This window comes from Convolutriloba macropyga, chromosome 8 (assembly GCF_964194025.1).
Source record: "Convolutriloba macropyga chromosome 8, txConMacr16.3, whole genome shotgun sequence".
Taxonomy (NCBI): Eukaryota; Metazoa; Xenacoelomorpha; order Acoela; family Convolutidae; genus Convolutriloba; species Convolutriloba macropyga.
Genome location: NC_134475.1, coordinates 61,559,188 through 61,703,366, shown reverse-complemented (window position 1 = coordinate 61,703,366; position 144,179 = coordinate 61,559,188). Strand labels below are relative to the sequence as shown.

General features: G+C 35.8%; 2 protein-coding genes across 4 annotated transcripts; both read right to left on the bottom strand.

The window, feature by feature from the left end:
- Positions 1 to 27,886: 27,886 nt before the first annotated feature.
- On the bottom strand, positions 27,887 to 85,865 carry LOC142344901 (tyrosine-protein kinase CSK-like). 2 transcript variants are annotated; one of them, XM_075396953.1, is made up of 11 exons: positions 85,720 to 85,865; positions 85,360 to 85,432; positions 73,532 to 73,632; positions 70,110 to 70,522; positions 69,417 to 69,607; positions 56,303 to 56,376; positions 55,404 to 55,599; positions 42,687 to 42,773; positions 39,945 to 40,091; positions 36,830 to 36,942; positions 27,887 to 28,901 (listed from the first exon to the last, which is right to left on the bottom strand). In XM_075396953.1, exons 1-11 carry the CDS (start codon positions 85,809 to 85,811, stop codon positions 28,874 to 28,876), a joined length of 1,515 nt encoding a protein of 504 aa, XP_075253068.1. In that variant the 5' UTR covers positions 85,812 to 85,865; the 3' UTR covers positions 27,887 to 28,873. The 2 variants fall into 2 exon arrangements, with proteins under 2 accessions (XP_075253068.1, XP_075253069.1); XM_075396954.1 differs by having other exon boundaries at positions 36,826 to 36,942; positions 85,720 to 85,864.
- A 13,921-nt stretch (positions 85,866 to 99,786) lies between these two features.
- Positions 99,787 to 138,774, bottom strand: LOC142344900 (uncharacterized). Of its 2 annotated transcripts, XM_075396951.1 has the most exons (4): positions 138,327 to 138,774; positions 133,578 to 134,142; positions 130,955 to 130,981; positions 99,787 to 100,637 (listed from the first exon to the last, which is right to left on the bottom strand). In XM_075396951.1, the coding sequence occupies exons 1-4, from the start codon at positions 138,738 to 138,740 to the stop codon at positions 100,522 to 100,524; spliced, it is 1,122 nt and encodes a 373-aa protein (XP_075253066.1). In that variant the 5' UTR covers positions 138,741 to 138,774; the 3' UTR covers positions 99,787 to 100,521. The 2 variants fall into 2 exon arrangements, with proteins under 2 accessions (XP_075253066.1, XP_075253067.1); XM_075396952.1 differs by lacking the exon at positions 130,955 to 130,981 and having other exon boundaries at positions 99,803 to 100,637.
- Positions 138,775 to 144,179: the final 5,405 nt, after the last annotated feature.

The following is a 144,179-nucleotide window of genomic DNA, read 5'->3' as shown; positions in this document are numbered from 1 at the left end:
CATCGTGGACACAGACGCCAGCAATGTGAGTCTGGGGGCGGTGATATTCAATGTGGTCGACGGCGTGGAACAACCTATTGTCTACGCCAGTCGAACTTTGAGTCGAACGGAGGCCAACTACTCGACGACAAAGAGGGTAGCTTGGGCCGTTGTCCAAGCACTGAAGTGGTTCCGACCCTACATCTGGGGGTGGAAATTCATCGTGCGCACGGATCACGCTAGCCTTCACTGGTTGTTCCGGCAAAACTTAGATGGATAGAAATTCCGAATGTTGCAGCACTTGCAAGAATACGACTTCCAGGTAGTTCATCGGGCAGGGAACAAACACGCGAACGCTGACGGACTCTCTAGGATGCTGGAAGACAAACTCACTGACTGGCAACCAGGTGAAAGAGAGGAGGCACTAGGGTTTTGCCAAGAAGCCAAGACCTTAGAAGAGGCGCTCAAAGACTTGGGTCACACCGCTAGCACGGACCAGGCTGCCCGGTCATCGAACCTGGTAGGGACAGAGGAAGACAGTGTTACCTAGAGTCGAACAGACAGTGACGCCCGAGAACTCCAAGAGAAGGACGAGGCCATATCACAGATCCTCTATTGGGCCCTCGACGCAAGCAAAGGAGATTGCTCAAGCCTGGGGACGAACTTAGTGACGAAAGCAGGAGCCACCAAGTGTGGAGAGGAGATACTGGCATACTGGTCCCACTGGGACGAACTGCTCATTAGGAACGGACTCTTATACCGAAGAAAGGAGAACGCGGACGGAGATCACCTGCAGCTGTAATACCATCTTTTTGCAGGAAGGAGATCTTGGATCAACTACACGCATCACCGGTTAGTGGTGGACACTTTCACTTCGAGAAGACTTTAGGACGGGTCAAGAAACGCTTTTGGAGGCCCAAAGTGCAATTCCAAGTGGAGCACAAGCTACAAGTCTGCCTGCCTTGCGCTGCCCAAAACGAAGACGGAAAACGTCGGAAGGCTGATCTGCAAACATTTGAGGTGGGAATTCGCTTCCATATAGTAGCAGCCGACATCATGGGACCGGTGATTCGAGCAAAGGCAACTGGCGCAAAGTATGTTCTTGCCCTAACTGACTACTTCACCAAGTATGTGGTCACAGTACCTTAGTACTGATGGAAGCTAAGGACGTCGCAAAAGCTATTATGGAGAAGTGGATCTTACAGTTCGGAATACCCGACGTATGGCACACGGATCAGTGTAAGAACTTTGGAAGTGAACTAGTTGCTGAGATGTGCCAGTTGTTGAAAATTGACAAGTCGCGGACTTCCCCGTACCACCCCGAAGGGAACGGCCAAGTAGAGAGATTCAACCGTTGCATGGCCGACATGCTTTCGAAATACTCCGCTGAGTGTCTTGGCGATTGGGATGAGCTCCTACCATACATCACGTTTGCCTACAACACGTCAGTTCACAAGACAACGAATGCGACACCCTTCAGCCTTGTCTATGGCCAAGAGTGTCAGTTGTCAGTATTCTATCGACCTCTTCTACCCGAAGTCGGATAATTCGAACCCAACCATTCCTTTTGTCGAGTGGCTAGATGGACAGTTTCGTGAAGCTCACATGCAAGCCCGAAATTTCTTAGGACACAATCAGAAGAGGCAGAAAGACAGGTTCCACAAGAAGGTGTTCGGCAAACCGTATAAAACGGAAGAAGAAGTGTGGATGTTCGCTAAGCACAGACAGAAATCTAAGAAGTTCTACAACAACTGGGTGGGCCCTTATTATGTAGTTTTGAAGCGAGCCTGAGAAGTGAACTATAAATTCGCAAAAACGACAGGGAAGACAAAGTGGAAAATTGTCTACTTTAATAATCTGAAACCTTACGTGGACGAGGACAACATCCCAAGGAGGCAACTGAGACCACGCAGTCAACCACCTTCAGGCCACCTTGAGGAAGACGAGGACTCGTTGGAAGACGACGGGAAAGATGAAGAAGAGGACCGCGGGCCGACTACTAGAGGAGCGCCCTCGGAGATCTCCCCAGGATTTGCAAACGCCAAACTGCAGGCAAGAACGAAACAACGACAGCAAGCCTTACCAGACTACGGGCCGGAATTACAAGATTTGTTCGGTGAGGAAACATCATAACCCGCGGCAGAGCCGAGCCCAAATCTGATACCCCTGGACACTCCGCTGCCGACGAGAACTGACCCCGGACCTAAGCTACCCCTGACCCAGTCCCAGACGTCAAGCTGACAGAATCCGCACCAGGAAGGGGAGCGACAGCTCAGCCAACACCCCCAAAGGCTGACCAGATTGAAACATATGACGAGGAAAGACGGCAAGATCTGTTAGCTAGCCAAGACAAGGATAGAGGATCACCCCACACCCCAGCTAAACAGTTGGTCCCCACTGACTCAACACCCGACCGGAATGCTATGCCAACTCAACCCACGACAACCGATTCTGCCCCTATACCCCCGGAGACCGGAAATCCAAGTCGGAAGTTAAGAAAACCACGGCGAGGCACACGTGAACGAGATCCTGTCCGGCGGCTAGGAATAGACTACCGATGAAGGTCAGACTTAAACCAGACTTGAATGCGTAGTAATCAACTGACTCTGAATGGCACCAAGCAGGAGCGAGCAACGTTGCGTTGGGGCTGCAACGGCAACGGCACCGGAAGAGACTTCGAAATGAGCTAAGTTTGACCTAAACTATTCATTTTATTGTGACCTCGAGTAATCTGTGCAACCCACAGATGTCGGTGCTATTCTTTATTGCGTTATATTAGTGTTATTTTGAGTGCTCACTAGTGACCGGTAATCTAAGACTAAGGATTTGGACATGTTTGAACTTGCGTAAACCGTTACGTACAACCGGATAGAGCGACCTTAGTAAGACGCATTCCGTTAAGTTTGGTTAGTAAACAGACGTAACATAGTTGTTCGATGAACAAACACGAAACTCGCCAAACAAAACCATAGCGTTAAACGACGAATCACACTGCGTTTTAACCCGACCAGTATCACTTGTGCGAGAACCAGAAAGGAAATGTCCCAATTCAATCTGAGAGAAATTCTTGAAGTCTGCATCAATCCTATAGAGTTGGACGAAAACTGGCAGTACGTGCGGAACGAATTAGCTAGAGAAGTAGTACTGGACGCCAATCCAGAGGTGGTGTGCAACGAAAGGAAGTGCTGCTTCGGCAATACTTCTTATAGGACCGCAGCTATCTTGGATGGGAGGCACTGTTGTTCATGAACAGGAGCTACGAGGGGGCACCTTTGTTGACCGGTGACGAGATTGACGCTCTGGAGGCAATGAGCTCGGCTCAGTCCTGGCAACAACAGATGAACCTGATCGGGCGGTTTTCATGGGAGACGTTGGAGCTGCGGTCATTCTTCCAGCTGACTGACTCGGAGACTGACATGAGATTCCTCGTCGACCTGTCAACCGCGTGGTGGATCCCGAAGCGTGGAAACCTTTGCCGAACTCTACGTGAACTAGGGTTACCCAGTCTGGATATGAAAGCAATAACCCTCCGGAACTTCATCTTGCGGCGAGTTATCGAGGCAGCCGCGAAAGACCTACGGGAGCATTATTTGCCCTCTATCGACGCCGGATTTGGACGCGGCGAAAACTAGCTAGAAATTTTGATTGTATGCAGCAATCGAAGGCTTTGTGAGAACTGTAACTTAAATTTATATGGTTAACGGATTAGGGACTTTGGACCAAAACCACAATAAACAAACATATTATTATGTAGGTTAAGTATAGGATGTTCATCATTTATTCTAATCATTATCGTAGAACCGACTACTTGCTCATACTGACTTACATTCACAACATGGTTGCACTTTTGTGGGTTTCTAAACATCTAGGAGAGGGTTGCTTTATAATTTTTTCTATCCGGTATGAGTAACTTGGAGACATTATATTAACCTTGGAAAATGGAGATCAATTAAGACTCTTGTGCTGGTCCCCAGCCAGGAGCGAATTCCTACAATTTTTGCGTAAACATCACTTTGACATTGGGTAAAAGAGACTATTCCCGGTGGCTATGCATCTTGCTGAGAGGCACGGGAATGATAATGCAAAAAGACAAACAACTATTAGGATGTATGCAAAATTAAACTGTAACTGAAAAACTCCACTCACTAAGACTAGGATAACCCTAGACAGAGACTGTTATCATGTAAACTGTTATCATCTGACAGTTATCATAAAGGCTGGTACGATTTAGGACGTCATGGTAAGAAACCCCCCGTTCAATTTTTCTTCTCTGATTCCAACTCGTATTATTATCCAGGAGGATAAAAGATCTAGAAAGGAGGCCTGTAAAATTGAACTAACCGTATTAGGATGACCGTAGACATAAAGGTTGACGAAGTTGTTGATAAACTAACAATAATGGCTAATTTGCTGAGTTTATTTACCAAACACCAAATTCCACCATAATCTGATTTGTAAAATTGTCATCGAGTTGAATATGAATATGGTTAATAAGGGTGTTAGACATGGGACGAAAATTATGAGTGTGGTGGCAACTAGTAGAGACAAGAAGTTTGCGGATAAAGAATTGAAGCGGCGGAATAAAGAATTGGATCGGGAGCGGTTGATACTAGTAAGCATGGAGCAAATAGCCCGCGGGCAATGGCTATTTGCTGCCAGGAGTAAAGAAATGGAAAACTGGGGACGTAGTCGGAGTAGGAGATTATAAGGGAAATGATGGAGAGGGAACAGGACAGGAGAAACTAAAACTAAACTTTATATCCAGCTTCATCATCATCGTCATCATCATTGTATCTATTTTCATCATCGTTGTCGTTGTTTTATATGTGTATATAGTCCGATTTAATAATTTAATTTATTGTGGTTTTGGTTCTTTTCCTAACGAGATTAATGTGACCGAATCCTTCGTCATTTAACGAGAACGCAAAATAAATAGCGGGAGCCGCGTGTGTGCCCGCATAACTTTCCCAGTGACCTTCCGGCTGTGCTGGTGAACTAACATAGATGTATATATATATATATATATATATATATATATATATATATATGTATATATATATATATATATATATATATATATATATTAGTTCCGAGTGCTGGGGCAATCATTCGTAGGTCGGTCAAACTGAGCTCGGTAACATCTTCGGTCTAGTTATCAGAAGGTACTCCATCGGGAAGCTCAAATAGATGACGATTCGGTCCTGTTTGTCGCAAACGTTTCACCCAATCTTCAATAACCCTAACGGAATCCCCACCCCCAGTGAGTACGACAGACAGTGTTGAACATACGCAGTTGTAAGTGCAATGACTCGTACGTAAGGTTCTTACCAGAAACTGAGTGACATCGAGAGAATCCGAACTGAAAGAAATGTAGCTAAGTTATAACACATGTATTGTTAATAGGATATTTTAAATGATCGTGTTACTTACTTTTGCAACATTCGGGAAGGTGTTGGGGTTCCATCTAATGGGATTCCCAATTGCTTACATATTCGCGCTACTCGGAGCCTATTAATGTGAACCATAGGTCCGGTCTTACGAACCTCGATACCAAGTTGGCACTTTTTGCACTGTGTCACAATTCGCTGGCGAATCGAACGTAATCTTTCGGCGTGGTACTTGCCACGAGTCAAAAGCTCACGTTGCACGCGGTTAAGGTGATCTTTGTCTTGATGCACCTTAAGTAGCGTAGGGTATGCGTCTTCACTGTGAAGGACTTGTTTCCCATTTTTGTAAAGTTTTCCGTCCCGGATAGTGAATAGTCGACGCTTCGTCCGGAAATGCCGATATTTGCGAGTACGAAGCTTTCAGAATGTCGTAGAGGGCTTTTTGTAGTGTAATATCTTGTTATACTCACTGACGTCCATTATAACTGAAAGAAACTAGAGTTTTACAAAATTCGTAATTTTGGCCAAGTCTGAAAATTTTTACAAGTAGGGACCGAAACTCTGTATACCCCCCGGTTTTTTGAAGCCGATGTGGCTAAACCAAGCTGGGTTCACCATCACCCTAGGGCTCCCCTAAGCTATTTACAAACCAAGATTGGTAGTGGCAGCTTTACCCCGTACGGAGCTATTAAAAATTATAGGGGAAAAGTGGTAATTTTAGGGTAAAATCCGAAATTCGCAATTTTTGAGTTTCATGAACGCTATTCATATTAAGGTGCAATAAGACCCTGAGCATACGCCTGATTAGTTGGAATACGAACCATACCCCGCAAACCGCCTTATGTAAACAAAAGACCCGGAAACACATATTTAGTAGGTAACTAAGTATAAGTTGAGTTGTCGGCCGTTTTGATTTTTGTTGTAATTATGTGTGCACCTCGTGACTAGGCCGTAAGCCTCCAACCGCTTAATCGATACTCAGTCTCCACCCCAGGAATTCCCCTATGTAAACAAACAGCCCGTAATCCCGGAAAATCTGGGAACTTGTATAGGTGTCGTGACTTTTATGTTTTTGGCGGCCATCTTGACTGACCTTAATAAGTGCGTTTGGTATTTAACACGTCACCATATTGCGGCATTGGTATTAAGGAATGTAAACAAAGTGGCCAATAGCATTGTTGAGAGTTGAATATTTGTGTCATAATGACGATTGTTTGTTTAAGCAAACAAATTGTTTGCTAAGCTTAGTGTAAAAGCGGCTTACACTATAAGCGCAGCGCAGAAGTTGCAAATCGCGAATGAGTTAATTATCGATTGTTTGGCATAGTATTGTCCAGCGAGAGGCTCCTGTTAATCGAGATTAGGCATCGTTGCGTTTAACTTTGCCGGAGCGGTTGAGCGAGAAGCTCTGAATAGTCTCTGTTATAGAGTGATATTTATTTGGCAGAGCTTTGCCTGTTAGTTCGAGCGGTTAGCTTGGTTAGCGTTTTAGCGTGGTTCAAATTGCTAGGTGACTAGTTAGCAGTGGAGCGATTGCTGTGACGGTTATTGACTTACGGCGTCTATCGCGGTTATCTAATCGAGCCGTAGTTTATCGTTTCGCGGGATTTTTGGGTTGATTTGTGCTTAAGGATTACTAGTCAGTACTCTGAGAAGTTCTTAAGTGTATGTTAGTTAGTGCTGTAGAATTATTGTTACAGTTGTATAGCAGTTGTTGGATTGTTGCTTGTTCAGATTTATAACTGTTATAGAAATTAAACAAAAAAATGAATGCGTTGAATGTGAAAGAGATGTAAATTAATGAGCCGTTACCAATAATGGAAGCTAAACTGAAGAACTCTTTGTCTGACAACGGATAGATAATGTCGTCAAACAACTGCGCAGTATCAGTTATGCGCTTAAAAACGATGGAAATACTACTTATGTGCCAATATGGAATGTTAATAAAATTCAAGTTCATAGATTTCCCATGAAACAAAACATTTCAGAGAGAAGTGTTAAGCAAAGTACCATCAACAAAAGACAGCTGAACAAATATCGGACGACTGAAGAATCAACCCACTGCATGCCAGTCCGCCGCTTGAAAGGATAATACAATTTCTCAACAAAAACGTAACAAAAATTTTGAAGGAAATAAACGATGGCTTCCAACATAACTGAAGCGTCAAAGAAACTCCCAATACTGAGGAGAACAAATTCAACAATTTTTTCCTATGTCTCTGTCGAATATTGAGCAAACAAAAAGACCTAGATTTGGAAAAATGTATTTATGTTCAAAAAATTTTTTCAACGTTCGAATTGCGTTTTCCCAAAATCTGACATTGATAATATTTGCAAAAAAACTACGAAGATTTCTTTATAAGTCTAGGAGTAATACAACACAGCGGGATACCGAGGTCTAACGAGCTTCAGAGACCTTGCGATTATCAACAGAATTTCACCAAGCATTTTCGATTTTATTAATTTTTCACTCTCTCTCTCTTCAATGTGGACGCCAGATGCAGGCAATAAAGTGTTTCAAGACTTTCTGTGATTCATTTTATTAATGCCGGAATAGTACATTTAAACAAAATTTTGGTTTTTTTGTTGATTTGAGCTGAAACTGCAAAAGAATAAAAGAAAAAAACGTGATAGGTACATCAAAATTAATGATTGTAACATCAAAGACTTGCGATATTCTGCATTTCCTCTGAAGTCATTTCTATTTGTCTCTTTCATTTAACCGAATAAAAAGTAAGAGTGACCATATGTCTTCCAATTTACAGTGAATTGTTGGCGCTCAGCCAATGAAAAAAGAATTCTTCAAAAAAAGAACCAAAGTTTGACGTCATTTTTTAAAATTTCAAAGATTGGTTTAAAAAAGCACTACAAACGTTGTGGGTCGGAAATTGATGGACGAACCTAAAATAACTACTTTCAAAATTTACAAATTAAATCTGTCAACTGGATAAAAAAAATTGTAGCGGGTCAGAGAGCGTTCCTATATCAATTTCAGCTAATATTGCAGAACATTCTACCAATAAAACAAAACTTTGACTTGTCCCCAGCAACTTCGGAAACAGTAAAAAAGCTAAATATTGTTTGCTTTAGAAAGATTTTGCTGAATTAAAAAAATGAAGCTAGCATATACAAATTTGTAGCTTTCAATTTATTTTGTTTTACTAACAGATCAAGGAGAAGTGGAGTTGGTGCAACTTTCAAAGTACTAAGCTTAATCATGAATTGTTTTCTGAGAAACAAGAGGACAGTCTAGAAATTTGAACCACGAAAATGACTTTAGAATATGAGACAATTTTGTGTCACATTTCTTTGCAGGACACAAAAAATGTTTGTTTGCTGGTTTTGGGCCTTTTGGAGTAGTAATTGGCACAGCTTAACGTAAAGCACTCATGCGAACATTACTGCTCCATCAAACAAAGAAAACCGTTTGATGACTATCAGGATTGGGATCGCTGTTTGGACGAAAAATAGGTTTCCCAAAGCGAATTTGAATTGAATTCAATGAAGAAAAATACAACAAGCAAACAACGGTTGCAAACACTGTGCATGGAGGCAAAATATCAATACCATTATCGAAAGTTAAACTTCTCAAGAAAAAAACTTGAAAAAACTTTTCACTGTGGTCAGTTAAACTGCAGAGATGTAGAGAAAAAATTTTCGAATTGTCCCAGAGTAGACAAATCTATTAAAAACTTCAACACGATTGGGAAACTTTGCTTGATAAAATCAAAAACGTTAATCTCAATGAAACTCGCACACTGACTTAGAGGATTGCTTATCTAGAGGATTGCAAAACAGTAGCGGTTTTCTTTTTTCTTGCCAGCCTGAAACGGAACGATAATGCAGAAATTTTTGAACTGTTCAATTTTTTCCGAAGACACTAATTGTTGCCATTTGTGAATGGATATCAATCTTGATAAAGCAATGTCTTCTTTCTGGAATTTTTCCTGAAACTCTAAAACAAGCAAAGAAAATCTCATAAACAAAACGAAAAATCACGCCATGTGAATAACTATCGCCCAATCACTATCCTACCAGCTCCTGCAAATATTTTCAAAGAGATCTTTTTTGCCCAAATAAACCAATATCTGACTAAAAACACTTTTTAAGAACCTAGTCAATTCGACTTCAGGAACAGCAGAAGTAAAATTAATGCTATTTCAACTTTGACTGAGAGAAAAAGATTGCTTTCAGTGTTCTGTTTTCCAAATGCGAAAACTACGGCTTAAAGGGCGTAGTCAGAAACTTGGTAAGCTTTTATTTACAAAAAAATAAAACAAATTATTGACCTATACAAACAAAAATCTGCGATGGAATCAGTAAGCAAGTATGTTCCCTGTGGTATTGTACTCGGTCCTCTCTTTTTTCTCATCTATGTAAACTATCTACAAGTAGATGAGACTAACTCAAATTTGATCAATTGGATTTCATTAAATTAACACTTTGAAGTGTTCTCATTAAGTTTTGAAACAGTTAAACAGCTCAACATTGTTTGCTTTAAGGAGACTTGGCTGAATCAAAATAATGAAGCTGGCTTACACAAATTTGTAGTTTTCAATTTGTTTCGCTATTCTAACAGAGTAAGGAGAGGTGGAGTTTGTACAATTTTTACTGTAATAAGCTTCATGGTGAATTGTTTTCTATGGAACAGGGGGATACTCTACAAATTTAAACTACAAACATAACTTTAAATTATAAGAGAATTTTTTGTCACAGTTCTGTACAGGACATCAAAAAGCTCTGTTTGCCCCTTTTTGGGCTTTTTGGAGCAGTACTTGGCACAGTTTAACATAAAGCACCCATACAAACATTACTTCTGCTCTATCAAAAAACAAAACCATTCGATAGCTAGAAGGATTGCGAACGCAGTTTGGAAGAAAATTAAGTTTCTCCAAGAATACAAGAGAATTCTAAACTAAATCAATGAAAGGAAATACAACAAGCAAACTACGGTGAAAACATTGTGCAGGGAGGCAAAAAATCAATCCCATATTCAATAGCTGAACTTCTCAAGGGAAAAAAATTGAAAAAACTCTTTGTAATCAGTTAAATTGCAGAGATGCATAGGAAAAAAATTTTCGGACCATCCCAGAGAAGACAATTCTACGCTAAAACAATTTTTCCTGAATTTTTCCTGAAACTCTAAAACAAGCAAAGAAAATCTCATAAACAAAACGAAAAATCACGCGATGTGAATAACTATCGCCCAATCACTATCCTACCAGCTCCTGCAAATATTTCCAAAGAGATCTTTTTTGCCCAAATAAACCAATATCTGACTAAAAACAGTTTTTAAGAACCTAGTCAATTCGACTTCAGGAACAGCAGAAGTAAAATTAATGCTATTTCAACTTTGACTGAGAGAAAAAGATTGCTTTCAGTGTTCTGTTTTCCAAATGCGAAAACTACGGCTTAAAGGGCGTAGTCAGAAACTTGGTAAGCTTTTATTTACAAAAAAATAAAACAAATTATTGACCTATACAAACAAAAATCTGCGATGGAATCAGTAAGCAAGTATGTTCCCTGTGGTATTGTACTCGGTCCTCTCTTTTTTCTCATCTATGTAAACTATCTACAAGTAGATGAGACTAACTCAAATTTGATCAATTGGATTTCATTAAATTAACACTTTGAAGTGTTCTCATTAAGTTTTGAAACAGTTAAACAGCTCAACATTGTTTGCTTTAAGGAGACTTGGCTGAATCAAAATAATGAAGCTGGCTTACACAAATTTGTAGTTTTCAATTTGTTTCGCTATTCTAACAGAGTAAGGAGAGGTGGAGTTTGTACAATTTTTACTGTAATAAGCTTCATCGTGAATTGTTTTCTATGGAACAGGGGGATACTCTACAAATTTAAACTACAAACATAACTTTAAATTATAAGAGAATTTTTTGTCACAGTTCTGTACAGGACATCAAAAAGCTCTGTTTGCCCCTTTTTGGGCATTTTGGAGCAGTACTTGGCACAGTTTAACATAAAGCACCCATACAAACATTACTTCTGCTCTATCAAAAAACAAAACCATTCGATAGCTAGAAGGATTGCGAACGCACTTTGGAAGAAAATTAAGTTTCTCCAAGAATACAAGAGAATTCTAAACTAAATCAATGAAAGGAAATACAACAAGCAAACTACGGTGCAAACATTGTGCAGGGAGGCAAAAAATCAATCCCATATTCAATAGCTGAACTTCTCAAGGGAAAAAAATTGAAAAAACTCTTTGTAATCAGTTAAATTGCAGAGATGCATAGGAAAAAAATTTTCGGACCATCCCAGAGTAGACAATTCTACGCAATAATTTACCACGATTAGAAAGTCTGTCAAAAAATCGAAAACAGTTATTACAGTGAAACTCCTTGCACTGACCTAGAAGATTGCATTTCTAGAGGATTACAATACAGTAGAGGTTTTCAATTTTCTTGCCAGCCTGAAACAGAAGGATAAGGCAGAAATTTTCGAACAATTCAACTTCCTTCCGAAGAAACTAAATCCTGCAATTTGCGAATGAATTGCAATGTTGATAAAGCTTTGTCTTCTTTTTGGACTTTTTCCTGAAAATCTAAACAAGCAAAAAAGTCCCATGAACAAAACGGAAAAATCAAGTTATGTGAAAAACTATTGCCCAATTACTATCATATCAGCTCCGTCAAACTTTTTCTAACAGATTTTTTTCTCTCGAATAAACCAAGTTCTGACTAAATACAGATTTTAAGAGCCTAGTGAATTAACAGAATTACAATTAATGTTATTTCAACATTAACAGAGAGAACAAGAGCGATTTCAGTTTTTTTGCTTCGGAAATGTGATAATTACGGCTTAAATGGCGTAGTCAGAAAATTGGTAAGCTCTTTTTTACAATACAGAAAACAAATTGTTGACATAAACAGGCAAAAATCTGCGATAGATTAGGTAACCAATGGGGTTCCCCATGTTAGTGTAACCGGTCCTCTCTTTTTCTTATCTGTGTAAACGATCTGCGAGTAGATGAGACTAACTCAAAGTTGATTCTTTGTTGATGACTGTAATTTTGTTTACGATGAAAATTTAAACGCAATTAAGAAAGAGTCGTGGTTCAAAAACAACAGACTAGCACTGAACAGTGACAAAACTGCTATAATTAATTGGTCAAATCAAACCATTGAAAATGGGAAAAAAAACTCGTTGACTGATAAGGTTGCGAAAAATGGCAGGTAAGTTGGAATGGAAATTGATATTGAATTGAAATATAATGTACGCTAAAAATAGATAAAACGTGCTTCAGATTCTAAACTAAATTTCTAAATTAAACAATCAACCAATTTATCAATATGCAGTATTAATTTACGTCACTGCAAACAAGTAACATCTAATCAAATGTGAAAAGCAACAACAAATGATAATTCGAAATGTTTTTCAGATGTTAAACTTGCTAAGCCTTGCTAAGACTCAATACAAATTTCAAATCTGCTCCATTACAGAACTATATTTTTTATGATTTGTTGACAAAAAATCTGAGACAAGAAGGAGAATACATCGTTGTTAATAACTTCATAACAGAAGAAGAAGTCTCAAAGTTGCTAAAACACATTATTAGAATAAAAATCTTGAGAAAAAGAGAAAAATTAAAATGAAATAACAAAAAATTTAGAGTTTTGGGTACAATTACTGTTCAATGATTGTGTTCGGTTGGACAAAACATTTTATATTGGTAATAAGGTCCAAAAAGGAGGGGTTGGATAAATTATTGCACGATCTTTGGAATTTGTATTGATTTGATATTGATCATCTCCATAGTTTTTTTCTGGTTGCAGTTTTTTTTCTATCTAACTGCACGAAACTGCACAATTTCGATTTTGTGTAATGATCATTGGAAAGAGACTCATCAATTGCTTGCTTAGGAGACTTCACTCCAAGGCTAAATGTCCGCATGCCGCTCTCTCGAAAATTTTTAAATTTCGATAAATATGTACTTTTACTGCTTTTTCAGCCTTTTGAAAAATTTTTATTATTATTGTTATAAATCACTTAACTTTTTTCAAAACTTCTTTTTTAAATTAGGTAACTTGGTTTCAGGTGCAACAAGAAATTTTTTGTTTTACAAAAGTTTGCGTAGTTGGTGGTGGGTAGGGGGAAGGGGGTTTATGGGTTGGGGGGAGGGTGCTTGGTAGGTAAGTTTGATGAAAGGGCGGTTTGGGCTCAGACTTAAATTGAAATTACATTTAAACAAACAAAACCATATTACTTTCAATACTTCTTATTTCATGTTCTTTAACTTAGCTAGTAAGTGTATACAGTTGTTTTTCTGATTGAGTCAAGTCAGGGAAAAGAGAGAAAACCACGATCAAACGAAAAATGAATATTTTTCAATCGAAAAGTTCGAAATACCTACAAAACTAGAAAAACAAAAAAATTTATATGGCAGTAACGCGGAGGGCACCACAATTTATATTAACAAAATTATACCTTAAAAGTAGCAAGCGAAAATGATTGTTTCTTTACAGGTTTGATCTTTTAACTTTCAATTAGACAACCTTACTGTCCTAAACCAAGTATTATTTAGTTTTAGTAGAGAAATCATTTATTTAGGTGAACTAAGTCACATTTTTGTTCACGTTTAGGAAAATTTTCGTTCAAATTAGGATTTTTTGATTAAAATATTAATTCAAAATTACATCTTATGCTTCAAAATCAAACAATTTTGTGTTCCTAATAGACGAAAGGCAATAAAACGGCTAGTTATCGTCTCATAGGGAACTTAACTAATTTAAAAATTAGAATTCTAATCGAGAGTTGTTTATTAAAAACTTTTCATGATTTTTATTTTCATTTCAAGTCACTTAGAGTATAGTTTCTTTTCAAAATTCCATTAAGGACAAACATCATTTTCATTCAAATGATGTCCAATGACCAAATAAATCGTTTTGGAGGAATCACTCAAATTTTTTACGGCTTCGACTCTGAGGTTTCGTAATTTTGATTTTCTTTTTGAGATTTTAAAAATTTTAAAGTGCTATGGCAGTCTCGTTGACCAAAACGGAAATTGGTTCTTTTATTAGCATCAACTAAGCCTATCTAGTGCCTTGAGTGGACAGCTAAAGGCTGTTAGGACTCCAACAACCAATTTTCTGAAAAAATTTTCAACAGTAATCGATCTTAAATTTATTTCTGTGTACTTGAAAGTCAGTCTGAATAATGACAGGATAATTTTGTCTTTCACTGCAAGCAAAACAAAATGGGTTAGCGGTTTTATCTTCTAACTATTGGTTTTTTTTTACTTCGAAGCCATGAGTTTTCATATTTTTTTATTTGGATAATTTTCTCATTTCTTTCCTCTTGAAATCTTATTATATTATCCTAATATTGACAGTTCCCATTGGCTATGAGAAGGAGCTCACTTGATCATATATTTATTAAATTAGAGAAAAACTGATAGTTTTAATGCCTTCGACAATTTTTTCACAAAAATTTTAGTTTTTGCCTTTACTTTTTGTCGTTTTCATAATCATAAGACTTATTGTGATGACTTATTGATGACTTAGGAATGACAGATATCATTACCTTCCCATCGTGGCAGAAGTGAGCGTTTTCATACTGTTCCGTTCAAAGCTATTGATTTTAATGGCTTTGAAACGGCGCAATTTTACAAACATTTTTTGTTTTTTAATAAATTTGGTCATATTTGTTGTATTTATGTCACTTTTTTTATGTCTCTTTGTTACAAAAAAATTTCCCTGGCTGTTAACAAACTAATTGAAATTAAACAACTTTCTATTGAACTGTTCATTTTTTAATGGCTTTGGACACTTTTCTATATCATTTCTTTTCGAATTTGCAGTTTTTGCCTGTTTTTTAATCTTTCATTTAGTTGTAAAAATTTAACTAACAGCTGAGAGTTCTCATAAGAGTTGTTTCTAAATTTCAAAGAAGAATTTTCAGTTTTTTTATTTTTCTTTTCGTTTTGTCAACTTGTAACTTCTTCCCATCGGTGAGAGGTCCCATCCGCTTCCTTGTAATTCAATCTTTAATAACGTGCTCATTGAAATTATGTCTTAACTGTTGCTTTATTGGCTGGGCAATATGCATTTTCATAAATATTTTGTGAGTAAAAAATATTTGTTTTTTTGTCAGAGCAAATTTTAGCAAATTCGCGTTATTACATATGCAAGTGATTTTTATATGAGGCCCAGTTGAACGTATTTAACTTTTCGGTATAATTTTACCTGATTAGAAATAACAGTTGCAAGATGAAATACATAATATTCCCATAATAGCTAACAATTTTAATCACCGAAATAATTTATGTTTCCGCAGACTGTTTGTTTTTTGTTAGTTATTCTGCGCCATTAGTCCGTTTCTATGGCTTAGGCTATCCGAAAACAGCTCCTATTGGTTTCCTTATGGCATTTCAATAAAAATTATCAACAATTTTTTCATTAAATGCTACTGGTGTTTGAGACGTTTGTAGTTATTTGGTTCAGATAATGTTGATTCCATTTTGAGTTTTTCTTCATTTTCTTCCTTTTTTCGACTTGTTACCTAATCTCATTAAAGAAAAATTCCATCTGCTTTGTAGTAAGGAAGAAAGAAATTTTGTGTAGGGTTTTGTCTGAATGTAATTTGACATTGTTACTAGGTGGTTTTTAAATTTAGATATTGAGTTTTTGCCGTAAAAATGTGTTGTATTTTTGCTTGTTTTGTTTTTTGTTTTTTTCCTTGTAGTCTTATTAATGGCAGATCTCAAGAGTGTTCTAATGAGGCATAGCAATAAGTAATTCAATGAGTTATTTGGGTAGGTAACGATTTCTTTAAAATCGAATATCTATTTTTGATTATCTCTTCATTTTGTTGACAATAAAGTCAAAAACGTAGTTGAGCTCGGGTCGGAACATCATGTGCAAACGCACATTACCGAGCCTCCTTGTTGATCGAAAAATCTCATGTTTCAGCCACCGAGAATAAGAAACGAGAGGTTACCACAATGACCTAGAGTAAAAATAGCAAAAATCTGCAAAATTTCAGCCCAGACTACTCTCAATGGAAGTGAAAGTAGGACTAGCTTCTTTTGTAGTTTACAATGATTTTGTTAGCTGTGTTTGAGTGTGTAATTCCGGCAAATTTAATCAAAGTGGACTAAATAAGCAGATTTTGTGCAATTTTTTTGAAAAGGGCTGAATTTTGAAATATTTAGTCAAAATTTCATTCAAAAACTTAAATCAAATTTGACAACAATACCTTTTCGTCTTTAAAAATAAAATCAACAGCACTAAAATTTACGACAAAAATTTTAAGAAAATTTGAACAAAACTAACGCAAATTGGACTAATATTCCTAAAACTTAAAACCACGATAACTCGCTCTAGAAAGGGAAATGTAAAAAATTCTTATTATTTCCATATTCCATGCTGGACGGGCTTTTTATTGATACCACTCACAACTCTGTACGATTAATATATCGATCAGTTGAAAGTGACTGGAGAAAAAACCATTTGAGTATACAGTTCCTGCCCCCGACCTTAAGAGGGGTCGGAAAAATAAGTATTTTAGATCGTTATTATCAACGTTTGAAAAAAAGAAGTCAACGTTCAAGTCAAGAACAACAGATACATGTTTCAGCTTAAAAGATCGATTCTTTGTTCTTTACGTCTGCGTTCCCCTGTTACAGAGCAGGGCACGTTCCATTACATGGTAAATTGTTTTTGTAGAACTATGGCACGTGCGTCGGGGGGGGGGGGTGCAAAGAATAGGCAGCCACTAAGCTGGGGTTGGGTGCACAACCGAAAAAGATCCAAAAAAACTGTAAAAAATACTGCTTTTCGAGTCGTAAAAACCGAAAATAAAAACGAATAAAATTTTAACTAGAGTACTTACAAAATTACCACAAGAACTTTGAGTAGGTCAACATATACATTAAGTAATGAATTTATAATGTTCATTTTCACTCTAAATTTGCAGTCTCGGTTTTTGAAACTCTCGTAAACTGTTCACTCCTGGTTTAGCCCGATTTTTTTTGCTTCTGAATAGTTGCTAGGGTGAACGCATACATATCAAAGGCCGCTCTGCGCAGACTACGTTTTGTTTGAACCATTGAAATGTCAGATATAATTTCACTGTGTCTTTGTGAAAAACGTGCCACCTCTGATCACCGTATACAAACATTCCAAACGGTTTGCCCTGCAGTTTACCACCAGAAAACGACAATTTACCCCGACCAAAACCCAATTTGGTGATGACGTTGACACACAGCTCAGGTACGTACATATAATGTATGTGAACCACTTGCTTATCTTTGTCGTCAAAATCGGTCAATTTTTTCAAATAATTTAATGGTGAAATTCCCTTCTTGTGACCAAATTTGATGTAGACTAAAGTTTGATGAGCACAACAGCTTCCATAGTTTCTGTCACTGTTGCGGAAGGAAAACATGTTGTAGTCCAGGTAATTGAGCCGGATCAATTTTCTGAATTCCTCATAAGCGGAATGCATTGGAATTCTGTGAAAGAACTCTTTTTCTTTTCCTTTTCCATATTTATGGGCATGCTGTCAGTTTTCGAGACTTAAGAAAAAATAACTTAATGGGCCTTGAAAACATTGTAGCTTGACTTTATTGGTCACATTAACTGAAGCTCGGCCCAAATTGTTGCAGCTGTACATTAGTTGAGCCCAGCTGCTAGACCTTAATTCGACCCAATTGTGATTCTTGACTTAATATGGACCCAAAACTGATGTTCTAATTTAGCTTTACGAAAATTTGATGGTAGAAAGACTTTTAAGTAATGGTTAAGTGACTCTGCTTGAAGTCACTGAGAACTTCTGGCGTTTATCGAGAACCGCGAAGTGGTTCGAGGTATTAAGTCAGAATTTCGAAGTGACTTCTGCAGAGTCACTTAATCATGCTTCAAACACGAAACGTGCACGTTTTAAAATGACGAAAGTCAACGAAATTCAACTTCTGGCTAAGTAGTGACTTCTGGCATTTTGACTTCTGGCACTGCAGACTTTCGGCATTTTAAAATGTGCACGTGAGTGTTTTAAACTGAAATGAAAACAAACAGCGATTTCAATCGGGTCAAGGATTTGCTCAGAAAAAACTAAACTTGATATGGAAGTTCTCGTATAAAAGTCCAGATAAAAATAAACAAGAATTTTTGATCTAGCTTATGTATAAAAAATTAAGACTTCAAACGACAGTTGGTTATAAGTGGAAAAACATTAAAAAGTGTTCTTGTTTACATCGGTGCAATAAATTGATGTAGAAATTAATTCGCATATGTGAGTAAGATAAGAAGCAAAACAAATTAGACTAAAGAACAAAGAGGTAAATACTCTTTTAGAAAAAGTTTTTTTTCAATCTGTCGTTTTTCAATGGACTCAAAGACTTGTTCTAAGCAAAAAAAACGGATACCGAAATTTCTCATGAGACCATTTAAGTGGCTTTCAGCTGACCAAAAATTTTTAGTCTAGCTAGTTTAGAAAAAAGGATTGGTCGCTCTTTTTGCTCATTTTGTTGTTCAAAACAGCCAGGGAGTTGTCGAAATGAAAAAAAATTCGATGTAAACCACCTTATGCAAGTGGAGTCTGAAACAACAAATTTTTTAGACTTGTTTGCACACAAATTACTCTGTTTTTGATTTCAATAGAATTTAAATTTCTATTATGTCACAAAAAATATATGAATGGATTTCAACTTTTAGTGAAGTGTTTTAGAAGACCGTGAGAAAAATTCCTTCAGTAATTTTTTTTTAATTTCTAGATGTTGAAAACTTTCACTTGCCATACATGGAAAGTTCTCTTTAGTTGTGTTTTATTTCTTCGCGCAGTTATGCGAAAAACATTTTTGCTCATCAGTGTAAACAAAACAGTTCGATTTCCATTTTTTTGTTGATATTAGTGCCCTAGTTGAGAAGACCGATCAAAAACGATGAAAATTTTTTTGTAAGACACCTTTGGTATGTTCGATTTAAAACGTAAGAAAGCTTCGGTGCGTTCGGTTTGTTCGGTTTTGTCGATTTCGAACGTAGGGAAGATTCGGTGCCGCCGTTTTTTGACGCCAGAGAGATTCGGTATGGTTTGTTGTAGAAGATTCGGTATGTTCGATATTCAAACGTCAGAGATCACCGGTATGCTCGGTTTTTGACTTGAGAATTTGTCGTTTTTTTATAAGAGAATTTGGCTTTTCCTGTCTAATGTAGTCAGACGTTATGAAAACGTTTTTTTGCATTACACGTGAAATCTCTCTTACGTTTTAAAAACGACAATTCCAAATCTCTCTTATGTTAAAGGCCGAATAAAAACGACGATACGGAAGAAAACATCCTAAGAACTTTCGTTGTTTTTGGTTATAATTAGACGACGACCCCGATGATTTCTTATGTTCAAAAACCGGAAATTTTTCAACTAGGCTGATATAAAGAGAAGACTATATACGGCGGATTTTTTCTGATTTGTCTTTTGAAAAAACTAGAAATTTGGAGTAAACTTAAAGAACACGGAAAAAGAAAGAGATTTCAGTCCTCTCTGCGCTGATGTTGTTGTTGCTGATGTTGAATTGAGATTCTCTGGTGTAAAATCGCTGAAGACAGAAATAATCACTGAATTTTTTACAATGTGATGATAAAAACCAGAGGTTGTTCGGAATAATAAAATCCAAAGACTCGCGAAATGCGTCACCCTCTTGTTGATGGAATTGAACTGGTTCTTCGGGAGAAGTGATTCCTAGTGCGATTCCCAAATTTACAAAAAATACTACTATGAACTGCATATTTCAACTACGTTTGTTCTATTGAATTGGTAAATTAGAAGTTTACCGAGCCTTAACTTGTAGCAACTGGAAATAAATAATGAAACTAAACTATCACTGAGTTGTAAATTTTCGGTAAGTTAGTAAACAATTGACCGTTATTGACAATGCCGGTCAAGGACGGTCAAAATTTTGATGAAAATTATCAATTTTTACTGTTTCATTGTTATTTTCTAGTAAATCACCGTTGTTGACCACTTTTCAAACTTGACACTTATTGAAGATTTTTATAAATGTTCACTTCATGAAAAATGATCAAAAATGCAGGCAGTTTTGAGAGTAGCTATAGGAAGAGACAACTTGAGAAGACTTTTGTCAACAAGAAATTTTCAAAAAATTTTATCCAGCCCTGACTGGAATAAATGAAGAAAAGAAATGGATGAACTTTTGTTTGAACTTTGGCACTTTTCAATCAAGGCCAATTTTTTTATGTATTGCTCTTTAGTGTTCATTTGTTTTGTATGGGCTAAACTAAAAACAGCAACCTTCTATTGGTATATCAGAATTCCGTCATGAACTTCAGTAGAACCATTTTTTGATTAAAGCACGTCGACGCTAGTTAATAGTTAATTTCATTAATTGTTAAGGAATTTTTGAGTTTTGATATTATTTACCCTTCATTTCATTTTAGTATTTTGTCGGAGTACTATTGTTAAAACTACTTGTATGATTCCACATGGTTTAGCAGGCAAATGCATCTCTGGTCAGGGCTTCGGTTTATGTTTGTTTCCTTCTCTATCTCAGAAACTGTTCGCTTTATTAGAACTTTGGCGTGTTTTTGAATTTTATTAAAGTTTGTTGTTTTTGTTGTCATACATTAGGTCGCTAATCCTACAAATTCAGCGGTGTCTGCGTTTGCAAAAACAGAGTCTGAGCTGAGGCAGGGAATGAGACCCAATTACCCAAGGCCATGAGCATTGTGAGAAAAATAAATTGCCGCAGCGAGGAGTCCGAAAAAAAATCAAGAAGAAGTGAAAATTTAGTGAAACTTAAAACTTCTGATCTTAATTTTTTTCCTACTTGCTCTATATTATTCATGCTACTCTTCACTGTTCATGTGATTGAATAATTTTCTTCCGCTTTATTGGTTTCTTTTCTATTGAACACATCAATTTTAATCCATTATTAATTAATTTGATAAAAATCCTTCACATGTAGATAGCACGAACAACATGACTAACGTGCTTTTTATAAAGTCTCATTTTTCAGATTGGTTTTTCTCAGATTCAGCTAACCAAAAATTTAAAAACGTAGATAAATTTAATTCAATTCTTTCATTTAAACGAAACTTTTTACTGAGGGACTTCCATTCGAAAAATCTGTCATATTTCAGCAGTAATTGCTCATCATTCGTTGGCACTAGTTTTTTAGTGCTCTGTCATCATATTTTGCCTTTAGAATCTATCCCGACTCTTTAGGGAAGATAGTTTCCCTTCTTTCTAACCGTAACAAAATTTGAAGTAATTTAAAGCAATTAAAGCTAATGACACTAATTTGGATCGATAAGCCACCCATAAAAATGAAATTAAAACTGCGAGTAAAAACGCGGATATTAGTGACAAAAACAACAGAAATTGCGGAATTTATTGACGTTCAAATGGTGGAAAGTAGTCACCTTAGCGCTGATGTTAGTGACAAAAATATCAATAGTAATGACAAAAACCTGTCAGCCTATCTCGCTTGTCATCAAATTGCACAATCGTGGATGTCAGTGACAAATATTTTAATTTTTTAGCAAATATAAACTAGTTGTGCGCAAAAGCTATAAAGCCTAAGCTTAAAACATGGGGGAGCGGACAGCTTCGACATTTGGGAGGAAACTTGCTTGCTCAAAAAGTAGGATTGGCGACGTTATGTATAGTTTACTACTTCTCGCAATTCGTTCAAATTAGCTGCATTTTATTTTTACTTTTTTACGCAAATTTTGAATCATTTCTTTTAATTTAAAATTAGGGGCTCACAGTTTAAATATTTTGGCATTACTTTTTTTCAAATTGAAATTAAGGATTATTTTATTACTAATTTTTTACTCTTCCTTTATGAAGCTTCGATTTGTCTCAGCAATGGCAGGTCTCATTAACCATTTGAGAGATCTAATGATAGACAAGTTGATGTTGTTAGGGGAATCTTTTTTCGATACCAGTTTTATCGTCTCTGACGTCACTAATTTTAAAAGGCGAAAGTGAAATTTTATTTTCAACTGTTTCACATACGTTGCGTTCATTTTTGACACTCGATTTCCTGGAAACCCGATGTCTTTCTTCTAAACTCTTTATTTCAACAACATGTAAGAAACCCTTCTTTACTTTGATGAGCTGGAAAGAACTACGTTTTTTTTTCAATAAAAGGATTCTACACTTTTACTGTTTTTCTTTTTTGTTCATATTCTATAGTGTGTACTGATCTCTACCTCATTTATCCCGGTACCATTCATTGATGTGGATAATAGTCTGGTTTGGATTGTATTCAGTTTTCAGGTTGCAGTTTATGATTTGCCTTGCTTTTGCGTGATTACTGATTAAAAATTCTTCCTTTTCACTCTAAAGTTACACAGTACATCGTTGAAAATTGGCAGCTGTGCAGTAAAGTTTCCTGAAAAACCATCCTTCCTGAAAAAATGAAATCCATCCTTCCAATAACAACGCGTTATTAGATATTTGTTTGAAGAATTTTGTTTCAGTTCGTCTTAATTACCAATTCTAGTAGTATTTATAATTCGCATTACTATCGTACTCTGTGACATACGTGAAGACATTTTTAGTTATATATGCGGTTCATGAAATTATTGTGGCTCATATTTGCGTAATTTCAAACTTAGCTCAAAATTTGGTCATCTAGACAGTTGATTTTTCTGTTTGGAAATCTAGATATCATTTTTGCGGTAAATTTGTTTTCACCTCGCAATTGTGCTCATCAATCTTCGTTGAACTTGGTTTAATTCACAATTCAAATCTGTGCCTAGCTTCATTCTTTTTAAAAATTTTATATCTAAATCAGTTTACTGAATTCTATTCCGTCAATAATCTAAACTAAGATGACTGTCACTCCGCAAAACTTAACTTCAAAACTTGATTAATTGAAGTTGCACACGTAAAGCTATAGACAATCGCGATGCGATTTCCACTACAACTTTTGAAAGTGACTTTCGTAACACGAAGCAAACCAAGCAATTTTGCATAAGCAAAACAAGCTGCAGTCAGCAAAAAATCGCGTGAGACCACTTGCACATTGACAATTTTTGGGAAAATGCAATTGCAAACACTCCTTTATATTAGGAAGAGAGGATAATCAATGGATGAACCCTCCTCGCGGAAGAGAACGTACATTTAGGCGAAATGATCAGAAACCGACCAGAAAGATTAACATACAAAGAAGATCTAATACACGAAGATCATGGGCTAAATCCTGCAATCAGAGCGCGACAGGAAGACTCGCAATGCACAACTCAAAGTAGCACGGCAAAATAGATTCAAGAAAGTAGTCAAAACTGGAAGGTTATGTGGGGACAAACCGTGCAGCAGTTGCGATAAAAAACCGCCTTTCTTCTCTACTTCTGCATCTGTACAGAAGGGCGTACCATATACAGTAGTACACATCTGCACCTGGCAATCGAGAAAATAATCAACGCACGTTCTTTCCAAACTGAAACAGCAAAAAAGTGATGATGTTGAAGTGTTCTATTGGAGGCTCAAAGAACAAGCTGGACAATAGTTGTTTGAGTGATGAAGAAGATACCATTACACGCAATATATTTATCCCTATAATGCTTGAGTTGCATAAGCAAAAACAATTGCTCCTCAAAATTATGTCCCCAAGTGAAGAACCTGAAAAAACGATGCATAGGGAGATGGGGATTTATAATTAACAAAGGATAAGACAAAATTGGTGCAACAACCAAAATGTTAACTTAGAGAAACGTTTTCAAGAAAGAAATTGTAATACTAATTACGGTCAGCTAAGATCGTCCTTCAATCTCAACACCAATGCCTGCTCTCAAAACCAAAACTCAAGTATATGCCGCAATTGTGATCAAAATTGGCATAATAATAAAAAAAATAAGCTGCTCAGCACAAGGAAAATCATTCAAAAATTGTGGAATCGCCATTTATCTCGTAACAATATGCAAAAAAAAAACAAGAAACGAGCTCAAACTCCGAGACGATATACCTATTTTAATCAAATTGAGAAACCTGTCGAAGAAGATGATGACGAAATTGAATCAGTTAACTACTTCTCAAGTTTAAATCTGTTATACAACCAGATCTTCGATTCCTCATATGAAAACTCCGACAGCCATTATGTTGCAATGATAAAAAGTGAAACAGCAAAGAAAAACAAAGCCACTGTAGGTTCAGTTGACCCACTGAAATGTTAAAGTTTTTGCTATGAAAAACACCGGGATTTTCTGAGACAGAATAAAGGAAAGCCTAACAACTATGAGGATGAAGGAGACCCCGACATCTTCTTGGATCACAGGAACGGATAAAAAGGAATTGAAAACATACCCAAACGAACCCATCAAAGTTACTAAACAATTACGAATATCAGTTTTATGCACTAATTGGAGCAATCAAAAAACCTTAATGACACACACCTTAGTGGATTGAAACAAAAAAATTAAGAGATAGAAATTGACAGAACTTGTTCTGACTGTCAAAGTGTTCTTATTTGTGCAACTCCTGCATATGCCGTTTGATTCTACAATTACACTTAATTCAGTTTCTAAAGTGAACGCTATTAAGCATAATAAAAAGGCCAGCAATCGCTTTAGAGCTGTAATAACTTAATGCACTATGACTTAATGACCCGGCTTTACATGTTTATCCTGTTTCTGTTGATCTTTTGATTTGGCTTTTTTTGGCTTTGACCGTAATCACTACATTAAGTGAAAGGATTTTAGATCCATTCAGTTGAAACAGTGAGTGAAGTAAGTCAGAAGTCAAGCGTGAAAATAGCGACTTACTTAAAACGAAAAAAGTGATCAAAAGGCAAAGCGAATTGAAAAACATAGCAGTCCTGCCCTAAAATTCAAAAAATTTTCAATGAGTAAACAAAAAATTAAATGTAGAATGTACTATTACTTGATTGGAAAACCGGTTCGAAAAAAAAACAGCAAAAGTAGAAAAAAAGTAAAATTTAAAGCGAAAATGCTGCATGTGAACAAAAACCCACAACTCCAATTTGATTTCAAAACTCGTAAAAATGTGTGAAACATCTAGCCAGAAGGATCCGGACTCAACTCGAAGTGAAAAAATAGTTTGCACTAGCCAACTGCTACACCACTCAAATTTATACTATTCAATTTGAAACAACAACATGAAAAAACAAATCATCAAATAATCATGGATTTTTCTTGGAAAAATTTCATAAGTTGGAACTGCAGAAGAAGCACTGTGTAAATTAGATTGTCTGGAATAAGTGAATTTAGTTCAACAATTAACTATCAAAGGACAGGAGAAATATAGTCAACGAAATATCTCGAAAAAGGAGCAACAGGAAACAAAGAACAAAACCTATTTTTTTTGAAAACTGAAACGTATCAAAAAAAAACTGTTACCAAAACAACCCACTAAGAAGAAGCTGTTCCTGCTATTGTATTGAGCAAAAATGCGGCACCGAAACGCATTGTAAAACACAAAACGATCAAGAACGAAAAATTACATAAATTGCAGAAGTAATTTATTTCATAAAAAATTGTGCCATCAAGCCTTTAATTGTTTACACTTAGGAACAATAACCCTGCCAATGACTCTATTTTAAGCTAAACATTATGTTGGACACTAAGTAAAAAATTGGTCTGAAGGTCAGAATAAACGCAAGAATTCGGCTAAAAAAATAAAAAACAGAAAAACTAAGCGACAAAATCTTTAGCCTATATAAAATTGTTAAAATTAACCTAAACTAAAATTGCCAAAGTAAGAAGGCCACAAAACAAATATAGCTCATATCAACCAATTATATAAAACCAGTTACGAATAATATGAGAAATAGTTCAAAAACCGTAAAAAAAAGCGTCTTAAAATGGCGAAATCACAAAAATAGCTTAAAATTGCATATAAAACACCCATATATGTTTGAAATGGCCAAAAAGGCTCCCAATCTTACAGTAATTTGTTATAATAAGATTGAGGAGAACCACTTGACCCAACAGAAATTGAAAATTAAAAAACAACTTCGAAAAATCCGCACGTGATCAAAATATTTCGCTAGCTCAGCGAAAATTTTTGCACACCTATTTTTCTCGCTCTCTAAAAAACGCGATATGGAATAAATCTCTCTACTCTCTCTCTCTTTCTCTGCCCTTTAAGTCGTTCAGCCGTTTGACCTAAACGCTTAGGTTTGACGTGCGGCATTGACTTCTTTATCCCGTTTTAAATACACTCCCAAAAAAGGCGCTCCACCAATACTCCTCTTCGAATCATAAAAAGACAGCGCCCCGGAATACAATTGAAATTATTTGAATTGTAAAAAAGGAGAGCGCCTAAATAATAGCCGTTGAGAGGCTGACGGCTGCTATCAATAAAACTATTCATATTATACAGTTCCGACTTCTATCATTTTTACTTTGTCAAGATGAAATCTTTCGACCAATAGGCGGGTCTTCTAAAAAATGAGTCGGCTAATACTCCCCTCAGCGGCTCATGAGACTGGATATGGAACTATCACATCCGAACATCAGATCAATTTATCCAAGCAATTACTCTCCGTATTAACAAACTAACAAATTAATTGCAAACATTTCGGCTCTCTTTGAATCAGGTCAGGTTTCGGCGCTTTTTAACGTCGGCTCATTTTGATTGGACCACCATTATTCAATTCACATTATGTGAGTGAACTAACCGCGCAAATTAGAGACTTTAGCATTTTGCGTATTCTAAGTATATGTTAGAGTATAGTTCTGGGAAGCCAAAGGCAATTAGAGCTCAAAGCCGAGGACGCTTGCGCCCAAGTCAGAGCTCGAATTGCCGAAGGCTTCCCAGAACTATAATCTAACTTATTTAGACCTCAATTTCTCTGTTCAATACTCAAAGAGAGAATTCAATTAAAATTTATAGTAACATTTCAATTCGCGTGCAGCGAATCAATCCAACAATTGAATAATCGTTCAACTCAAATATTTTTTTTCTGAATTCCTTGATATTATTGTAGGAACGAATGGATCGCAGAGGTCATCAGCCAGCTCTGTTGTGCCACTCTCATTGTCACTCTTTATAGTTTTTAGAAAAATGAGCAATTTATCAAAATGTTTCTTAATATTGACTCAATTACAGACCTTAAAAAAGTCCTCTTTACCGAACTTGTTATATTTTGAGACGGTTTCCTGTTTTCAATTATCCCCTTCAATTATCTTTGAAAAGTGTATGCTTTATCTCATGAGAAAAAATTGGGCTTCCAATAAAATTTTCCAAGAAACATGCCTTAAGGCTTCCAAATTTTTCCAAGAAGTTTGCTCAGTTGATTGCTCACTTTATACCATTCTGCAAGGTTGAACTCTTCGTGAAAAGCGTGAAAAGTGAGCGAAAAACTGATTACGTTCAAAGTTTAGTGTAAGATGAAACGTGAAATCTTGAAAAAAACGGGACGCTTGAAAAAGTATGAAATAATTTCTTACTTGATCAACTTTCAAAATTAGTGATCGCGCCTAACTTTATTGCTTATTTAACAGCGAAATTGAGGTCTAATTGGTTGAACAAATCCTTGTATCACTTTCAGGCACCAGTTAGAGGAAGTTTTTAAAAACTTACTGTTCAGAACAAGTTAATTAATAATTGAAACGAAATTTTGTATCCAAAATAGCAGCGATTTCCAATAATACAGAAAGAAACTCAAAATCACACAACCACATTTATTTTGACTCTTCGGAATTTTCCCACCGATCAGGGAGGGGACAATAAAAAGAGGGAAATAAGTTTGAGGAAGCTGTGATTTGTAAGCACAATGCATGAGAGAAAACGCACTTTATATTATTTTACAAATGGAGAAAAGAGAAATCGTGAGTAAACAACAAAGTAAATAATAAAATTGCATCGGCAGAGATTGAAAGATTTGAAGCAAAAAGTGTGCTAGAACCCGGGGAAAAAATTAATTACAGCCAAAGTGGCCAGGAATTGAAGATTGAAGTTGCGCTTGAAGTTTTGTATTGTAAGAGAGGGGCAGACCGATGGGAGAGGGAGGGGGTTGGGCTGGAGTCAGTTGTATTCATTCGCTTCTCGTCGGTAACGAAACAGACCATTTTCGTTCAGCAACAAAAATCAACTCCTCGGGAGAGGAAAGTTGTGTGTGTGGGGTATGGGTTTGAGTGGGGGGGGGGGGGGAGGAGGGGGGTTCGAAAAATTGAATTATTGAGACAGCACTTAGCTAAATATGTACAATGGCAAATGTCAATTCTAAGCACATTCCAAAGTTTTTGTAAATTAATTTCTTCGTGTAATTTGCTATATTTCATGGAAATTGTTACGAAATCGGGAACCATTAAGTTACCATTAATTAAATTACTCAAGACATACAAAATCTAAAACGGCACAGATTATTATCTAAATTTGGCTGAGCTCGCGTGATAAAAAGAAAAAAAACAGTATTTACTTGCAATTATATCAAATAGCACAAATTGACAATGAAGTTTATAGTCGCACTGTGGACTTATCGGGTATTGACATCTATCTGTTAGGATGCGAGAGTAGAGAATGACGATTATAGTAGAGGATATTTTGATCGACATAGTGAGCTTTCAACTGATTTGAATACTAGTCCGACATCTAAAACAGAAACATAAGGGCATTTATGTTCGGCATTTCAAACTATCCCGACATTTGGAAACTATCCCGAGAAACAAAAATAAATTATGCAGTTAATTCCACATTCTTCCAGCTGTTCTTATACAAATCCATTACAAATTTACAAATACCACATTTTTGGGTCTGTCTCTTTATTCTTTGGGTCAAGATATGTTCACAAAAGAAAACATAGCCGGCAGATTGCCAGAAAAAAGCCGCAATAGCTTCGTAGATTTGCCGTCTAAAAGACAGTAAAGACACCACAAAAAATTACTCTTTTCATTAAAGGATTAGATGTTATATTTTAATTACGAATTTGCATAAGTTATTGCTGCCTCTATTAGCTGCTCTCAAAAAAGCTTCATTTACAAGGTTACACATTCACTTGACCTTCTCTCTATGAAAATAAAGTAAAGAAAAGTCAATTTCTCAAAGTGAGGAAGTCACTTTTGAGAGTGAGGTAAGTCACATGTGACCAAAAACTTAATCAAACAAATGAACAAAAAAATCTCTTCACTTAGAGTGAAAAATGACTTCAAGCACGCACTCCAGTTGCAACTGCATGAACGAAGGAACAAAAAGCACATTCGATGTGGTTGTGACATCATTTGGTCGTAACAAAAATCTTGACGACGAAATAAAAACACGGCCGGAAGAATTCCGCAAACTGCTTGAAGTCGTATCCGCCGAAAGAACTGGCTTTTCAAATAGCTGATATCTCCTTGCAAAACGAATCAATGCAGAAAAAACAACAGTCTTAAGTCAAAGGACAAAAGAAAATTTGCCAGAAAAAATTGCCATAGAAAAATCAACATGAAAAATTAAAAATTCAATTAGTTTTTCATGTAGTACATGTGCAGATAAAAACAAAAACTATTGTTCCATGCTACGAAAATTAGTTATACAACGACCAAATATCAGCCAAGCCTCAATGAGCTCACAAACATCTCTGGAAAAGAAAAATGAAAAAGAGGAATTGACAAATTACACATAAGCAGACATTTTTGCAGCAAAAGCAACTTCAAAACTTCGTAGCAAACAGAGCCTGCTAACGATACAATGTGCCGAAAATCCCGCCAAAAAGACAGCAAAACAATACAATGCGCCGAAAATCGCGCCAAAAATAATTGAAAAACCTTGAAAAGTCAATCAACAAGAAGACAAAACAAAGTTTCATTCGAAGACAAAACCAACTCGTTGAAAATCAAAATTAAGAACCCAACAAAATTCGCAATGAGTAATTAACAATCAAAATGTTAAAACGGCATTTCAAGCAAATTCTCATTACCGCAATAGGTCAAATGAAATCAATTGCACACAAAATAAAAATATAAGAAAAGGCTAAACTCCTTAATTTTTAACAACTGACAAAACCAGAGCTAATTCAAACTACATGTCTCAGGAAAATGATAGAATGATAAATGTTAGAATGCTGAAAATAAGGATAGAAGCAAAAACAAAAAGACCAAACAGAAAGTTGAAATTCAAATTGAAAAACAATTGAAGCAGGAAAACAATTATATTTCCTTATTCAGCATAAAATTATACACTTATCCTCCTGCATAGATTGAAAAGTAAAATAAAAAATCAAAGATTTAAAACAATAAAATATTTTGCAATAAAATTGTCAAAAAATTTTCCAAAAATTCACTCATAATTTTTTTTGCAGAACTTCAAATACTGAACGCCACAAAATCATTCAGTAATTATTTTAAAAAAATGATCCATGAGAGTGCACAAAAAGATTTTCTAATAACTCTAATGCAAAAAAATACTGAGAAAAATTGGACAAAAGCTGCTAAAATCTGAAAAGCATGTGTACAGTTCTGAAAAACCAAAAAACACATCACGTTATAAAGAGGCGTTCAATGCATGGAATCTGAAATGTAAATTGCCCTATGCACGGATTTTGAAAACAAAATCCTATTTAAGAGCCAAAAATGAAGAAACTATATTAAAAAAGCCAAACATGAATTTTTAAAAAAATGGGAAATGTGCTCATTTAGAAATTAAAACGCATTCTCAAAAACAATGTGGTACCAATTGCAGTGGTTCCCATATTATTACAACTTCAAAGAAAATTATTTCTACGAAATAGTAAAATAAAAGCAAAAAACTGGGCCACAGTTAGACGAATCCACAGCTAAAAATGGTTATCTAAATGCGGCAGTAAAAAACACAATTCAAAGTCGAAAATTCACTCACTGATCGAACCACATGATCAAAAACTTCTCTCGTTCAGATAAGATTAAAATCACGGCAATTTTACTTTTTTGCATTGGGTCAAAACGCCGTCTGAACGAATAGTACATCCGGTAAAAATAAAAAAGGCCGGACCCTAAATGACACAAGAGACTTTCTACTCAAATATACTAATCATTTTGAGACAACCGCAGGGAAAGATAACAATGAAAAAGTTATCTGACAAATAAAATTTTCTTTACAAGAAAAATTTCAGAAATACACTAAAGAGAAATTTTCTACATGTTGAACACAAATACAGTTATCGGCGAAAAATCTGATCTGGTGACCTTATGATGCAGTTAATCTTTGTTCATCAAACGACCATGAGGCATTCAATACATGAAATAACAAACGTAAATTGTTATATGCACTGATTAATGAAAAAAAAACCTCTTTAAGATACAAAGAGAAATTAATTCAGAAAAGCCAAAAATGAATTAAACAAATGGGGAAAATGTCCTCGGTGAGAACTTAAAACGCGTTATAAGACTCTCAAAAACACTGTGATAATAAATTCGGGGGTTCACATATTAATACAGTTTCTTCAAAAATGATTTCTACAAATAAAAAATAAATGGTATAAAAAAACTGCTCTGATTGGACAAAAAACGGCTAAAAATGGTTATCTATATGCGACATCCTTTCAAGAGACATCTTTCAAAGTCAAAAAGTTATTCACTGATAAAAGCGCATGATCAAAACACTTCTCTCGCTCAGAAAAAAATAGTTCACAAGGCAATATTACTCTTTCGCTTTTAGGTCAAAACGCCGTCTGAACGAATAGTATTTCCGATTAAAAAACCTGAAGAAAATCAATGCTCTTCTCGAGTCGTAAAAACCAAGAGAAGATCAATAATAGCCCCAGCTATGGCTGTGCGACTAATAAATATACAACATACCTTTATCAAATAATCAGATCTTTTCCGTTTGTACCCCCCCCCCCAAGTACAGTATGCAACCCCCCGTTACAAAGAACGCACTATTACAAACACATAGCCGGCATATTGCCGGAAAATAGCCGCGGCTGACGCGCTTGATGCAAAACCGGGATTGAAACAGAAAAAGAAAAAAGAGGAGATTAATTGGCCGAATTTTTTCTTTCAGTGTCAAAAAGTTTTCTAATTCCGGGTGCAGTTTCGGTTGAATTCCAAAACTACACTTAATTCAGCTTCTACAATGAAAACTAATTAAATAACTAACTTAATACCAATGTTTGCTAGCAAACACTAATGAACTTCGATAACCTAATTTTCAATGACTTATTGATCGGGCTTTATCGGTTTATCCCGTTTATTTTGATTTTGCTAATTTGACCTTGACTGAATTCACTATCTTGCCTAATTCATTGAGTGAATGGATTTAAAAGCCATTCAGTTGAAACAGTGAGTGAGGTAAGTCAGAAGTCAAAGTTGAAAATCGTGACTTATGCAAAACGAAAAACCTGATCAAAAGCAGCCGTTTGAGAGGCTGACGGCGGCTATTAAAAATATCAAATCTGTAGTTAGCTTTCACGATCTTTCAAATTCTTTGGAAAACAGAGTACAGAAAAAATTGAGCTAACTCAGCGGCAAAAAATACAAATTAAGAACAGCCACACAACTTATGAACGACTTTGTTTAGTTTTCCAAAGGTCTGTTTTCTGTTTCTAGAATACATTGATTAGCACGACATTGATTAGCACGATCTACAAACGATTTAAAAAAACCAGAAATTTATCATTAACCTTTCGTTTTTCGTAACTTTTGAAACAACAATATGCTCTTAATGCTCGTTATATCAGATTGCACATGTCTAATTACCAAAAAAAGAAAATTTATAAATTTCTTAAAATGAAACTAATGCGAGTTTAAGATTATTATATATTGTATGAGCAACTGCGTGACAGGTCCGATCTAAACCAAAAATTTTAAAATGTTCAACACATTTCATTAATTGCATTGAGAACTTTTGGTTTTTATTGAAATTTTCGAGTCAAGTGCGGAAGTTTCGAAAATCATGTTTTACTTCTTTGAACTAAAGCAGCCTAATTTTTTTCTTTATCGACATCTTGTCAAACATCATAATTCCGTGTTACTCTTATTGGGTTATTTAAACACAACCTCAGACTGCCGGAAAATAGCCGCCGTTGATTCCCATAACCAAGATTGGGATTGAAAGAGAAAAAACTAGTGAAAAAATGATTTCATTACAAACAATTTCAAAAGCGCGAACCATATTGATGTCATTTTGGAGCTGAAAGTACTCCTGCTTCATAGTGAGACTACATAGGGGTAGTATCAATAACAATCAGCATTAGAGATGGTAACCAAGAACAAAGTTCGAGTAACGGGCATCAAAAATTGGGCTTCATCCCATTTCTATTTCTGATTCTATTTTTTGACACTGACTCTGTTCATTTTGAATTACCTTGCTGAGCAACTGCTGTCTAAAAACTTTTAACAGGAAGAGAGGAGAGTGACATTAGCATAGGGAAGTCAAAAAAATTCACCCAAAATGTTGAACAAGCTGTCACCTAAGGTAAAGCAAAAAATTTTTATTCGACGAAAAGAAAAACAGCAGGACAAGCCCTGAAATACAAACCAAAGAATTGAATGAAAAACTTAGAAGTAATTTACCTGATCAGCAGATCAATTGAACAATGCCAGCCAAAACACCAACACAATCATCAAAAAGTTGAGAAACTAAAACAATCAAACAAACTAAACAAAAATATACTCATTGCAAATCTCTTGAAGCTTTTACCCGAAGTCAAAATTCAATCCCAAAATTCAAACCTATTTCAAAAATATGTTCATAACCAACTTTTAGCTCTGAAATCGGTCCAAGATTACATTGAATTATTAGAACATAGCCAGCAGATTGCCGCAAAATAGCCGCCGTTGACGTGCTTGACGCATATTGGGATTGAAATAGGAAAAAGCATAGCCGGCAGATTGCCCGAAAATAGCCGCGATAGACGCTTGTGTCCTTTCATGGAACTGAAACAACTAAAGGAATAAGATAGACAGATCGACCACCAGTCCTTTAATAGACCACTGGAAATTTAGGGTTAGAATCGGACTGTCAATTTGATCACACATACGGTCTATAAGGGAAAAACCCTAACGGAGTTTTTTTTTCAAAATTGATATTTGAAATCAAAAACTCAATACTAATACTCAAGCATTTGGGCATTTAAGTTTGGCACTATTTAGATGCATACTATTGATTTTTAACTAGTAAATGTTCATAAAATTTAGAGTTCCAAAAGTGAGTTCTGAAGTTTTTTTTTGAGTGAGGTAAGTCACGCAATTGACCTAAAGGCTGAAATGAAGTCACGCACACAAATTTTAACTGCAAAGCTGTAGAAGTCACCGAAGTCATTAAAAAAGTCAATTCCAAGAAGTCAGGTCGTAAGAATCATCGATGGGGACGACGAATTAAAAAAAACAACGATGTCCCCAATAATAGCCGCTATCGCTTCGCGGCTATTAAAAAAAGAAAAATTGACCCAATTTTTTACTATTTTTTAGGGTCAAAAAGTGTTCTGATTCGACGTGCGGTTTCAGTTGGATTCTAAAACTATACTTAATTGAGCTTCTAAACTGAAAGCTAATAAGCTTAATACCAATATCAGCTAGCAAACACAAATGAACTTTGATAACCTAATTCTCTATGACTTAATGACCGGGCTTAATCGTTTTATCCCTTTATCCCGTCTCTTTTGATTTTGCTCTTTTTACCTTGACTGCATTCACTATCTTGCGTAATTCATTGAGTGAATGGATTTAAAAACCATTCAGTTGAAACAGTGAGTGAGGTAAGTCAAGTCCAACGCGAAAGTTGTGACTTATGTAAAACAAAAAACATGATCAAAAGGTGAAGCAAATTTAACAAAAACATAGCAGGACAAGTCCTGGCGTACAATTCAGAGAATCACCATTGACTAAACAAAAAAACGACCTAGAACGGACTATTATTGAATTGGGAGCACCATTTAGAAAAAATTAGATAAAAAAATTGAAAAAACAGTACAAATCAAAATTAAATTCCCATATGTGAACAAAAAACCACTAACGAGAGATGGAAACTTGATTCAAATAAAAACCTAGGCCTAGAACGAACTATGAATGGATTGGGGAAAACCATTAAAAAAAATCCGATCCAGCAAATCGAAAAAAACTATGAACATTAAAGTGAAATTGCCGCATGTGAACAAAAAAATAGCAAGAAAGCGAATTTTGTTAAAACACCGTTTTCTCACTCTACTTCAAAATTAGAGCAACACCGCTCGCTTTTTCGCTCCACTTCCTGTTTTGGCGTGACCAAAATCAATACTCCAATTTGACTTCAAACATCATGAAAATGTGTGAACAGATCTTAAAAAAAGACAGCGCCCCATAACAATTCAAACTCTTTGAATTGTAATTAGGAGCGCTACACTAGCCGACTGAGAAGCTGAGGCGGTTATTAAACATACATATGACCTTCTGTACATGTTCAAATTCTTAGTCGCTCGAGGGACTTAGTGCCCTGACACGAAGAAGCTTGCGCCCCCAGTCCTGGGCACAAGGCCCGAGGGGACCAAGATTTTGTTCTAACGTATTTAGAGAACCAAAGGGTACAAAAGTATTAAATTTCATTTGACCTTGAAATACAAATGAATACAAATTGAAATACCTTGAAATACCTTGAAAGTTTTCCTTAAAATATACAGCAGTTGAAATAAACCAAAACTCTCCCTCTCTCATAGCGAAGCAGCCAATTATTTATAGCGGCTTGATTCAAGAATTGAAATTCTTAATTTTTGTTCCAAAACTTAATGTCCTATAGGACACTAAGTTTAGGACAAAAAATTAGACTTTCATTTCTTTAACTTTCAACCTCTCAAATCGTACCCTTGGTTCTCTAAGAAACTATTTGTAAAATCAGTTAAAAAGCAAAAACAGAAGTAAAATTGCACCGCATGTGAGATTTCGAAAACCGATAAACACGTTTTGCCCAATTTGTTTTTTGTCAAGTTATTGAGTAATGTTTTTTTGCAACCCCACCAAAATTAAAGCTAAATAGTGTATGCGACTTCAAAACAATTGCGTAGTGTAATATAATTTTGGTTTTATCAAGGTACTCGTTTAATAAGTGTATTGAAAAATTTTATTACATAAGCCATTCTCTGAAGTCTCTGAAACAAAATAAAAAACCGTATTGCGGAATAATCTACTTAGCAAGTGTTTCCACTGAAGACATGAGTGGCATCATTGGAAAGATTTGCAAAGTAGATTAATCTGCAATGCGGTTTTTTATTTTGTTTGAGATTTCAGAGAATGGCTTGTGGAATGAAACTTTCCAATACACTTAGGTAAAGGAGTACCGTACCAAAACTTCGGGGATCAAAATTGACAGTAACCATAAATTCCCCAAGCTGGTATAAAACGCAGTCTCTCGTAAATGCGGTCGCAGCAACCACTTAAAAACGTTGGCTCGTTTTCAATTTGAGATTGTAAATAAAGCCTAAATGCACCCCATAGTTTACAAACGCTATATTGCCATTAATTGGCGAACACCACAGACAAAAAATTTTACAAATATTACCAACTATCTTTTAACTCCTTCCGCCCTACATGTTTTCCAGGGCAATTCTACGGAGGATGGTAATGATTAGAATGACAGAAGAGCAACTAACCTACATAGAATCCAGGGACTCGTAATTGTTTTCTGAAGTGCCCAGGTTGACACTGTGTATCTGCAGCGCTGTGTGGTCATTTGCCTTCAACGTCTTTATTAATTCGTCAGTTAGCACCTACAAAGAGATCATCTTGGTCAAACATAACCAACTAACGTCGGAAGAATTGCTCTCTAACGACTAATGGGAGCTCTAATCTATTGCAGCCTGCGTCAATCGGGAGCGGGGGAAAGCAGGAGGGGGGGGGGGAATTCACTGAAGCTTCAAACAGCGTTATTATATACCACTATTAAGACAAGTGAAAAGATGACACCAATTTCGGTAAACTTTTCTTTCATTTGATCATTTGACTTGAAGTAGTAAAATGCCAATTGAGTTCAGCTGCTTAAAAATCCGAATGAAAGACATTTAGATTAAGCAAAACACGAAGGGCGTAAACGTTCAAGCAAAATTTAGCATAAAAAAGACAAGTGTTTACAATAACTGCTTCAAAGAGTAACTAATCGGTGCTAGTGAAAGCTCATAATCAAATCCACAAAAAGCAATAACAAAAATCCGATTAAAAACAGAAAATGGAAGTCAAATTTCCGCACGTGAGGTTTCTCACAGAAGGTGAAAAAATCCCGATATAAAAAATTTAAAAGCGTTTAAAAAGACAGCACAAGCCCCAAAACAACTCAAATTCTTTGAGCTGCTAAAACCAACAACAGTATAATCGCTACATTCACCTCACAGCTTTAAAGGAATAAACAACTACCTTTAACAAAATTTGTTTAAAAACAATAGATAGCCGAGAGATCATTGAAAGCCGCAAAATAGACTAGTTTGAGACGTTTTAACAACAGACAAAATATTTAAAAAAATAATAGAGCATGCAAGAGTGTAAATCTGAGATAAGTTTGGGTTTTTCTTGCCAAAAATTATTCGAAAAAATTTTTTATGGTCCATCAAACAATTCGAGACCTCTTAAGCAATGAGACCTCTAAAAAACAAGAGGCCTCTATAGAAATTCATGAATTTTTCAATAATAAAAACAGAAATGATGAAGTACTTGGGTGTTTCTCTGGACCAAAAACTGACAAAATTGACACGTGTAACAAACTGTTTTTACGGTTTCAAAAAGTTTTTCGGTCAAAAAACTCTTGTACAAAACGTATGTTCAATCAATTTTACAATATGGAGTCTTAGTGTATGGCACTGCAAATGTATCTGAAGTGAAAAATAATTGTTCACAAGATCACATCTTAAAAAATACTTTTGGTCTTCGAAAAACTGAAAGCGTTTGGAAGGTCAAAGACCTGAAAATTTTAAATGCACAAGAACTTCACCTCTATGAACTATTTAAGGAGTTTTACCGGGTTCTTAGACAAGACTCACCACGCTGTTTTTTGAATGACGCTATTAACAAGTTTGAATTTGAAAAAGGTTTTAAGTGGAGAGGCTAGAAAGACTGAGCTTAAGCTTTTAGTGAAATCGACAACGAACATTAAATCTTTGGTAACGCAAGTGCGTAAGATAATTAATGCTTTCAAAAATTGGACAACAAAATAATAAAAAAAATTTATTAACGCTATCCGAAACAGAACATACCACTTTTTTTTACAAACTTAGGGATAATTACAAACAAAGAAACCAATTCATTTTAAAACAATTTTGGTAGGGGTCATTAAATTTGCTCATCAGGATATGCTTCATTTTGTTCAATGTTCTTGAAAAGACATCACTCGACAGGTGGCGGCCTATTTGATTCTCTCTCAAACGCCGATTGTACTAATGCATTGTACTTTTTAAACAGCGTTTGGAAATTCATATCTAATCTAATCTAATCTAATCTAATATAATCTACTCTAATCTAATCTAATCTAATCTAGGCATTAGAGCTCTCTGTTAGTTTCACTCTATTGACCTTCAATTACAAATGTAACCTCGAAACATTTGTACCTCGAACATTAACATATTGTACCTGCAGTCATTTTTTTAGTGAGGCGAGTCTCGTATAGTAAAAAACCAGTAAATTTATTAATTGGTGACGAGGAGAGTCAGAAATGACGTCACGCACATAAATTTAAAGGGAACGCGGTAGAATTCATTAAAAAATGAAAAAAAGGTTGCAAAAAACCTCGATGGAGACGTATGAAAACTACGATGCGAGCAATGATAGCATTGCCAACACTTCCCGGCTATTAAACATTTTTTAGCCTGCTTCAGTCGAAGGGGGGACTAAAAAGAAGTCATTAGAGGTTATTATATACCACTATAACCACAAAAAAAAATTAATGTGAAAAAAGTTAAACCAATTTTGGCACACCTTTCATTTGTTTATTAGCAGTGAAGTACTCCTTGAGCTCAGCTGCTAACAATTGTGAAATAGTTAGAGATTTAGATCACGCAAAACGAAAGAGTCATGGGAGCAAAAGTCACTCGAAAAGCAAAACGGTCAAACAAAAACATTTAAAACAAAAAAGACCAACACATTTACAATAATTGTTTTAAACTTCGTTAGAAAGCAAATAATAAAGAAAGAACAACTGACTGCCGCTCGGCAAAAACTGTTCCCTAAGTAAAGAGGCTTTAAATAGCAGCCCCATTGTGTTCTAGAGCAAAAACTAAGGAAAAACTCGTTCAAAAAAAGTCAAAATAATGTGAAATAAATTTCTAAGAGCACTCTCGGATCGACAAAACTTAAATACCATAAAACGAACTATATATGGCCCCTTACTTACCACAAAAAAGACCATATATGGTACCTTACTCGGCATAAAATGTTCGATAAACATTTTTTATGGCAAGTACGGCATCCTAAAAGTGGAATTTTGAAATTTCATGCACAGAAACGTTATTTTGGAGCAGGTGGCCCTTTGGACTGTTTGCCATCCAAACTCAAAAATATTTATGATCGTTGTATGTTTAGTAAGTTTCCATAAAATCCATATACGGCGTTTTATGATTGGTAAGTTTCTTTTATGGTGGTCAACCTGGGCTAATAACTGAACCAAAAAACTATTTCGGTTGAAGAGTAACTGCAAGAGTAACTTCGTGCATTTTCAACGATCTCAGGTTACGAAATAAACCATCATTCCTAGTAAATCACATTTGGAAAGATTATAAATGTATATTACCGTTTCTTTGAGCGTTCGGAAGGATGGCCGGTCGTTGACTTCTATGGTCCAGCACTTGAGCATCATTTTGTATATCTCTTCAGGACAGTCAGGTGGACACTGCATTCTGTACCCGCGCATTACGTGCTTCACAACCTCGTCCTTTTGCTATTAAATAAACGCAAAAATTTCACTCCATCATGATATCTTACGAAACGACAAACTTCGAATGCTACTGTAGTAGAAAAACTGGAAACCATTGTACACGTTAATGAAAAAAGGTTTGATTTTATTTCATTTTGTTCGCTAAAAGCTTCAGTTGATAACACTTAAACGTGACCTGCAGCTTCCCGGATGAGCCGAGGAAAACTTCACTGACTTCCATCTATATCATGTGAAATATGAGAACATAGCCGGCAAATTGCTGGAAAATAGCCGCCGTTGGCCCGCTTGACGCACATTGGGATTGAAACAGAAACAAAAAAATTAAGAGATAAAAATTGACAGGATTTTTTAAGTGTCAAAGTGTTCTTATTTGGTGTGTAGATTCATAATTGGTTTGATTCTAAAATCACACTTAATTCAGCTTCTAAACTGAAGGCTCTTAAGCATAATACTAATTCTAGCTAGCAATCGCTTTAACTAACTTTGATAACGTAATGTACTATGACTTAAGGACCGGGCTTTATATATTACCGCTTCTTTTGATTTTGCTCTTTTGACCTTGACGGTATTCACTACATCAAGTAATTCAATACGTGAAAGAATTTAAAATCCATTCAGTAACAGTGAGTGAAGTAAGTCAGAAGTCAAGCGTGAAAATTGTGACTTATGTAAAACGAAAAGGTAAAACCAAAAGGTAAAGCGAATTTAAAAAGAGCGCCTATATAATAGCCGTTGAGAGGCTAACGGGGGCTATTAATTAATTGAGAAACTTTTTAAAAAAACTAGACAACTTTTAAAAGAAACTTGAAAGTATACACTGAGGATAATTATAAATTTGAACCTTATAGACCTCGCACTCTTCTGCACCCCAGATTATATGTTCAAGTCACAAAATTTTTGAAAACGGCTTCAATAACGACTAATGTAAGTATTAGTGGAGTGCATTTCAAAAAATGTCAAACATAACTGCTAGATTGTGGGAAAATAGCAGCCATTGACCCCTGGCCGATACTTGGATTGTATCAGGTAAAAAGATAAAAATTGAAAGCTTATTTTCTTATATCTTAAGACTCTAAATTGAAGAAAAATCTTAATACTAATACCACTTATCATAAGTATACTCTAAGGAAGTTTATCCCCTATCGGTTTATCCCATTGGTCTTTTGATTTTGCTTTTGACCTTGAACGTATTTGCGTAAATTTGTTGACTGAATTCTAAATTCCACTCAAATGAAACAGTGATTGAGTGAGTTGAGTCCGAGGTCAAACACGAAAGTCATTACTTGTGAAAAATCTATTTTGAAATAGAAACAGTCAAAACCAGAAGTCAAATGTCCGTACGTGAATTGAAAACCACTATCGAGAAAGCAAATTTATGTCCAAACCGTTTTCACTCAAATTTAAATTAGAGTGATTAAATTTAACACCGCAAAATAACTCGCCTTTTTGATCCATTTCTGTTCAGCGAGACCAAAATCACCAATCCAATTGGACTTGAAAAATCATCAAATTGTGTAACCAGATCTTGAAAAAAGAGAGCGCACAAATACGATTCAAATTCATGGTATTGTTTTGAAATTGATTTGTAAAACTGAATCAAATTTGATTGTAAATTAAAATTAATTTACTTATAAAACCGAATGTGAATTATAAATTTGAATTGTAATTTATTTGTAGAACCAAAAGGAGGCCAATAATAGATCCAACTTATCTATCGCTAGCGCAGGTATCAAAAACACATCACAAAATTTGAAGGAACAGAGATATGTCTCATAGATTTTAAACAACCGGTGACTACAAATCTGGCGATCGTAAAAACAACTTTCTAATGAGACGTTCGCAAAAGTTTTTGCAATTCAGTTGACAAGTAGCCTTTACTCAACTATTATATTGAAGGCCGCAATCTGCGAAGAATCTAGAAATTGTATAAACTCAGCGTGTAAACGAATTACTGAAACAAAATTACAATTAGTAAAAATCATTTACATGCAATTCTCATACGAATAAAACTATATCATGAAAAAATTGCAGAAACAACTCCAAACCCAGCGTCTTCAAAGAGTGCTCCTAACCAACCATTCACTAGTTTAAAACATATTTGAATAAAGTAGGGCGAATATCTCTAAAACGACTGATTAGGGGGCAACTTCGTCTATAGGTAGCTGCAGCTTAGGGAAGCTAGATTACGCGTAACTGAAGTGGGGAGCAAGTGTAGGATTATGGGTAGAATGACCAGGAATAAGGCGAGTGGCGAGGGTATCAAACTCTTACGAACCGCCCTTCACACCAGGAATTTATGTCTCGTCAACATTTTTGTTGAATCCCATACTTAGAGTATTAAGGCGTAAGGCTCTTAGAGAAAATGCCCATTGACTTAAGACAAAAAGAAAAATGATCAGACCAAGTACAAACTAGCAGATGAAAAGCAGAAAAATTGCATAACAACTATTATAATTGCTCGAAACTGATTGAGAGCAATTAATTACGCATTGCCATCTGTATGAAGTGATTGTTACCATTATTTAGAAGGGTACTATCTTTTGTAGAGGAGAAAAATGACAATTTCACATTTATGGTCGAGATGAGCGCTTTGCTTACCATGGAGGGATAGGGCACTCTCCCATAGGAGAACAGTTCCCAAAGAAACACACCGTAACTCCACACGTCCGATTTGTTCGTGTATTTCTGAAACAGAGCAACTCTACTTACACAAATTGCACTCATTAAAATCCTGACAACCAGCGTTAAATTCAGTTAAATTTTTCTAGTTAAACCAGCGTTAAGTTTTTCAGTAACTCAATCTAACTACGTGAATTTATCAATTGAAATTCATTCAAAATCTTAAATACAGTATGTGAAAGGAATCGGTCGCCGGCGTGCCAACATTGATCGTGCGCCATACCTGATTTCTAACTGCGGATGTCGAAGACGGCAGAGGTCAATTTTTGCTTGTGAGCTTTGTTTAATGAGATAAATTTTGCTGAAGAAATGTTACCAGTTTCGTTTCCTTTTACGGAATTATTCAAGTTATTAAAATTTCTTAAAACTATTGCGAATTAGATGTACAGTTTGGATGGATTCGCATCAAATCTCACGCCCTACTGAGGCATAGCCATGGCTAACGAAAATTAATCAGATGCACTAATCTTGCATAAACTGAGATATGTTGCCAATGGCCCTAGTTTGAACAGACTAATAAAATACCAATACACAATTCTCTGGATTGAAAAACCGAAACGAAACCAAAAATAGCCTAGCTATCCTTTCGCGAGTATCAAAAAGAAGATAGCATTTTCCCTTTTTAATCAACAGTTCTAACTTGTCGTAGAATATTCTTAACATAGCCGGCAGATTGCCGGAAAATAGCCGCCATTGATGCGCTAGCCGCACATCGGGATTGAAACAGAAGAAAAAAGAAGAGATAGAAATTGACAAAAAATTTCCTATGTTTCAAAAATTGTTCTAATTCAGTGGACAATTTCAGCTAGATTCTTAACCTATGCTTACATCAGCTTCAACTGAAGGGTATTAAGTTTAATACCAATATCAACTAGCAATCACTCTAATGAACTTCGATAACCTAATGCACTGACTTAAAGACCGGGCTTTATCGGTTTATCCCGTTTCTTTTGATTTTGCTCTTTTGACATTGACCGTATTCACTACATTTCGTAATTCAATTCGTGTTCGTCAGGATCAACATCAAAAAACAACTGCTATGAACTCAAACTGCCAAATAGTTTCCTCTATTTCTCATTAGCAACCTGTCATTAAATGGCGATGAGTCCTCTGACTAATAACATTAAATGATAAGACCAAAAAATAACCAAATATCGCAATAAAACTCGCTGAAACTTCTTAAAACACTTAGTATAATTCACAGAACGCAACAGCTACAGCTATAGAAGGATACAACATCAATTATTTATTTCTCAATGACGACCGTTGAGTCCTCTCATCAATGAGATCAGGTGATAAGACGGCAATAAGTACAAAAATATTAGCAAGACTAAAAAGCACAAACTTTTTTTAAACGAACAAGCGTATGAGTCACAAAAAGCAATAGCTATGAACTGGAATCACTTGCTTCAATTGAAGCCTTTTTAGCAACCAATGAGACTTGTCAACAATGGGATTAAGACGACAAAATTGAAAAGAAAAACTCACAAAACTAGAAACAAATTCGATAATTATTATTGAAAACAATTAGTGACATATTCATAGAAAGCACTAGCATTGAAAAAAAACGACTACATTGATAAAGTTAGCACCTATTAGCAGCATTAGAGACCTGTCCCCAGTGAGATTAAATGATAAGACATCAAAAAGTACAATAAATACTTGCAGAAATTTGAGAAAAAGTAGTGTCAAGGTCATGAAAACCACTAGCTAATAACTCGAGCAATTCATTAGGTTCTTTCGTGCTTCATTAGCAACCAATGTAGACCTGTCACTGATGATACTAAGTGAGAGGACAACAGATAATTTTAAAAAAAGGGGGCAAAATAAAAGGGGGCAAAATAGTGGCAGTCATAAAAACTTTCAGTTGCCCCTTAATGAACTCAAGCAAAGACAAGTAGGAACAATTAGAAAAAATATGCAACGTCATAAAAGCACTGAAGGAGAGGAAATTATGAAAACAGAAGACGAATTGATGCACCTGAAAAAAAATTAATCTCAAAGGGCCAAATTGTACAAATACCAATTTCTAACATTAAAGGTATTTTGTAAGTCACGCCTCAAACCTACTCAATTTTTCACCTCTTTTACTAGTTCATTGTGACAGAAATCACAACTCTAATTTGACTTCTCATTGACGTGAAAAGGGCGAAAAAAGCGTGAACAGATCTTGAAAAAAGGAAAGCGCACCAAAACAATTCAAATTCTTTGAATTGTAAAAACACAGCCGGACAAATCCTGGCTTACAATTCGATGAAATTTTATTGACTAAACAAAATGGGGTCCTTAAACAGGACTATTAGTGAAGTGGGAAAACCATTTCCAAAGAAATCAGATAAAAAAGAAAACAGAAAATCAATGTCAAAATGCCGCATGTGAACAAAAAATCCACTAGCAAGAAAGACGATATTGGTTCGAAAAAACACTAGGCCTGGAAAGGCCGTTTGAGAGGCTGACGGCGGCTATTAAACATAACCGAATAAACGTCGGAAGAATTCCTCTCGAACTACTAGTGGGAGCTCTAATTTTTTTCAAACATGTAAAAAATATAACCGAGAGGTTAAAGTTTTCACGCCTTCAGAATGATCAGGAATATTTCATGAAATAATCAAAATTATACATTAATCATCTGGTTATTAATTAATGTTACTCATTAAGCTGTTCGTTCCACTATATATAAAAATAAGACACGAATGATTCTTCCACTATATATAAAAAATAAGACACGAATGATGCTAACTGTCGACCTACTGAAAAATTTTCATGCTGACGTTGCAAAAACTCAGTTAAAGTTCTTTTGAAAAGAGTTTTGTTCTCCGTCGCTCTTACGTTAAAGGGTAACTTATTCCATTTTTTATGCTCTTCAAAATCAAAGATCTTTTTTTCTGCTTAGTATACTTTTGCGTTCTTATCAGCTGTTTTGTCCGTTTGTTCCGTTTTAACTGCAGGCGGTTCGCACATTTTTTAAAAGTTTCTGATAATATCCTCTGATTCAAGTCTGTCGAGTTTCAAGATACCAAACATTGAAATAATTCAGCTGGTAGGACATGCGATTTGAGAAGGATATCACAACAATGATCGAATTTACGACGCATATAACACAATTTAATGCCACAAACAATCTGTCAATTTATCTGCTGTACGTTTTTTGCTGACAATGATTGTAAATAAACTCCACTGAATGACAAATGAGACAGGACTAAAATTTTGAAAATTTGCAGCCTTACTTCCTAAGGTATATGGTTTCTTAACAGATATAGTGAGCGAATGGCAGCCGCTATTCTTTTTAATAATACATTTAGATGTGCTTCAAAAGTCAATTTTGAGTCATTGTGTAGTCCTAGATAACGACAACTTAGCAGATTTTAATAAAAATTCGTTATAAGTAACTTTTTCTAATTCGTCCCTGGTAGAAAAATAAAGTAGTTCTGTTTTATCAGCATTCAAAGTGAGTTGATTTTTCTTCAAGTAACTGTCCGTCTTTAATAAAAAATTTTTAATTTTTTTTTGCAATTGTTTCTCCTGGTTCATACCGACATAAAATACTAGTATCGTCTGCAAAAAGTCACCTTTGATTTTTTCAAAAATCGTTAACGTATAAGGGTCCTAATACTGTGTCTTGCGCTACTCCATGATTAACAAAAGTGCTCTGAGACCTAGTTGCATATTTTGACGCATTGTGATCTTTCTTCAAGAACAGATTTCAAAAAATTAACTTCAGGCTCAGAGAAGTGGAAGCACTCTGCTTTTCTAAGAAATATTTTGTGCGACACGAATTGAAGGCTTTTGCAAGGTCTAAGAAAATTGCTGCAGTGTTTCTCCCATTTTCATGGTTTTCTATTATTGTCTCACTGAAAAACAATAATGCATCTGTTGAAGATTTTTTGTTTCGGCATCCAAATTGCTCTTTATTCAACAGATTGTTTTTAATAAGGTGATCCATCATTTGGAAAAGGAGAAACTTCTCATAAAGCTTACAAAAAGTTGGTGTGACCGAAATTGGTCGATAGTTGCACACTTGTGTTATTGATCTTTTTGTGAATTGGTGTGACATACGCATGTTTTATTTAAAATAGTTGGAAAGACACTGTTTTGAATACATTCATAAAAAATAAATTACAGATGAGTATCAATTGCGTACTTCGCCGCCTTTAAAGCCCACGCATGGAAAAATCCTGGACCCGGTGATTTACTTTTCGAAACTGTCAAGGGTTTTGTAGACTTCTTTTAAAGTGAATACTCAAAAATTGAATTTTTCAGAACGGTGGTCCAACTAATGGATATTCAGAGGAACGAAATCACCAGAACATTTGCCCGTTTCCGCCCAAGATTTATTAAATGCATTGCAGATAGCTTTTTTGTCAACGGTCTTGGCTCCGTCTGTTTCAATTTCAGACACATTAAAACCTTGTTTGTGGTTTCCTTATTTTGTATTGATGAAATTCCATTTCTGCTTCCATGTTTCACATTACTTAAAAAAATCAACAGAATATTTGTGATGTTCATCTCGCAGTTTTCGGATCACTAGGTTACGTCATTTTTTAAATCGTCGAAAACATCGTAGTTCTGAAAAAATTTGTATTGATTGTACAAATGATGTTTTTCTGCTAGTAATTTTTTGAGTTCCTTGGATATCCATGGTTTATCACTTTTTTGTTTTGTTTTATTGAAGAATCACAGATCTGTATAGGTGCATGTTGATCAAGTATACTTTGAAAAATTCAATTAAATTTTTGTAAACATTTCATGACAATTTTCCTGTTGATACATAGGTCGGCAGTCCCAAATCCCTGTTGAATTTCTCCCCCGAGAAAAATTTCGTGTTTCTTCTAAATAAATATCTATCATCGTTCCTCCCTATCATTTCTGAATTACTCTGATAAAATATGATGTGGTCGACCTCAGTGGGCATCTAACAAACTTGCAATTCTACAATTTGATTTTTTGCCATGAAGCAGTGATCGATAAGCGATTGATAAGTTTTGCTGATGCAAGTGGGATTGACCACATTTGTTGGGTTAAGTGTCAGACCAGGTGTTAAGTTATCAAGTAATTCTTTCTCTTTTTTATTCAATTGGTCAATGTTGTAGTCACCAAAAAAGAAAAAGATTGTCTGTTAAGGAATATGCATAAGATAATTCAGCACTCAACTCGTTCACGAAAAAATTGGCAAGATTATTACTCGTATTGTACAAAATATTCACCAAACATTTATCTTTCAGAGGTTCATTAGTTCTGAGCCACCTTGATTCAAAAAAATTTACAATTGCCATCTCAAATTCTTTTTTAAGTTTAATATTGAAATGTCTGGGGATTCAAACTCCAACACCCCCACCTCGCTGGACTCCCGTTTGTTTTGATCGAGCTTTTTGTAAGAAAAGATGTTCATTACTTATATTGAAATTAGTGACCTGCTGCTTGGAAATCTATGTTTCGGTTACTATAAGTATAGTTTGCGAATCTAGTTATTGAAGCAAATTCGAAAGGTCTTCATACTTATTTTGCATACTGCCCGCATTTACGAGAAAAAATTTCAAACTCTTTTGGGATGGATCTAGCAATTTATCAAAAGTCGACAACTAAAGGGTCCAGGATTCTTTTCATCTCCACAAAGAAGTAATGTTTTTCTCAACACAAAATTGCACAGAAAACAAACAGCTTTGTGGCGCAAAATTTTGTCACTCCAGATGACCATCAATATGTACACAATATTGTATAACGAGTGTTTTTGCTTGAGTTAAACTGCTCCTAATGACTATGAAGTTATTTGTGGGCAAATGTGTCAAAAAAAGTACTACTAATATTAAAAAACAAATGCTCATATCTTTCACACGATTCAACTAAAGCAATATTGCAATAATTTGGAATTTTTTGAGGTTGGATCACATTCTGTGCTGCAGGTAGGTTGTTCAAGACATTGTAGTGCCGAATATTATTCACAAGGGTTTTTATTCCATTTATGTTTGGGTGGACCCCGTCATAAGAAATATCATTATCTGTAAGAGTATTATCAAGACATTCACCTTCTGACCGCGAATACAGACCCTCCAGTTCCAGACATATCATTTCCAGTTGCTCATTAAACTTTGTAATTGCCTCATTATTACTATTTCGACCATAACAACCGTCTTTGACGAGTGAAATTTTGCAGACAGTTACACGGTGTGGTTTGAACTTTTTCATGCACTCATCAACTGTACCTTTCATTTGCATTGCAGCATCTTGCCCAGATAAACGCTTATCAATTGAATTTTTTCCAGCGTGTAGAACTAAAGTTTCCGTCTTAGCCCCAGGAGAATATGTTCCAACAACAATTCCAATATTTTTAATTGTTGCTGAAGAATATGAATGTATTGCCGTTTGCTGCGAGATGTCTTGTTGATTGATTTTGCGGTATGTGCTATCAGATATTAAAAGCTGCTTTGCAAAGCGCGGTATCACTTTCTGATAATTTTTTATCTGGCGTTTCTATAAATTGTAGTAAACGCGAATTATCCTGCTTTTCTAGCAAATTATCAATGATTCTGGATGTCTGTTCTTTGAAGTATTCAATATCTTTCTCCAGACGATTTATTGTCTCTTTCTGGAAAGTAACTGTCTGTTTCTGCAAATCGAACTGTGCCAAATTGTTTTCGAGAGATTTTATGATTCTATCCTTCTCATTTATTTTTTCACTGGTTTCTAGAAGTTTCGCAATTAGTTCCTCTTTTTTACATTTTTCGAGGACTTTTTCTGTAAACATGATGATCTTGTATTGCTTTTAGTTGAATAATAAACAAAATTACAGCATCATTTTTTAAAATGGGGGGGGGGGGAAATTGTACCTGAAATATAAACTAAAGATTATGTGATGTAAATGGTTTGGTCTCAACCGATGACGAGATGGAATACAACCCATTTATTTTTTATAGAATACCCAAATTCAGATAAATTGACGGTCAAAAAAACTTGCGATTAAGGAATAGAAAAAAGAAAACTGTCTCTCGGGAGATAGTAACGGTGACACCAGTAGTTGGATAGAGATAGCACCCATACACTGATAACTAGAATACCTAGTAGTAATATACCGTAGCTTGAAAAAAAAAACGAAAAAAAAAGTTCTTCGCTCCATATATTTAATGTTGAGTACGGCTTGGACGTTCAGTATTTTTTAGTGTTCAGAAGGGAGTAGACAAAATTTATCAATTCAGTTTCAAAGCAATCAATTGCAGCCTGCTTCAGTCGGGGGGAGGGGTAGCCTAAAGGGGACTAAGAAGCTCAATAGTGAGCTTCAAATAACCACATTAGAGATTAACATACCAGTTTCGGCGCTTTTTATTTGATTTTTAGTATTAAATTGCCGCCAATTGAGTTCAACTGCTTGAAATTGTGATTGAGAGAGAATTTTAGATCACGCGAAACTCAAAAAGTCAAGGGCGTAAAAGTCACTCGAAAAGTTAACACCGTCAAGCAAAAATTTTGCAGAAAAAACACACGATTACAATAATTGCTATGAACTTCGTTCAAGAGCAATTAATCACGAAATAACTAATCACTAAATAACTAATCACCAAATAACTAAGTGACAGGAATAGAGCCGTTAAATTTTCGAGTTTTGCCTATGGCCAACCCAGCTGAACTGCGATTATAGTTTGCTTCCTTCCCATATTTGAATATTAGATGTCAATTTTTACGTGGAGTAGATCATGGCAAAAACTACTCCATATTCTAGCAAATGACGTCAGATAACCAATTCAGTTACTGAGTGGTTCTGTACAAAACTGTGGTTTTGAGATTTTCAAGCGTGATCAAATGGTTGCCAAAAATCAATGAACTAAAGAAACCTTGAGGAGATCAATAACAGGCTGACCTATGAAATCGTGTTCATTAACAGGATTGATGTAAATTACAATTGTGGCAGGCAAATTGCCAGAAAATAGCCGCAATAGCTTCACAGATAAACAGTCTCAGAAAGATAGTAAAAGAGACAGACCAAAGAAGAAAATTCTGATTAAACGCTGATAGTTTAAATTTTGATTAAGAATCTTTAACTTAGTGTTGCTTCTATTAAGTGCTCTCAGATAAACTTCAGTTAGAGTGACACACATTCACTTGACCTTATCTCTTTGAATTAAAGTTGTAAAAAAACGCTCTTCACTAAGACTGAAAAATGAAGTCACGCACACCATTCAATGAAAATTGCATGAACGAATGAGCAAAAAGATTTGAAGTGGTTGTGACGTCATATGGTCCTAACAAAAATCTTGACGACATAATAAAAAACATAGCAGGCAAGTCCTGATTAACGTTTCAAAGAATTGACTTAACTATTAACCTAACAATAATTTATATTGAAGAACATGACCAATGAAACAAATCGTTAATTGCTTATTAAAATGCGAAAATATTTTCGGCTATTTCAGCCATCTTCAGTCTGAAAATAAACAAATTTACAAAACATCGGTTATGACCAATTAAATTTAAAAATATATATAAAACATAAAAGAAAAGATAATTATAGAACACTTTGCACTTTTTAATGATTCAGTTTAAAAATATGCGACAGTCCTTAACTGCAACAACATAATCTAAATTTTGTTACGCTGTGATTGGATTGTCAGGCCAGAGACCAGTCCAAAACATCACCCAGAGTCACGAAAATGAAGTCACTGTGACATATCACCTTAAACGTAACGTCAGGGGCCGCTGTCTGTATTCATCACAATTGTTAAGAATTGGATTTAATCTATCAATATATAAGGCCTCTGAAGTAAGTAGCCTAGTCAGATCTTGACTCCCATTCAGACTCCCACTCTTCGTTGTATATTCCGCAGTGCCTGAGCCTGAGCATGTTGACAAATGTTCTCCTACGGGCGCGATTGGTTTCAGATGCTCCTGTAGCCTAGTTCGAAAATGCCGAGACGTCTGGCCGACATAGCAGGCTAAACAGCCTGATCACTTTATTTGGTATACAACATGGCTACTGAGGTCATTTTCAACTGGACCCTTTAAGGAGGGGAGGCAAGTTCTAAGTTTTCTGGTCGCAAAAATGAAAGAAATATTCGGCTTCAAGGATCGTAGTCGATTGGCCAACTTGTCAGGTATTGTTCCCCGGCACTGGGTTACAAGCATCGCCCTCTCAGTAGCCTTGTCAGGAATCGGGCTCGAGACTTTAGCTTGTGGGTTAAGATTTGGGTCTAAGCCAGGATGGAATTTTTCGATGACTTTCTTGACAAGGGGATTGTAAAAATCGGGAGGACACTGATTGGCTTTCCACTGTTTTTTTGGCCTTAGTAAGGCCCTCATCGAACAGTTTCCACGTCGAGGTCGCGTTGTTGATGCGAAAATCTGTTGCCTCTATGATGTTCCGCTTGTAGCGCTGTGGGGCACATGCATAATAAGCAAGCGACAGTCCAGTATCTGTGGGCTTACTGTACCATTGAGTGGTCAGACGACCCTCATTATTGTCTATTAGCATGTCCAAAAAAGCTAGTCTCCCATCAGATGGCATCTCCATGGTGAACTCGATATTGGGATGTAGCCGGTTGGCATGCTCCATCATGTCATCGACATCCGCTATCTTGACGGTGCGTATAATGTCATCAACATATCTGGCAAACAACTGTGCCCGCTTCTCGGGGCTTGGTTGAGTGATTACGCCTCTAGCGACACGGCAACCACAATTCCAATCACAGTCCACCATTCGTTTTATCTCGACAACGGTGAGCTCGGTGAATTGCCGATGATACCAGAAGGCACATCGGTTACACTGTACGGAATATCCTCTTCTCGTTACCCTTGTACCACATTTTCCACATGGGTTCCGGTGATGACTACTGGTTATGTCAGCAAGAAGTTCACCCGATTCAAAATCAGATGGATCATCCGGGATATCTCCACCGAGATATTTCTCAACATCTTCATCCAAAAATTGGCTAACACGACGGCGAGTTTAGACCCCATTGCCACACCATCCTTCTGACAATACCACTCCTCACCGCACTGGAAAACAATATCCTTTAAGGCACGCTTCATCAACACAATGAAAGTTTCTTAACTCATTTTTGGTGTGATATCCCTCGCAAACACCTGCTCAGCAGCAAGATCGATCGACTCCTCCACCGGTACGTTGGTGAAAAGAATCTTGACGTCTAGAGACACGAGTGTTTCGTCTTCCTCGAGAGTCAGATCCATAAGCGCTTCCTTATTTTTTATCTAACAATTATTAATTTACAGCAACATCAATCAAAGAGAGTAAAGAAAGCCCCACACCCTAAATGCGCAATTCTTTTTCAAAGAATGCCAAGGCTTCAAGAATCCCTAAATTACCAACAATTTCTGAAACTATTGACTCTATGTAACCTTAGAATGTGTAACACAACAACCTTGAGGCAATCAATGACAGATCGTGCAAAAAAGAGGCAAGACTAAAGAAAGTGGGCAAAAATCAAACTTTGAAAACCAGTGACGCAAACTAAGAGAACCTCATAACTTGAACCCAAAACACTTAACCAAAGCAAATCCTAAAACTTTGAAAGCCATAAAATAATTTTCGCTGGGTCTAAAACGACACTGCGGTAGCAGGCCGATAAAAATTCATTGATGTTTTGATAGGATTTTGATGGGTTTTGACAGTAAGTGAAAAGACCACAAAAAACACGTAAGACGAAAAAATCATATTTTATCTTCCAAAAAGCCGTTGCCAAAATCTTATAAACAAATACCGTGGACCCACGTCTCTAACTAGCTTCACCTATTACACATTAGCAACCTACGGCAACTGCCAGTAATAAAATTAAGCAATAAAATAATATGTACAGCAAATATAGAAAAATAGTTAAAAACTGAAAGGATTAATTCAATTAATTTAGATACCTGTAGCAGCTGATGAGACTTGTCATTAAGGAGACTTAGAGATAAGAACGCAAATTAAGAAATAAAAACTTAAAAACCTCAAAAATTCGATATTTCTTAAAAACAATGAAAGTCGAAGTCATAGACAGAATTAGATTTGAACTGAAACAATTAAATCACAGAAAATAGTTCATATTAGCAACCTCTGAGACCTGTCGCCAATGAGCTTAATTGATACGACAACAAAAGTTCAACAAATACTCTCAAAACTAAAAAAAATCACCAAAATATGTTGAGAATATATAGTGTTAAAGACTTGAAAACCACTAGCTATAAGCTCAAACAACTAATTAGGTTCATTTATGCCTCATAAGCAAACAATTATACTGTTAATATTGATCCTAGGCGATAGGACAACAGAGATAATATTAAAAAAGAGGGCAAACATTGAACTTTCAATAATATTTTATGACAACAAATAGTTTTTCAACTTTGAAACTATTTGTTGTCATAAAATATTATTGAAAGTTCGATGTTTGCCCTCTTTTTTAATATTATCTCTGTTGCCCTCATTAGCTGCCCGTCAACGAGTTGCATCAATTGCAAGTAGGTACCATTAGAAAACATGTATCATATTAATAGAGACAAAAAAAACACATGAAACAGCAGTCAAATTGCCGCACGTGAAAAAAATTCGCTTTCAAAAATACCCACTCGCTTTTCGCCCACTTTTATACTCCAATGTCATTAATACGAGCACTCTAATCTGATTCTCACTGACGTGAAAAAGCCGAAAAATGGATGAACAGCTCTTAAAAAGACAGCACACCAATACAATCTAAATCCTTTGGATTGTTAAAATTCAAGAGAAGGCCAATAATAGCCCCAGCTATCGCTGGGCGGCAATTACTTACAACAAGAATTCAGGCCTGAAAGAATGCAGCCTAATAGAACTGAAATCGATGCAATGAAAAATAGTATAAACACCAACTGTAAAACATACCCGGCAGATTGCCGGAAAATAGCCGCCGTTGATTCCAATAAGCATGATTGGGATTGAAAGAATATAAGATATTGAAAAAAAAAGATTTTTGTACAAAAACATTTTTTAAGTCCGATTTATTTTGATGGCATTTCGTAGTTGAAGATAACGTACTTCTGTTTCTTAGAGAGAGGCTACAGGGGCTACTATCAATACCAATAAGCATTAGAGATGGTAACTAAGACTTATAGGAACGACGTTCAAATAGCGGGCATCTAAAATTGGGCTTTATGGGTTTATCCCGTTTCTACTTCTGACTTCAATTTTTTATACTGACTCTGTTCATTTTGAATTGCTTTGCTGAGCAACTGATGTTCAAAATCACTTTTAGCAGAATGAGAGAAGAGAGAAACTAGTCTAGAGAAGTCAAAAAGATATCACGCAAAATGTTGAAAAAGCGGCAAAATGAGGTAAAGCAAAAATTTTTTTATTCGACGAAGTAAAAAAAAAATAGGAGCGCTATAATAGCCGGCTGAGAAGATGAGGCGGCTATTAATAAATTATTGCTACCAAGTTTGTTCGAGGTCAATTAATAGCGCTTGCTTCTTGACATTCATCATCGAAACTTTGTACTCAGTTCCGTTAGGTTTGAAGTTGGAGAAATTACATTACAAAAATGCTTCCATTTTTCTCTTACACGTTCGGAGGGATAAAATATTTAAGTGGTCTCAATATTAGATAGACAATAGGACAGGCGAGGTTGCTAATAAGGAGTCTAAACATCTACCAAGAGTGTGCCAGAAGTGAAACTTGGCTCCCACCTTTTCATTTACAGCTTCGGGTGCGCTCCACTTGATTGGAAACTTTGCACTCTCCAGGGTGGCTGTTCTGTTCTGTGCAAGACCAAAGTCACAAATTTTGGCCTGCATGCTGTCGTCTATTAGTACATTACGACACGCCAGATCCCGATGCTGAAGGTTCTTGCATTCCAAGTACCACATTCCGTCCAGCACACCTCTACAAAACAGATCTGATTGTCAATCAAACAACAGGCCTATATTTAAAATTTAATTCGAAGTGCTATTGTTCGGAATACAAAGACATTACTCGGGTTCTGACAATCGTTCTCAGCCCGACTGATGATTTAATTGTAGAAATAGTTGAAGGACACTATACAATTAAGCGCAAATTTCTAATCATATTCATCATAAATCCTTTGTATGACACCAGCCTCAAAATTTTTACTTCCTTTTTACATGCAAATATTTGAACTCGTGTGGAAAAATATAGATATCCAAATCATTTATCAAGAAATGTGTTGCCCGGTCAGTTTGTACTCCACACTTTCGAAATTCTTACTTATTGATTGCAGCGCACTTAAATATTTCAAAACCCAAACATGTCAACATACTTCTGACCTAAAAGATCTCTTTTCGACTTTTACCAAAATTCGTCCTCCACAAGCAAGCCCAATTGTAAAACATGAAAATGAGCTTCCGTTATTGGGAAGCTAACAGTAGCTCCTTTAATCAGTAGGCTTAAACCATTCAAATGACAGATATTCTATTAACCCATACTGTAAGGACCAGGCTATAATTTATTTTTGTTCATTTTTATGGCTTTGAACAGCTGTGTCATCGGTCTATTAAACTGGCGCTCTTTGATCTGGCTATTGTTTAAATTTTCAACCAACCTATGGGCTAATGTTTGATGTACTAACTTGGCGAAGTCAAGTAGATTTGTAAGTGTTATAACTTGTCGACCTTGGGTTCGTAGCACATCCAGTAAGCTGCCCTGAAATAACACCAAAGTGTATGCCCTTTGCGATCAGTCAGATGAACAACTGCAAGATTAATTACCGATCCACTTAAATTGTGTTATATTAGCGGCAGTTTTGACTAAGTAAAAATATTTATACTAATCAAATCGGTCTTGTGGATTACCAAATTTAGCTAGCTCAATTCGAAATAAATTTGGCAATGCTTGGAATTTGTCACTTTTTCCGACAATTGGAAACATAACCGACTAAACGTCGGAAGAATTGCTCTCGAACGACTAGTGGGAGCTCTAATCAACTGCAGCCTGCTTCAGTCATTAAAGTAAAAAATGATACCAGTTTCGGCTCACTTTTCATTTGACTTTCAGTATTCTATTGCCGCCAATTGAGTTCAGCTGCTTGAAATTGTGATTGAGAGAGAATTTTAGATCACGCGAAACGCAAAAAGTCATGGGCGTAAAAATCACTCTAAAAGTCAAAATTGTCAAGCAAAAATTTTGCATAGAAAAGACACACACGTTTACAATAATTGCTATGAACTTCGTTCAAGAGCAATTAAACGAATTGCAAGAACCAACTACAATCATATGAGTTCCTCTTGAACAACAGTTCGAACCAGCTTTCCAAGCAGTTTCGGTGCTCCATACACCTAGAGCCTACAAAAGCTCAAAGAGACAAAGCACTCCGGAATTATTAGTTCATCCCTTCTCAGAAAGAAAACAAACAGCTAAAACCACTAGAAAAAATTCTAGAACAAATGTCAAATACGCTTAATGAAGTATTTTTCATTGTAGTATGTTCCTCATTTTGCCCAATACAACTGATACACAAGTTTTTCAGCAAGCCTTAAATATCTGTCACCAGTCGAATTTTTGACAAAAACAATTTCGAGGTAACACATTTATTGTCGCTTTTTAAGTATTTCAACTGCCAAAAAAAATTTCGAACCACTCAAACAAACAATTTTCAAATAACGTTACGTAAGTACCAACAGGACTTTAAAATCCTACAAGAATTGTGTCAGTGAAAAGTTTTTATTTGGTGTCAAACGAACAAACTTGACAACGTTTCAAAAAGCCGATACTGATCTCTTTGACTGTACTTGTGATAAAAACAGTAGATATCAGAGTTGCTAAACAATAGATATCATTGTTAATGAAAAAAAAATTGTTACATTTTGTAGCAGGGGATCCATTAAACAGCCACAAGGTACGTTGAATTTCAAAGCAAACAGTACGAATTAGCATTAGAAACTATAAATATATCCAGTAAACATCGACAAACGATCCGACTACATTCATATGAGTTCCTCTTGAACAATTCAAATCAGCTTTATAAGCAGTTTCCATGATCCGTACACCAGAGCCTACAAAAGCTCAAAGAGACAAAGCCCTCCGCAATTATCAGCTTATCCCCTTTCTCAGAAAGAAAACAATATTTCCAGTAAACATCGACAAACGATCCGACTACATTCATATGAGTTCCTCTTGAAAAATTCAAATCAGCTTTATAAGCAGTTTCCATGATCCGTACACCAGAGCCTACAAAAGCTCAAAGAGACAAAGCCCTCCGCAATTATCAGCTTATCCCCTTTCTCAGAAAGAAAACAAACAGCTAAAACCAGCGAACTATATTCTAGAACAAATGTCAAATACGCTTAATGAAGTATTTTACATAAAAATACTCACACGACTAGTATTAATTCATATTTTGTTGTAGAGCAGACAAATTTCTAAAAACGGCAACACTATGGTCGACGACACAGCTTTCGTAATAAAAAAATTTCATTGTTGTCTTAGCATTTTATAAAACTAGACTTCCCTTAAGAGTTGTGTTAATCTATCCTGCGGTTTTCACTTTGCAAACAATTTGCAATTTCCGCGAAAAATGAAACCGTTTCACCATATGTGGGCGATTATAAGAGTGTTTTACCAATTAAATATTTTCCTCATTTTGCCCAACACAAGAGATAAACAAGTTTTTTTTTAGCAAGCTACCAATATCTGGCACCAGCCGAATTTTTGACAAAAGTAATTTTGAGGTAACAGATTTATTGACAATTTCCAAAAAAAACTTTCGATCCACTCAAAACAAATATTTTTCGAATAAAGTTGACTAAGCACCAATAAGACTTCAAAATGCTACAAGAATTGCGTCAGTAAAGATTTTTATAATGAGTCAAACATTGAACAAGCTCAACAGCGTTTCAAAAAACCAATTTTTATTTCTTTGATTGTACTTGTGACAATAGAACACATGTCAGAACGAAAGAGGGTTAGTAAGTTATGTAACAGGGGATTCAATAAAAGTCGAAAAACACTCGCAAAATACGCTGTAGTTCATAACAAAGAGAACGAATTAGAAATAGAAAAAACTTCAGTAAACACGTCAACCAAACTTAAACCGATGGACAATTATAACGATATCTCCAAAAAACAGGACAATTTTACTTGTAACTCCTGCAAACAAGCTATGTCAAAACGATGCGCCAGACAACCAAAACTTCAAATCATTATTAATGAAACTGTAGGAAATAAGATGTACCTTGTAGCAACCTCATGAACCGCAAAATTAAAAAAAAACAGGAAGAATGTTCTGAAAACAAATCCCCTACTAAGTATTGCCCGTCAATTTAGAACCACCATGCTTTTCTCAGATAAACAATTTATAAAACTCAATTTGAGTTAATGTCCCGGTTTTATTCCATCTTTTCGTTCTGACCCCATTTGTTTGGGGGGGGGGGGGGGGACGATATTCTCAAAAACGTTTCCTGTTCAGTCAATTTTGGCCGATCGATATATTCATTGCAGAGAAAAGTGAGTGAAATCGTTGAAAGCCATTCAAGCGTAGAATTTGGAAATAAAAATGATTCTATGAATGTCGTTTTTTCGAGGAGATATCGAGGTTAAAAGAATTGCGTGAACACGTGATATTTGGCGTGCTTTTCAGTTTCGGCGTAATTTTTGAACGACTTAAGATACTTTCTATCGAAATGTCTAATTCACAAATCGATATTACGCTAAAATAATGAGAATTTTGAGTTCATAATAGACGAAAGGCAATCAGAAGAATAGTCTTGGTTTCTTCGGGAAATTCACTATCACAAAAATTTCACGAATTCTATTGGAGCGCTGTTTTTTTAAATTTTCGTATTTTTTGCATGTCAATTAGTGACATCCCTTTTCATACCCAGGTACCAAAAGAGACAAACATCATTAGCGGTCAAATGAAGCCCAATGACAAAAATAATTTGTTTTCAAGGAATCGCTCATGTTTTTGCTTCAATTTTTAATGGAAATTTGAGATTTCAATGAGGTTTTAATGGATAATTCAAAATTATTGAGATTTTTAGTTTCAATTTGAGAATGGATAAAGATGCCATTGGTTGCATTAGGCGCATTAAAAGAACCTGTTTGTGCACTGAGTGGAAATCCAATCACTTGAGAACTAAAAACAATTTTTTCCACAATTCAATTGTTTGTTAACCAATCTTAATCTTAAATCTATGAACTTGTAGTTCAGTCCCACCAGTCACAGAACACATTCTTTCTACTAAAACCAAATCTATTCTGGTTAGTGGTTTCGTGTTCTAACTAATGGTTTCTTTTTCAATTGATACTTGTTTACAATTTTGGTTTTCTTTGAAATCTTATCAACTTATCCTAACATTGTCGTTCACAATTGGCGTTGAGAGGACTTTCAGTTGAACATGAAAAGTTTTCAGACATTAGCGTATGGTTATAAGGATTTCAACACTTTCTTCTTGGATTTCTCTACTGTAATTTTGGTTTTCGATGGTTTGAGTTCTTCTTGTCATAATTATTGTTGATTGACGACAGATTGTGGCGCCCATCGACAGATTGAGATCTCACTGGCGTCCCATCGAGGCAGAAAATAGCGTAATTACTGATTTCGGTTGAAAGCTTTTATCGTCTTCGATACTATATCGTCTTCATTCATCGTCTTCGAGTTTTCTCGTGCATTTTGTATAATTATTTAAATTTTTTGAAGTCACATTATTACAACAATAAAGATCCTTTTGTTGTTGAAAAAACGTAATTAAACATAAAACATCTTTAACTGAAATGCTTGTTTTTTTTCATTGTCTTCGAAACTTTTCTCGCATTTTTTTATTGAATTAGTTGTTTTTGCCTTTATTTATTACTTGTAGTCATAAAAGGTTTCTTTCCAATAATGACACCTCTCATTAGCTTCTTATTTAGGAGCAAATGAACATATTCAATGCAGCCAGTTGATTGCTAATAGTTTTAAAAATTATCCGTTTTTTTTAGATTGTAAAAAAAAATCTCTTTGTTGTTCTTTCTGTCAACTTGAAACTTAACCCCATCATTGAGAGGTCACGTCCCCTTTCTTGTAGTTCAAATATTAACTTGTGCATTGATATTAGGTCATAACTGATGCATTGTTTGTTCAATTTTCCAAAAAAAATGTGGGCGGTCAATATTTGTTTCTCTTTTATGTATTTCAACATTTTTGCGGTAATTGCACATCCGAATGACTTTCAAAAGACTCTTATCGTTAAGTTTAACTGAAATAGAGACAAATATCATTGGAAAATTAAAACATACCCGGCAGACCGCCGGAAAATAGCCGCCGTTGCTTCCCATAACTCCATTGGGAATGAAAGAAAAGAAAATATCAACAGAAATTGATTTTTGTATAAAAACATTCTTAAGTGCGATTTATTTTGATGTCATTTCGTAATTGAACATACTCCTGTCTCTCAGTGAGAGGCTACAGGGTCTAGTATCAATACCAAACATACCCGGCAGATTGCCGGAAAATAGCCGCCGTTGATTCCCATAACTCTATTGGGATTGAAAGAAGAAAAAATATCAACAAATTCATTTTTGTATAAAAACATTTTTAAGTGCGATTTATTTTGATGTCATTTCGTAATTGAACATACACCTGTCTCTCACTGAGAGGCTACAGGGTCTAGTATCAATACCAATAAGCATTATAGATAGTAACTTAAAGTTAGCTGGCTGAGAAGATGAGGGCGGCTATTAATAAGCATTATAGATAGTAACTAAAACTTATGAGAATAAAGTTCAAGTACCGGGCATCTAAAAATGGGCTTTATGGCTTTATCCCGTTTCTATTTCTGACTTTGATTTTTTTATACTGACTCTCTTCATTTTGAATTGCTTTGCTGAGCAGCTGCTGTTTAAAAGGACTTTGAGCAGAATGACAAAAGAGTGAAACTAGCCTAGAGAAGTCAAAAAGATTTCACGCAAAATATCGAAAAAGCGGCAAAATGGGTAAAGCGAAAAAAAGTTCCGACGAAGTAAAAAAAAACAAAATAGGAGCACTATAATAGCCGACTGAGAAGATGATGGCGGCTATTAATAAGCATTATAGATAGTAACTAAAACTTATGAGAACAAAGTTCAAGTACCGGGCATCTAAAAATGGGCTTTATGGGTTTATCCCGTTTCTATTTCTGACTTTGATTTTTTTATACTGACTCTTCATTTTGAATTGCTTTGCTGAGCAGCTTCTGTTTAAAAGGACTTTGAGCAGATTGCCAGAAGAGTGAAACTCGCCCAGAGAAGTCAAAGATTTCAAGCAAAATGTCGAAAAAGTGGCAAAATGGGTAAAGCGAAAAAAAGTTCCGACGAAGTAAAAAAAACAAAATAGGAGCACTATAATAGCCGACTGAGAAGATGAGGGCGGCTATTAATAAGCATTATAGATAGTAACTAAAACTTATGATAACAAAGTTCAAGTACCGGGCATCTAAAAATGGCCTTTATGGGTTTATCCCGTTTCTATTTCTGGCTTTTTTATACTGACTCTCTTCACTTTGAATTGCTTTGCTTAGCAGCTACTGTTTAAAAGGATTTTGAGCAGAATGACAAAAGAGTGAAACTAGCCTAGAGAAGTCAAAAAGATTTCTCGCAAAATATCGAAAAAGCGGCAAAATGGGTAAAGCGAAAAAAAGTTCCGACGAAGTAAAAAAAAAACAAAATAGGAGCACTATAATAGCCGGCTGAGAAGATGAGGGCGGCTATTAATAAGCATTATAGATAGTAACTAAAACTTATGAGAACAAAGTTCAAGTACCGGGCATCTAAAAATGGGCTTTATGGCTTTATCCCGTTTCTATTTCTGACTTTGATTTTTTTATACTGACTCTCTTCATTTTGAATTGCTTTGCTGAGCAGCTGCTGTTTAAAAGGACTTTGAGCAGAATGACAGAAGAGTGAAACTAGCCGAGAGAAGTCAAAAAGAATTCACGCAAAATGTCGAAAAAGCTGCAAAATGGGTAAAAGCGAAAAAAAGTTCGACAAAGCAAAAAAAAACAAAATAGGAGCGCTATAATAGCCGGCTGAGAAGATGAGGACGGCTATTGAACAATATTCAGATAATAGTCGATGACTTTAATGGCTTCAATACTTTTTCGAAATTGCTTGTATTTTTTGAATAATTCTGCATTCGTTGTCTGGTTGCATGGCTTAGTCCAAACAAAGACAAGTCCTATTGGTTTCTTAGGGTCTTCTTCGTAGAAAGCTAATGGTTCTTATGACTTCTGAAATTATTTGGTTTAGAAAATAATGACGGATTTTTCATCTTCGCTACATTTTATCTCCTTATCGATTTATTATCTGTTCTCATTAAACACAAGTCCCAACTGCTTCGTAGGTTTAAAAAGGAAATTTCTTTACTTAAGGTTTTATCTGATGGTATTTTGACTTTGTTAATAGGTTCTTTCGAATTTCGATCCAGTTTTTGCCGTTAATAACGTTTTTCCCCCGCCGGGATTCGAACCACTGCCCTCCCGATCCACAGCCACAACTACTAACCACTGCGCTACTACAGATCACATACCTCACTTATTCTGCAACCGAATTTATATTAGCTTTACTTCAGAGCAATAGAGATCACTCAAAAATGAAGAATGAAAGCGTGAAAAAGTCACTTGAGAAGTCAAAGAATGTTCTACAAGAAAAGCGCAAAACTGTCAAGCGAAAAATTTGCATAAAAAAGACACACACGTTTACAATAATTTCTATGAACTGCATTCAAGAGCAATTAATAATCTACTAGCAGGCCAGCAAAAGTATAACAAGATCATTTGAAAAATAGAAGTTTTAAAATTCATTTTTTTCTACCACCTCGGGCTGGAACACATGCCCCTCGTTCAACAGCCATAGGTATTACGTTACGTTACCGATGTGTATGGTTTAGTATAATACCTCCAAGTCCCAGCAATTTTGTGTTCAATTTTTTCGGTTTTGCTGGCCCTTATAATTAGGGAGCGCTAAGACTTGAAAAGATAACGAAATTCTACATGGTGTCGTAGCGTAACGCATGTAATACGTTAGGCTGCATTTTTAAGGAGCGTAAAAAAGAGAAGAAACAAGATATGGAGGGAGAGAAAACAGAAAAAAGAAAAGACAGAAAGGAATGAGAAAAGAAAGAAACGAAAGGGCGAAACGAGACAGAAGACAAAGACAGAAAAAAGAAAAACAGCAGCAAAACAGAACAGAAGGAAAAGAGAGAAAAAAAAGACAGAAAAGACAAAAGAAAGAGAAAAAAGACAGAAAAGAAAGGAAGAGAAAGAGAGAAAAGCGAGATAAAATGAGAGAAAATGACCGAAAAAAAAAGACAAATAGAGCGAAAAGATGGGTGGACGAAAGAGGAAAAATTCAAAAAAGACAAATGAAACAGAGAAAAACAAACGAAAAAAAAAGAGCGAGAGAAAGGAGGGAAAAGAAAAAAGGACAGAAAAGAAAGAGGAAAGACAAAAGAGAGAAAATAAATCGAGAAACCACAGACAGAAAAGAAAGCGACAAAAGACAGAAAAGCAAGAAAAGAGAAAAGCAAAAGAGAGAGAGAGAGAGAGAAAAGGCGAAAGGAGAGAAAGAAGAGAAAGAGGGAGCACAAAGAAACAAATGGGGAAAGGAAAAAAGAACAGAAAGGAAAGAGTTAAAAGAAAGAGAGAAAAGAGACAGAATTGAAAGACAGGAAAGAGAAACGCAAGATAAAATAAAAAGAAATCAAGAGAGAAAACAAATACAGAAAGGAAAGAGAAAAGGACGAGAAAATAAAGAGAAACGACAGAGGAACGAAAGAGAAAACGAATGAAAACAAATGAAGGCAGGAAAAAAACAGACAAAAGCAATAGCGAAAAGAGAGAAATGGAATACAGAAAAGAAAAACGAAAACGATAGAAAGCAAAAAAGAGAGAAGAAAGCAGAAAAAACAGAGAAAAAAAGAGAACGAGAGAGACAAAAAAGAAAAACAAAAAACGAAAAGAGGCAGAAAATACTATCAGAAAGAAATGAGAGAAAAGAAAAAAAAGAAATGAGAGAAAAGAAAAACCAAAGACAGAATATACAGAGAAAAGCAAGAGAAAAGAGAGACAGAGAAGTGAGCGAGACAATAAAGAGAGAAGCTAAACATGAACAAAAGAGAGAAAGGATGAAAAAAAGGCAGAAAACAACAGAAAAGAAAAAACAAAGAGTAAAGAAAAGCAGAGAAGAAAGAGTACAGTAAGACAGAAACGAAATAGAAAGGAAAGAGGAAAGAACGACAAGCGAGGAACGAAAAAAAGAGGAACGAAAAAGAGAAAAACCATTAAGAAACTAAAAGGAGAAACGAAAGAATAAAAAAGAGAAAAGAAACGCAGAAAAGTACAGAAAAAGACAAAAAAGCAGAAAGGAAAAAAGAAAGAGAAAAGAAAGTGAAAGGAAAGATAACAAGCAGAAGAGACAGAGAAAAAGAAATATAACCAAAAACAAAACAAATAAAGGAGAAAATAAAAAGAAAAAGAAGGAGCAAAGAAAGAAAGAAACGGAAGAGAAAAGATCTTCCTTCGAAAGTAAAAAAGAAAAATAGACCAAATTCTTCACAGTCTAACTTTTGAAAAAACACTGGCAACAAAAGATTCAGTTAATTAAACTTCAGTTCAAAACTTTTATGAGACTGAGATCAAGCAAAACTGAAAACAAAAGAAGCAAAAGATTGTTTAAAAATTGGTCACGCAAACATTCAGCATAAAAAGTTCCGATTAAAAACATCCGCGGCTATCCAGTCATTGACCTTTATTGCCTATGACAGCTTTTCGGTCATAGGCAGCTTTTCCAAAAATGAACCATTTTAACATTCAGTATACAGTCATTGACCTTTACGGCATAGGTAACTTTTCGGTCATTTACTTTTTGGCAAGGTCAAGTTTTCAGTCATTGACCTTTTTCAAAATACATGCGAATCAAAACGCTTTGATGTATATTTAAGAGGCCTTAAAACATGTGAAGATTAGGAGCTTAAACATGGTGGTATAGGTATTCGAACTATTTGAATATGTAGATTGATAGAAGATAGATAGTGACAGGAGAAAGGCATGGAGCACAAAAAATTGTGAAAAAAGGAGGGAATTGGAGAAAGTGGAAACGGATGCGACGGTAAGGGACAAAAATCCCGATAAATACGCGGCTCATCTGTTTCTTAGCTCAACTCATTGCGCTTTTGCCTCTTAACTCACGGACCCCGGTTCAAATCCGACTGTTGCCAGTCGCTTTTTGCCGAAAAGCATGTTTAGGGGCTGTTAAAACATGTAAAGATTAGGAGCTTAAACATGGTGCCTTTTATGTCGACACTGAATTAATATATAGATATAGATGACAGCTTTTCGGTCATAGGCAGCTTTTCGAACAATGAACCATTTTTTCATTCAGTATTCAGTCATTGACCTTCACGGCATAGGCAACTTTTCCGTCATTTACTCTTTGGTAAGGTCAAATTTTCGGTCATTGACCTTTTTCAAAATACATGCGAATCAAAACGCTTTGATGTGTATTTAAGAGGCCTTAAAACATGTGAAGATTAGGAGCTTAAACATAAAGGTATAGGTATTCGAATTATTTTTATTATGTAGATTGATAGAAGATCGATAGTGACAGGAGAAAGGCATGTAGCACAAAAAATTGTGAAAAAAAGGAGGGAATTGGAGAAAGTGGAAACGTATGCGACGTTAATGGACAAAAATCCCGATAAATACGCGGCTCATCTGTTTCTTAGCTCAACTCATTGCGCTTTTGCCTCTTAACTCACAGACCCCGGTTCGAATCCTACTGTTGCCAGTCGCTTTTTGCCGAAAAGCATGTTTAGGGGCTTTTAAAACATGTAAAGATTAGGAGCTTAAACATGGTGTCTTTTATGTCGACAGTGAATTAATATATAGAAGATTGATAGAAGATAGACAGTGACAGGAGAAAGGCATGGAGCACAAAAAATTGTGAAAAAAAGGAGGGAATTGGAGAAATTGGAAACACATGCGACGTTAATGGACAAAAATCCCGATAAATACGCGGCTCATCTGTTTCTTAGCTCAACTCATTGCGCTTTTGCCTCTTAACTCACAGACCCCGGTTCGAATCCTACTGTTGCCAGTCGCTTTTTGCCGAAAAGCATGTTTAGGGGCTGTTAAAACATGTAAAGATTAGGAGCTTAAACATGGTGCCTTTTATGTCGACACTGAATTAATATATAGATATAGATGACAGCTTTTCGGTCATAGGCAGCTTTTCGAACAATGAACCATTTTTACATTCAGTATTCAGTCATTGACCTTCACGGCATAGGCAACTATTCGGTAATTTACTCTTTGGTAAGGTCAAAATTTCGGTCATTGACCTTTTTCAAAATACATGCGAATCAAAACGCTTTGATGTGTATTTAAGAGGCCTTAAAACATGTGAAGATTAGGAGCTTAAACATAAAGGTATAGGTATTCGAATTATTTTTATTATGTAGATTGATAGAAGATGGATAGTGACAGGAGAAAGGCATGTAGCACAAAAAATTGTAAAAAAAGGAGGGAATTCGAGAAAGTGGAAACGTATGCGACGTTAATGGACAAAAATCCCGATAAATACGCGGCTCATCTGTTTCTTAGCTCAACTCATTGCGCTTTTGCCTCTTAACTCACAGACCCCGGTTCGAATCCTACTGTTGCCAGTCGCTTTTTGCCGAAAAGCATTTTTAGGGGCTGTTAAAACATGTAAAGATTAGGAGCTTAAACATGGTGCATTTTATGTCAACACTGAATTAATACATAGATATAGATTACAGCTTTTCGGTCATAGCTTTTACATTCAGTATTCAGTCATTGACCTTCACGGCATAGGCAACTTTTCGGTCATTTACTCTTTGGTAAGGTCAAATTTTCGATCATTGACCTTTTACAAAATACATGCGAATCAAAACGCTTCGATGTGTATTTAAGAGGCCTTAAAACATGTGAAGATTAGGAGCTTAAACATAAAGGTATAGGCATTCGACTTATTTTTATTATGTAGATTGATAGAAGATCGATAGTGACAGGAGAAAGGCATGTAGCACAAAAAATTGTGAAAAAAAGGAGGGAATTGGAGAAAGTGGAAACGTATGCGACGTTAATGGACAAAAATCCCGATATATACGCGGCTCATCTGTTTCTTAGCTCAACTCATTGCGCTTTTGCCTCTTAACTCACAGACGCCGGTTCGAATCCTACTGTTGCCAGTCGCTTTTTGCCGAAAAGCATGTTTAGGGGCTGTTAAAACATGTAGAGATAAGGAGCTTAAACATGGTGCCTTTTATGTCAACACTGAATTAATATATAGATATAGATGACAGCTTTTCGGTCATAGGCAGCTTTTCAAACAATGAACCATTTTTACATTCAGTATTCAGTCATTGACCTTCACGGCATAGGCAACGTTTCGGTCATTTACTTTTTGGTAAGGTCAAATTTTCGGTCATTGACCTTTTTCAAAATACATGCGAATCAAAACCCTTTGATGTGTATTTAAGAGGCCTTAAAACATGTGAAGATTAGGAGCTTAAACATAAAGGTATAGGTATTCGAATTATTTTTATTATGTAGATTGATAGAAGATCGATAGTGACAGGAGAAAGGCATGTAGCACAAAAAATTGTGAAAAAAGGAGGGAATTGGAGAAAGTGGAAACGTATGCGACGTTAATGGACAAAAATCCCGATAAATACGCGGCTCATCTGTTTCTTAGCTCAACTCATTGCGCTTTTGCCTCCTAACTCACAGACCCCGGTTCGAATCCTACTGTTGCCAGTCGCTTTTTGCCGAAAAGCATGTTTAGGGGCTGTTAAAACATGTAAAGATTAGGAGCTTAAACATGGTGTCTTTTATGTCGACACTGAATTAATATATAGAAGAATGATAAAGATAGATAGTGACAGGAGAAAGGCATGGAGCACAAAAACTGTGAAAAAAGAGGGAATTGGAGAAAGTGGAAACATATGCGACGTTAATGGACAAAAATCCCGATAAATACGCGGCTCATCTGTTTCTTAGCTCAACTCATTGCGCTTTTGCCTCTTAACTCACAGACACCGGTTCGAATCCTACTGTTGCCAGTCGCTTTTTGCCGAAAAGCATGTTTAGGGGCTGTTAAAACATGTAAAGATTAGGAGCTTAAACATGGTGCCTTTTATGTCGACACTGAATTAATTAATTAATAATCTATAGAAATCACCATCCACAAATTGAGGTTGTGGATACAAAATCTACGAATTCAAAAAGAGGGTAATAATCGCCAATTGACTCATATATCGCTTAGTGAAATTTTTGAAAAACCACAGACTAATCCACCTGATACCGCAAGTACAGCTACCCAAAAACTTGGAACACTTTAAAACTTATATTCCGCGTCCAAATCTCGATCAACACGAAGTTCTTGATAGTAATCTGAAATCTACAAGCATTCAAAAACATCCATTTTGCACGCATTCAAGTTAAGGGTAACTAGTCAAAAAACGATACAGCAAAGCGAAGCACTCCTTGTCTTAAACTTTAAGGTCTTACTGCTTATAAGAATTATGAAAGGCAGCAGAAATTGAGAAGCAAATTTAGCATCCCGCTATTCTCAAATGTAAATGGTCAATTTTTGGTCCAAAAACTTTGAAGCCAATAACTGATCTGATCGTAAAGCTCAACCATCTCAAAACAGGGTTTACATAGAGCCGACGGACTATTTTTCTCATTTGATGACTTAATGGCAGTTACCTTATCGCAGTACTCCACAAGCATCATGATGGGATCATCTGTTACAACGCCTATGAGTCGCAGCAGATTTGGATGTTTCAAACTGGTCATGATGCAAGCCTCGGCCAGTATCTTCTCACTCTCCTCCTGTCCCTGCCGCTTGATCTTCTTAACAGCGACTTGCGCTTTTCGGAATGTGCCTTTGAAGACCTCTGAAACAATCAAGCTGCCGATCAAGTTTTTTTGTGCAATTGTTTTATTAACCGACTCGTAAAATAATGTTTTATAGTCCATCTTGACTAAAAATTCAAGATGGAACAATACAGTGATACTGTTTCAACTCTCTAAAAAGTTAAGTTCGAAACACTCTGAGCAAACAGGTTTTCGAATACTTAAACTAACCATAAGAACTTTTAAAAAATGCTACAAGCATTGCGTCAGAGAAAAATCTTGATTGTGTGTAAAAAATCTTCATTATGCGTAAATTAAAATGTTTTATAATCCTGGCTGAAAAATAAAGGCTTAGCAATACAGTGATTGGAAAATCAACTAAGAATTGACTAAGAATAGCTCAGACGAACAATAACTGTTTTGTTATCGAAGTTATAAGTAAATTAGAATGATTTATACACCTGGATTCTAATTAAGGGTTGAACAATAATAACAGGAAAATCTACAAAATTCGAATCGACAACAGCTCAGCCATGCACTAACCTGCAAACTCCCCGGATCCTATTGATTCTTTTAAATGGACCTCTGCCCGACTTATCCTCCAGTTGCACTTCTCAAAATCACTTTTAATTACTCTGATCTTCGCCTCATTCGTATCCACAGATCGAGTTAATTTATAGGCTAGCCCACAAGCTTCTTTTCTGTAAAAGCTGATCACGTCAATGATGTGCTCAAACTGATGCTCTTCATCTATATAAATTTTTCCATTCTTTGAATCTCGGGACATTCTGTAGTGGTCGATAATGGGCTCATTTGCATCGCTTACGGTTAACAAGGACAGGGTAAAATCACCCTCATACCGTATACTCTCGCGGACCAAGTATTTTCCGTTAACAAGGGGAGGTGATTTCAACAGTTCTTCTGCAGTTTCGCGCTCTATTTTTCCGTGAAACCACCTGTAACAAACAAATTAACTTCCAACATTTCCGAATTATAAAATTAATTGACACTGTGAAATGCCTCAAACATAGGCGATGAGTCTGTTCGAGACATTGCTAAACTCACAGTCCAGAAAAAGATATTGCATGATTGACGACCTTCAAAATTATATTTTACCCAATACAAAAATTGTCCAATAAGCTAAAAATAAATACCCAACAAATTTCCTTTGATTTTTTTCATTCATCTTTTAATTTGAAAAAAAAATTCAAATAAAAAATTTTTTTGATCTTATCTTTCATTTATTTACGGCTGTTTGCCACATTGCAGATTGCTACAATCTAGAGAAATTGAGTTGTATTCGGCGTCGTAAGATCTTTCATATTTCAAAATAAACACAAATTTCAAAACAAACATCTTTTCAAAATAAACGCACAGTCAAATTAGAGTCGCTAAAGAAAGCAAAACATTGAGTATTTTTGAAGCTAGAACTTTTCTCAAACATCTTACAAAATGAAGTAATTGGAACTATTTCCCGTTTTTTATGGAAAATCTTGCTCACGTGCGGCAATTTGACAGCTGTTTTGCGCCGCTTTTCTCTCGATATTTTTTTCTCGCAACTGCTACCCCTGTTAATAAATAAGATAGTAACGTGCATACATGCTGTTGACATGCGAATCGATCAAGGGCCAGATAACAATTTCTATAACGTCGACACTATTTTAACATATATTTCGGAATATTTTAGGTTTGCCAGCATATTGTTGCTGTCATTCCGTCCGAGTAATTACAGCTCCCACTCACGTTGAATACTTTGAGACCAAATATATGGTTTTCAGCTAATGGCTAATACTTTAGGACTTTGACAAGTGACACGGTGTTCTGATAAAATGTTTGTAAACTTTGCGCGTCTTTGTTTTGTTGTCGTGTCATTTAGCCCAACTAGTGATCGGTAACGTTGACGTTGTACCGAGGCCCGTATTCAATTTTCTATTTGATGTCTCGTATTTTAGTCCCAATAATGACAGCTCGCGCTGGGTTTCAACAGAACCCCTATTATGCTTCCAGTTACTGGCTAACGGTTTTATGCCTTCCGTAAAATTTTCAAATTTTTGCGGTCTCGCCACCCAGTCGCTTTATTGATCAACCTCATTGGTACTTTTATGAAGCATAATTCAACTCAAATAGCTGTTCTCAGTTGATAGCTATAGCTTTTAATCAAATTTCAAATTATTTTGACTTTTGCAACCGTTTTGTGGACTTGCGTCCAATCCTCATTAAAGCGTTTTGCATATGCTTTCTAAGCGAAAAATTAGTCCGAACAGTTTTGGGTTACTCTCTAATGGTTTTAAAGACTTTGATACTTTCTATTACAAAAAACAGTAACGTTTTGCACTTTACTCATGATTGTTTTCTTTGTTGTCCTATCTCTTAGTCTCAAAAATAACAGGCTGCATCGGCCCTGTAATGTGCAGCCATTTACTGCAAATGTTGTTTTCAGTTTGTAGTTCATCTTCTTACATACACAGATGCACTATCTATTTTTGAATGTGATCTTCTTTAAGTTTGACTTCATTTGTTTTGTTTTTTCCTAAATTTTCCAAGAGGAATTAGAAACAATGTTAGCTGCCTTCTAACACTAAATGGTATGAAATTAATATTTGCTACTAACCTTTTAATATATGGTTTCGTGTTCTATACTGAACGGCAGTAGTAAGCAAGCACTCCCTGATTTCACGAAGTAAAAACTCAATTTCGAGGCAATAGTACTCCAACTTCAAATTTCGATAACAATTTTTACACAACTGACCCCTGCACTAATCCTCTTGTCAACCTCGGAAATTCAGATTCAACCCAGCGTTCTCTTAGCAGAAATTCCAATGAAAAGTTGATGAGCTCCATCCATCAAAATCTAACAGTAAAAACAACGTTGTCACATGTGATGTTTTCAGGTTTGTTCAACTATGGCTAAATTTTCATTTGCGTTAAACGTTAAAAGGAGAAAAAAATCTGAATGAATTCTAATCTTGTAACAACTTTCTTTTTATTGTTAAACATGGATGTAGCTCGTCAACTTTACATAGCAATTTCTGTGAACGTTGTGTTTTATCTAAATTTCTTAGGTACATGAGAGGACTAGTGTAGGGAATCAGTGGTGTAAAAAATGGGATCTATTCTGTTTTGGCCCCCCTTTGTGTTTTACACCCCCCAATTACAAATTACATGTTGTTATATAGCACGTTACTATGTAAGAAAACAGCACGTACACCTGGGGGCGTAAAAGATATAAGCCCACTAAGCTGGGGGGGGGGGGGTGAAACAGAATAGATCCAAAAATTGTTTTCGAAATTTAATTTTAAGTTGGAGTGCTATTGCTTCAAAAATTGGAATTTTTACTCCGTGATACTAGGGGGGTGATAACTCAATTTTGCCGTCCAAAATTTGGCTTCAGTAATTTTCAATAACATTTTGAGTTTTGCTAGATGAATTTTCACTTGTACCTTTTATAACTTTTTCTCCGTGTTTTGCAGAGATGGCGTGTTTTCTAGGGACATCAAGTTACAATTGTCTTTCATAAATTTCTTTCAATTTGTTTTTGAAATTAAGTCAGTTCGTTTCACGTTTTTTCTGCTTTTTGTTTCTTTTCGCGTTTTAGGGTGATATGCGTTGACTATCAAATGTTTGTGACCTTAAAGAGGTTCGCGGTTAAGTCATTAGTTTTGGTCATCAAATTTACGTACAAAAGCATAAATTGCTGTATTTTGAACGTTTACTGCTTCTAGTTCATTTAGTAGAGAATCATACAAAGAATGTGGTTGATCAGGATCGTAGGAACCTTCTGCCTCATTGTTAATTTCTTTGAACTTCGGAACCAGCTGTCCCGTTTTCGAATCGGGCTGGATCGCATGAATTCCCAACTAGCTCAATATAAATGACGACAGCTACATTTTCCAAGACCATTTTAAGCCGCAATGGTTTAGTCTGCCTTTAAAGGAAAACTGGACTATACATTGTTCTTCACTTACACATAGCTGTGCAGCTTGACCGGATCCCTTCTTTTGATGTAGTTGACAGGAACTAGGCCCTCTCTTCCATCCAGAGATTTAGCCTTGATCCAGTTTTGGTCCTGCAACAACCAAAAATGACATCTCGGAATCAATATAGCAAATTAGTGCTACACTTCGTAACACCATCACACGTAACAAGTAACCGTGGATCGAGAGTTATAGAAATAATTCGACCTGCTCAGAATCCTTTCGCAGGGGTTTGGTTCTCATAGTGTAGGCAGGCGTTTGGTAGGGGTTTGGTTCTCATAGTGTTATGTACCGCCTATTTTAATTGCTAACGTGAGGCTGATTCAAAAACAGAACACTTGAATTCGAAAGACAGATATAATTACCATACAAATGGGAGTGTAGGGTAAATGTACAAAATAATTGCTTTGTTTTGGTCAGAAAATGTTTTATTGTATTCAAACAGTGGTTCGATGGCAAAACTTTAATTTAAAGAATAAACATACCTGGCAGATTGCCGGAAAATAGCCGCCGTTGATTCCGATAACTCTATTGGGATTGAAAGAAAAGAAAATATCAACAAATATTGATTTTTGTATAAAAACATTTTTAAGTGCGATTTATTTTGATGACACTTCGTAATTGAACATACTCCTGTCTCTCAGTGAGAGGCTACAGGGTCTAGTATCAATACCAATAAGCATTATAGATAGTAACTAAAACTTATGAGAACAAAGTTCAAGTACCGGGCATCTAAAAATGGGCTTTATGGGTTTATCCCGTTTCTATTTCTGACTTTGATTTTTTTAATGCTGACTCTCTTCATTTTGAATTGCTTTGCTGAGCAGCTGCTGTTTAAAAGGACTTTGAGCTGAATGACAGACGTGCAACTAGCCTAGAGAAGTCAAAGATTTCACGCAAAATGTCGAAAAAGCGGCAAAATGGGTTCAACGGAAAAAAAGTTCGACGGAGTAAAAAACATAGCAAGCCAAGTCCTGACGTACAATTCAAAGAATTTTCATTGACTTAACAGAAAACTAGACCTAGAACGGACTATTGATTGAGAAAACCATTTAGAAAAAATCCGATCCAAAAAATCGGAAAAACAGTAAAAATCAAAGTGAAATTGCCGCATTTGAACAAAAAACCACCAGCAAGAAAGCGAATTTTTGTTCAAACACCGTTTTCTCACTCCACTTTAAATTTAGAGCGAAGAAAATTCACGCCACAAAACCAGTCGCTTTTTCGCTCCACTTCCTGTTTCGGCGTGACCAAAATCACTACTCCAATTTAACTTCAAAAATCATGAAAATGTGTGAACAGATCTTAAAAAAAAAGACAGCGCCCAATGCAATTCGAATTCTTTGAATTGTAAAAAACAAAATAGGAGCGCTATAATAGCCGGCTGAGAAGATGAGGGCGGCTATTAATGAAGAATAAACGGCTAAACTACACAGCTGTAGTTCGCACATTATTCCAATGCCATTTCCCATTTTAAAATTTAATACAAACCTTACTAGCATCGCCCTAGGATTTTTTTAAACTATTGTTCTTAGTTTCTGTTTTAAACTATTGCTCTCAGTTTAAATTCAGTTATTGTTTTCATATTTCTTTAATCATTTTAACGTAACTTAGAATATGAAATTTAGCTATTACGAGAAGCTAAGTCACCTCTAATGAAACCTGTATAATTTCACCCGTTTCGATCAATTACGCCCTGTTGCGTTCGTTTCTTTTCGAATTTTTGATATATTGTTTTTCATATAGATCGGTGAGTTCATGATAGAATTTATGAAAAAATGAACTGCGAAATAGCTGATATCTCTTGTAAAAAACTGGAGCTACATTTCTGTTCTTCCATAAAAGCCGGAAACAAAGTCACCATTCAACTTGTCAGGATGGTAGAAATGCTTCATACAAAAAGGTTACTTAGATAAAACACTCGAATATTCCACATACGTTTCGTGGAAATTAACATTTCTAGCTTGACATTTCTTCTAAAACGCCACGAACCTAAACAAAAAGAAAAACTGACATGATAATCACAAAAATTATCGAAGGCGAATCGGCCTCAAAAAGAACAAATCGAGGAAGCATCTCATTTCTCGGGAAAAAAGCCCTTAGTACCAATCGTAACAAGTTCATAGCTTTTATTCGTTAACAAAGCTCTACCATCAGCGGCCGAATGCTTGTTTGATCAATTTTTTAAATGCCTTCAAATTTTAACGTGTAGAAGAATCCTACCATCACAAAATAACGTCTCTTAAAAAAACTAAAAAGGGGCAACCACAGCCAAAGCGAATGATATCAGTTGTCCTAGAGCTTCAACTCGGCACATTTTTGCAATAACAAAAGTTGAAATGTTCGCTTGATTTGAACATGTGCAATATTCAAACTCTATTGCTGTTATTCTGGTAGCTCTCGTAAATAATCTATGTCAAATCAATAGACAAGAGAGTGACATGTGTTTATCCGAATTGCTCCAGAAAAAAATCAGGCTGAGAAACACGATCAATTTGACACACTTTTAACGACATTCAACGTCAATGACTATGTCGAATACTACCCCCTTTGAGCAACAGACAGTAACGCAAAAATGCTCAATAATATGGACACAACTAGCAAGTTAAACAAAGAGGAAGGGTAACTTGCATTTGCACAACGTTGCCACCCGTCGAATGGCATTCAATTTCTGAATACTTACATCCGTTTTAAGAAACCTACATACAAAGTAAATCGATTAGTCTTTTTATTAGTAATAGTCCACGAAAATTCATGTTTGTTGTTATCGAAAACGTCGACATCAATTAAAGAACAAAAAAATTGGTACACCAAGTTCAAGTCCTCAAACCGCAAAGGTGCGAAGCTTTTAATATTTACCATACCAAACTTTTGAAATAGGGAAAACTATCAAATATCTTATAACTAAAAAAAGCTAAACTGCGTTTATAGATAGACGAGGCCAACTGGGTCACGCACGCTTGAACATACAATTAACAAAAGAAGTTTATTAAAAAATTTCACAATTTTGAAAATTAATATCCAGCAGTTTCAAAAAAGAAGTAGTTGATTGTGCTGACTTGAGAAGGTGATTCTTATTATGTTAATCGAGATAGAATAAAATAATACAAAAGTATAATATCATTTAAAAAAACATTTTTCTCGAACTTTAAGAGTTTTGATTTGATAAAATACAAAATCAGCTCAAAATTATTGGAAAATGAAAAATTCAACTTGTACTAGCATTTTAGAAGGCCAGAGATCTCAAATGAAATTTCTTCGTCTATGTTTTTCTCATAAGACATACAGACAACGACAGCTGGTCCCATGGAACTAGGATACGTGGGCGTAGCTTAGAAATTTTTCAGGCTGCCAAAAAAACTTCCCCACTGGGGTTCGAACCCGGACCTCCGAGTTGGCACTCTCGTCATCTTAACCACTCACCTACAAAAGATTTGCCTTCCTTTCGCTCACAATCCCTTTAACCAACGAACTTTACTTCACAACGAGAGCAACTTAGGTCAATCAAAAGTGAGGAACTAAGTGTTAAAAAACACTCAAGTTAAAAAAATATTCTAGAACAGAGCGTCAAGCAAAAATTTTGCAAACAAAGTCACACGTTTACAATAATTACTTTAAACTTCGTTTGAGAGCAACTAAAAACTACCTACAGAATGCAAAAAGGAAACGCATCTCCATGACAAAGTTGTTCGAGAATATTAAGCGCAACTGAACAGGTTTCAAAAACGAAAGCTTTGCTTTAGCATTTTTGCATTACTCACATTTTGGTTGCAAAAGTCAATCTTAAGCAGTTAAGTTTGCTCTCACAGGATTCAAAAGAAATCGAAAAGCTTTCACTGTAACAGTAACTTAAAAAGAGCTCAGTTAAGAAGTTAAATGAAATAAATTTTTCTCAATCAGAATGATGAAAATGATGTGAAATCCCTACGAACTGGGTTGGCAATCAAATGAAATGTGTTCGCAACCAAGCACGAACAACTGCATAATAAAAGCTTCAAGCAACTCAACTGAACATAAGTCTTCTGTAGGACTCAAAGCATTAGCAGGGAATTAAAAACAAATTTTTTTAAACTTTATACGAAAAGGTTAAAGATCCATCCAGCACAAAAAATAATTGAATTATTACAATGATTCAACAACAATATCTTAGAGTATGAAAGAAAATTTCAAGACCGGGACGTGTAACGCAAGACAATTATACGATCAGATATCGAGGCCCAAGAACCAGAAAACTAACAACTTTCGCCTATTGATGCTCACTCTTTCTGGGGAGTTTACTTTAACTATAATCTCTCATTAGTCTTCCTTCCTGCAGTCACACGCAATAAGTTAAAACGACTACATTGGCCCGACACCTGTTGAAAAACATATCCGGCAAATCGCCGGAAAATAACCACCATTGACACCCATGACACAGCGGGATTGAAACAAAAAAAGGAAATAGAATTTGACATAACTTTTTTTAAGAATAAACATTGTTATAACTTGTTATGCAGCTTCAGTCAGATTCTGAAAATATACTTAACTCAGCTTCTGAAATGAAGGCTATTAAAATTGATACTATTATCAGCTAGCAAAACATTTTTCAAGCAACATCAAACTATGATAATCGGAAATGCAAATGATCATATTGGCAAAAAAACTAACAAAAAAGTCCTTCGAATGAGTACACAATTCAACAAACTTTTGGAAATCGATAAGAGAATGCAAAAAGGGGTTAAAACGGAGAAATTTTACAGCAAATTTTTGAAAATTGGTGACGTCAAAGAGAGAAACTCTACAAAAAAAGTCATAAAACAACAATTATAAATTCCATTGGTGAAAAAGGGACAAAAAGAACAATACATAAAGGAAGAAGTCGAAAACTCACCGAAAACTTTCAACATATGGCATCTAAGTCAATAAAGGCGATAGCTTAAAGTTGATGCCATTAAATTGACGAGAACAATGATGCAATGAAAAGTCAAAAAAACTTCCATTTTCACTACTAAGCGACAAGAACACAAGAAAAACAACAAAAAGGCTCGAGACCCATAAGTGCAAGAATATGAAAAGATATAGTTTGAAGATCATAAAAATAAGCGCTATATTCTCGACATTAATTAGATTCATGTGTACCTGATTATCAACGTGTGATACTTTCATTAGTGTGGAGATCAGACCAGTTCCTAATGACACTGTAACAGAAAAACAAAACTAAAAGAACGGGCATAAATAAAAATTACTTATTCTATTAAAAACAAACACTGTCAAGTCACATAAACCATTAAATGATTTTTGGTGGCCTGAAAAAATCAACGAAGCATTAGTAAAAACAATTGTACGACCATTCAAAACAATTAGGTTCAGAAAGCCAAGCAAAAATAAAAGACTAAAAATTTATTCGAACACCAATTTCTCACTCCACTTTAAAAACAGCCTGAAAAAATCAGTCTTCAAATCTAGTGCCTTTTTCAAATCTAGCTCCAATTACAAAAGCGTTACTAAAATCACCACTCTAAATAGATTCTCATCGAAATCAAAATTGAGTAGCAAAAATGAAGATATCTTTAAAACGTTGCCGGAAGAATTTCGGAAAATACTCGAAGTAGAAAATTGACCATTCCTTGTGACCTAATGCACCCCCTAAATTAATACTAAACAATTGCAAACAAAAACAGGAAAAATAATATGGGAAAAGTCCCGAAAAAAAAACTTATAAAGTTGCCAATCTGAAAAAAACAAATGACAAAAGACACTTTAATGAGGGTATTTTGCAACTAAATTTTACCAATTGAAAGACAGTCTAACAAAGTCGGTTATTACGCGAAAAACCGCAGGAAAGGGAAAGATGACAAAATCAAAAAAGTACTATAAAACTCTGAACGATATGAAAAAAAAACAACTTCGCACCCATTAATTATAGAAAAAAGTTTGTTAACAACTACTACTGAATTAGTCACGCACACGATATTTATCAGAGAAATACTTTACAACAATTGAAACGTGCACAGATCAGAAACGTGCACCAGTCTAGCTTCCCAATCATTATTCGGAGAAAAATGAAGAATAGTTATTCTGCTACTTCAGTCACACACCCAATACTTGGTAAAGCGATATTAAACAACAAACATACCCGGCAGATCGCCGGAAAATAGCCGCCGTTGATTCCAATAAGCATGATTGGGATTGAAAGAATAGAAGATATTGAAAAAAAAATTGTACAGAAACATTTTTAAGTCCGATTTAATTTGATGGCATTTCGTAGTTGAACATTCTTCTGTTTCTTAGAGAGAGGCTACAGGGGCTACTATCAATACCAAAAAGCATTAGAGATGGTAACTAAGACTTATAGGAACAACGTTCAAATAGCGGGCATCTAAAATTGGGCTTTATGGGTTTATCCCGTTTCTATTGCTGACTTCAATTTTTTATACTGACTCTGTTCATTTTTAATTGCTTTGCTGAGCAACTGATGTTCAAAACCACTTTTAGCAGAATGAGAGAAGAGAGAAACTAGTCTAGAGAAGTCAAAAAGATTTCACGCAAAATGTCGAAAAAGCGGCAAAATGAGGTAAAGCGAAACATTTTTTTTGTTCAACGAAGTAAAAAAAACATAGCAGGACAAGTCCTGACGTACAATTCAAAAAATTTTCATTGTTTAAACAAAAAACTAGACCTGGAACAGACTATGAGTGAATTGGGAAAACGATTTCCAAAAAATAAATCAAAAAATTTAAAAAAATGAATGTCAAGATGCCGCATGTGATCAAATAAACCACTAGCGAGAAATGGAAATTTAGTTCAAACAAAAAACTTTTAAAAAAGACAGCGCCCCAATACAATTCAGATTCTTTGAATTGTAAAAAAAAATTAGGAGCGCTACAATAGCCGGCTGAGAAGAGGAGGGCGGGTATTAATTAAACATTTGCTCAATTTTCTGTTAAAAAACAACTTAAAACAAATATCATACAAATTGAAAGATATCCAAAACTGCTAGGACAACTACAATCAACCACAAAATGCTCCAAATTCTATTTAAAAATTGAGACCAACTGCTAAAAAAGCTTTAAACACGGCAAAATAGTAAAAGCAGCTAAAGACTGAATATCAAAATGTAATATTCGATTCAAATAGTCAAATTTCTTCCAGACGCACCATCCTAGTTTAGATAATTCAGAGAACATCTTTGAATGAAGAAGTTTGAACAAAAAAAAACTTCGGTAAAAAAGCCGCATGTGATCAAGAAATTTTGTTCGCTTAGCGACATTTTTTTACACCTACTTTTCTCGCTCGCTCAAAAATGCGGCATGAATAGAAAATCACTCTTCTCTCAGCTCTTCAATTCCTTCAACCGTTTAAATAAAACTTAGTATTCACGTGCGGCATGGACTTTCACATCCCGTTTTAAATACACTCCAACTAAAACTATTGGTAAAAAGAGACGCTTCACCACTACCACTCTTCGAGTCGTAAAAAAGACCCAATACAATTCTTTGGATTGAAAAAAAAAGCAGCGTCTAAATAATAGCCGTTGAGAGGCTGACTGTGGCTATTAATTACTGATGTTAAACAGTTTATAGGTACGTAGACACAGCTTTGTAAAAACAAATTCAGCCTTTTTTTTACTTCCGGTATCTGATAATGATTAAAGATGTAGTTATAAATTCATAAATGTCCTTAATATTTGTTGATCACCATTTACTAAAATTACTTAACGGTGTTAACAGTTTCTAAGTAGACAGAGCTGAAACAGTTGACAAACTGACAGTTGCATGTTTTCATATTTCGTCAACCCGAGCATGGGTTGTCAGAACTGCAGAAACGCATAGAAAAGATAAGTTTCAGAGAACAGAACAGAACACGAACCTTGACCTTAAATGTAATAAATCAAAGTGAATTTCGCTGGCCGGCCCATCACAGTTTTATCGGACAACACCATATATCAGTGCGACTTTTCATTCTCTTCTGCAAACAATGTCTTCACGCGCTTCAAAGTACATCAATAATTATTCATTAGCTAAAGCTAACAAACATCAGACTAACTCAATTTATTCTGAGTCCAGTTACTGAAGCCTGCATACTGCACAGACAAAAGTTAAACTTCGACCATGACTAGTCCTACCTTTACTGCACATGGGCGGGACCTACCTCATTATGGTTAAATTTAATTACCCCCAATGTTCATGATAGATAAAAGACAGCCGTTCAAAGTCTGACACATTGCAACAATCTCATATCATAACATTGAAGGATTGCGGTAATAAATTTCCAGTTTCCGTTCTATTATTAGACACTGAAGAGATCTCGTGACGGCCTCTAGAATCATGTTCCTACCCCTCTCTAACTTGAGAATATTTACACGCTGTTTTCACATTTAACAGATAAGAGCCTGTGTTTTTACTAAATGCAATTTAGCCAACACCTTTGTCGACAAACCAAATAAATGCGAAAATTAGGGATTGTCAAACTTGTTCAATGATCAAATAGCAGCAAAAAAGTCGGCAATAAAAAAAGAAGAGGGTTTTACTGGTAATTGATATACAGGGAAAATTTCCTGGGATGTTCCTTCTCTCATTCCACGTTATTGTTGATATTAATACATTAGAAAGATTCCCAACAAAAGCTAAAAGGCTAACAAATTTCAATTTTGCTATGTACCTCTTACCAATATCAGACAACGTCGTTCAGCCCTTTTAGCACATCTCTGGTAAATCTGTTCTCCACACAGATCGGTTGCAATTTTTCGCATGCTTAACCAGAGTACATCCAGTTTAACCATTTTTCAAAAAAAAAACATTACCGACTAACGTTGGCGAGCGCTTCGTTTTAGTAGTATCCGACTGGATTTTAGGGATGCTAGCATTAGGATAGCGAAGGGTCAAGCGTTTGCGGGAGGGTTGTGGGAGCGCCGGGCGGTAGGGTTAGGGTCCAAACCGCCATGTTGGAGGAGGGTGGACGGGAAGCGTTGGAGGGGAGGGGGATGGGAGGAAGATGAGTCACATACCTGAAGACCAAAAATGTTTCAGGCTCTAGCATACCGCCTCAGCCTGTTAATGCCCTCCAAGCGCTACCTGTTTATCTCGTTTTTGAGGACGAAAAGTCAATGGGTCGGACGAAAAATCGGTCAAGCAAAAAATCTCATAAAAGACCGAAGGACTAATATAATTGCTACAAACTTCGTTTGAGAGCAATTAATAATTAACAAAAAAAAACCAAACGACAACTACAAAATCGAAAAAATCTACGTGAGAAGACGATAACTAATATTCTCCAAAAGGAAAAGTATATTTTCGGTGAAGTACAATTTTAATACTATGATGATGCTGTAAATGTTTTCTGCCATCATTTAGTGAAAAATATGATTGCTCTCAAACGAACTAATTAAGTCCTATTGGTTTTTAGTATGGTTTCAATTTTGGTCTCAATTTTCATTTTTTCGCTTGATTCTTTTATCGCCTGACCGATTTAACTTTTCGTCCTCAAAACCGGGATAAAGTGGTTAACCTGCAGGTCCCTGTGTACTTGTCAGTTCTTTTAGAGCTTTATTAGTCTCTAAGTGTGCTGTTCGCCAAACGCTGCTAAGGCGGCGGTAGAAAAGAGGCGAACGAAAATTTTGTGAGTTTTGAACCCCCATCAAACGATCACATTTACTAGAGCAAACCAAAATTTGAAAACTTAGTCACAATGTATTTTGATAAATGCCCACTTGAAAATATAAGTACGGTACGATTTTCGTAGGATTACAAAACCTAGAGCATACTACTTCAAAGCTCCCCCAATGCTTTCCGTCCACCCTCCTGCAACATGGCAGTTCAAAGTTCAAGAAAAAGAGCAACAAGTTTCTACTTGTTAAGGCTCAATGAAACATGCACACGCACAAGGAATTCGAAAAATTCAAATTTCTCATTTAAAGTTTATGCATCTTGCTTTCTCATTTACTACACACTTTGAATGCTACAAAACAGATCTTTCCAAGCTTTTGAAAAGATTACTCATCAAGGAGTCTCGGTATTGTGCGATAGCACAATTGGTCCTGCCATTAATTTTATAATTTAAAAAGAAAAAAATCCATTAAAATGTACAAACATAGAATCTTAATTTTGAAATCTCGTAGTAGCAAAGCCCAGAAAAAAGTGGTTGAAACTGAAACTTTTTTAAAGACTCAAATATAACTCTCCAGGAACGGGTTGTGACCTGTCTTTACAGAGAATAAGCTAGATATTGACCAAAGAAAGATTAAAAAAATGGCGAAGCTCAAAAGTCCAAATATAAATATGAAAACAAATATCATTAAAATCACAACAGAAATAAGATTTCAAAAAAGAGACGAATTAATATTCAACTCCTCAGAAAACCGATTGGGCCTGTTATTAATGAGACAAAGTCGGGAGACCACAAAACCATAACAAACTCAGGCGGAAGCCAAAACTTCGCTAACACTTTACGACGTCACAGTTTTCAAGGCAATATAATTATAAGATGTTATCTACAAGAACCATAAATCATCACTTGCTTCTCATCTGAACATCAACGGGTCTACCTTGTAAAATGACTATGAAGAAATGACAATAAAAAGAAACCCAATAATTTAATAGTATCGAAAACAAAAATTTACAAAATTAAATGGTTGAAGCCATCAGTCAAAACATAGAGTTACATGGTGACAAAAATGAGAAAATGAGAAACAACGGCGACGAAAATTATTTTAAAAAGTTAATTTGAAAGTAATTAAAACAAATAGCTATAAGGAAAACTTAAAAGAGGTTCATTTGTACGTCCTAGGGCTGCTTGGGAGTTTACAAAGATTGTGTTAGTGGTTTTGGGTGTGTATTACGGGCAAGCTTAACCAAAGTGGACCAAAGAAGTTCATTCCCAGCAACTTTAGATGAAAATGGCTGAATTTTGAAACATTTAGCCAAAATTTTAGACAGAAAATTACGTAAAATAGTCAACAATACATTTTGTCTTTGAAAATCAAATCAACCTTATTGTTAACAATTTTAACATATTTTAGCAAAATGGAATAAATTTTAGTCAAAACTACCAGAGAATGTGAATAAAAATAACGCAAATCAGTCTCAATATCTACAAAAATTTAAACCTCGATAATTCGCTCTAGAAAACGAAATTAAAAAAAATCCTTTTAATTACATATTCTACGCTGGACGGTCTTTTTAATGATACCACTCGATCGGTCACAATTGACTAACAAAAAAAAGCCATTCGAGTAAATAGTTCCTGTCCCCACTAAAGTGGGTTGGGTCGGAACAATAAATAATTGGAAAAAGGGAAAAACGCATGAAACAACTAAGAACCAGAAAACGTAGTTCAAAGTTACACGAGACTCCTTACAGACGGATAGCAATTAATATTGTCTGCCAAAATGATGTCTGCTAGCGCTCTTTTAAGTCTTACATCCTCAACAGTATACATTTTTTGACCCCATTCAGGTACTATCCTTTCTGTAACACAGTACTTCCTGCCTTCGCAATCTAACGTGATTACTTGCAATAAATTTCATAGTTGTTTAAACGGCTCTGTAAACTGAAAACGACAAAGTGTTAACCTTTTATTAACATTGCTGATAATGCGCGTCTGAGTTTTACAACCACTTTGTCAGCCATTTCAGATAAAATAGAAAAATTAACCAACATTTTTGCATCGACCTTCAAAACAAACAATCGCTAGGTTTGATCATTAATGAAAAGTTAAAAAAAATATGCGTGATTGCTAAATCTTCAGTTCCACGCTGTCAAAAAGTAGGTACTTTTTAGACAACAATATGGGGAATAAGTTCATAACAGTGAAGGTGGATGTTGAATAAGTTCAAAACTAACTTTTGTGACTTTGACAACTACAATGACGTCACCCTGTTTTAGCCTCAGATCACGCGAGTCGATTGCATCTTCTGCAGTGAAGGGATCTTTTCCGCAATCTTTTAATGCATGTTTGACACAACCTTTTATGGCATATTTCAACGGATCTTTTCCACGTTCTCTGTAGTAGATTTTCAGGCATCTTTTGGACTTTTTCGTGTCTTCAACTAGATCATTTCACACGTAAAATATCAGTATTGTGATTAAACAGTGCTGTACAAATCTCTGATACAAAAAATCTGATACAAGTTATTTAAAAAAAACTGAATACAATGAAGGTCAGCTATGTCAATAGGAGAGCGTGAGACGGAAAAGATCCCTAGAAAGTCGTGCTGGACAACTGCTTGCGAGTTCTCTTTCCATTTGGCCGCGATTGCCCCTCCGTCAACTGCCGATGCCAGTGCCCCGCTCATAGAGACGCAACTTCATCTGAAAATTTTCATAAAAGTTTTGGAACTGTTTCCTTTACCCACTATAATGATCCCACTTCATATAAAGCTAGACAACTCAAAGTAGGCCAGGTTCACAGCCACATCACAATTAACGACATCATAGTAGACGATATGCTCTTAAAGCAAAATGAAATAAAAACAATAACAATAACAATGAAAATAATAAATGTGGTTTCTGTGTAATCGCAGCGGAGCACCATTGGGCCTCATCTAAGCCGCCCCTTTTCTTAATACACTGTTTGACTAGTAACAATTATTTGTAGCCGCAGTACTTAACTTACGGCCAAATTGCTAATAGTATTTTTCCATTAAGATCAACCCAAGTAATCCGTAGATTACTTGGGTTGATCTTAATGGAAAAATTAAGATCAACCCAAGTACTTGGATTCCATTAAGATCAACCCAAGTAATCCGCAGCCACCGAAACAGCAATCGCAACGCCGGCACCACACAACGCTTTGACCGTTCCCGACACTGCACTCATAGATCCTGCAACAACGCACGCCCCCGAACGTTCCGTCGCCGCAGCATCGAATAATTTTTGGGACCACTTCCAGCCTCATCACGCGGTAACAGTGCGCAAAATATACCGCGAGGTCGTCACTTGGAAGCCCTCGTTCTTCACGCTCGGTAAGAACAAGACAGGGGAACAGTTCGCCGAAGCCCTTCACAGTGTCCTCTCCCCGATTGCCGTAAACACGGATAGATCCGATATATCTCTGACCCTCTGTATGATACTTCCGCACCTAACCCTCAGTCGAACAAAGAACACGGACGATGGATCGAACAATAAGACCATCAAGCGCAGACTGCAAGCATGGTACAGCTGCAACTTCTCAGAACTGTTCTGTGAAGCGAAGGCAATCCAAATGAGAATGAATTCAAGGAACAAACAGCAGCACTCTGACCTCAAGATGTTCAACGATTTCATGTCTCGTGGTAAGATCAGTAATGCTATTCGCGTTCTTTCGGATGAGCACAAAGGCGGCGTGCTCGCATCTACCGATCTCATAGACGGTAGACCGGTCCTCGAGATTTTACGCGACGAACATCCTGAAGGTCAACCCTTGGAGCCCAACTGCATTCAGAGCGAACATCCACGCACGCTTCCTTACCACCCCGCTGTCTTTGACAAAATCAGTGCCAGGCTCGTCCGAAAGCATGCAATGAAGACTCATGGCAGTGCCGGGCCTTCAGGTCTCGATGCCGATGACTGGCGTAGACTACTTTCTGCTTTCGGGCAAACCTCCACGAACCTGTGCAAGCTTGTTACCAAGTTTGCTAAGAGGCTGGCAACGTCCACAATACCACCGGATGATTTGATTACATACAATGGTTGTCGACTAGTGGCTCTGGATAAATGTCCAGGTGTGAGACCTATTGGTATTGGTGAAGTAATGCGTCGCATCACCGGACGCATAATCGTCGACTGCATCAGGCAAGATCTAACATCCCTCGGTGGAAACATGCAACTGTGTCTGGGCCAGAAATGTGGCATAGAACATGCCATACATTCACTTCGCCACAGTTTTGATGATCCCGAAAACGAAGCAATTCTTCTAATTGATGCCAAAAACGCTTTTAACGTGCTCAATAGACAAACAGCATTAGAGAACGTGAAAGCCTTATGCCCATCTTTGCATGTTGCCTTACAGAATTCCTATAGCCACCCGTCTCATCTCTACATCGGTAAGTCGACCATACTGTCTCAGGAAGGTACGACACAAGGCGATCCCCTTGCGATGGCAATGTATGGAATCGCAATCCTACCCCTAATAACAAGACTTCATAATGACTCTTTGACACAAAAATGGTATGCTGATGATGGTAGCGTCGTCGGTAAGTTAAAAGATATCAGGGCACTCTTCGACAAGCTCACTGAGCTCGGTCCCAAGTATGGATATCTTGTCAATCCTCCGAAGTGTCAGTTGATAATTAAGCCAGGAGGCGAGCGCCAAGCGTCAACTGTGTTTGCAGGCACAAATGTGGAAATCACGCAGGGCGCTCGAGTCCTGGGATCAGTTATCGGAAGCTCTGAGTCCAGTAAAATATTCCTGAAAGATGCAGAAACTAAATACACAAAAAGTTTAGACAGACTTGGTCAATTTGCTCTCACCTCTCCCCAGAATGCCTATGCATGTTTGACGAAGGGGGGTTCAACAAAAGTTGAGCTTCCTCTCGCGTACTACACCTTCCATGGACGGGGTTCTGGACAAGGTGCAGGAGCGGCTTGACCGAGTCATACCGAACATCGTCGGCAAAGAAGTAATCCAAGAGGAAAGAACTTTTTCCTCTCCCTCTCAGAATGGGTGGGCTTAACATCGCCCTCCCACAAGATCTTCACAAAAATCTTGAGCAATCAGTTGAACTCTCAAGACCATTGGCGTTATTCAATAATATTCAACAATGTGAAGTAGAACAAACCAAGATCAGTCTCAGACAGAAAGCAGACAATCAACGTGAACTCATCTCGAAAAAATCCAGAATCGAAAACAATCTACCAGAAATGAAGTATACCATCCAGCTGGCCTCGGAGAAAGGAGCATCAAGCTGGCTTAACGCGCTTCCGTTGTCAAAACATGGCTTTGACCTCACGAAGACTGAGTTCCGTGATGGAATAGCACTTCGCTACACCTTGGAAGCGAAGAACACGCCAGCCATATGCCCATGCGGGAAAGAATTCAGCCTCACCCATGCCCTCCATTGCGCCAAAGGCGGTTATACGCACCTACGACACAACGAAATTAGAGATGTGTTTGCAAACCTGATGGATGACGTTTGCCACGATGTACAGATAGAGCCAAAACTTCAGTCGCTCGATGGAGAAATTTTCTCGAGTAATTCCACCACCACTGATGATGACGCTCGACTGGACATCAAGGCAAACGGTCTGTGGGGCTCCCGCTTTAATCGCACTTTCTTCGATGTGAAGATTTTCAACCCTCATGCGAAGAGCTGCTCTAAGACCATAAAAGATGCATACAAATATCACGAGAGCATCAAGCGAAATAAGTACGAAGAGCGAATCCGCGAAACCGAACACAGCAGCTTCAATGCACTGGTTTTTGCTTGTTCGGGTGGTGCAGGTCTATCAGCATCGCGCGTTATGAAACAACTCGCAACCAAGATCAGCGAAAAACGCGGAGAGCCGTACGCCGACACTAAGCTACATCCGAACGAAAATCAGCTTCGCACTTCTGAGGAGCTGTGTTCTCTGCTTGAGGGGATGTCGTGCCCTCAAGCCTCGTGTTCTCAGTGAGACTTCGATTAGCGCCGTCGTGGAGGAGGGAAGGCTGCACTGAGTGTTTGGCTGCTCATCTTTATTCATTTGCTTATTCATTTTTATTTTAATCCTTCCATTCTAGTTCCCTATGTGTGCTATATATATATATATATATATATATATATATATATATATATATATATATATATAGGTGCTTTCCTCTCCACTTGTTATTTATTTTTGTGACTGGGCCGTCTTTACACTGTCTGGAGGGGAACAGCTTGGAATGCAGCATCCGGCTACTAAGTGCTACTCATCATGCCCTATTTTTCGACCTACATCCATCGATGCCGGATGGTGTACACGGCCCTTTATTGTTTTGTGAGAGAAGATCAACCCAAGTAATCCGTAGATTATCGAATAAGTTGCTCTGTTATCTTATAAAAAACATGGCAGGACAGGCCCTGAATTACAATTCAAGGAATTGAATAAGAACTAAAAACTCCACTATCTGATTAGCAGACCAAATGACCATTGCGAAAAAGACTAATAGTTTCACAAAATTAGAGAAAAACGCTAACGGCATTCAAAATGAATACTTTCAGGATAATCATGTTGAATACACCATGGTTTTGAATCAAGAATGCCGCTGGGGAAAAATGAAACTGTGAATCAAGAACAAAACTTGATGGATATAGGCATGCATCCATAGGCAGAAAAATATAAAAAATCAACAAAAAGAAAATAGTGAAAACAATACAGATTTGATTAATCTTCCTGAAGTCAATGTCTTCAAAACAAAGTTTAATTCTATTATTTTGCGCATAAAAGCAGCGCCACCTCAAAAAACTTTGGCCACTTCAGTACAGGAAAATTGAAAATGACAAAACTGCAAAAACTTGATAATCATAAAATCATTGTAAATTTGTCTAAATTATTCACACTCATGTCATCCATAAAAATAATATAATCCTATCTAAAATATACAAAATAACTTATTTACAATAAAGCGAAAAACCTTTTCGCACATCTAAGATACAAACAGACGCAAACCCTACTTTTTTTCTTAAAATTGAATATAATTTAGCCAAAATTTTTCAAAAAATTGCTTTGGTAAACTACCCTGGAAATTGAAAAACTTCACGAAACTAAATAAAAAACTTCAATAAAAACTATCCAATAGCCTATCCTGAAGTCCATAAAAAGAGTTACTGGCCTCTGAAGGTCGAAGAACTCAAAGATTGGTAGAAGATATTGCTGAAATTTTTCATATTACTGTCTTTAGAATTATTTCGATAAAAACTCAATAACCCATTATTAAACCCTAAAAATGACTCATTGACTCCTAGAGATCTAAAAAACTTAACTGATGGCGATAACTTTCAACTTAAAAATTGTAAAAATTACTACAAACTTCAAAAAACAGTTATGAAGAGCATTCCTAGCTTTCACGAGACTACTAGGAGCTTGAACTCCTATGTAAGAAAAAACAACAATTTTGCGGTCAAAAACTTCAAGAGTGATCTTTTCACCTTGAACTGAAGTTGCCACCCCGGACGTTCCAGCAACCTCAGTACATTATGCAACATAAAGACAGCTGAAATCAGCTGAGGGCCTCTATTGCAACTTAATTCCCACCAAGCTTTACCTGCTTAACCCGTTTCGAAAGTTGAAAATCTTTGAATAGTAAAAAGGAGCGCTATATTAGCCGGCTGAGAAGATGAAGGCGGCTATTTTTGAAAACCTACATAAGAGTAAATAAAATCAGGATCTCTATTTGGAGAAAACATTTGTATTCAAAGACATCAGTTTTTAAAAAGAGGAAACAATTATTTAAAAAAAAAACAATTGACCGAGTACATGTACTCAATCTCAAGGATGAAAGAACAATACATACACTGTTTCTGGCTTAAATCAAGAGATGTTCTAACTCGTATCTTTTATACTTGTATTTAATACAACCGATGGCGGCAGAGAAAAATGAAAAAAAAAATCTTAATCAAGGTGCATGTAGAAGATCAATAAAACGACTCCCGAAGGTTGAAAAACTCAAAAAAGAAATTAAATTGTTGTCAAATTTTTAATTTAAGTCAAACATTCGCAAATAATTACAACGGTCTGATTAAGTTAATTGGAGCCTTTCCTAAAATCAAATATATTGGATCTAAGAGATCATAAAATTAACAAGCTTTTCAATACATTACAAGCAGTCTATAAAGAATTTGAAACGAGCTGAATATCGGCCAAGACATTGATCGCCCAAAGTTGTGACCAATAGAAAAATGATATCCACCAATTGAACTCAGAGCCTTGGAACAAATCGATACAAACCTTAGTTGATAGAGTTGCCCAATGACCATAATAACCTCCCAACGAGTCCAACTAACAACGTTACAAGCCTAAAAGCAAGTAACACAAAGCAAAAAAGCTTAGTGGAATAATTGCAACTAAGGTTTGAGGCGTGAAAAAATGAAAGAACAAAAAACTGCGGCACGAAAAACGTAACAGAATAATGTAAACTATTCGAAAACTCAAACAAATTTAACTTTGGAACCATCAATGCCTAAAAGATAAACAGAGATTTTAAATAATACAGAAGAGAAACAACAGAAAACTTTGGTGTACTTAGAAACAACAGAACACCATGTTGCACTTAGAAACAGGAGAGAACCAGAAAAAAATTGCTGAATTTAGGGGGCGAATGTAGTTGGGTGCAAAAATTGTAAGTATAGGGTATTCTAGCAAGGGCAAGGGAGTTTGAGGGTACGAGTCCACCAACAGATGCAGAAAGCAAAAACTTGGTCAGTAAAATACTGATATCGGTACTAAATAGACTTGCGTTGGTAGTAAAAAAACATAAAAGGAACTTAGTTCATGGAGATGTCAAGGATTTTATAAAAAAAACAATTTGAATTAAAACAAACCTATGATTAAAAATAATTAATCACATCGTCCTGAATTGCTGTTTTGAGGTTTGCGCCATTCAATAAAAAGCAACGAATAATTTTCGGTAGACTAGAAAACATATCCGGCAGATTGCCGGAAAATAGCCGCCGTTGATTCCAATAAGCATGATTCGGATTGACAAAATAGAAGATATTGAAAAAAAAAAGATTTTTGTACGAAAACATTTTTTAAGTCCGATTTATTTTGATGGCATTTCGTAGTTGAACATAACGTACTTCTGTTTCTTAGAGAGAGGATACAGGGGCTACTATCAATACCAATAAGCATAAGAGATGGTAACTAAGATTTATAGGAACGACGTTCAAATAGCGGGCATCTAAAATTGGGCTTTATGGGTTTATCCCGTTTCTATTTCTGACTTCAACTTTTTTATACTGACTCTGTTTTGAATTGCTTTGCTGAGCAACTGATGCTAAAAATCACTTTTAGAAAATCACACTCAGAATGAGAGAAGAGAGAAACTAGCCTAGAGAAGTCGAAACATTTTTTTATTCGACGAAGTAAAAAAAACATAGCAGGACAAGTTCTGACGTACAATTCAAAGAATTTTCATTGAATTAACAAACAACTAGACCTAGAACAGACAATGAGTGAATTGGGAGAAACGATTTCTTAAAAAAAATCAGATGAAAAAATAAAAAAAAAACAGAAAATCAATGTCAAAATGCTGCTAGGGAGAACAAAAAACCACTAGTGAGATGTGTAATTTTGATTCTAACAAAAAACTAGGTCCAGAATGAGCTGTGAATGGATTGGGAAAACCATTTAGAAAAAATCCGATCCAAAAAATCGGAAAAACAGTAAAAATCAAAGTGAAATTGCCGCATTTGAACAAAAAACCACCAGCAAGAAAGCGAATTTTTGTTCAAACACCGTTTTCTCACTCCACTTTAAATTTAGAGCGAAGAAAATTCACGCCGCAAAACCACTCGCTTTTTTGCTCCACTTCCTGTTTCGGCGACCAAAATCACTGCTCCAATTTGACCTCAAAAATCATGAAAATGTGTGAACAGATCTTAAAAAAAAAGACAGCGCCCCAATACAATTCAAATTCTTTGAATTGTAAAAAATAGGAGCGCTATAATAGCCGGCTGAGAAGATGAGGCGGCTATTAAAAATACCAAGACAATCGAAATAGCTGCGCACAGATGAAAGCTAGCGCACGATCTTAAGCCTTATTGATTTCGCAGCTAATCATAAAAATTTCATCAGCTAATTTAATCAATAAACATACTTGATGACAGGACCCAATACGAAAAAGGACTTTATCATACTAAAAATTGTGGTTCCTGCGTAATCGCAGCGGAACAGCATTAGGCCACAATGGCCTGTTCTCAGCTGTCCTTTTTCTTATTATTCCCCACATTTCAGACTGATCTTTTTATGAGCAGAATTGCTCGTTTTTGCTGACTATGGTCACTTTTTTTGCGTCTGAAACTTTCACGTGGTACCATCATTGCAGCCAACATTGGTCAGGACATGGCCAACCTGAAAAAGGAATTTGCACCCAAATTACATACAAAGCCAATCTCATAGAAGGAAAAGAATCGACCATAGTAGCAAACGCACAATTACGGTAAAATAACACCATCTCAACCCAACTACATTGAATTAAAACCCATCTTACTCACTCCCGCATGCCTAAATATTTCAGACCTCAACACCCTCTCCATGAACCCCGAGCCATTCTACTCACCATGGCGTGAATGCAAAACGGATGCCGCACCACAGAAAAAATAACAATCAACAACCACAATACGATAATCATAATAACCGTAATAGGCGCACGACGTATAATGCAACTATAGACTACTTGAAAGCGGCCAAGAAAGGTCAAAGTGGAGTTGTAATAACACTAACCGGATCTTTTTTCCGTTTGTACCACCTCCCCCCCCCCCCCAAGCTTAGTGCGAGCATATTATTTGAACCCCCCCCCCCCCAAGCACGTGCTATATTTTGACAAAATGATTTACTATGTAATGGCACATGGTGTAACTGGGGGTGCATAACGTTCTTAGGGGATGAGGGGGGCACAAACGGAAAAGATGTAGCCACCTGAAGAGATGGCAAAATTATAGCGATCGCAAATGACCGAAAAACTTCGTAACTTTACTTAAAGAGAATTAATTAATTAATTAATCGTAATTAATTAAAGAGAAGTCAAACTATACGTAGAACACTTGATATCGATTTGAACATAATTTGTTCGATCGAAAGGTATTAATTAGACATTGTCGCCTCGTCAGTCATATTTTGACAGTCTTATGTCTACAGCAAAGGCACGCTGAATCAATTGTAAACAAGTGTCTGGGTTCTGAAGCAGCTGAAGATATAGTCTTCAAATCACTTATTTATTTTCTCAAGTCATTTTGATTCATGTCATTTCTTAGCGTCATCGCCTAAAATTTACTCCTCGTATTTTTTAAAAAAAAACTTTAATTCTGTCCAGTTATAATGTTAATCTCTTGGAAAGATAATTGCAAAAAAAAAAACAGAATACACGAAAGTGTTTCTCGAAACCAGAGAAATAAACAACAAGATTTGAACAACGCATTGCAATGGCGCATTTTTTTTCCCGTTTGGAGTAAACACACATTAGAATATTCCCTTCAACTGTTCTCAACCAACCTACCTACCGGCCTAATTTCAATCTATCAATAACTCGGTACGACTAAAGACATCAATCAAAACAATCAGACATGCTATAAACAAGAGTTATAAGTACACATCGGACAACTTAGCGCATAACTCCACCGGCACTACAATGCACTGCTGTCTTCTTTTAAAAAACTCAAACTCAGCCCGCAATGATACTTGAATCAAAACTGGTTCACTTTTGTAAAGTGTGCACAAACTTTCTTCTCTAACAGGGTGCATTGTTTTGCTACATGTCAAAAATATTATCATCCAAAATACTGTTCAATATTATAAGATACATTTATTTCCATACTTTGCTAAATCTGGGAAAAATTGATCCTGTGGAAATATTTTTAGAACTGGTTTATTGACAAGTTATTGAAAAGGTTCTGCTCGAAAGTCAAGGCCATTCGCCTATTTGTACAGGTGGCCTAAGGAGTAAAAATTTCTTCAGCTGCTTCATTCAGGGCGTTTGCTGTGGTCAGCTCTTAGTGACGTTGTAATCGGCCTAAGCGCAGCTCACTTGGGGTAAATGCGCACTCCAAGGGTTGACGCTGAGCCACTACTTTAACAATCTCTGCTGAGACCGCCATAAATTCTTCAGCTTCAACATGAGTGGCGTGCGTGAATACGCTTTGCTCGAGGATGCAATAATCCTCTGTCATCTTTCCATATTCCCCTTTTGAGTTAATTAACTTCATCCTTTTATTGCTCCTTTATCTAAGAAGCTCTTTTCTGTACATGGAGGTTGCTAAAAAGAGTATTTGAAATAATTAGACCAACCCAATAGGAAGAGTAATTAAAAAAATATGTTTGCCTAAACTGATTACACTCACAATTAGTAGTTTAAAGGCAAAACAATGCCTCTGTCTGGTCAATAAAAACACAAACCGACTAACGTCGGATTATTTGCTCTCGAACGACAGACGGGGGCAATTTCATTTGGAGTGGGCGTAGCTTCGAAATGTTTTATGGATGCAAAAACCTTTCCCACAGGGGTTCGAACCCGGACCTCCAAGTTGTCATCCTGCTATCTTAACCACTCAGCTACAAAGTATTTGATTTCCTTTCTTATCTCCCTCCCCTATCACTCACAAACCCTTTAACCAACGAACTTTATTTCAGAACGAAAGCAACTTAGATCACTCAAAAATGAAGTGTGAAAAAGTCTTTCAAGAAGTCAAAAAATATTACATTCTCAACAAAAACTAAAAAAGCGCCAAGCAAAAAGTTTGCAAACAAGACACGTTCACAAAAATTGGTTCAAACTTCGTTCGAGAGTAATTAAAATGCTTCAATTAAACCTCTTTGGAGAGCAATCCACTGATCTCAAACCCAGAAAAAAAAATTGGCCTCCCGTTTTTCTGACCCAAGCGGTGCTATATAATTACAATCGAATGCACTGGCAGAAATAAGTATTTTCTGAGCTTTTAGTTTCCTTTAATAAATTCAAGTCCACAACGCAGCCTTTTAAGCTTTGTAACCCTTTTCGGTATTTATTCAATAATTGTTACAATCCTAAAAATTCATTTGCGGACTAGGAACTTTATGCAGCCCTATTTTTTTCTTGAGCGACACAATATCGCTTGCAGAGGAACACACAAGGTGGTATCATTGAAACGCTCTCAAAAATCTGATTTCATCCTAGTGAGACATTTTCAATTGACATTTCTCAAAAATAAAACCATGGTCGAATCAGACCTAATCACGCTTTGCGATTATGCTTTCGTATGACTGGCGAGCGGTTGGTTTAGTCAATAGCTCGCTACGGTTTAGGGAGGCTAGCTTTAGGAGGGGGGCACGGGGTTGGGGATAAATCTCTACAAACCACCCATCATACTAAGATTTTTTATCTCCCAAAACAGTTTTGGTGAATCGGCGTACTTAGATACTGAGAGTCTAGTAACAATGTTTGCTGGTGAAACGAAGCAAAACATAGAAGTTAAAAAATTTTGTCTTGAAAGTAACTATTTGATTTTCCTCACAATTTTTCAAAGGAAAAAGTTATGCGCAGTATTTTTAAATCATTTTTAAACCACTTAAACATAACCGACTAACGTGGGGCGAATTGATCTCAAACGACCGGCGAGCGGTTGACTTCGGTAGTACACTGCTGTGGCATAGATTCCTAGCATTGATAGGGTTAGCGGAGTGGGGGGGGGGGCAGTGGATTGGGGATAAGGCACCACCCCTCATACCATGTAATCGTCTCCTCAAAACAGTCTTGGTGAATCGCATTCTTGAAGGCGTATGGCTCTAATCCCCTCCGGGCGTTACGTGTTTATCCGTTTTTGAGGCCGAAAAGTCAAATGGGTCAGACGAAAAATCGCTCAGACGAAAATCGAATAAAAAAGACCGCAGGACTAACATAATTGCTACAAACTTTGTTTGAGAGCAATTAATTACAAAGAACCATAAAGTTATCTATCATCAGCGATTGCTTTGAACCGTACACTGTAGACTAGTAACGTGCCACGAACCTACACGAAGGCTTAATGTTTTCGCTATAGTTTATCCCGTTTCTGAGAACAAATCAAATCGGTCACACAAAAAAACAGTCAAGCAAAAAACAGTAAAAAGGCTGACACGTACCAAACATAGGTGGCAGATTGCCAGAAAAAATCCGCAATAGCTCCGTAGATCTGCAGTCTCGAAAAGATAAAATAAACCGACCAAAAATGCTGAGACGTTAAATTTTGATTAAGAATCTGTTTAACTTACTACTGCTTCTATTAGCTGCCCTCAAAAAACCTTAAATTAGAGTGACACGCACACACTCGACCTTATCTCTTTGAATTAAAGTTACGAAAGGTCAATTTCAGAGTAAGGAAGTCATTTTTGAGAGAGAAGTCACGTCTGAACAACCACGCGAATGAACAAAAAAACTCTCCACTAAGAGTTAAAAACAAAGTCACGCACACAATTCAGTTGAAATTGCATGAATGAAGGAGCAAAAATCAGATTTGAAATGATTGTGATGTCATATCGTCGTAAAGAAGATCTTAACAAAAAACCAAGAGAAGGCTGATAGCCTCCGCCATCGCTTTGCGGCTATTAATAAAACATAACCGACTAAACGTAAGAAGAATTGCTCTCGAACGACTAGTGGGAGCTCTGCTTCAGTCAGCCTGCGTCACTCGAAAACTCAAAACGGTCAAGCAAAAATTTTTCATAAAAAAGACACACGTTTACAATAATTATTTCTCTACAAGAGCAATTAATGCTTGATCCTAGTTTATGAGAATATTCATAACTCTGCAATTAATGTTGTCCTTCTTTACTTCATCATTATTATCAGTGCTCCTCTTCTCGCGCCTTCACCTGCCTTATTTATCAGCTAACGTCTGTTGAATCCAATTTGAAATATTAAAAACAGATGCAACATAACCATTAATTTCGACAATTTTTTGACAATCAAGAATCAACATACTAATCATGCTTGTCATTAGATAAACAAAATAGCGCCATTTGATATACAAGGCTATATAAACTCTTTTTATGATTCACCCCTCAAATTTAACCCTAAATTTAGAACATTGTTTGCCCATCCGGTAAATTGTTCTCCATGCCTTGTTAGTGTCTGGTAAAGTTTTGTGAAGTATTTGGGACGATTTAGCAGGATCTAGTTAAGATTTTGGGGATCCTAAAATGTGGTAAAAGCATGCTGGCAGCTTTTTAAAACTCCGAGGCAAATTTGCGAATGATTGCCCTTAAGTCTACTAGCTAGTTATAATTTTATTCAATAATTTTACTTTCCAGCAAAAATATGCTTGGATTTGAGTCTTAACTCTTGGTTTGGTTATGCTTAGCATAAAGCTATTTTCAGCTGCCATCATTTCGATAACCGAAACCCCAAAAGCTACCTCAACTGGCAGCAAGACCCATTTCAATCTTGCAGCTTTAGATTGATTGATAAAAATAAGGAATCGAACTTTTTAAAAATTAATTTGTTTCTACCACGCCCCTACAACTCGGTCAGCTCTATATAACTCTAAAAATAACTCAGAACTCTTTAAATTCGCAGAAATCTGTGGACATTATTGTCCCGAAGCACGTGCTTGGGGAAAAGTTAGCAACTCGAATCAGGTTCTGTTAGCCCGACTTAAGATAGCAAAATTGGCAGCAATTCTCTAACACTGGGAGATGCCACGACCCATATTAACGCATGTTTGCTTCTATAATGGCCTATTTACTTTTTTGGTACGAGGTACATAATTACGCAAACTTAAAATGAGAACACAATGAAGTACAAAATAGAAGTTAGTTACAATGCAGCTAAATTGAGAGGTGAAGAGATAGACGTTTTGTATTTTTCTACAAACTAAAATTTTAAATAAGCGTCAGACAAGAGAACGCAATCAATGAGAGAATCAATCTAAGCTACATATTAATGACCTTTTGAAAAGCTTCGATTTGGTAAAGGCATATATATATATGAGTGTACAGATAGATTCTGATAGAAAATAAGAGCAATTTTTGAGGTTAGGCTTATGCAAAGACATTGCACAGAGTTAGCAACGGTATCAAGAACGTAGGTCTCACTCGTTAGTTAAAAACTATCACCACATAATCATTGAAACAACCCCAAATATTTCAGTATTTGTAATTTGATCCTAGTTAAGCTCCGGCGGTTATTTGCAAAAATTCATCAAAACCTTCCGACAACTATTATGTTGAGATATTTTTATACAAATTTCTGTAAAATCTTGAAAATCATAACATACCCGGCAGACTGCCGGAAAATAGCCGCCGTTGATTCCAATAAGCATGATTGGGATTGAAATAACAGAAGATATTGAAAAAAAAGAGATTTTTGTACAAGAACATTTTTTTAAGTCCGATTTATTTTGATGGCATTTCGTATTTGATTATACTTCTGTTTCTTAGAGAGAGGCTACAGGGGCTACTATCAATAACAATAAGCATCAGAGAGAGGTAACTAATACTTATAGGAACGACGTTCAAATAGCGGGCATCTAAAATTGGGCTTTATGGGTTTATCCCGTTTCTATTTCTGACTTCAATTTTTTCTACTGACTCTGTTCATTTTGAATTGCTTTGCTGAGCAACTGATGTTCAAAATCACTTTTAGCAGAATGAGAGAAGAGAGAAACTAGCCTAGAGAAGTCAAAAAGAATTCACGCAAAATGTTGAAAAGGCGGCAAAATGAGGTAAAGCGAAACATTTTTTTATTCGACGAAGTAAAAAAAAATAGGAGCGCTATAATAGCCGGCTGAGAAGATGAGGGCGGCTATTAATAATGAAAAACCTGATTCTGTTTTAGTTCACATTTTTTTTAAATAGAATGCTTATCTTGAACTAAATAATCGCCGGAGATAGGCAGTATAGGTATTGTTTTCAGGTATTATTTTCAGAGTATTTAAAAGCAAATGAATGTTCCTACAAATACTTTTTAGGAAAAACTACAAATGAAATATAGGACGCACAATGTTTTCAGTCACATGACGGTACAAAATTACTGATCTCAATCACGCAAATCAGAAAACTATGATATTCAAATCGTGTTTTATAGAAAACTACAGCTTTGATAAACAATTATCAAGTCACCCAAGATTACGCAACCCAACACGACCCAAATAAGTTTGGTTAATAAAAATCACTGCTAACGTTACTGCAAAGCACCTATTGTTCTTGATTCCTGACCCGAAGATTTGGCAAAGGTTATTAGCTTGTGTTTTGAACAAAAATAAATAGCTTTTGATGACAAGCAATACAGTGGCTAATGTCAGATCACCCAGTGTTAAGTAACCAGGTTGATGATCAAGCTTTGGCATTCATAGCTGTGCACCATTTTCGGCTTAAGTTCTTTGGAAAACTTAGAATTTAGCGCCTACTGTTGAAATAGAATCTGGCTTCATAGTCCGCGGGAATTGAGTAGTCATAGTCGATGGCATCACTTGGTCCTGTAGTCGTCGACTGAGAACCGATCGATCGTAGCCCTAAAAATAGCAGATAAAAGTCAAATATAGCTAGCATGTTGCCAGAAATTGGTTTTATAGACTGACTATGTCGAAATTCCAACAAAAAATCTTTTCAATATTATGAGGGAAAATTGCAGCTTTTATCGATTGCACTGATGTCATAACTTGAAAGAATTTATCTGTCTCATGAATTGCTTCTAAAATCTGCCCTAAAACTATTTCAATTAGAAATTAGAGTCACATGTAATCGGTTGCCTTAAAACTGCGATTAAAGTAAGCAAACTCAATTCGAGAGCGTTAAGTAATGCTAGCCAAAATAATTGAAAAAATTGCTTACCAACGACAAAATCGCTCTAATAAGAAACAAAAAATTGCGTCACCAAGAAAAGCCAGCGAAAAGCATGATTAAAAACTAAATTTTGTGTAATCCTTACAAAACTCGACGACGAAAAAAGCAGGACAAGGCTCCAAAAACAATTCAAAGAAAATCCAGTGAGAAAGCCAGTTCAAATTGAGAAGACCTTTCCATACCAAGCAATGGGTTTCAAAACAAATTTAAAAACTCACAGAACAGAGGTGAAGACATAACCTACTACCGTCGAAGAATTGCTCTCGGACGATTAGTGGGAACTCAAATCTATTACAGCCTGCTTCAGTCGGGGAGTAACTAAATTCATCAAGGAGGCTTCAAATGACGTCATTAGAGGTTATATGAAACTAAAACTGAAAAAAGTTAGAAAAAATTATAAAAGTTTTGACGTACTTTTCATTCAAATCATAGTAGTTAACTGCTGCCACTTGAGTTCAGCTGCTATAAGTTAGCAATGAAAGAAATTTAGATCACGCAAGGCGAAAAAGTCAAGGAAGCACAAAACAGACTAACATGTTTACAAAAATTGCTTCAAACTTCGCTCGAGAGCAACTAAAAACTTATCTCACATAAAAGGAAAGCAAATCTCGTCAAAAAAATAAAACGGCCAAGAAAAAATTCTGCATAAAAACAGAGTAGGCAAACAGTTTAAAAATAGCCACTTTAGCTGCGCTTGACGCACAGTTACCAATCGTTCTAATTAACTTTGAAAACCCAATGTACTATGGCTTAATTACAGCCCTTTTTGGGCCTGCCCGTTTCTTTGGATTCCGCTCTTTTGCCCTTCACTGTATTCACCATAGAGTAATTCAATGAGTAAATAAAAAATCCATTCCATTGAAACTGAGTGAGGTAAATCAGGACGCAAACGCGGAAGTAAAGTTGGAAGAAAAAAAATTCACGCATCAAAACCACTCCTTTTTGTTTATTTCCTCTTTCAGCGTGACCAAAATCCTCGCTTCAAGCTGACTTCAAAAATCGTAAAAATGTGTGACCAGATCATTAAAAAAGACAGCACCCCAATACAATTCAAGTTACTTGAGATGTAAAAAAAATGGACAGCGCCTAATAATAGCCGTAGAGTGGCTGACGGTGGCTATTAAAGACCATTATGGTTACAATATCTGCTTCAAACTTGAGAGCAATTAAACAGAAATTTCTATACGACAAGTCAAAAAAATTCCTAAATCTGCTTTCACCACCGAATTTTGACGGTCAATTGATCTGGAAAAAATTCTTAACAACAACCAAAAATACCACTTTATTTCATTAAACTATATTTATCTTGAAATCTAATCCTGAAGAATCAAAACTTACATCTGTGGCACCGTTCAGGGCCAATTTATTATCTTCAAATAGATAAACGTTTTCAAAAGTTTATCTAAACTTGGCATGCAGTCATTTTTAGCGTGCGGGCAATCAAGAAGGTACCACCCAATTTACCTACAAGCTGAACAAAAGAGAGTAGCAAATAACGTCAAGCACAAATACTCAACTGCAGAGCAGTAGAATACATTGAAATTAAAGACGTCGAATGGTTGGCAGAATCATAGATGATGAAATAAACAAAGATAGCCGGAAAAACGACTTGAAGGAAGCTGCCTAACTAACTATCACTTAATAAAAAAGCAATCACAAAGCCAGCAAATGAAATGAGCACACTTCAATGGCACCATCCTTACAGCCCCGTTCTCGACCTGTACGGCATGGTTCTTTACTTTGATTCCATTCGACAAAAATCTCGTCGAAACTGATAAAATTGATTAGGAATCAAATGATAACCAAGAGTGCTAGGTTAAGAGTGGAACGAAGTACAGCGTAGGGAATTGGTATTGAACAGGGGCCATGCGGGGGAGGGTCCAAAGGGGGTGACCTTATACATACACTCAACGGATTGAAACAAAGTGAAAAATTCCTAAGCACAACAAAGCGTTTCAAAACACGACGTGCATTTTGAAATTGTTGACCTATAGGATAGGTGAAAATCTGTCGTTATTCGATATTACTGAAATTAAATGCCCGAAGTAACCTGAACAAAAAATTGGAACAAGTACCAAAATCTAAGGGAAATGAGAGAAAACTAAAAAAAGATAATTAATCCAAACAATATTGCTCCAACCAGCGAATAAAATCATCACCACATCCAGCACTTGTCATCAAAAATAGCATACTGAAAACTTCGCCATTCTCCAAGCGAAAATTTATAGAATAATAGAAAATGGAAGAACAATCTGTTAAAATCATTCAGTTCTTCTCACATAATTGCTAAATTTCTGAACTTGATAAAGTCAAAAATAGAACACGAAAACATACTTACCAAAAAACATCCTAAAAACCAGATTACCATCACAAGTTAAAAGTGTAGAGATCAAATCCCCAAGTCTACGATTTGAGCTGTTTTTTCAAGATTCATTGAAAACATAACCGAAAAACGTGAACTGCTCTCGAACGGCTAGTGGGAGCTCCAATTTACTTCAAACTGAAGTATCAGAATTTACATTTGTGGCACCTTTCAGGGGCACTTTATTACGTTCAAATAAAGTTTTCAAAAGTTTATCTATAATTAGCTTGCAGTCATTTTTTTCGTGCGGGCAATCGAGAAGTTACCACCCAATTTACCTATAAGCTGAACAAAAGAGAGTAGCAAATAACGTCAAGCACAAATACTCAACTGCAGAGCAGTAGAAATCATTGAAATTCAAGAAGTGGAATGGTTGCCAGAATCATAGATGATGAAACAAACAAAGATCTCCATAAACGACTTGAAAAACTCCGGAAAAACGCCGGAAAAACTCCATAAACGACTTGAAGGAAGCTGCCGCACTAACTATCACTTACAAAAAAAGCAATCACAAAGCAGGAAATGAAATGAGCACACTTCAATGGCACCATCTTTACAGCCCCGTTCTCGACCTGTAGGCCGGCTTGTTTTTTTACTTTGATTCCATTCGACAAAAAATCTCGTCGAAACTGATAATATTGATTAGGAATCAAATGATACCAAAAGGAGAACCAAGCATGCTAGGTTAAGGGTGGAACGAAGTACAGCGTAGGGGTTTGGTAGTAAACAGGGGCCATGAGGGGGAGGGTTCAAAGGGGTTGAAGATAAAGTGGGGGGGATCCGGGGGTTAAGTCTAGGTTCGAGTGCAAACCGACTTGTTTACTTGCTCTCAAACAAAATTTTTAGCAACTATATTAGTCCTGTGATCTTTTTCTCATGCAATTTTTTGCCTGATTGATTTTTCATCTTAAACCTTTTGACTTTTTTCGCCAAAACGGGATAAACAGTCCTGGCACAGAGAAACTTAGGGGCTCTTAGGGCCCATCGACTTACTAGACTTAAGTATACAATTAACAGGAGCTGTTTTGTAGACATAAATCTCGTCGAACAACACACCACGGATTGGTACAACACACCATGGATTTGTTTCGAAAACTTCTCCAGTTAATTGTATAATTTGAGTCTAGTAAACGTATGGGCTCTGAGAGCCCGTAGGATTCTCCGGGCCGAAATTGTTTATCTCATTTTCGCGAAATAGTCAAAAGGAGTCAGAGGAAAAATCGATCAAGGAAAAAATGCATGAGAAAAAGACCACAGGATAAAATCAGAGCTTAAAAACTTCATTTGAGAGCAATTAAATAAATCGTTCGCACAAACAATAAGTTGAATATCGTTTATTATGTGAGATCCACTGAGAGCGGATTGGTTAATCAATTTAGGTGATATAAGTCATTATTTACTCAGTAAAAGTGATTGCACAATACGCTTTTCTTTACAACAGCAAGGACGACAAATGCGTAACACTTAATTCTTCTATACCATGAATAAACAAGGGATCAAAAAGATAAAGAATTTAAAAATGACAATATGATATTAAACTTTGCGCCAAAAAAGAGCTAAAAGCCACACCTTTGGATATGAGCCACAACTCATTTCAAGCCCTGTATCCGACGCAAAGCAAACTGGAGAAGTTAAAAAATCTACGGCAAACGAAGAGCGAAAGGAAAATAACTAGAAAAACAAACTTGAAAAAAATCAATTTTGACAACGGGTCTCCTTTCACAGAATCTACTAAATCTGACCTAGAAACTGTCTTTTATGGTCCAGAGCTGTATCTGAATCAGATCTAACGGAAAGAACTGTATCTGATTCAGATCTAACAGATCAGTCTCAATAATTTTACGCATACTATTCAACTGTTTTCTACCAAAAATCTGATTCATTACTAAAAATATACAGTTTCCTTTTCAGGGTCCTTTTAAACCTTATACATACACTCAACGGATTGAAACAAAGTGAACAATTCCTAAGCACAACAAAGCGTTTCAAAACACGACGTGCATTTTGAAATTGTTGACCTACAGGATAGGTGAAAATTTGTCGTTATTCGATATTACTGAAATTAAATGCCCGAAGTAACCTGAGAAAAAAATTGGAACAAGTACCAAAATCTAAGGGAAATGAGAGAAAACTAAAAAAAGATCATTAATGCAAACAATATTGTTCGAACCAGCAAATAAAATCATCACCACATCCAGCACTTGTCATCAAAAATAGCATACTGAAAACTTCGCCATTCTCCAAGCGAAAATTTATAAAATATTAGAAAATGGAAGAACAATCTGTTAAAATCATTCAGTTCTTCTCACATAATTGCTAAATTTCTGAACTTGATAAAGTCAAAAATAGAACACGAAAACATACTTACCAAAAAAACATCCTAAAAACCAGATTACCATCACAAGTTAAAAGTGTAGAGATCAAATCGCCAAGTCTACGATTTGAGCTGTTTTTTCAAGATTCATTGAAAACATAACCGAAAAACGTGAACTGCTCTCGAACGGCTAGTGGGAGCTCCAATTTATTTCAAACTGAAGTATCAGAATTTACATTTGTGGCACCTTTCAGGGGCACTTTATTACGTTCAAATAGAAAGTTTTCAAAAGTTTATCTATAATTAGCTTGCAGTCATTTTTTTCGTGCGGGCAATCGAGAAGTTACCACCCAATTTACCTATAAGCTGAACAAAAGAGAGTAGCAAATAACGTCAAGCACAAATACTCAACTGCAGAGCAGTAGAAATCATTGAAATTCAAGAAGTGGAATGGTTGCCAGAATCATAGACGATGAAATAAACAAAGATAGAAGGAAAAACTCCACAAACAACTTGAAGGAAGCTGCCGCACTAACTATCACTTACAAAAAAAGCAATCACAAAGCCAGCAAATGAAATGAGCACACTTCAATGGCACCCTCTTTACAGCCCCGTTCTCGACCTGCACGCCGGCCTGGTTCTTTACTTTGATTCCAATCGACAAAAAATCTCGTCACAACTGGTAAAGTTGATTAAGAATCAAACTATAACCAAAATGACAACCAACTCCTCTTTGACCGATCTAGGTTCCAGATGGATCAGAGTACAGCGTACGGGATTGGAAGTAAACGGGGACCATGCGGGGAGGGTCCAGTGGAGTGAAGATAAAGTGGAGGGATGGGGTCAAGTGTGGGTGCAATTTAACAAGTCGGTTCGCACAAACAATACGTTAAATATCATTATGTACAATCCACTGATAGCAGATTGGTTAATCAATTTAAGTGATTTAAGTCTTTATTTAACCAGTAACGGTAAATGCACAATCTGCTTTTGTTGAAAGAAGCAAGGACACAGCATACATAACAGCAAATTTTTCTATATCATCATTAAACAATTAAGGGATCAAATAATTAACAAAGAATTTATACAAAATGATAAAATGATAAAATTAACCTTTGCACCAAAAAAGTGCTAAAAACCGCACTTTTGGATATGAGTCACACCTTATTTCAAGCTCTGTAATAAAAAAAATCAAACTGGCGAATTTTAATAATCTAGGGCAAACAAAACAGAGCAGAAGGAACATAACTAGAACAATAACTTGAAAATCGATTTTCAAAACAAGCCTCCTTTCACAAAATCTACTAAATCTGACCTGGAAAATGTTTTTATGGTCCACAACTGTATCTGATTCAGATCTATCGGAAACAGCTGCATCTGATACAGACCTAAAAGATCAGTCTCATGTACTTTACGCATAATATTCAACAGTTTTCACCAAAAATTTGATTCATCACTAAAAATATGCAGTTCGCTTTTCAGGTTCGTTTTGAACCTAGATTGAAACAAAAAGAAAATTTCCTACCGAAAACAAACTTTCAAAAGACGATGTGCATTTGAGAATTACTGGCCCACAGGATAAGTGAATATCTGTCGACATTTCTTAAATGAAACGCCTGCAGTATCCTGAACAAAAGAATTGAACACACCAAAATGCAAGGGAAATTACAGAAAACTTAAAAAAGATAGTAAATCTAACCAATTTCGCTCCAACTAGTAAAATATATATCGTCACGCCATCCAGCGCCTTTTATTAAAAATAGCATAGCATAAACTTCACCATTTTACACGCGAAAATTGATGGAATTATAGAAAATGGAAGGACAATCTGTTAAAATCATTCAGTTTTTCTCAGAATTGCTAGATTTCTGAATTTGATAGTCAAAACAAAAAAAAACAACTCCTCCTTTCAGATCTAAGGGAAAGAGCTGCATCTGATTCAGATCTAACAGATCAGTCTCATGTATTTTACGCATAATATTGACCTGTTTTATATTCACCTGTGAATATCTGTCGATAGTTCTTAAATGAAACGCCAGCAGAATCTTAACAAAAGAATTGAAAACACCAAAATCCAAGGGACATTACAAAAAACTAAAATAAGTTAATAAATCTAACCAAATTTGCTCCAACCAGTAAATAGGATATCATCACGCCATCCAGCGCCTTTTGACAAAAATAGAATAGCATAACCTTCTAAACTTCACCATTTTACAAGCGAAAAATGATAAATTATAGAAAATGGAAGAACAATCTGTTAAATCATTCAAATTTTCTCGGAATTGCTAGATTTCTGAAATTGATAGTCAAAATATAAAAAAACAGAAATCAAAAAAATCTGATTCATCATTCAACAATACAGAGAGAAAAAGGAACATAACTAGAAAAGCAATAACTTAAAAATCAATTTTAAAAGCAAGCCTCCTTTCAAAAATCTACCAAATCTGACATAGAAAAAGTTTTTATGGTCCACAACTGTATCTGATTCAGATCTAACGGAAAGAGCTGCATCTGATTCAGATCCAACAGATCAGTCTCATGTATTTTACGCATAATATTGACCTGTTTTATATTCACCTGTGAATATCTGTCGATATTTCTTAAATGAAACGCCTGCAGAATCTTAACAAAAAAATTGAAAATATCAAAATCCAAGGGAAATTACAGAAAACTTGAAAAAGATAGTAAATCTAACAAATTTTGCTCCAACCAGTAAATTAGATATCATCACGCCATCCAACGCCTTTTGTCAAAAATAGCATCGCGTCTACGATTTGACCCATTTTTTTCAAGATCCATTGAGAACCGAGTATCATAAAGTGCTCTCGAACGGCTAGTGGTAGCTCGAATCTATTTCAGCGTTTACTTGGGGGGGGGGGGTAACTGAATTGATTAAGGGGGCTTCAAGTGACGTCATTAAAGATTATTATATGCCACTATAACTAATAAAATGTAAAGAGAAAACATAGCCGGCATATTGCCGGAAAAAATTCGCGATACACGCGATACATACCATGAATGTCATTTATATGAGCCGACTGTCATTTTTATGAGACACATTTGCTCTACCAGAAAAAACCCTAGTGAAGCTTTTTCAAAATTAATATTCGATATTAAAATTCAAGAAACCATTACTCAGGAATTAGGGCATATAAGCTTGGCACTACTTAGATGCACACTATTGACCTTTAATTGGTAAAAATTCATAAATTTCGAAGTTCTATAAGTGAGTTCAGAAGTCACTTTTTTGTGAGGTAAGTCACTCAATTGGCCTAAAAGCAGAAATGACGTCACGAACACAAATTTTAACTGCAAAGCAGTAAAATTTACTGAACTCATTGAAAAAGTCAACTCCAAGAAGTCAGGGTAAGACAAAACAAAAATCTGTTAGACGAAGTAATAAAAATTAGGAGCACAATAATAGCCGCCTGGAATTGCTGACGCGGCTATTAAACAATTTACCAATTTTGACGCCCTTTTCATTTAATTTATAGTAGTCACCTATCGCCACTTGAGTTCAGCTGCTGACACTTGCGAATGAGAGAAATATCGATCACACAACAAAAACGAAAAAGTCAAGGGCTCATAAGTCACTCGAAAAGTCAGAAAAAACCAACGCGTTAGTAGTAATAGAGTGAGTGATAGTCCCCCGGGGGGGGGGGGGGTGAGGACCCCATGTATTAAGATTGGTTATAGCGGCTTTTTCCAAGAAATGGGGTCCTCACCCCCTTTTTAGGATGTGCATGTTTTAAGATTAGGTATAGCGGTCTCAATGAATTAAGATAGGGTATAGGTTGCATGTATTAAGATTAGGAATAGAATCTCCATGTATTAAGATTGGGTATAGCCGCCATGTATTAAGATTAGGTATAGCCGCCATGTAATAAGATTGGGTATAGCCGCCATGTATTAAGATTAGTTATAGCGGACGACATGTATTAAGATTAGTCATAGCGGCCAACATGTATTAAGATTAGTTATAGCGGTCGACATGTATTAAGATTAGTTATAGCGGTCGACATGTATTAAGATTAGTTATAGCGGTCGACATGTATTAAGATTAGTTATAGCGGTCGACATGTAATAAGATTAGTTATAGCGGTCGACATGTTTTAAGATTATTTATATCCGCTGACATATATTAAGATTAGGGGTATTTTTTGAAAAATTTATGAGATTTTTGTACATTTTTACGCCGTTTTTTCAATAATTTCTAAATACTCTCTTCTGATTGGTTAAAAATGACAGCTTTTTAAAAAAAATTGAATTGAAAAAGTTATAAATAACAGACATAGTATAAATTATGCACATCAAAATACAAACACATTTACATTAAATTGGTATAAAGTTTAAAGCATAATTATAAAAATTGACAAAGACAAAAATAATAAAAATATCACATATTAGAGAATAATAAAAGTTATTATAAAAGCTCTACAATTTGAGGGGTTCGGTACGGATACCGTCAGCTAGAACTACTCGCTTGGGATAGAAATAGGATAACCCTTTCTTTGTCTGTTCATATGTAGCAACACAATGATTTATTGTTCTGAAACCTCTATTTGTCGAAGTAAGGTTGATAATTTCATCCATCACTCGTCGATATTTTTCCATTGGTCCATCTCCAGTCTCCTCCAGAGTTCTTTTGTTCAGACCTTTGCTACTGAATTTGTACTTGTCCGACTTAGCATCGTAGCAACAATAGGTGTTACTGCAGAGACAAATCATTTCGTTGCATCTGAATTCTTCCTTGAAAAGACCTGGTTCCCGTTTATCATGCTTCTTATGTTTAGAACAACATGTTCTAGGGAAAAAGTTGTGTGAGGCATCTGCTCTGAAGGAATCATCACAGTCCTTTTCTCGCAAAGTCTCCCATTCTTCCTTTTTAGCAGGTCGAATACAATCATACAAGTTCTCGTGCGCTAGCGCTAAATAAAGAGAATCTGTATCCATCTCTAACTCTTCGAATTTATCCACATCGCAAAATCTGTCGAAGAAATTATAGTAGAGCTCCAACATACGTAATTTTGCGTACTGAAGTATGAAGAATCCAACTATTATAGGTTCTCGATGCTCAATTTTCGATTTCGCAAGCTCAACTTCGTAAATTTCTTTTGACACATTGTTCAGACGCTTAAACATTTTCCCATTGATTGCTTTGTGCGTCTTCTCATCATTCAAGTACTTGGTCTCTGTGTGTCTACTTCTGTCCATAATCTGATACCCATAAGAGCTGTTACCCAACAATTTCATTGTCTCAGCCACAACGCTAGAGTCAGGATTTTCATCACCCGCTCTTCTAGCATCTACCACTGACTGAACAAAATTGTTGAAGCATTTTTTGGGTGCGTATTGTACAAATCTATAAATCTTTGTACATTTCAGACCAAGACTGAGATAAAAGTTGAGTAAAGGTGTAATGATTGTCCCATTTTCCAACTTGAAGCTCGAAATCAACATTCGTTGAGGTTGTTTGAGTAGGTTGTTTTCAATTGCATACTCTCTCATATATTCTCCAATATCAGCTCGACTGACATTAAAGTTCTTAAAAATAGGAGGAAAATTAGAGAACTTGTACTTTAATCCGTCTGGAACTTCGAGATCGCACTGTACATATCCAAACATTTTCCCATCTCTTATTTTCGCTAAAAGAGACTCTTGCTTCATAGGTAGTTTGAAGGGAAAGTTCTTCCTCACGTGATTTCTATCATTTTCCTCTTCTTTAACACGTTCCCACCATTTACACTCCCAGACTTCAACAATATTGTATCCTTTGTTTCTCAAATAATCTCTTCTCAGTTCATCGTGTTCTCTTTTTCTGATTCCTCTCTGCATTTCCTCCTCCGAGAGGCTTGCTCGAGCTTCTTGACATGGGCAAAAATGGAAATAACAACCCATAGCTTCGAATACTGTGTCACAATGAGCACAAAAACCGTCCACGCTAAAACAGTCAATCTTTTTCTGTTTCCCGGTCGTATAATAGCTTTCAATTATACATTCTGGGCGTTGTGATTGGAGATAAGACATGACCATGTTCTCAAATGTTCGAAATTTATTGGTTCGAGCTTTGAATTTTTGAGAATTAGTGTCGAGTTCCCACCGTGTGTAAATTCCTGTTGGCATTTCTTGACACATTGAAAAGGGATAGAGTTGACTAGCATCAATACCCACGATAGATTTACAAATATTTTCTGAATTCCTGATAAAGGTTTGATCAACTACTGCCTTTCTTGTGAACACAATAGAAGGTCCACCAGTCATGTCCTCGCGTATTTTATCATGTAAATCCTTGTCACTTTCAACAAATGGGAAAAATTTGTGGTTTGTTGACTGGTGAAGACAAATGTTTGCTAAATTGGGAAGTGTACATCCAAGTTTTAACATGTCGATTCCTTTGTTGTGATAAAATTCCATCATTTTTTGCATTGCTTCTAGTGTTGGAACAACATCCTTGTTGTTGTACCACTTGACAAAATCTCTAAATGTAGACATTTGCTCTTCCTCCCAAATCACTTTCAAGTAATTGTAGTAATCGACTCCAGATGGAGGAACTTCTTTCAGTCTCAATTTTTTCAGAGCTTCTTGTTGAGATAGTCCACTGTTCAGCAATTTAGTAAAGTCAGTGAATTCTTTCTCCAAAGGGTTGTGATTCTTCAGCTTACTGAAAAAACATTCATAGGGGGTAGAAAAGGTGCGTCAAGTTTATTTGGAGAATCGAACCATTCATATGGGAAGAAACCTTTAGTCTCGCTTGTCTTGTAAGCTTTGAGGAATGAATCGAGAGATGTAGCTCCTCCAAGGAAATTCAGAATGTCAAGGAACTGCACGTCACCGAACTTGAAGGAAACAAAATGATTTGCCTTTTTGATAACTGTAGGTTGAATATCCCGTTCATGAATGAGATAAGGTAGAAGGTAGGATTTGATGAGATTCAAATCGTACTTTCCACTGTTGAATCCAAATACAGATAATGTGTTGATATAACGCTCAAAGTGTTGTTGCAAGTCCAAAAGTTGATTTTTCTGCATTTGTAGAAACTGAGTAGACATATCAGCTTCCTCCTCCTCCTCAATACACTCATCTTCGAAATCAAATGCAGGATTTGTGCGACCTTTCCTTTCGTTCAATTTTTCAAAGATGGCTTTAACTCGGCTATTGATTATCTCTTGAATTGATGCAAATTTTGTTTGCATTTCGGTTTTACTCTTGTTAGCTAACTCCTCAAGAGCTTCGACAAAAGAAACAATCAGGTTCTTAGGGTCTTTGTCGCATAGAAACACAGGTTCTTCAATCAAGTTGGAGGAAATGGAGACAGATATTGGCTCATGTTTTCCAATCCAAGTAGTATTTGTATCTTTTAACTCTTCAGTGGGAACGCAGATAGATTCAAAGTCAAAAATAGCCAAGTTTTTGAACAATTTTTGATCATCGTTGTAGGAAATTCCAAATGCATCGAGTTTATCAAACAAAGTTTTTCGCAGAGCATACACACTCTTTGGATAAATATGCTGTACTCTGTCTTTGCAGGATTTTACATGACGGTTGAAATTACTTACGTACTTTATAAATGTATCGCAACTGGGGCAACGGAATCGTTTAAAGAATGTGTTAATATCATCCACTTAGCATATATGATTGTTGTATCGCAGTAAATTAATGTTCTTTTCGTACATTTCAACACTTCTTCTTGCAAGTTCTCCAACGAATTCTCCTTCTTCTATATCAATATCATATATAAAGATGTTATGCTTTATCGCATTTTCAACAAACACGAGATGATCGATTGATAATCCCCTGAAGTTGATTGCATCATGTCCGGATTCATGAAGAAAAGCACTAAACAAATTTGCTGCATTCGTTTCCAACTCAGATGATCCGTACAAGTGAACAGCTATAGCTCTGAACAGGCAAAGATAATCTTTGTAGGTCTCGCCGTAACCATTCGATACAAGACAATTCACATCTGGTCGTCTAAGTAACTGTTCAGGAAGAACAGCGTCGATACATCCCATTGGAATGTTTTTTAGGAGAGCGCAAAATATTGTTACGTTAGTAGTCAAAGCAAATCGCCACTTTGTATTTTCCCTCTCCTGTGCACACGTCTCCACTAGATCCATTTTCTCTACTCTGTCTTGAAGAGAGACCAAGTCACCTTTTGAACAGAGCAAATGAGATTTTTCAAAGAAAGTGTTGTTCTCATGCGCATAAAAGTATCGATACTCATCTGTGTCCACATTGCGCAGGACAAAACCAAGAGCCAGATTCACTTTGGCAGCACAATTTAATTTTTCGAAAACTTCTTTTAATTTCTCGTTGATCTCATTGGGATCGAGCTTGGACAACTTGAAGTTAAACACTCGATGTCTCCCATTCTCCATTTCCGTATCATCAAAAAAGTGCTGGCAAGCACTAAGTTCCTGCTGCAATTGCTCGTTGTTCTGGTCTAGCTCCTCTGATTCTAGGACTTCTTTGAGCTTTTCACTCGATTTGGTCCCAATTTTTGTCGAAGTTCCATGCTTTCTCCTCTTGTGTTGTTGAAGAGAATAAAAACTTGGGAACTCTTCCAAGCACACAGTACACACAGTACTAAGCTTAACATCTTTTGGGGCATGATGCTTGGCAAGGTGATAATTCAAGTCTTCCTTCTTCTGAGTATAGTAATTGGGACATTTGGGACATGATAAAGTCCCACTATCACAAGACTGTTTGTGTCTTGCCATATTTTTCTTCACCACCATTTTTTCACACTTTGTGCATTTCACTGGGAGATTTCTATCGAGAGCAGGCATTGTTATGTTAGTTCAATCTGAATTGAGTAAAATTCAGGTAAATTGCGAAGCAACTGAATCTGAAAAAACAGAAAGTATAATGATTTAAAGCAGCTATGTAACTTTGAGGTATTCGATGATGACTCATCCCTTCCATATATGGAAATGACGTCATTTCTATTTTTAGATTCAAGCGTCATGTCAGAACATTCTAGAAGATTGATATGATTCTAATTGCGACAGTTCTGCATATAATTAACTAGCTTTCAGTTTAAATGTACAAATTCATTCCGTGGCAAAAAATTCGAACTAAACATTTTTTTCTCATTTTCTTCTCACTCTTATTTGTTAAACTTTACTTGAATTTTTCCATACAGATTATTCCCCAAAGAAATTACAACAAGAAAACTATTCTTTAAAAATTCACGATTGTTACAGTATTTTGTATAGATTTAGTCCAAAATTTTGTATCTCAAATATTGATAAAATTTACTGCCTGAGATCAAATTTAGTTTTACTGAAAATAGAAACTAGTTAATGAATGTGCTTCCAACACAACAAGAGAGAGATCAAGAAAAAGTTTCCATCTACTATTGAAGAACAAGTTTACGTTGTACAACTTAATGTTGTTGTAATAGAACCTCCCGCCCAATCAGACTTCAGCTTTAGAAATCTAATTCTCAAGATAAACGATTTCATTTTATGCATTGCTTTTTCTATTTTAATTTTCTTTTATATTAACAGAGTTTTACTTGATAACGTATTCATTTGTGAAAAATGTTGATCAAAAATCACTTAAAACTTTTGAAAATTTACAAAAGAAAGGAAGGAATCGCTGATGCTTACAGAGTAGACAAAAATGATGTTGACTCTTATTTCTTTTACAATTTTTTGGACGTTTTTACTCAAAACAACAGAATTATCCGATTTAGTAAAGGATTTGAATATGCAACCTTTTCTATAAAAAAATTCGAGTATGATGACTACATAAAAAAACAATCTTTTGATTTATCGTCAGAACTACACATCAACAAGTATGAAATGCTTTTCATATTGAATTCTGTCCCAGAGATCCCAGAGATAATGGAACAGTACAGAAATTTGTCTCAATCTAATTATATCCCAATTCCTGAACCGGTAACAATTACTTCATCTCTGCAGAGTGCTCTGTTCTTTCATTATTACAAGGACTACAATGCAGAGGGTGTAAGAGTACGATTTGGAATACGACTCCCCAACATTTATATACAAAAATTTAGTTCCAAATTTGGAACATTTTCCGAGATCGATTTGAGATTCAACGAGATGGAAAGAATTTATCAAAGCTTGACTTTTTTGATCAATTACGTCAACCCATTTCCTCTAACTTATCCATCTTTGGCTGTTAACTAGGGTAACACGTGTAAAAGTTACCTTTTTTGGTGTTTATTCGGTATTGAGCTTACTTGTTTCGGATAGTAATGTTAGATTTTCTATGAGTTGATTCCTTCTTTGGTAACTTTACAATTGAGACATTTCCTTTTCTGGAAAACAACGTCACTTTTTCTGCTAAACATTACCCTTTTTGGAAACTTTGTTCTCATTGGTTGGAGTTTAGTATAAATAGCGCTGAAAAATTCACCCAGCATCACTTGCTTTCTCTTCTCTAAAAACAACATCACCTCTGTCTCAACTACCTTTGACTCTAGTCTCACCACATTGAGAAATGGAATTTACAGTGCAGAACAACAGCCTTCTCTACTCAGTTTCTTTCACAGAAGAGACTGCTCGGATCAGCATCAGAGACCTGTCGAATAGTCTCTACGAGTCCGTTGTAACCCTACCTATCACAGTGTGGCACATTATTGAGCACCAGCGACAACAGTTTGACACATATCATCAGGGTCAGGTTCCAATCACGGAGAATCAGCTTGAAACTCACGCAATGGGCCACGAAGTTGCTGTGATCAGTGGGCATCACTACCCTCACGTTAACGGAACAGATTTTCCCGACAACTACGTTGCTGGAAGCATTCAGTACACATTTCCGTGGGAGGAAGGACAGATTCCCAACAACTGGTTCAATACACCCGAGACAAGTCAAGTATCCAGTCCAGAGCAGCAAAGCAGCCTTCTCCAGATAGTGAGCAATGCTGGCGGCAGTCAACAAAGCGAATTGAGTGTCGATACTAGCACCACGTGGTCATTTAACGATCTGGAAAACTTCGATCCAGCTCAGTATTATGGTTCGACTGATATGTCAACTACACCGTCAATGACAACCCCCTCCATAGAGGACGGAACAGCTCACAACCCCATTGTGCTGACCGATGAGGTTCCGGTAACCCCCATCAGTGTTCGACCTACAGAGCCTCCAGCAATCGTTGAAAGAGTCCGTCCATTTGGCAATGAGATTCAAAACTTGCCAGATCACGTTGTGAGAACTCTTTTTGAATGAACCTGATATTGTAAATTTTATACTTGAATTACTTGTGGTGTATTTATACTTTTGTTTGAATTCATTTCTTTTTAAGTTGAACTTTTTCTTTACTACAAACACTATGCAAGCTATGTTGAAAAAAACACAGCAATTTTTTTTGTCAAAATTTTAAGAACAATTTGATAAAAATTCTGTTTCTTAACAAAAACGGTCGTTTAAAAATTGATTTTTAAGAAAAAAACTGAATTACTTTTTCAATTTCTAATAAAAATCTTTGTTTTAAAAATTGATATTTATTGAAACAAAACAAGTTCGAAAGTTGTCATTTTAAAATGTAAAGAAAATTTCTTTTATTTGCGCAAAATCATACCGTAAAATGAAGAAAAATGAAAATTTTTTGCGTTTTTAAATGAGTTTTTGAAAATTTTTTCGATATTCAAGAAAACTTTTTCAATTCAAAACTCGATATTTAACAGATATTGTTGAAAAAATTTTCGATTTTTAAGAGAAAAGGTTGAAAAATTTTTCGATATTTAATAAAAAAGATGTTTGAATTTTTGATTTGTAAGAAAAGTTTTTGAAAAATTGATTTTTAACAATAAGTTAATTTAAATTATAAAGGTAAATACAAATCACAAGCAAGAAATTATATACTTTATTTTCTAATTTCAAGATACAAAAGAGGATTATCAATTATGCCATGTCCATCTAACAAACAATCAACAATCTTTATAAGTTCACTCTCATACTTTGAATTTCTAAGGGAATGCACCCTATCTAGAAAACATGATCCAAGGGTTTGAGTACTCGCATTTCTTTGCTCAGCGCCTAGAAGGTGACGCTTGAACTTCTTTCTGCTCAATCGTTTTTTGGAGATACTGGGTACTTTTTCCACGTACTTATTCTCCAAGTTGTGCACTACCGCTCTGGTTAACTGAGTAAAGACCACTCCTGACTCTTCTATAATGGAACCAAAGAACTGATGTTTATAGAGTGTGTACAAGCAATCAACTGTTTGATAAACATAAGACAAATTTTCCATTTTCTCTAGTATCTCTTTCACTGAGGATGAAATGAGAATAATGTGGTAGCGACAAGTCTTTAATGGACAAAAGTTGTCATAATGAGTAGCAACGGAGTATTTTTTAGTGAGTAGATAAGGTTTATAGTCCTTAACTGATACAGAAATGAATATTGTCTTGTCATTAAAATCTCTGTAAAATTGAGGTAAAACCTGACACATTATTGCTGCCATTTCTATATCGGGATAACACTATAGAACCTATATATGGAAACAAAAATTACGGTAACGTAATTTCTATTTTTAGAGGTAACAAGTTCTGTTTCCATAAAAACCCATTTTCGAAATGATACAGTTCAAGAAATAGAAGGCTAAAAAAATTCGTTGTTATACTTGTTCAAAATATTTCAAGCACTATTTTTCTTTAATGCAACACAGACGAGCTAAACATCAGGATCCGTTTGAAATTCTGGTTAAAAAATTTGCGAACCTCAAGATTTCCGAATAGATTACCCTATAAGGAAATAACGTCATTTAACATACCTTTTATGGGTATACATGACGTCATTACCATAAAAGGAAATTTTAAGTTATTGAGAGGAATTGCGTACAAATACATCATTTATTTTCTCTTTCACTCTAAGCTCAAGTTGTTGAAATGTCTCTCTCTAAAGTATCACCTTTTCTTTCGAGTGCTCCTTCAATGTACACTCAATCCTCACCAAAACCAGGGAATGATTCGGTTCCTTTTTATATGGACTTTGGTTCCAATTCAAAAAGATTTGGGAGATTTACTATGTCCCAGATTTCAAGAAACGGACCACTTTATACTGAACCAACCTTCCAAGTCTTTAGAAAAGACAATTCTGGGACTTTTGAAAAGTACCAGCAACTGCGAATTGGAGACTATGAGTTTAGGAAATTCTGCTTCCTCAAGGAGGATCTTCTCAATGGAGAACTGGAGATGAGAGAAAACCAACCCCAATTCGACAAAAACATAGGAATGGAACACGTGCTGGAACAGTGTCACAAAGTGAGAGAGATTAGCATTGGACGAAATCGCAGACTCTATGTTACTTTCCTCCAATACATCAAGGACAACCCAGCTTCAACTTATGTACAAATTCGACTTTTTTGTCGAAAGGAGAACAACGAGTTCAAACAAGTGACTTATGTCAGCTACACTCTGGATGAATTCAAGGAGTTGATACAAAATCTGAAGGACTTTTCTAATATTCAACAATGTACATTTCAATAAATGTGAAATTTTATAATGTATTTGTCTTTTTAATTCATACTATTTGAATCATTTTTTTCAAACTGAAAATGAGTTGGAATATTGGTTCCTCCAGAAATATTTTTCTGAGTCTAAGAAATAAATCTAAAGTATTCCACGTTAGACTTCACTACGAACTAAAAAAGTCTTCTTATACAGTTCTTGAAGCTCTAAATTTTCCCAAAATTGATAAACTTGACAGTGAGTCCAATTTTTCAGAACTAAAGTGGGTTATTCATAACGGATTACGACGCACTACTTTAATATATCAATCTGATAAACACGAAATTTCCATTTCACAACATCGTTGGAACGGAGTTCAATGGAGTTTTTTGACAAAAATTGAACTAAAAAAGGAGGAATACAAAAAATTATTGGAACATCTTCCTGACCTTCTTTCTTATGTAGAGACTTTCAAAAAGACCAGTATCACTTTAGATAAATAAAGAAAACAATTGATGGATATTGTCACACTTCTAAACATTTATAATTGTTACAGTAGTATTTTTCCAATGTTTCCCAACAACGAAAAACGAAAAAACTGTTTCCTGGCTGCATGTAAAATTTGGGATCAAAACATTAATTTGGAGGAAATTGACCAAAACTTCCCCCACGGAGGACTTATTGGATACGGTAATTCAATTCTGGACTTTTTCCTAGCAAGATCGAAAGTGTTTCGTTTACATGCAATTTTACACGATTCTGCTGGAGCGGTTAAAGCAACTACAAACCAAGGACCGGGTTATTGTTACATGTTACCTCAATTTCCGAGCTCATGTCTCTTGGGTCACATTACTGGTCTGTTCTTTTGTATCTTTATAAAAATTTGTCATCCACGTATTTTCAAAATGCTAGATTGTTGATCATTTTTTGAAAAATCATCCCAGAAGAAAGAATGCCTCTCGTTGTACTAGATATTGAATGCTTAGAAGGAAAAATTATCAAAGAGTTGGGAATCTTTAAGGACGGAATTGTACTTGGATACAGTTTTCTCCCACCTAAAGACTACAAGCCGACTTTTCAAGCAAAATGGAATACAAAAAATATGCACGGTATAAATTGGAACCATGGAAAGCTTGATTATTCTGAGTTGGCTTTTATTATACATCAACATTGCTCACCAACAACAGAGTACTTTGCTAAAGGACTTGAAAAATGCAAAATTTTATCACCCTACTTGTGTAAGGATGTGGAAAATCTTGATGATCTTGGTTGTCCGAAGGCTTCCAAACTATTAGAAAACAAGGATGTTGAATGGAATTGCAGCAACTACCCCTATCGACACAAGAAGACTCTTCATTGTGCAGAAAAGAAGGCTTACGTTTATGGGATATGGACTTTAAATTTTTTTGATAATATTTAATGTTTGTATTTGTGATTGTAATTTATCATTTTTATTTGTAATTTTTTTTCCTCTGAAATTAGTATAAGAGAATGAGTTGGTCAAAAAATATCTACAAATACTGTTTTCCCATACTTTATTATTCTTTCATAGTCTTGCTCCTAACTTTGGTATTTTTTTCAATTTTGATGCTTTTTCTCACTGATTCATCTGAGGGAACAATAATTTGGTTGTGTGTTATGTTTAGTTCACTTATCTTTTTATTAATTTATGGCATTTTTTTTCGTTGTTTACGTTTCAATTCAGTTGCACAGTTCCTTTATCCCTAGGGAAGAAGATAGCGTATAAATGACTGATCACACTGATAAGGGGCTTCAATTAGGTAATTTTGTCTTTGATGACAATAATCAAGAACGTCAATCTTGGAAATGTTTTGGACAGACGTGTAACCGGTCTTTAGTAGTTTTTTTGTCCCAGTTCTTTGTCATACTATTGATTTTAGCTTGCTGTATTGTAAGAATTACATTAGCTGAGACTTGTGAGGAGACAACAGTTTGGATCGCCATTTTGTCGAGTACAGTTGGATATATTTTACCTTCTCCAAAATTATGAACAAAATAATTTCCACGAAGGAACGAGTTTTTATTTCATTGGTTGGACCAAGTGGATCTGGGAAATCCCGACTCATCCATGATTGGTTAGTTTTTGGAACTTTTCAACCAGAATTTGACAAAATTTACTATTTTTATCAACACTATCAATCTCTTTACGGACTAATGTCAAAAAATATAAAAAACATTGAGTTCGTTCAAGGTGTTGATTTTGAGTTGATACAAAATTTACCTAATAATGGAACAAAGTATTTACTTATTTTTGATGACTCTTGTGAAGAAATTTCTAGTTCTAAAGAATTTGTAAAAATAGCTACTGCTGGTAGACATAAAGGTTTAAGTACAGTGTACATAAAGCACAATCTCTTTCATCAAAGCCGACTAGGAAGGGATATTGAACTACAGAACACCCATATTGTTTTATTCAAATCACCCAGAGACGTCTTACAAATAAACACGCTCAGTCAACAGTTGGGATTGAGATCTCAACTAAAAGACTGGTATACCATAGCAACTTCAGTTCCCTATGGTCATTTACTTATTGACTTGACTCCAAAAACAGTCGACTCTCTGAGATACTGTACTAACAGTGGTTCAACACCATCTTTATTTTTCCTACCTCAAAGCAAGCAACAGATTACATTTTTGAACGATGAGCACACAACATCTCTCTACTCTGATCGCGTTCCAGAAATATTCCCAGAGCTTCAAAATAACTTTTCTCAAAAATTGTCCCAAAGACTTTATCCAGTTTCTAAACGAGTGCATAGTAAACCTTCTAAGAGGAGAGCTAAGAGAAATTCAAAAACAAGAAGTTTTAAAGTTCAGAGAAGAAATTCATCTTCTTATTTTAAAAAGAACAAGCCTCAGTAAAAGAAGACAGATTCTGAGTTCCAAAAAAGGCATCAGTCTTATATCAATTTTAACTCCGTCAATCATTAATCGTCTCTCTTGAAATGGATCAGTTTGTTTTGATTCCTCAACAACTTTATGATCAAAAAATCAGCTTATCACCTCAAAGATTGGACAAATATAACGAAAAACAGGATTCGGTTCCAAAAAATTTGGAAACTGTTTATAGAAAAGTTAACGCGAAAACAAAGTCTTCTAGCAACGAATCACTTATCAATGAAATTTTAAATTCACCTCGCATTAAACTATCCCTATCTGACTCCATTTTGTTAGACGGAAGAGATACAAACGTTGCATTTGTCGATTTTGTATACGCTCTGAAGAAGAAAAACGTTGAATGTCCCGATATTTATTACACAATTCTTGACGCAATCGGCATAAATCCACACAAAGATGCCAAAAGCAAAGAACAAGGAAGCTGGATCCCTTTCCAAATCTGAAAAAGCCAAGCTACAGAGGTTGTACAGGGAAGCAAAAGCCGCATATGGTTCAGTTCAAAACCTTCAGAAAGCCAGTGGGTTGTCAAAGAAGAAGGTTACTGATTTTTTATACAGAAAGAATTCTTACACTAAATTTAGACGAGCAATTCGACATTTCAAAAGATTACATGCTTTTGCAAAACGTATCAATGAGATTTGGTGCCTTGATTTGGCTTTTATGGATAAATTGTCTGAATTTAATAACGGTGTGAAATACTTATTGATATGTGTTGACGTCTTTTCTCGCCTGGTCCGTGTTCAATCAATGAAGTCAAAATATGCCTCTGATGCACTAGCTGCCTTTAAAAAAATGTTAAGGAAGAACACTAAACCTGATAGAGTTTGGGTTGATCAAGGTACTGAGTTCGGGGGAGAATTCAAAAATTTTTGCAAGAGTAGAGACATCAAAATCTACTCTACAAGAAGTGAAACAAAAGCTGCTGTAGCAGAAAGAGCAATTAGATCTTTAAAAAACATTATTTATCGCTACATGGAGGAAAACGGCGATAAATACGTTCACAAAATGGATAGTTTTGTTAACACTATGAAAACAAGAGTTAACAGATCTATAGGTAAATCCCCCAAAAACGTTCAGATTTTTTGTCAATTCAGATTTTTTGTCAATTTTTTTTCAGATTTTTTGTCAATTTTTTGACAAATTCAGATTTTTTGTCAATTCAGATTTTTTGTCAATTTTTTACAAAAACCCTATTATTGAGTACAAAAAACCACGCTTTAAAATTGGAGACAAAGTTCGAATCTCCAAGTACGATATCCCATTTAGAAAAGGTTACAAGTCTCAATTCACAAGTGAAATTTTTGAAATTGTTTAAATTGCGACTTTAAAACCACCAACCTATAACCTTCATGGAGAACAAGGTGATGAAATTCTAGGCAAATTTTATGAACAAGAGCTTGCAAAGTGTATCATTTAGATATGAATTCTTTTACTGTAGAGTTGGTTTCGAATGCTTCCTTTGATTGTTATCCAAATAATACATTAAGTTCTTTTACAAACTTTCTTCCTGAACAAATTAATCTCGAAGGAGAATGGGAGGTTGCAATTACAGAACTATCTTATCCTTCCTTGTACCAAAACATCACGGAAGGGAAATTTTTCTATCTAGATGAAGCAACACCGAATACAAAACCATCAGACTATTACACACTTGATCCAAGTCTATATCCTTCGATCTCTGATATTGTAAACGAAATGAACAAAAAAGTTCAGGAACGAGAAAAGTATGAAAAAACACCATTCAGATTACACGTTAACAAATTACACAGCGAATTTCTTTGAGTCTTCCCAATGAGAATTCTTTACTTGTTATATTTAGTGCTGATCTTTGTCATGTCTTTGGATGTGAAGAAGCTGTTTATGGGATGGGTGTTTTCATGAGTGGTGCTGGTCCACATTTTCCCAAGTTCCCTTATGACATTGTACGAATACATACATTGATGATATATAGTGATATTGTTGAATACAACATTCGTTGAGTTTGGGTTGATCAAGGTACTGAGTTCGGGGGAGAATTCAAAAATTTTTGCAAGAGTAGAGACATCAAAATCTACTCTACAAGAAGTGAAACAAAAGCTGCTGTAGCAGTAAGAGCAATTAGATCTTTAAAAAACATTATTTATCGCTACATGAAGGAAAACGGCGATAAATACGTTCACAAAATGGATAGTTTTGTTAACACTATGAATACAAGAGTTAACAGATCTATAGTTAAATCCCCCAAAAACGTTAAAAATTCAGATTTTTTGTCAATTTTTTACAAAAACCCTATTATTGAGTACAAAAAACCACGCTTTAAAATTGGAGACAAAGTTCGAATCTCCAAGTACGATATCCCATTTAGAAAAGGTTACAAGTCTCAATTCACAAGTGAAATTTTTGAAATTGTTAAAATTGCGACTTTAAAACCACCAACCTATAACCTTCATGGAGAACAAGGTGATGAAATCCTAGGCAAATTTTATGAACAAGAGCTTGCAAAGTGTATCATTTAGATATGAATTCTTTTACTGTAGAGTTGGTTTCGAATGCTTCCTTTGATTGTTATCCAAATAATACATTAAGTTCTTTTACAAACTTTCTTCCTGAACAAATTAATCTCGAAGGAGAATGGGAGGTTGCAATTACAGAACTATCTTATACTTCCTTGTACCAAAACATCACGGAAGGGAAATTTTTCTATCTAGACGAAGCAACACCGAATACAAAACCATCAGACTATTACACACTTGATCCAGGTCTATATCCTTCGATCTCTGATATTGTAAACGAAATGAAAAAAAAAAGTTCAGGAACGAGAAAAGTATGAAAAAACACCAATCAGATTACACGTTAACAAAATTACACAGCGAATTTCTTTGAGTCTTCCCAATGAGAATTCTTTACTTGTTATATTTAGTGCTGATCTTTGTCATGTCTTTGGATGTGAAGAAGCTGTTTATGGGATGGGTGTTTTCATGAGTGGTGCTGGTCCACATTTTCCCAAGTTCCCTTATGACATTGTACGAATACATACATTGATGATATATAGTGATATTGTTGAATACAACATTGTGGGTGATACAAAAGCTGCTCTTTTACGATGCATTCCTTTTATATCAAAGGTTAAGAATGGAGACATCATCTCAACTGGTCAATACATGAATTATCAAAATTTTCCAAACCTACAGTTTAAAAAAATTCTGAAAAATTCATTCCACAGCGTAAAATTAGAGCTCCGAGACTCTTATGGTGAAAAAGTACCTTTCAACCCTGTTGGAGTAACTAGAACAGTACTAATGTTTAGAAAAACTTCTGAAAATCATTTTTAGAATTAAGACTGTAAAAAATGGTTGCTGATAGTGATTTACCGTATTTTCGCGGATATGCCAGACAAAGGGGTAGGGGATTTGGAGCTTTAGCGCAAACAATTGGGAGGACAGCAATTCCGTTTTTGAGACGATATGTTGTCCCAGCGGCAAAAAGAGTGGGAGCTGATTTAATTGAAATGGCTGCTCCTGAAATTGGAAATGTTTTGACTGGGAAGAAAAAACTCAAATCTGTCGCTGCTGATGTTGGAAAGAAAACTTTACGTAAAGAGCTAGGTGCAGGAAAAACAAGAAAACGTCGCATTATTCGTAGATCACCTCCAAAAATCAGTCGACGTCGTCGAACGAGAAAAGATATATTTGCTAATCTAAAATGAATTCTAGATCAACAAACGATTCTAATTTTCGATATGTACACTTTACAAACTCTTGCTTGGAGATTTTTGACAAAATTCCTGTTTTGGAACCCATTGAGTCTTCTCATGTTCAAGAAGTTTATCCTAGTACTTCACTGGATGAAAGCAGCATTGAATTTGAATTTGAAACAGATAGAAGCATCTATCTTGATATGAGAGATATCCACCTTCAAATCAAAGTTGGACTACAAAAGGGGAGATTGTTTGATGACTTTATGAAAAAAGATGAGCATGGAAAACCAGATATGGGTATGTCTTTCACAGATGACGATTTACATTATCTAACTCATGTCAACAATATTTTACACTCACTCTTCTCCAACTGTGAAGTGTATCTGAACAATCAACAAGTGTACAACTCAAATGGTCTCTATGGACACAAGGCTTTAATTTCCAATGAATTTAATGCTTCAACGAGAAATAATGAAGGCATTTTGGCTTGTCATGGATACGAATTTGAAAAAGAACCTAGTGATTATGAGAAGAGCCCGTTTATAGACTGAGAGGAAGAACTTCTGCTGAAAAATGGAAGCACTTACTACGGTAAATTAGCTATTGACCTGTTTCAATGTGAAAAGTTACTGCTTCCAAATACAAAAGTAAGATTGAAATTGATTCGTGCAAGACCTAATTTTTACATGATTTCCTACAATCCTCACGTTTCCCTTAAGGTTCTTGACTGTTCCTTATTTACACGACGCGTGGTTGTTAACGAAGTGTATCACCAGACTATCAAATACCAATTAACTCATCAACCTGCTTGTTACAACTTTATGGAAACCATTGCACGTACATTTATTATTCCCTCAGGACAGAACCAGTTTATTCAGGAAAATGTTTAACAATGCTCCAATCAGAAGAGTAGCTATTGCGATGAACACCAATTCGGCATTCACAGGACAATTTCAAGAAAATACTTTCCATTATCAGAAATTTGGTTTGCGAGAACTTAGAATTGTTCGCGGAGGTAGAGCTATTGTATCGCTTGATACAACTAATGACTGTAGAGCATACGTAACAACAATGAAAGCAATGAATTTTAACGAGGAAATTCCTGCGTTACCGAATCATCAGTTTCAGAACCACTACATACTTGTATTCGATCTCACTTCACTTCAAGATGCTGGCGAAGATGTTCATTATCCTGAACTCAGTGGTGAAAGTATTCGATTGGAAATGTTTTTTGATCGTTCACTAAGAAACGTAACAGAAATCATTGTTCTGGGAGAAAGGATGTCCACTGTCAAAATTGATCAGTTTGGGACTGTTGCTAAAAATGTCTAATAATTTTTCATCATTTTTTCAATTTTATGTACTTTGTTGGAACATTTGTAGGCTTAACCTCTCTATCTAGCTGTTGTTCTCTACAGCTAAAATGAATTCTAGATCAACAAACGATTCTAATTTTCGATATGTACACTTTACAAACTCTTGCTTGGAGATTTTTGACAAAATTCCTGTTTTGGAACCAATTGAGTCTTCTCATGTTCAAGAAGTTTATCCTAGTACTTCACTGGATGAAAGCAGCATTGAATTTGAATTTGAAACAGATAGAAGCATCTATCTTGATATGAGAGATATCCACCTTCAAATCAAAGTTGGACTACAAAAGGGGAGATTGTTTGATGACTTTATGAAAAAAGATGAGCATGGAAAACCAGATATGGGTATGTCTTTCACAGATGACGATTTACATTATCTAACTCATGTCAACAATATTTTACACTCACTCTTCTCCAACTGTGAAGTGTATCTGAACAATCAACAAGTGTACAACTCAAATGGTCTCTATGGACACAAGGCTTTAATTTCCAATGAATTTAATGCTTCAACGAGAAATAATGAAGGCATTTTGGCTTGTCATGGATACGAATTTGAAAAAGAACCTAGTGATTATGAGAAGAGCCCGTTTATAGACTGAGAGGAAGAACTTCTGCTGAAAAATGGAAGCACTTACTACGGTAAATTAGCTATTGACCTGTTTCAATGTGAAAAGTTACTGCTTCCAAATACAAAAGTAAGATTGAAATTGATTCGTGCAAGACCTAATTTTTACATGATTTCCTACAATCCTCACGTTTCCCTTAAGGTTCTTGACTGTTCCTTATTTACACGACGCGTGGTTGTTAACGAAGTGTATCACCAGACTATCAAATACCAATTAACTCATCAACCTGCTTGTTACAACTTTATGGAAACCATTGCACGTACATTTATTATTCCCTCAGGACAGAACCAGTTTATTCAGGAAAATGTTTTTAACAATGCTCCAATCAGAAGAGTAGCTATTGCGATGAACACCAATTCGGCATTCACAGGACAATTTCAAGAAAATACTTTCCATTATCAGAAATTTGGTTTGCGAGAACTTAGAATTGTTCGCGGAGGTAGAGCTATTGTATCGCTTGATACAACTAATGACTGTAGAGCATACGTAACAACAATGAAAGCAATGAATTTTAACGAGGAAATTCCTGCGTTACCGAATCATCAGTTTCAGAACCACTACATACTTGTATTCGATCTCACTTCACTTCAAGATGCTGGCGAAGATGTTCATTATCCTGAACTCAGTGGTGAAAGTATTCGATTGGAAATGTTTTTTGATCGTTCACTAAGAAACGTAACAGAAATCATTGTTCTGGGAGAAAGGATGTCCACTGTCAAAATTGATCAGTTTGGGACTGTTGCTAAAAATGTCTAATAATTTTTCATCATTTTTTCAATTTTATGTACTTTGTTGGAACATTTGTAGGCTTAACCTCTCTATCTAGCTGTTGTTCTCTACATCAATTGTTAATTAACTAATGGATGTGAACTGGGGTAGACTAACTTCAAATATATATATTTATATTCCTTTGCTAATTTTCCTTGGACTTTTTATAATTATTGTTTTGTTTCATCCCAGCACCCAGAACGAAACGGTTGACAAAATCACAAAATCCAGAGATTGTTGCTTCTCTCAAAAGAACGAAAGTTTTCAACTTTATTGCTCTGTCAGGAATCCTTGTACAAACGGAGCTTGTGAGATAAAGAAAAGAAAACTTATTTGTCATGGATAACACCTCACTTCGTGACATTATTGAACGTATTCCAGAGCTTAAATTCCGGTATATTGGATCCTTTCCAGCAGATTTTGTCCCAAATTTGCCCAAATACACTTCCCCAAGCAGTGAAGCTGGTGAACATTGGATAATGATTGGTCGCCTCAATAGGAACTATTACTATGCGGATTCTCTAGCACGATCAATCACACATTACAAATTTTTGAATAAAAAGTATCAGAAAATGATACACAGACCACTCCAGAAAATGGAAAACTTGTGTGGGTTCTACACTATTTACGCTGCTTTTCATCTATTTAAATTTTTACAAACAAACTTGAACAATGTTCATGATGTACATGTACTAAATTTTATTAGTAATTATATGTAAATTTGATTACTGGGGTATACACTAAGCTGGTGCCCAATAAAGTCGACATTAGTTTTTAACAATTGTACCTTTTACTCAGTTAGCTACGCAAGTTTTTCCTTTTTGTCGACTTTATTAACCCACTCGGCTAAATGTACCTCGGTTTTCACTTATTTTAATAGCAATTTATACCAATTTAATGTAAATGTTCGAGTGATTTTGTATTTTGATGTGCATAATTTATACTATGTCTGTTATTTATAACTTTTTCAATTCAATTTTTTTTAAAAAGCTGTCATTTTTAACCAATCAGAAGAGAGTATTTAGAAATTATTGAAAAAACGGCGTAAAAATGTACAAAAATCTCAACAATTTTTCAAAAAATACCCCTAATCTTAATATATGTCAGCGGATATAAATAATCTTAAAACATGTTGACCGCTATAACTAATCTTAATACATGTCGACCGCTATAACTAATCTTAATACATGTCGACCGCTATAACTAATCTTAATACATGTCGACCGCTATAACTAATCTTAATACATGTCGACCGCTATAACTAATCTTAATACATGTCGACCGCTATAACTAATCTTAATACATGTCGACCGCTATAACTAATCTTAATACATGTTGGCCACTATGACTAATCTTAATACATGTCGTCCGCTATAACTAATCTTAATACATGTCGACCGCTATAACTAATCTTAATACATGTCGACCGCTATAACTAATCTTAATACATGTTGGCCGCTATGACTAATCTTAATACATGTCGTCCGCTATAACTAATCTTAATACATGGCGGCTATACCCAATCTTATTACATGGCGGCTATACCTAATCTTAATACATGGCGGCTATACCCAATCTTAATACATGGAGATTCTATTACTAATCTTAATACACGCAACCTATACCCTATCTTAATACATTGAGACCGCTATACCTAATCTTAAAACATGCACATCCTAAAAAGGGGGTGAGGACCCCATTTCTTGGAAAAAGCCGCTATAACCAATCTTAATACATGGGGTCCTCACCCCCCCCCCCCCCCCCCCCCCCGGGGACTATCACTCACTCTATTACTACTCGCGTTTACAAAAATTGCTTCCAACTTCGTTCAAGAGCAACTAACAACTCATCTCAGACGAAGGGATGTCAAATCGTAAGTACTAATTTAGCATGGGAACTACGAGCATAATACTAATTTGCAATTTTCAAGTGTGCGAGGAGAAGGTCATGACAAAACTAGGTGACAAAATAATGCGGAACTCTATAATAGCGACTCTATAATAAACGCTGTGAAATAAATAGCTGCTCAAAATGTTAAATGCACATCGGTTGATCAAAACTCTGGGCAATTTTAAGAGTATTTCGGATGTTGTCATTTACGCTATTTTGTGTCTTTTTAGCTTCCCTTAAGGGAAACTAAAAGCTAACAAAATTCATTGACAATCATTTTGTCGGCTTACTAGGATGCTTTTACTCCATTTCAGACATGTAAGAAAGTGAGAATTACTCAAATTGATTTCTGATTGCTGCATTTCGATTGTCAATAGAATGTTCTGCATCAATGCTCTTAAATTATATTCTATAACGCTGAGTTTCGACAATGAATAGACTTGGTGCTAATTTTAACGTCGTACCGCCTACAATGCTGACTGCTGGTTATAATTCAAAACGCCCTGATTTCAGTTCTTGCTGTGCTTTACACAGCACACACCAATTGAGCTTGTTCAATAATGGTAGTTTACCACACAATGATACACCACAATGACATACATGGACATACTATGAAAACTGACACATGTACAACCTGGGACTGTAATCACCCATTTCCAAGCTAAAAAAGAACAACGGTTTATTCAACAGTTAAACTGCCAAAAAACAATGACTCAAACTAGCTCAGTATGATCATAAAAACTACGAAAATATGAAATTAGAAAAAAACCTCAAACAACCGGCGAGCGGTTGGCTTCGTCAGTAGCTAGCCACGGCTTAGTGAGGTTAGCTTTAGAGCGGGCTTGAGGTGCACCCGGGGCGGGGGTGATGGGGATTGGGGGCAACGGTGGTAGGGGGTCTTTGACTGCACGAGGCCTGAACGACGAGCAGGGGTGGGGATTGGGGGAGGGGGTGGTGAAGAAGAGAGGAGTTGATGTGAGGGGGGCTCAAGAACCGCGCGTCACAACATGAATATAGTCTCCAAAACAGTTTCTGTGAATCAAATACTTGGAGACTAAAGAGCAGAAAGACTTAATGCTCGCTGGGCGCTACATATTTATTCAGTTTTTGGGGACAAAAAGTCGAATGAGCCAGACGAAAAATTGGTCAAGCGAAAAATCGCATTAAAAAAGACCGACAGAACTAATATAATTGCTACAAACTCCGTTTGAGAGCATTTAAAAACTTTGCTGATTACAGTTTGACACCGATTACTTATTTTCACCAAAATATAAAAACGTCAGTTTCTTAAACTGACATGGTTTTGTCTGAGCAGCTTCGGTGAATTGTCCCCTTAAAGACTAGTAGAGCTCTAACAGAGCTGCTCAGTGACTGAATGCCATCTCGGCTTTACCTGTTGATTCTGCTATTGAGGACGAAAAGTTAAATGGTTCAAATCCAAAACTCTAAGAACCGCCCTTTACACAATGATGATACGTCTCCAATACAGTTTCTGTGAATCGCATACTTGGAGACCAGTGGGCTGAAAGGCTCTAAGAGAACTTAATGCCTGCTCGGCGCTACCTGTTTATCCCGTTTTTGAGGACGGAAGTCAAATGGTTCAAAGGAAAAATCGGTCAAGCAAAAAATTGCATAAAAAGACCACAGGACTACAATAATTGATAAAAACACTGTTTGAGAGCAATTGAAGATTAATATGGCGAGAACATGGTTTTAGTGTATTCACTACATAACTTACTAATGGAATAAAATTACGTCTATGGAAGATGAGGGTAAAATTAAGCCTATGAGGATACCAATATTAGAGTCTAAAGTTAAAGTGAGAGAGAAAGAGAGTAAGGTGAGAGTTAAAAGAGAGTTAATTCATCCTCGCTAGCAAAGTATAAATTCAGAATTACTTAATTCAAAATATTAAGTTATTTTAAAAGAACCACTACCACACACTACCTCCGATTCTGTTTCTTTAAGAAAGCTTAGTAAGGTCCCATCTACACGATTGAGACTGTCTTTCTTTTGTCAAATAAAAGCAAAAATTTAGTTGAGACACTGAAAAGTTCAATTGCGGTATGAGAACCTGCTGCAATTAAAATCGATGCACCTCTCTATAAACTCAACGAAGAACAAGATTCTACAACTCCATGTTAGGACTGAAAAAATGCATAAAACAGATTAGGAGATACATCATTAGCCTCTCTTTGCCTTTTAAACGCTCACAATTCCGAACCAAGGGAACAAAATTTCGCGTTTCTATTCAAATTAAATTTTTCAAAAACCGATTAATTTGTCACTTTCCTTGATGTCATGATTCTCATTACACCCTAAGTTTACAAACTTTATAAACAATAATTAAACTAATTTTCTGGAAGTTTTGTATGAAATAAACCTGTTTGCGTCTGGAGATACTTCCAAATTGGACTTCAATTTTAGTACTTTTTCAATCTTTGTATCGAAATTTGTTTATTCGACATTATGTATATTTGCATACAAGCTCGAAATTTCTTCACATGTGGTCTGAATAAAATGTCTTTCGCTCTCATGGCCACTTGTTTGAAATAATTTTTTCAAAAATGGGAAAAAGGTGAAGTTTTTTTAAGAACAGGTTAAAGACCTACTGAGTGTCCAAAAACGGTTACGAACTGATGCAAACATAACCGACCAACGTCAGACAAAATGATCTGAGTGACCGGCTTTGTTGCCGCTGGCTGACATGGATTGCTACGACATGGTAACAGAAAATTGCGGTGTGCAGAAAGGGGTAAGTGGCTGTAAGAAACTACATCGCTTACAATTGCTTTTATTGGCATCAAACTTCATTTCGGAATGACAGCAATTAAGATCACACAAAATTAAAAAGTCAAGCGTAAAAAATGTCAGTTGAAGGGGAAGAATGTTCTAGAACAAAAGCGCGAAAACAGTCGTAAAAAATGTCATTTGAAAGGGAAGAATGTTCTAGAACAAAAGCGCAAAAACGGTCGTAAAAAATGTCATTTGAAAGGGAAGAATGTTCTAGAACAAAAGCGCAAAAACGGTCGTAAAAACTGTCATTTGAAAAGGAAGAATGTTCTAGAACAAAAGCGCAAAAGCGGTCGTAAAAATGTCATTTGAAAGGGAAGAATGTTCTAGAACAAAAGCGCAAAAACGGTCGTAAAAAATGTCACTTGAAAGGGAAGAATCTTCCAAAGCGCGAAAACGGTGACGCCAAAAATTTTGCATAAAGAAAGACAAACACGTTAAAAATAAAATAGCAAAACACTAACCAGGACTGAAGACACCATCTCGAACTGTCGAAATTTCTGCATCCGAGTCACATCTTAGTGCCACTCCCAGATGACGGTGAATGTCCATACCAGAGGACCACTTGGCAGAAATGCAATCATGCTTAATGTCGAATATATCGTTGGTTTCCAGGGGCCTGTGACTCTCCTGTTTCCGTTTCTTAATCATTCCGCGAACCATCGAACCAACTTCCTTTATATCTGAAGTCCTCTTGAAGCAAACCGTGGCAGCGAAAAGCAAGGCTGCGGCGAATATCAAAAGCGCTGTCACCGCGATAATAAGATAGATTGAGATAGAAGGCTCTTCAGGAGTTTTGGTTATTCGGCTTTCCGATACACACGATTCCGAAACTTCGCCGGAAAAATTCTCAAAGCCTTCTAAATCAACTGTCGGGTTCGGGTATAACAGAGGCTCGAAGCAATTTCCTTTTTCAGAGATACCACGTTCGGGCATAGAGCAAACTGTCAACCCCAAACTTCGATTGAGCCAAACACGAGGTCTAACCTCGCCCATAATTTGAAACATTTCAGTCAACGGAACATTCACCTAAGTGGAGAAAATAAGTCCCAGCAGTTATGATATTAAAAACCTAGACACGATAGAAAAATTTTGCAAACAAGGTAGCAAAAACTCAAATTCCAATGATTAAAAAATAACTCACGTATATACGCGAATTTTTGAACCCTTAGTATTTCTTCCTTGATATTTTTCCGGTATTCAGCTCTCATATTAAAACTAAACGACCAAAGCTACAGCAAAACTACTCATTGATATTTTGAGGGAGTGGACAAACGGTCGGCCCACTGGATGAACTCGGATAACTTCGGAATCATAAAAAATCGAATACGTAGATATTGGTTCAAAAAATCTACATACAATGGGGGTGATCAAGTCGACTTTGTAAAATTTTAAACAATAAAGAAAAATGAGGTCAAACCGAGTGCGCCAAAATATAATAAAATTTTAAAACGAATGTAAGCGTATCATTACGGTAACATATATGAGTTGACACAGAACGGGCAACTGACGCGCTTATCCTAAGTAGAAACTACAAATGCATTTTTGCTATTTTTCCTCGGAAGTGTTGATACTAATGCTGAACCAGTTTAAGTTAAAAAGTTTTTCAAATAATTGTTATTGCATTTTCACCACGGAAAAATAAAAAAGAATATTTGAACCGTGCGCACATCAGATAATATTTTCGCAAACACAACCGAAACAGGAAATTTTTTCATTAACTGTCGAAAGAAACTCATTTTCACAGCAAAATATTCGACGTTTTTGAAAAGGATGGTAAAAAAAATTATTTTTTATGTTCTAAATTGCTTAGCTAAGATGCCACCAATAAGAGCAGTGATTTGATGTAACATTTAGTGAATACATTTATAATATCAAAAAGTTTCCCCATTGTTCATTTTATAAAATTTTTTTGAATAACTGACCAAGAAACGCTTTGTCAGGAAGTTGCTCAAATACTAGAAAACTCGACCAACTTCTACTGCCTTAATTTTGTTTCTATTCCATTAGTCCATGGTTCAATCAGAAACTTGTCTTCCTAGCCTTATGATTGCTGTTATTGCAAAATTTCATATTTTAAAATCAGCATTTTTATGGTGTCGATTAATTGGAATTAGCAGTGTTGGTAGCGGGCTCCCTTTCAAAATGACGCAAAATTTTTTCGGAGGAAAAAATCGTTCTTCATGTTTTTGCGCCAGACGAGTGAGGTGACTAATTTTCTGATCCGAAAACCGTGTCTTCCAAATACTTTTAATCAAAAAGAATTTTAGTCCTCGACTTTTACGAAGATTTTTTCAAAAAACTTGCGTGCGATCTGAAGAGTAATACCGAGAGGGAAACGTTGAGGGAATTTGATAGATATTATTTTGCTTCTTATCCTTAATCATGCGACATGACCAAAAAAACTCCGGCAATCCTTTATAAATGAGCGAATTTTAATGACCGAAAAAAGAACGCGATCATAACGCCAATAAAAACTTCACTTTACATTGTTTCGTGGCCCTCAAAAAAGTCGATCATTGAAATTAAACCAAGTTTCCGGTTCTGATTAATCAGGGATGAAAATTTCCATTTGATTCAACATTGATGCAAAATTCTTTGACAGTTTACACACGCACAAAATAACTTCTATGTTTAAATAAGCACACACTGCAGACTGCCAGGAAACAGCCGCCATTGATTCGCATAAACCCGATTAAGATTGAAAGAACGGAAAAAACGGCAACTCGATTTTTGTAATTATCGGGCTTTATATAAAATCGGGCTTTATGGGTTCATTGCGTTCGTTTCGTTTTCGATACTGATCTCTTGATTCCAGATTATTCTACTGAGCAACTGCTGCTTAAAAGCACCTTGAGCAGAAAGAGAACAGTTAAACTAGCCGAGAGAAGATTAACACATTCCACGCAAAACGTTGACCAACTAAACAACATAATCCACTAAACGCAGTCGGGGGAGGGAGGGAAGCCTAAATGGGATTAACAAGTTCAATAGTAGGCTTCAAATAACCACATTAGAGGTTAACATATACCACTATTAAGATTTAAAGTAAAAATGGCACCAGTTTCGGCGCACTTTTCATTTGACTTTTAGTATTAAATTGTCGCCAATTGAATTCAGCTGCTTGAAACTCTGATTGAGCGAGAATTTTAGATCACGCGAAACGCAAAAATTCAAGGGCGTAAAAGTCACTCGAAAAGTCAAAATTGTCAAGCGAAAATTGTGCATAAAAAGACACACGTTTACAATAATTGCTATGAACTTCGTTCAAGAGCAATTAAACAACACCGGCACAAGAATTCCGGAAAACGACTTAAAGATCTCGACTTTCACCAAAAAAACAAGCATCTAAAAAACCAACTGACAAAAACTAGAAAAGGCGATCTGAGTTCAAGCAACAAATAGCCAAAAACTTAAAAGTAAAAAAATAAGATTTTAAATAAAATTAGAGATCATACAACAACGGTAGCTTTTCTGGCGTGAGATTGTAAAATATTAATTGAGTATACCATAATGTGGAAGCATTATTAGATGCTAAAACTTTCCAGTACTGAGGACATTAAGAAAAAACGCAAAAAAACGAAACATTTTTCTTTCAAACATCCTCAAAATTTTCAAAATCCGCACAACACTTTTCATCCTTCTCACGTTTTAATCAAAAGGCCGAAGTTCAAAAAACCGCTTGAAGAAGCCGCACGTCAACAAAAAAGTTTTGATCGCACAGACAGAACTTATTTACTCCCAAATTTTTCTGTCTTGAAAACAGAGTTATGAACAAAATATGCACTCTTTCAGTTGCCGCCAATTTTGTTCAACACACAAATCAATCCAAATTTGGAAACTTATTTTGTATTCTGAATGCATAAACAAAAGTAAAAAAAAAACATCAAAATTTTCCAAAAGTTTGAAATATGAAATCATCACTAAAAATTTCAAAAATATTTATGTGAACGTCCTCATAATCCGTCATAAACAACGTCATAAGATACAAAATAATAATCGCTCAGGCCACAAAAAAAACAATTGATTAATCTCTTAACATGTGTCCATAATCAAGAGAATTCCCATTTACAAGCAAATGATAAAATTGAAAAGAACGCAGAATAGGTCAAGAGAACCGTTTTGGAGTTCTCCATTAATCGTAGTTTTAACTTAACAATATCGACGGTGGACAAAAACTGTGTTACGGTCCTGTTTACGACTACGGGATCAACAGTTTTCAACTAGTAAAAACCAAACTGACAAAAGCGAAAGACTTTAAAGAAACTTTTTGCCCAATTTTCCAGAATTATTTTATTGGTGTACAGAAACAAAACAGGCGAGAGAGAGAGAGTGAGAGAGAGACTTAATTCTCAAAAAGAGAAAAGCTTTTCTCAAGGCTTTTCAAAAAAATTCCCTTTCATTTAATAAACAGTTTTAAAGTTTTACCAGCAACTTTTTGTTAAAAGCAACAGACCGGTATATTTTAAGTCTAAGAAAAACAAATTGGTGAATTCCAAACCAAAACTGACTATCTAAAAATTTTCTATCAAAAGCAATATTGGCCATCTTCCTAAAGCTATCGTTCGCAATCCAAAATGTAAAATTGATTGAGAACGGTAACGGACCTGAAAAAAATCAATTTGTCGAAAATGCACGCAGCTACTAAAACTAATTCAACTTTTAAGACTGAGGAAGATGGAGCAGTAATTAAGAAGTTACCTTAAAGTTTTAAACCCTCTTTAATGTTGTTTAAACTATTAAACCCTATTTATGTTGTTAAGAGGGTTTACAACAACGATTACACGAATGTAATCTTGAAATGCAGTTCCGGAAGAATGAAGACTATGCCTTTCAGTCTCAAAAATTTCATCATAAAAATTTATTAGTCTCCTTTGATATTTCTTAAAATACGCTGAAGAAAACGGGGATCTATTCTGTCCCCCCCCCCCCAGCTTAGTGGGCATAAATATTTTAAGACCCCCAGGCGCAGGTGCTATTTTCTTACATAGTAACGTGCTATATAACAACATACAATTTGTAACTGGGGGTCATAAAAAACACTGGGGGGGGGGGGGGGGACAGATAGATCCGAAAACGGTTGTTCAATCAAAAAAAACTATTTTGAAAGATGAAAAATATTCTTTACCCGAGTAGCAGACTCGAGCAACATCGCCCTTTGAAGAATTAATTTACATGTAGTAATACAAATAATACAAATTTAAAAATCTAACCTTTATTGGTTTGTCGTTAGCACCTAAATTGTCAAAGTTGACGTAAAGTCTGTATCTTAGCTTGTTAGATCTTCGACCTGTAATTCTATCTTCCTCCATGTTAATTTGAATAAAGTATCCAGTCAACCATTGAGGCTCATCAGGCTGAGTTATTACAAACGCAATTCCGTCCACATTTTCTTCATTCGTTGACACATTAAAACTGTTTGTGTAGCGAAAAGCCTCCACAAAGTTAGGTTCCATTGGAATCACCTGATTCTCGTCCCGGTCTCTGAGTCGATTTCTTCTCTCCAAAGAACATTGCACGCATCCATAATTTAGGCTTTTAAAGTCACAATACGATGAGTTCCATTGCACAGAGAAGCACGGATGGACAAAGGCAATTACAAAACAACAGATCACATAGAAGCGCATATTCGCTTTACACTGGCGTTCAACGCCTCAATTATATCTGAAAAGAGACATTAAAGTAGCAGAGAAGAAAGATCTCACTGATAAATGCCCCGATTGTTCAAGAAAATAAGCTTGGAATAGTAAAGTTGAATGTGAACAATGCGGAATTTGGTTTCATGCAAAGTGCCAGAAAATAAGCAATTAAGAAGTTTTATGCGCAATATGTTGACGATATTGTATGTACCACGAAAAAGAACAATCTGATAATTGCTCGAAAAAGTTATCGCATTGCATAAATTTCCAGTTTGCATTTCAAAATGTAGATGCAAACGGCGAACTGCTTTTTCCTGACATCAATACATGTAGCAAGGGAAAAAACTTCATGCAAATGGTACCGCAAGCCTACCGATACCTCTACAATTCTAAACTTTCGAAGTTGAGCCACATGGCAACATAAGGAAACTATAGTTCACGGCACTGTGCAAAGGATTTTCCGTTGCACAATTGGAAATTTTTGACGAGGTACTTTAAACAAACAGGATATATGGCTGAACAACTGCGAAGAAATCTGTTAGAAACTATTTTTGCGAATAAGAAAATGAAAACTTGCTTGCTATTGCTTAAGTTGAGTTTAGATACAAATCTTAAACCTTAAGTGGTTCAAGAAAGTTCTCGAAGTGATTTTGAATCCACCTATGTCGGTCAAACTTGCGTCACGTTACCACGAGGAAGACAGAGAACAAGAAATTTGTTTCACTTGTCGTGCAGCACGTTAGCAAATGCGGTGATTTGTCAAAGGCTTTTTTTAACGTAACATTGACGAATGCAGCGACACTTAAAAATTGATTGGCGTGGAGGTATAGCACACAAGGCATTGAAAACCGAAAACATACACGCGCGATTAATACGAGGGCGCGAGCTGACACTCAAGTAATAGTCTGACATTTGATTCAACTTGTTCTTTAATTTTTTTACCGAACAGTATAAATTAGCGACGTTTCGAAAGTGGACAATCAATCTTTTTTTAAAAGTTAAAAATCGAGAAAACAAGCTGATCAATTCCAAGAACTCAAATACTTAAATCTTTATTATAATTGTAGATATTTTTTCGTTTTGGTTGAAAATCTCATTGAGTAATCTAGTTACCTAATAATACTAATTAAGGCGAAAACAATCATTTTTATATTTAGTATTAGGCTGTTTGGCTTTCAACTTCTTTGAAGAATATAGCAATGATCTCGATGCAGTATCATTATCGATAAAAGTTATTAGGGTTGATACTGCATATGACCCATAATTCCTGATTAGTAAACTGCTTTTTTAACTTTGTGAGTTACAAAAAAGTCATCTTTCCTGTTTTTGCCACCGGTACGTTATGCTCCCTTCAAATGTAAAGCACGTGAAATCATGCAGTAAATCGTTAATCAGAAATATAGCTCAAAAAATATCTCGGTTAAAAAACATTTTCACGGATAAGAAAAAAAAACTTGCTTGCCTGTGCTCAAATTGAGTTTGCTTACAAATCTAAAATCTCAACTGGTTCATGAAAATTCTTGTAGTGGATATGAATCTGCCTCTGTTGGTCAAACTTGCTGTCATGTTTCCACAAGAATGACAGAGCAAAAGAAATTTAATGCTCTTGTTGAGCAGCATGTTAGCGAGTGTTGTGGTTTGTCAAAGGTTTTTAATTGGCGTAACATAGACCAGTGCAGTGACAAGGAAAAATGGATAGTCGTGGAGGCATTTCACATAAGGCATCGAAAACCAAAAGTCTACACTTGCGACGAAAAAGAGGGACGGGAGTTGACACTCATATGTAAGACTGACGTAAAAATCGGCTTGTTCTTATATGTTTTACCGAACAAAATATGCACTAACAAAGGGAAGAATACGCTTCTGTCCAAATTTCAAATTTGAAAAAAATTAACCACATTTTTCGAAAGTACAAAATCAATCATTTTTGAAAGTTGTTAGAATTCAATGTAAACAATTTGACCAATTCCAAGAGCTCAATTCCTTTGATCTCTTATATAATTGCAGATATATTTTCAATTTGGATTGAAAAAACTCATTGAGTAAACTAGTAACCTAATACTGCTAGTTCTGGTAAAACGTTCATTTTTAAGTTTCGCATTCAGGTTGCAGAGCACGTGTCATTACACAGTAAACCATTAATCAAAAATATAGCACTTGCGTTTGAGGGTTGCAAAAAATATGCAACAACTCATTTGGGGGCGAAAACTGAATACAACAAAAAATGAATTGAATGGACAAGCTCGGTCCCTCTAGACTATAACACAAGCAATTAAGTTAACCTTTTCAATAGAAAGAACCAAATTGGACACATTGCTCTCGAACAAAAGGCCAGAGTTGGAAAAATATGCATAAAAATATGCCACCTCAAGCGGCGCTCTAAACCAGTTCTACTGAAAATTACAATCAAATAGAGTTTTGAATAATTTCAGAGTACTATCAGTTCAAACGGTGAGTTATCTGTTGACCATCTGCGCCGGGAAAGCTAGCCTGTCAGCGACGAAGACCACACAGATTTTGACAGTGAGAATAAACAAGACAAAAAAAGTTTCAGATTTTGGCGTGATTACGTATATCAGGAAAATACTTTTGTCTAGCTCCAACCATTATCTTCGTAGTACAAAATCAAAGCATTGGCGTGCCGTTGCCAAAACTTTCATTCAAGCCATAGTAGAGGATGGTTTTTTTTGTCATATAATACCGTAGAGTTTTAGTCTTTTAGTTGACATAAGTATTGGAATCACGATTTTAAACTTTTGACTTAGACTTATAATCAGACTTTGAATTAAATTTATAATTAGACTTATAATTAGACTTTTAATTAGACTTTTAAATAAACATGAATATTTATTATATAAAAATGCTTATTCTAAGTTTTGAAGAATTCAATAAAGACTTTGGCATCGATAATAAGGCTTTGAATAAAATCAGAATAAAAGATAGATATAGTAATGAGAGCAGAAACCTGATAACATCAAGGAATCCAACTTTAATATAATTGTTAATTCACATCCAACTGATGCTATTCATTGGGTTCTTGTTATAAGAAGAGATGGATAAAAGATACATTACTTTGATAGTTTTGGTGTTGAGACTCCACCATTATTCTTAAAAGATTATGTTGATCTGGGCTCTAATGGGAGAATACATGAATATGATGAATCTTATTGTGGGGCGTATTGTTTATACTTGATCTATCTTATTGATAATGGTTATAGAATAAAGAGTGATTTGATTACTCTAGTTAATCAAGTTAAATCCCCTGAAGCATATAATGTGTGTTTGGGTTGTAAAGTTAATGGTAAACTTGGAGTTGAAGTTGGTGTCAATGTCAATGTCAGTGACAATGTCAATGACAATGTCAATGGCAATGACAATGTCATTGACAATGACAAAGTCAATGACAAAGTGAATGAAAAAGTTAATTACAAAGTCAATGACAATAATAATATTAATGCCAAACAAGAATCCCCCTTGTCAGTTGATGATGATGATGATGATGATGATGCTGATGATGATGATGATGATGATGATAACATATTGTTTGGTGAAACAAAACAAATAGATAAACCTTGTTCAAAATATGGGTGTAGATGTGAAACACCTCCGGTCTTGTTTCACCAAGAGCGAGCCTTGTTGGTGTAACAAGGCCCAGGGCCCTTTCACCAAGAACCCACGGTATTGTTACACCAAGAGCTAGCCTTGTTCCACCAAGGACCCCCGGTCTTGTTACACCAACAAGGCTTACCCCTCCCTCATCTAATTTTTTGATTGACGTTAATGCGAGTCTAGAGTCATGGATAACTGATAGAAATATAACGGTCTATACCCCCTTCCCGGAAAACCTCAGATGTATAATATCTGGTCCTAGTGAATGTGGTAAGACAGTTTTATTAAAGAATCTATTCATACCTAGTATAGAACTTGACAAGTTATATATCATTGGTCCTACTGGTAAACAATATGATGATTTAGAGTATAAAAATACTGTGATTATTAAGGATATAAAAGAATTACCCCGCCCCGATAAACTACCACATGATATAAGAAAACTCATAATATTTGATGTTGTTATAGCTAAGGAACCAATTATTAATGAATACTTTTGTAGATCTAGACATGAAAACTGTTATATTATATATGTTAAACAATATATATTCTCGGCAGATAGACAGAATGTTTGAGAGTATTGTAATCTATTTATTTTCTTTGAACAAACAGGCAAAGCCATCACTTCTATATATAATGATCACTTTACTGGATCTCAACTTAGTAATAATGATTTTAGTAATATATGTGAAAAGGTGTGTTCCAGGCCTTATAATTACATTGTTATTGATAAATCTTAAAATAGATATGATTGCGGTAAACTAAGATTTAATTGGGATAGGAGAGTTTTCTAGTTTAAAAGTTTAATAGTTTTATAGTTTAGTAGTTTAATAGTTTAATAGTTTAATTGTTCAATAGTTTAATAGTTTAGCAGTTTAATACTTTAATAGTTTAATAGTTTATTAGTTTAATAGTTTAATAGTTTATTAGTATTTAAATAAGTATAAATATAAGTCTAAGTATAAATCTAAGTATAAGTTTAAGTCTCTGTCTAAGTATAAGTACAAGTCTAAGTATAAGTATAAGTCTATAAGTCTAATTAAATTATAATTATATAACTAAATCAGATGCAAAGTAAAACTCAATATATCTCCATTAAAGTCTCTAGGTCTTCCATGTTCATCTTCAATATGAAATTCAATATATTCTATTCTATTTTTTGTTACCTTCTAATATAAGATATTAGATGGTACAACGTTTATCAATTAGCCCGGTGGTTCTGTTAGAGTAAAAGTATATACTATATCTGTGTTATTACCATTATCTTTAACACCAGATATAACATTACAGTGAATGTTAAAAGTACTAAAACCCATAATAACAATAATGTTTTGAGATTTATATTTAAATTGTTTAAAAACTAGTTTTTTAAATCCTAGCAATGGGGCTATTGAATTTTCTATATCAAAGTTAATTGCACCTTGCTTTATTTCTATTAAACATTTCATTGTATTCTTATCGGGTTCTATTATGACATTGCCATTCGTTTCTTCTTTTATTATTTCTGCTATTTCGAGTAATTCATATGCACTTGGTATAACAGCTATATTATTACGGAGCTTCGCCCATGTTTCACCATCTTCATATAAAAATTGATTGTTCCTTCTATTTACAATAAACACTGAGTTTCAAACCGATAATCTAGTTAAACCTAACTTTGTTGTATTAAGTATAGGTTCTCTGAAGTTAAACTTTTTCTGTTGACCTTATCATTCTAAAAATAAGTGTGTATTCTTCTTTGTTGTAGTTAGAGCTTCATGTAAGTTTTGTAGTTCATATAAGATTAAATTGTCTGTCATTTTTTATTCAAATATTAGA

What these genes read in the sequence shown, in the direction of transcription:
- LOC142344901 (XM_075396953.1), bottom strand. Translation starts at nt 85,811, where the DNA reads ATGAGCGGGGCACTGGCATCGGCAGTTGACGGAGGGGCAATCGCGGCC. An exon ending in TAGTTGTCAAAGTCACAAAA is followed by an intron (nt 73,633 to 85,359) that starts GTTAGTTTTGAA and finishes TGGTTGTTGCAG; the next exon opens with GACCAAAACTGGATCAAGGC. An exon ending in TCCGAACGCTCAAAGAAACG is followed by an intron (nt 36,943 to 39,944) that starts GTAATATACATT and finishes ATCTCTTTGTAG; the next exon opens with GTGCTAACTGACGAATTAAT.
- LOC142344900 (XM_075396951.1), bottom strand. Translation starts at nt 138,740, where the DNA reads ATGCGCTTCTATGTGATCTGTTGTTTTGTAATTGCCTTTGTCCATCCG. An exon ending in CTAACGACAAACCAATAAAG is followed by an intron (nt 134,143 to 138,326) that starts GTTAGATTTTTA and finishes TTCTCCACTTAG; the next exon opens with GTGAATGTTCCGTTGACTGA. An exon ending in AGATGGTGTCTTCAGTCCTG is followed by an intron (nt 130,982 to 133,577) that starts GTTAGTGTTTTG and finishes GTTCTTTTTTAG; the next exon opens with CTTGGAAATGGGTGATTACA.